General features: G+C 42.5%; 7 protein-coding genes across 11 annotated transcripts in view; 4 read left to right on the top strand and 3 right to left on the bottom strand.

Annotated features, from left to right (window-relative positions):
* Nucleotides 1–50,504, top strand: part of LOC110497787 (gamma-aminobutyric acid receptor subunit beta-1) — a 52,943-nt gene extending 2,439 nt beyond the window's left edge. The window contains exons 4-9 of the mRNA XM_021574150.2: nt 32,691–32,911; nt 40,455–40,537; nt 43,221–43,355; nt 43,600–43,752; nt 49,705–49,958; nt 50,130–50,504. Coding sequence (XP_021429825.1) covers nt 32,691–32,911; nt 40,455–40,537; nt 43,221–43,355; nt 43,600–43,752; nt 49,705–49,958; nt 50,130–50,504 — 1,221 coding nt within the window. The remainder of the gene's footprint in view (nt 1–32,690; nt 32,912–40,454; nt 40,538–43,220; nt 43,356–43,599; nt 43,753–49,704; nt 49,959–50,129) is intronic.
* Nucleotides 50,505–56,162: 5,658 nt separating this feature from the next.
* Nucleotides 56,163–73,665, bottom strand: commd8 (COMM domain containing 8). Of its 3 annotated transcripts, none has more exons than XM_021574147.2 (5): nt 73,566–73,665; nt 68,930–69,085; nt 60,119–60,271; nt 59,651–59,806; nt 56,163–56,843 (listed from the first exon to the last, which is right to left on the bottom strand). In XM_021574147.2, exons 1-5 carry the CDS (start codon nt 73,608–73,610, stop codon nt 56,823–56,825), a joined length of 531 nt encoding a protein of 176 aa, XP_021429822.2. In that variant the 5' UTR covers nt 73,611–73,665; the 3' UTR covers nt 56,163–56,822. The 3 variants fall into 3 exon arrangements, with proteins under 3 accessions (XP_021429822.2, XP_021429824.2, XP_021429823.2); XM_021574149.2 differs by having other exon boundaries at nt 73,608–73,633; XM_021574148.2 differs by lacking the exon at nt 73,566–73,665 and adding an exon at nt 73,197–73,241.
* An 11,809-nt stretch (nt 73,666–85,474) lies between these two features.
* LOC110497783 (probable phospholipid-transporting ATPase VD) lies at nt 85,475–105,536 on the top strand. Its single transcript, XM_036954749.1, is given in 20 exon segments — nt 85,475–86,675; nt 86,678–86,795; nt 88,990–89,191; nt 89,638–89,723; nt 89,829–89,935; nt 95,284–95,415; nt 95,619–95,731; nt 95,814–96,066; nt 96,214–96,431; nt 96,615–96,788; nt 96,978–97,787; nt 100,002–100,128; nt 100,385–100,569; nt 100,670–100,925; nt 101,082–101,284; nt 101,404–101,604; nt 101,733–101,813; nt 102,057–102,161; nt 102,355–102,542; nt 102,689–105,536. Coding segments are annotated over 20 exon segments (4,083 nt in total). The 5' UTR covers nt 85,475–86,401; the 3' UTR covers nt 102,939–105,536.
* Nucleotides 105,537–105,688: 152 nt separating this feature from the next.
* On the top strand, nt 105,689–114,340 carry dapp1 (dual adaptor of phosphotyrosine and 3-phosphoinositides). Of its 3 annotated transcripts, none has more exons than XR_002469704.2 (9): nt 105,788–106,111; nt 111,734–111,856; nt 111,969–112,102; nt 112,252–112,382; nt 112,503–112,550; nt 112,637–112,699; nt 112,830–112,915; nt 113,156–113,422; nt 113,561–114,340. XR_002469704.2 is itself a non-coding variant. In XM_021574145.2 (9 exons), the coding sequence occupies exons 1-9, from the start codon at nt 106,059–106,061 to the stop codon at nt 113,582–113,584; spliced, it is 750 nt and encodes a 249-aa protein (XP_021429820.1). In that variant the 5' UTR covers nt 105,788–106,058; the 3' UTR covers nt 113,585–114,340. The 3 variants fall into 3 exon arrangements, 2 of the variants coding, with proteins under 2 accessions (XP_036810643.1, XP_021429820.1); XM_021574145.2 differs by having other exon boundaries at nt 113,335–113,422; XM_036954748.1 differs by lacking the exons at nt 111,734–111,856; nt 111,969–112,102; nt 112,252–112,382; ... (3 more) ...; nt 113,156–113,422; nt 113,561–114,340 and adding an exon at nt 106,837–111,715 and having other exon boundaries at nt 105,689–106,111.
* A 421-nt stretch (nt 114,341–114,761) lies between these two features.
* LOC118941360 (protein YIPF7-like) lies at nt 114,762–119,529 on the top strand. The gene is made up of 4 exons (XM_036953819.1): nt 114,762–114,780; nt 118,727–118,839; nt 119,046–119,227; nt 119,367–119,529. Exons 1-4 carry the CDS (start codon nt 114,762–114,764, stop codon nt 119,527–119,529), a joined length of 477 nt encoding a protein of 158 aa, XP_036809714.1.
* A 1,329-nt stretch (nt 119,530–120,858) lies between these two features.
* On the bottom strand, nt 120,859–121,716 carry grxcr1b (glutaredoxin and cysteine rich domain containing 1 b). The gene is made up of 2 exons (XM_021574971.2): nt 121,288–121,716; nt 120,859–120,924 (listed from the first exon to the last, which is right to left on the bottom strand). The coding sequence occupies exons 1-2, from the start codon at nt 121,714–121,716 to the stop codon at nt 120,859–120,861; spliced, it is 495 nt and encodes a 164-aa protein (XP_021430646.2).
* An 8,384-nt stretch (nt 121,717–130,100) lies between these two features.
* Nucleotides 130,101–135,673, bottom strand: LOC110497782 (ornithine decarboxylase 1). The gene is made up of 10 exons (XM_021574142.2): nt 135,386–135,673; nt 133,385–133,534; nt 133,044–133,177; nt 132,744–132,917; nt 132,467–132,639; nt 132,134–132,350; nt 131,787–132,033; nt 131,542–131,657; nt 131,204–131,418; nt 130,101–131,073 (listed from the first exon to the last, which is right to left on the bottom strand). Exons 3-10 carry the CDS (start codon nt 133,137–133,139, stop codon nt 130,941–130,943), a joined length of 1,371 nt encoding a protein of 456 aa, XP_021429817.1. The 5' UTR covers nt 133,140–133,177; nt 133,385–133,534; nt 135,386–135,673; the 3' UTR covers nt 130,101–130,940.
* Nucleotides 135,674–144,179: the final 8,506 nt, after the last annotated feature.

The raw sequence follows: 144,179 nt of genomic DNA, 5'->3' as shown, positions 1-144,179 counted from the left end.
GTCCTTAATGTTTTGTACACGCAGTCTATATACAGTACCAGTCAAAAGTTTGGACACACCTGCTCATTCCAGGGTTTTTTAAAACTATTTTCTACATTGTAGAATAATAGTGAAGACATCAAAACTATGAAATAACACATAGAATCATGTAGTAACCAAAAGAGTGTTAAACAAATCAATATATATTTTCTATTTTAGATTCTTGTAAGTAGCCACCCTTTGCCTTGATGACAGCTTTGCACAACGGTGCCCACAAACTCTTAGGAACGACACAAAGCTGTCCCAACAGCAGAATCTCAACAGCAGTCCCAACACATTACCACTGCTACACCTGGCTATCAGCGGAGCCTTGTCTGGCAGCAAAACAGTTAATTTAGCCTCATTTACTGACTTAAAAAAACATAGCTGACTTGCTTAAACAAATGTGGTTTCTACAGACAATTGAGTATACAAACTATGGCATAAGGGGACGACAAGCGGATAAGAGGTAATCCGTAATTTAGATTAAGACAATAATGAGCTAGCTAGGACGGACATAGTCAATATAACTATTTGTTCAGCACTTTTGAAATGTACAGCGACAGAATTCAGAACATGGACCGTTCTTAGTGTTCTCCCTATACACCAAGTCAGAACCGAAGGATAAATAAAGGGGGCATATATGCAGACAATGAAATCTCTTACAATATTCAATGATAACATTTCTCTAAAACAGGTTATAGGCTACATGTGTACCACCAAATCAGAACAGGCCAAATTAAGAGGGAAACATAGACCAAGTTATTAGGATGAGGCACATGGGCTACTAACAGCTTATTACACAACATACCCGTATGTATACTGTAGCTAAGGAAGTAATACTATCTCCCTGGCATATTACATCATTTATGCAGCAGCATACAATACATTTTTTAACTCACTGTCACGATCGTCGTAATAACATTCGGACCAAGGCGCAGCTTGATATGGGTTCCACATCTTTTTATTAGTGAAAAGGCGCAGAGGAAGGCTCCGGCCTTGGAGCGGGACTGGACGCCGTGCCTGGACTGAACATTGGCGCAGAGGAAGGCTCCTGCCATGGAGCAGGACTGGACGCCGTGCCTGGATCGGGCACCGGCGTAGAGGAAGGCTCCGGCCTTGGAGCGGGTCTGGACGCCGTGCCTGGACTGGGCATTGGCCCAGAGGAAGGCTCCTTCCATGGAGCGGGACTGGAAGTCGTGCCGGACTGGACCCCGATGCAGAGGAAGACTCTGGCCTTGGAGCTGGACTGGACGCCGGGCCTGGACTGGGCACCGGCGCAGAGGAAGGCTCTGGCCATGGAGCTGGACTGGACACCGTACCCGGACTGGGTACTGGCGCAGAGGGAGGCTCCTGTCGTGGAGCAGGACTGGACGCCGTGTCTGGTCTGGACACCGGCGCATAGGGAGGCTCCTGCCTTGGAGCAGGACTGGACACCGTGCCTGGACTAGGCATCGGCGCAGAGGAGGGCTCCGGCCTTGGAGCGGGTTTCGTCGCCGTGCCTGGACTGGGCATTGGCCCAGAGGAAGGCTCCTTCCATGGAGTGGGACTGGACGTCGTGCCGGACTGGACCCCGATGCAGAGGAAGACTCTGGCCTTGGAGCTGGACTGGACGCCGGGCCTGGACTGGGCACCGGCGCAGAGGAAGGCTCTGGCCATGGAGCTGGACTGGACACCGTACCTGGACTGGGTACTGGCACAGAGGGAGGCTCTGGCCATGGACCTGGACTGGACATCGTACCCGGTCTGGACACCGGCGCATAGGGAGGCTCCTGCCTTGGAGCAGGACTGGACACCGTGCCTGGACTAGGCATCGGCGCAGAGGAAGGCTCTGGCCTTGGAGCTGGAGTGGACGCCGTGCCTGGACTGGGCACCGGCGCAGAGGAGGGCTCCTGCCATGGAGCGGGACTGGACGCCTTGCCTGGAAGCTCCGGAACGTTGACCCTCGCTGGAGGTTCCGGAACGTGGACCGTCGCTCGAGGTTCCCGGACCGTGGAACGTCGCGGGAGGTTCCCGGACCGTGGACCGTCGCGGGAGGTTCCCGTACCGTGGACCGTCGCGGGAGCTTCCCGGACCGTGGACCGTCGCGGGAGGTTCCCGGACCGTGGACCGTCGCGGGAGGTTCCCGGACCGTGGACCGTCGCGGGAAGTTGCGGACCGTGGCCCGTCGCGGGAGGTTCCGGACCGTGGACCGTCGAGGGAGGTTCCGGACCGTGGACCGTTGTGTCGCAGAAGGTTCCGGACTGTGAACCGTCGCCGGAAGCTCTGGAATGGGGACCGTCGCCAGAAGCTCTGGACTGGTGACACGAACTTCAGGGTGCGTGCGAGGAGCAGGCACAGGACGTACCGGACTGGGGAGGCGCACTGGAGGCCTAGTGCGTGGAGCCGGCACAGGTGGTAGCGGACTGGTGACACACTCTTCAGGGCAAGTGCGAGGAGCAGGCACAAGACGTACCGGACTGGGGAGGCGCACTGGAGGCCTAGTGCATGGAGCCGGCACAGGTAGCACCCGGGGGGACACGTTCCTCCAAACGCCATATTCCTAGCCAACTCCATTCTCCGGTATCCCTCCTCACACTGTTCCAACGAATCCCAGGCGGGCTCTGGTACTCTCCTTGCGTCGACCTACCACCTCTCTATCTCCTCCCAGGTGGTCTCTGACTCTCTCCTCGGCCCCGCCGACCACCCCGCGTGCCCACCCGCAATTTTTGGGGGGGAGCTGTCCTTTGGGCTTCTGTTGTGGCCTCGAACCCCGGCGTCGGCGCCGTCCTCCCTTTCCTTGCGTCTGCTGCCAAGGAAGGTGATCCTGTCCTGCCAGGATTTCCTCTCAAGTCCAGGATCCCTTCCCATCCAAGATCTCCTCCCAAGTCGAGGATACCTTCTCCTCCTAGGCACACTGCTTGGTCCTGGTGTCACGTTTGTCATATGAATCAGACCAAGGCGCAGCATGGTATGCGTACATTCTTTATTTATAAGAATGAACACTGAACAAACTAACCAAAATAACAAAACGACACGTGAAGCTATACAAATGAGTGCTGACGAGCAACTACACATAGCCAAGAACCCAACAAACACAAAAGGGAAATGGCTACCTAAATATGATCCCCAATCAGAGACAACGATAAACAGCTGCCTCTGATTGGGAACTATATCAGGCCACCATAAACCTAGACATACAAAACCCTAGACATACAAAAACTCTAGACAATACAAAATCCTTTCCTGCCAATATTTCCTCCCACGTCAAGGATCCTTTACCGTCCAAAATCTCGTCCCATGTCCATGATGTCTTCTCCTCCTGAACATGCTGCTTGGTCCTTTTATGGTGGGTTCTTCTGTCACGTTCGTTGTATGAATCGGACCAAGGCGCAGCGTGGTATGCGTACATTCTTTATTCATAAGAATGAACACTGAATAAACTAACCAAAATAACAAAACAACACTTGAAGCTATACAAATGAGTGCTGACAGGCAACTACACATAGACATGAACCCAACAAACACCAAAGGGAAATGGCTACCTAAATATGATCACCAATCAGAGACAACGATAAACAGCTGCCTCTGATTGGGAACCATATCAGGCCACCATAAACATACAAATACCTAGACCTACAAAACCCTAGACAATACAAAACCCCTAGACAATACAAAAACTAGCGTATCCACCCTAGTCACACCCTGACCTAACCAATATATAAAGAAAACAGATATCTCAGGTCAGGGCATGACACCTGGTGGGTGGGGATCTTCTATCACGATCGTCGTAATAACATTCGGACGAAGGCGCAGCTTGATATGGGTTCCACATCTTTTTATTTGTGCAATGCAAAAAATATATATAAAGAGCAAACCACACGTGCAGCTAGGGAGTGCTCACAGGCAACTACACATAAACAAGATCCCACAAATACCCAGTGGGGAAATGGCTGCCTAAATATGATCCCCAATCAGAGACTACGCTAAACAGCTGCCTCTGATTGGGAACCATACCAGGCCAACATAGAAATAAAACAACCTAGATTACCCACCCTAGTCACACCCCGACCTAACCAAAATAGAGAATAAAAAGGCTCTCTATGGTCAGGGCGTGACACTCACCTTGTTGTGCTGTGCTCACTTGAACAGGAAGATGGCGCGGCGGGCCTTCATGGGCATATTTTGTCATCAAACTTTGTCATTAAAGTCTGGCATTCTCTAGAGTTATGGTGCTTTCAAAACATCTGGGAACTCGGAAAAAAACAAGGTTGAATCATGATGATGTCAGTGATCTTCAGGTCGTAGCTCTAGAAAGAGGCTAGAGTTCCCGACTTACAATTCCAAGTTGGATGACAGTTCAAAACGTATTTTCCCATTTGGAGCTCGTTTTTCCCAGTTGTCATAAACATAAGATTTTCCAGTTCTGAGTCAACAGTTGTTTTGAGCGCGGCAGAAATCATGCTGGATTGACAGCATGGCCAATGTTGAATGTTTATCATTTTAAGCTTGGAAAAGAGAACCTTAAACAGAGAATTAGGACCACAATCCCATTCCACTGAATAGCAGGCTAGTGATTGCTTTGCAATGCTTGCAGTTAGCCACTGATCCCTTCCAAACCACTCATTGTTGAATTTGCGATTTCCAACTTGTTGTGTAATGTCCAATGGCCGATGAGCACCGATACGTTTTATCTATAATTTCTCTTCATTATTACTCTTCAATGACAAGGATCAAAAAGGATGTGCCAGTAGATTGTCGACTTGATTCATGATGATGACTGCTAGCTAAGATAGTATGATATTGACATGATCAGTCCAATCAACGCTACTGTAGGTATAAAGTGATTTGACGTAGTTTTATCTGTGGCCAATGACCTTGAGCCTTTTTGGATTGGCACTTCTAATGTAATTCTATGGCAGCATCCAAGGGGCTTGAATTTTCCAGCTCTCCCCATGAGTGACAGGACACTGAGCCAATCACGGTGTAACTAGCGAACATTACCAACCCCTATGCGCCGTATTTTCCGCTAGCTGCCCCACCATAAACAGAAAACACTGATCTAGGCTGAAACACCTGCATTTTGGAGCTGCCTTACTCAAGAAAGCAAAAAAGAGACCATGTTTGTATGGAGGCTTTATTAACTCAATTATATATTTTTATTTTTTACATTGTTTGCAAGCTGATATGTGACATGTATTAATGCCAAAATATCAAGCAAAACAGGCAACCCCCCTCCCCCAAAACATAAATATTTTAAATTGTAATAATTATAATAATCATCTTTTTTTTTTGTACAAACAATGTGCGGCTCAAAACAGGTGGGTCTCTGCAACTGTCCTGAGTGACGGGTCGCCACTGGTTACATGCATGCATATATACAGTGCATTCGGAAAGTATTCAGACCCCTTGACTTTTTCCACAGTTTCAGCCTTATTCTAAAATTGATTAAATTAAATGTTTTGCGCCTCAATCTATACACAATACCCCATAATGACAAAGTGAAAACAGGTTTTTAAGTTTTTTTGCCACATTTTTTTTTTAAATAAATGAAATACCTTATTTAAGTATTCAGACCCTTTGCTATGATACTTGAAATTGAGCTCAGGTGAATCATCCTTGTGATGTTTCTACAACTTGATTGGAGTCTACTTGTGGTAAATTCAATCGATTGGACATGATCTGGAAAGGCACACACCTGTCTATATTAGAGGTCGACCGATTAATCAGGAAGGCTGATTAATTAGGGCCGATTTCAAGTTTTCACAACAATCGGAAATCTGTATTTTTGGACACCGATTTGGCCGATTAAAAAAAAAAAATAATAATAATAATTTATTTTTTTACACCTTTATTTAACTAGGCAAGTCAGTTAAGAACACATTCTTATTTTCAATTAAGGCCTAGGTGGGTTAACTGCCTTGTTCAGGGGCAGAACGACAGATTTGGGAATTCGTTTTTGCAACCTTCCGGTTACTAGTCCAACGCTCTAATCAGCTGCCTTACATAGCACTCCACGAGGAGCCTGCATGGCAGGCTGACTACCTGAATTCGCGAGGGCAACAAGAAGCCAAGGTAAGTTGCTAGCTAGCATTAAACTTATCTTATAAAAAACAATCAATCTTAACATAATCAATAGTTAACTACACATGGTTGATACTACTAGTTTATCTAGCGTGTCCTGCTATAATCAATGCGGTGCCTGTTCATTTCTCATTGAATCACAGCCTACTACGCCAAATGGGTGATGATTTAGCACTGTCGTTGCACCAAACCTAACCATAAACATCAATGCCTTTCTTTAAAATCAATACACAAGTGTATATTTTTAAACCTGCATGTTTAGTTAATATTGCCTGCTAACATGAATTTCTTATAATTAGGGAAATTGTGTCACTTCTCTTGCGTTCCGTGCAAGCAGTCAGTTATTTTATGCAGCAGTTTGGGCTGCCTGGTTCATTGCGAACTGTGTGAAGTCCATTTATTCCTAACAAAGACCGTAATTAATTTGCCAGAATTGTACATAATTATGACATAACATTGAAGGTTGTACAATGTAGCAGCAATATTTAGACATAGGGATGCCACCCGTTAGATAAAATACGGAACGGTTCCGTATTTCACTGAAAGAATAAACGTTTTGTTTTGAAATGATAGTTTCCGGATTCGACCATATCAATGACCAAAGGCTCGTATTTCTGTGTGTTATTATGTTATAATTAAGTCTATGATTTGATATTTGATAGAGCAGTCTGACTGAGCGATGGTAGGCAGCAGCAGGCTCGTAAGCGTTCATTCAAACAGCACTTTCGTGCGTTTGCCAGCAGCTCTTTGCAATGCTTCAAGCATTGAGCTGTTTATGACTTCAAGCCTATCAACTTCCGAGATTAGGCTGGTGTAACCGATGTGAAATGGCTAGCTAGTTAGCGGGGTGTGCGCTAATAGCGTTTCAATCGGTGACGTCACTCGCTCTGAGACTTGGATTAGTTGTTCCCCTTGTTCTGCAAGGGCCGTAGCTTTTGTGGCGCGATGGGTAACAATGCTTCGAGGGTGGCTGTTGTCGATGTGTTCCTGGTTCGAGCCCAGGTAGGGGCGAGGGGAGGGACGGAAGCTATACTGTTACACTGGCAATACTAATGTGCCTATAAGAACATCCAATAGTCAAAGGTATATGAAATACAAATGGTATAGAGAGAAATAGTCCTATAATTCCTATAATAACTACAACCTAAAACTTCTTACCTGGGAATATTGAAGACTCATGTTAAAAGGAACCACCAGCTTTCATATGTTCTCATGTTCTGAGCAAGGAACTTAAACGTTAGCTTTTTTACATGGCACATATTGCACTTTTACTTTCTTCTCCAACACTTTGTTTTTGCATTATTTAAACCAAATTATTCATTATTTATTTGAGGCTAAATGGATTTTATTGATGTATTATATTAAGGTAAAAGAAAAGTGTTCATTCAGTATTGTTGTAATTGTCATTATTACAAATAAATGAAAAAAAAAATTGGCGATTAATCGGCATCGGCGGTTTTGGTCCTCCAATAATCGGTATCGGCGTTAAAATCATAATCGGTCGACCTCTGTATAAGGTCCGACAGTTAGTAGTGCATGTCAGAGCAAAAACTGAGGTCGAAGGAATTGTCCGTAGAGTTCAGAGACAGGATTGTGTTAAGGCACAGATCTGGGGAAGGGTACTAAAACATTTCTGCAGCATTGAAGGTCCCCAAGAACACAGTGGCCTCCATCATTCTTAAATGGAAGATGTTTGGAACCACCAAGACCCTTCCTAGAGCAAATTGAGCATTCAGGGGAGAAGGGCCTTGGTCAGGGAGGTGACCCAGCCAGAGCCCGGACTTGAACCCGTTTGAACATCTCTGGAGAGACCTGAAAATAGCTGTGCAGTGATGCTCCCCATCCAACCTGACAGAGCTTGAGAGGATCTGCAGAGAAGAATGGGAGAAACTCCCCAAATACAGGTGTGCCAAGCTTGTAGCGTCATACCCAGGAAGACTCAGGCTGTAATTGCTGCCAATGGTGCTTCAACATAGTACTGACTACAGGGTCTCAAAACTTATGTAAATGTGATACTTAATTTTGTATTTTTATAAATTAGCAAACATTTTTAAAAAACAGTATTTTTTGGTCATTATGGGGTATTGTGTGTAGATTGATGAGGAGAAAAAATTATTTAATCCATTTTAGAATACGACTGTAACGTAACAAAATGTGGAAAGAATCAAGAGGTCTGAATACTTTCCGAAAGCCCATTATGTTTTTTTTTATCACAGGTTAAATGATATACTGCAAATCTTGTCACGGGAATGGCTTTACTGTAGCTCTGAATATGACGTATGTGTGTGTTGCTGGCGCTTGTTACATACACTACATGCATATACTGTTGTATGCTATACACACCGGAGATCATGTGGTGTTTTGTGATAGTAACAGGGTGGGATTGCCATGCACTGCCAGCTAGTCAGTCAGTCAGTCACTGTGGCTGATCAGCAAAGCTTCCTCCTGGTCAGACTTGGCACTGTGGACATGACACTGGCTAGCAGTATTCTACCAGCAGGACTGAGTCATAACCTTCAGTATACACAAGCAGTCTGCAAATCATGCCTGTAGGAAAATCTGGTTAGGCAAGAGCATTACAGTAACTAATGTGAAAAGGTTAAACATTTGTCCAATGTTCATCATTGGTAAGGTCCTGAAGATTCTCAACTCTATAGTTCTTTCAAACACACTAATGATATTCAAAATTGCCTCTCAAATACCCATTTTGTTTTTGATTGGTGAACCTTTTCAGTTCAATAATGATAATACCAAAGTAATAGCTATAATAACATATCAATATATCTATAATAGATCATTATATCTCGTTTCAACACAATTGATCATTTATGAAGAACAGACTTTTTGCAGAAAATTATTATAGTTTAGGCTTAGATTCAATCAGAATATGCATTAACCAGCGGTATCCGACACCCACATAGCTGTTGTTTTGCCAATGTTAGATGTGTAACTGCATTGGAGCTGTCAAATCAGTGAGCAGCTGCTCTTGATCATTGTCACGAAGCCACACCCTTCCCACTCGCGTTAAATGTGGTGGGCCGGGCTCTTGCAAGCTAACTTCAGGTTGTCAGATGAACAGTGTTTTTCCTCCGATACATGGGTGCGGCTGGCTTCCGGGTTAAGCGAGCAGGTGTTAAGAAGCACGGCTAGGTGGGTCATGTTTCAGAGGACGCTATGACTCGATCTTCGCCTCTCCCGAGCCCGTTGGGGAGTTGCAGCGATGAGACAAGATCGTAATTGGATCGCAATTGGATGTCACGAAAAAGGGGGCAAAATTACAAACAATATATAGAATAATAATAATAATGACGCTCAAATTGAAAATTGTTCAACTATTCAACAAAATAATGAGTATTTCTATCAGCCTAATTGTGCTCTAGATTATGTCTCACATTCCAGTGTGTGAACTTGTAAACAAGCCTGCATGGGATTTCTCTTAATGCAACTCCGTGCGGCCAATGGCAATGTCTGCTTTAGGTATAATGGCAGGAGCTGCTTGTGGATTTGACAGCTCTAATGCAGTTCCACATCCGACACCGTCAAAACATCAGCCATGCGGATGTCAGCTAAAGCGGATCTGATTGAATAGACCCTTAGTATCTGTGTTTCAGTTCATTCAACTGGCCATTGAGTATCAATGGCAATGCCTCCATACATTTCACATTTGTATATTTTTTCAAATACATATTTTTTTTGATTGTCTGAAACCCATTAATCCAAAGAAATGGATCCCTTTACTGAGTAGCCTACTATTGAGTTATTTGTGACATCCGATAGTAGAGTGCATGCAGGAGCTTTACACAGGTGAGCATCCCTTCTGAAGTGGCCTTTATTGTTAAAAGGCTTCATTGAATTATGAAGTGTAAGTCACAGGCTTGCACTTGAACAAAGCATTTTCCATTATTTACATTCATAGCATTCATACATAAGTCATTTCCACATGGGATACGAAATTTGCCAAGTAAATGTAGACAGAGTTTGCGGAGTCAATGATGAGCTGTCATCTTGAGCCAAGGTTATGAATTGTTTATTAGGTTGGATTCCTACTGACAAAATCTGCTCGCAAAAATGGAAGGTGCTGTTTTCTCTGAGCCGGGTCCAGAGGACTTCTGATTGGATAGCCTAACAGCCTGGATGGGTCATTGATTGTGCCTCTGTGGCCTCTCCCCGGTTTTGCATTTTAATGTGAATGAGACTGGGAGGCTGGAGGAGGTTTTATGCTCTGTCTGATGGAGACATTTGGCACCGGCTCTCCTTGAGAAAGGCCACACCGAAACATTAGTCATACTGGTCACAATATAAATTGATTATATTCTATAGTACTATTTCATTGCATGTACTTTACACCCTGCAACATCACTGTCACCCAGTATACTTTTGGGGGGCAAGCACTGCATTTTTTATGACAAGCTACTTGAGATTTGGACTGCACTGGATGTTTGCATCTAGAAAGGTTTCTGAATGTACATTGTACAACCGTATGTTTTCTAAATCACATATCACAAAACCACACCCTCGTTTTTGGTTTGGAGGGTGCTTACTACGAAATAACTGAGTGGCAGTTACATTTTCGCAAGAACCAGTTGCAAAGTTTACAAACTAATGCAGGGGCAGCACTTCCGATTGTGGCTTCGAATTACAGCTCTTCTGGGTTAAACTAAGAGCTGTGTGATCATGTTTTAAAAAATACATATATTTACCTTCTCATCTGTTGGCAGGATCTCTCTCTTTCTCCCACCAGAACCCCCCTACCCTGCCAGGTCATTACTAACTTACCTGGTTAAATAAAGGTTGTGTGTAATACCTGACTGTCACTCGACTATCATATTGTAGGTTCTTTGCACCAACGTTCCACCATCAGGTATGCACATCATACTACTACTATTCTATACTAAAATGACAGCATACTTTGCACTCCAGACAGTCAAGGTTATTGGTCCCACTAAAACAATGTATTTATTACATTCCTGTAAGTATATTGGCAGACTCCGCACAGTTAACCTTCCATTTCAAGCTGTAGTCTTTATCAAGAGCAGTAGACTACAGCTTTCTTCAGGGGTTTCAATGCTTTGAATTGTGTCTGAGGTTCTGCATTCCCTTCAAGACGGTCCTCATGTGCTATCCCTGCGCTGTGGTTCCCTCCCTTCTGCAACGACTGCATTGCAGTCCAATCGAATTCATGAATCTGATCATCAAACTCTTTGTTCTTGCTTTTTTATTTTTTTAAGAAACAGGTCCCAGCTTTTTATAATGTACTGTTCGGGTGTAACCTTTTAAGCGGTTGATGCTTGAAGGGGTAAGAAATGTTTTTTGTTGTTGTTGTTGTTTTTATGAAAATGAACGTCGCTCATTCATAGAGGATGTCCCACTTAATGAAACTCCTTTTTCTCCCACTTTTGTCAAATTCTCTGCAGACTTCACACCCCATTAGCTTTTTGTTAAAGCTCCTCAGCTAAAGCCGCTTGACTATCCCTGACGGATGCCAACGCACTTCTTTGGTCTAACCCAAAGTGAAATACATTTGTGATAGATTAGCAAAGGAAAAATATAGAGGAGCAAACAGGGAGAAGTGCAAGACACAGCCGACTAAGAAGAGGATTTTATTCAAATAGAAAATCAACAGTCTTTGGAGAAGACACAATTTTGAACTAGAAATGACATTCTTTAGAAAATGTGATGCGCAAATGCAAGCGACTCACAGATTTAGCTAAGAAGGCAAGAGAGGCTATAGCTTGTTTAGTAGACAATTAACAGACAAGTCATGTAACAGATACAATTACATAGTTTGTGAGCTAATCATAGGTTGGAAGAGCAGTTTACACATTCAATATATTATATATGTTGAATTGGGTTATTGGGACATCGTTATGAGACAGTAAATGTGTTGATTTTATTATTCAAGGTCGATCCCCATGCTTACTATGTACCCCTAGAATGCGGCTCAGCATGTGTACTCTAGTATGTGAGGAAATGGGCCAAAATGCATCACAATTAACGAATACAAATTAAAATAGAATACATATATTTCTTGAACATCCATCTTAAAAGCACTCAGCCTAGGCTACATAGACTAGATAAGTTCAAACAACTTATGTTAGCTTTGAGTTCAGATAATGCTAACAGTGGTACTGTATTATTTGCATATAATGCTAGTACTGTTCATTTGCTACAGAGAGATTCATCATAGAGATGTAATGCTATCCTAAGCATGACTATTTCAGGTAAAAGCATAGTATAAAGGCTTTATTTGTATTTTTACCAAATCACAGGAGGGTAATTCCACTTGGCCCTTACTTCTTCAACAAAAAATACAACCTTGCAGTGCCATTGAAATTCGTCTGAGGCAGGCCGGGCTGTATGCTGATTTAGCGGCAAAACGTGGCAGTACCAAAAGGATTATACAAGGATATTTCAGGTCATTGTCTCACTCTTACCGGCCTTAGTCATCAGACATGCTGTGCTGTCAAAGGCAACCGGCTAGTAACGAGACGATACTGATGCGACATGAGCTGTAGGAGGTTTGCTGTGAGGTCACAAGGGTCAGACTCGTATTCTTTCTCTTCCTGAGTTGAGTGATTGGCTGTGGCAACATTTCTGCCTGAGCGACCTCAAACATTCATTGGAAAAGGGCTGCTGCATGTGTTCAGGTATTGGATAACCTACATTGTTGCTTGTCGCCAGGATGTCACACTGCCTACATGAAAGTAGTGCTTCCCAATCAGGAAGTGTACTACAGAGGTAATAAAGGCTGCGGGATTTCTGCTCAGTCAATAATACGTATTTCTAGAGATTAAAGGAGTATTTGATTAAGTTAGTATGTGTTTGAGACTTGATATAATGGATGTCTTGTTTTCAGATTATTTAATGGTCTGATTTCTGCAGGATTGTAGCATCAGAGAGATTTGAGCACTCTTTGCTCTACTTAAGACTTTAAGACTTTACGAAATAGCAGGTCATTCTCCCCTTGTGGCTGGTGTAAGATACTGTAATGAATTGGTGCTGGGCTCTCTTTATCTTTGTCTATCTCTACTCCTCTCTCCGACCCACACTCCCTTTCCTTTCTCTTTGGGCTTTCTTCCTTTAACTATAACTCATATTGCGGACTGTACCTAGATTTTAGTGGTCTGTTTGTTTGACATGTGAGGACCTCTCTTTTTACAAGCTTGAGTGACGTCAAGTAAAAGTTGTGTTTGTTAGCGATGCACAAAAGCTGTTTTGTTATCATGGCAACCGCCGTGGAATTGCTTTGACTCTGTGTCACAGTCCATTTCTTTTCAGATTTTTGGGAAGATTTGAAAGTAGCATCTCTGTTTCTCAAGGTTAGAGCGGTAGGAGTGCTGCCGCACGTGCACGGTTAGTATAGCCATGACTCTCATGAAGTGACAGCCACACTCAATATACTGTAGAACTCTCTCCCAGGCCCCATGGAAGCACACTTGTGCCAAAATCAATCAACAGCACAGGCAGGCAGGCAATAATCACTTTATTGGGTTGTTAATGAAAATATAGGTAACGCCCTCGCTCTTGTCGACATGTGTGCTATGTTGCGCTGGTTAGCCAAGAAATGTGATTATGCTGAATGAGAATTCCCCATGGTAGGCCCAGTTGTTAGTATGAGGAAGCTTACGAACCCCCACTACTCCTCCTGTCATTGCACCTTATGTATCTCCACTGCAGCTACTGTATTGAGCACCTTATGAAGCCCTCATAGTGGCTTGTGGTCAGGAGTTATTGATCTGTTTGGGAGATTGATGTGTCCGCCGCCATCTAAGGATGAGGATTTATGTGATGCTCTGCCGATAGCACTTCATCTCACCAGTGGGAAAGATCAAGGTGTCAGGGGTGGGTTCTCTGTTCAAACAACTTAATCTCAGCTCAAAATCTGTTGCCCATGCTACTGTATGCTATGCCATGATCAGGAGTCCAAGCACTGAGGACACAGGAGCCCACCCACCTGGGTTTGATTGACAGTTTTATTTTATTTACCCCTGGAAAAGAACAACCAAGGCACTGCACAATTAATCAATCAATCAAATGTATTTATAAAGCCCTATGTACACCAGCAGATGTCACAAAGTGCTATACAGAAACCCAGCCTAAAACCCCAAGCAGCGGCCTCCCAGGTGGTGCAGTGGTCTAGGGCACTGCTTTCCAGCGCTAGCTGTGCCACCAGAGACCCTGGGTTTGCGCCCAGGCTCTGTCGCAGCCGGCTGCGACCGGACGACGCACAATTGGCCTAACGTCGTCCGGGTTAGGGAGGGTTTGGCCGGTAGAGATATCCTTGTCTCATCGCGCACCAGCGACTCCTGTGGCGGCCCGGGCGCAGTGCACGCTAACCAAGGTCGCCAGGTGCACGGTGTTTCCTCCAACACATTGGTGTGGCTGGCTTCCGGGTTGGATGCGTGCTGTGTTAAGAAGTAGTGCGGCTTGGTTGGGTTGTGTTTCGGAAGACGGATGGCTTTCGACCTTCGTCTCTCCCGAGCCCGTACGGGAGTTGTAGCAATGAGACAAGATAGTAATTACTAACAATTGGATACCACAAAATTAGGGAGACAAAAGGGGTTAAAAAAAAAGAAGGAAAAAACAGAAGAAGAAAAAAGAAAAAAAACAGCAAGCAATGCAGATGTAGAAGCACGGTGGCTAGGAAAAACTCCCTAGAAAGACAGGAACCTAGGAAGAAACCTAGAGAGGACAGTGTAGGCGCACAGTGTAGGTGCTAGAGGTCGACCAATTAATCGGAATGGCCAATTAATTAGGGCCGAAGTCAAGTTTTCATAACAATCGGAAATCGGTATTTTTGGACACCGATTTGGTCGATTTTCTTTATTGTTAAATTTATTTTTTTGCACCTTTATTTAACTAGGCAAGTCAGTTAAGAACACATTCTTCTTTTCAATTAATGCCTAGGTGGGTTAACTGCCTTGTTCAAGGGCAGAACGACAGAGTTTTACCTTGTCAGCTTGGGGATTCGTTTTTGCAAACTTCCGGTTACTAGTCCAACGCTCTAATCAGCTGCCTTACATTGCACTCCACAAGAAGCCTGCATGGCAGGCTGACTACCTGATATGCGAGGGCATCAAGAAGCCAAGGTAAATTGCTAGCTAGCATTAAACTTATCTTATAAAAAACAATCAATCTTAACATAATCACTAGTTAACTACTGATATTACTAGTTTATCTAGCATGTCCTGCATGGATATAATAATTTCTCGTCGAATCACAGCCTACTACGCCAAACGGGTGATGATTTAGCACTGTCGTTGCACCAAACCTAACCATAAACATCAATGCCTTTCTTTAAAATCAATACACAAGTATATATTTTTTAAACCTGCATGTTTAGTTAATATTGCCTGCTAACATGAATTTCTTATAATTAGGGAAATTGTGTCACTTCTCTTGCGTTCCGTGCAAGCAGTCAGTTATTTTATGCAGCAGTTTGGGCCGCCTGGCTCGTTGCGAACTGTGTGAAGTCCATTTATTCCTAACAAAGACCGTAATTAATTTGCCAAAATTATACATAATTATGACATAACATTGAAGTTTGTACAATGTAACAGCAATATTTAGACTTAGGGATGCCACCCGTTAGATAAAATACGGAACGGTTCCGTATTTCACTGAAAGAATAAACGTTTTGTTTTTGGAATGATAGTTTCCGGATTTGACCATATCAATGACCAAAGGCTCGTATTTCTGTGTGTTATTATGTTATAATTAAGTCTATGATTTGATATTTGATAGAGCAGTCTGACTGAGCGATGGTAGGCAGCAGCAGGCTCGTAAGCATTCATTCAAACAGCACTTTCGTGCGTTTGCCAGCAGCTCTTTGCAATGCTTCAAGCATTGAGCTGTTTATGACTTCAAGCCTATCAACTTCCGAGATTAGGCTGGTGTAACCGATGTGAAATGGCTAGCTAGTTAGCGGGGTGTGCGCTAATAGCGTTTCAATCGGTGACGTCACTCGCTCTGAGACTTGGAGTAGTTGTTCCCCTTGCTCTACAAGGGCCGCGGCTTTTGTGGAGCGATGGGTAACGATGCTTCGAGGTTGGCTTTTGTCAATGTGTTCCTGGGTCGAGCCCAGGTAGGGGCGAGGAGAGGGACGGAAGCTATACTGTTACACTGGCAATACTAAAGTGCCTATAAGAACATCCAATAGTCAAAGGTATATGAAATACAAATGGTATAGAGAGAAATAGTCCTATAATTCCTATAATAACTACAACCTAAAACTTCTTACCTGGGAATATTGAAGACTCACGTTAAAAGGAACCACCAGCTTTCATATGTTCTGAGCAAGGAACTTAAACGTTAGCTTTTTTACATGGCACATATTGCACTTTTACTTTCTTCTCCAACACTTTGTTTTTGCATTATTTAAACCAAATTGAACATGTTTCATTATTTATTTGAGGCTAAATGGATTTTATTGATGTATTATATTAAGGTAAAAGAAAAGTGTTCATTCAGTATTGTTGTAATTGTCACCATTACAAAGAAATTTTAAAAAAATAGTCTGAATTAATCGGTATCGGCTTTTTTGGTCCTCCGATAATCGGTATCGGCATCGGCGTTGAAAAATCATAATCGGTCGACCTCTAGGTGCAGAGTTTTGAGTTCCAGTTCCCCTCCCAAATTCACTTCAATAAATCCTATGGCGATTTTTCTATAGTCTCTGGTACAACATTTATATTGCTGCAGTAACTACAGTATGAGAGAGTCATGGGGTGTCTGGTTGGGTCCTTGTACTCTAAAGATTTCATCTCTCTGAAAATAGTGAGGGAGTAGGGAGTCAGTGGCACTATAAACTGAGATGATGACTCAAAGACGGTGTCAGAGTGTCTGTTTCTCCATTATTTTGTCATGTGCCATATTAAAGTTGGGTTGCTCAGTGATATGTATGCAGAGTAATAGGTGACATTTCCCCCATACGAGGCAGACTGCTGCAGTGGAACTGCTCTCTTTCTTTGTGCTCTCTCGCCATTCAGGCCTGGAAATAATGCAGATGAGGAGATGAGTGGAGACATTCTTGCGCTAAGAGCTCTGTGAGATGAATTTAAAGCGAGTTACTTCATTTTCTTTAACCCCTTGGTGAAGCTGATCCAGAACAGATGGGTGAATTTAGCGTTTAATCTAATCTGTCACTGGCTCTGTCTGTACTGCAGTGTACTGGTAAGGTACCATACAGTGCTGCCTATTTGTCGTACAGTACACTGGTTCTTTTTTGAAGCAGTCAGAGTGCATACTGTTTACCATCTTGTCTGCAGAAATAGCCTATGAATTCACAAAATGTTAGTGTGATGAAACTTTGGGGGTGTCTTGCTGCTTATTTGTAAGCCTTTTTAGTAAACCAATGTGAAATCAAACAGCATTCCCAGGCCTTTTTAGTAAACCAATGTGAACTCAAACAGCATTCCCAGGCCATTTTTAGTCAACCAATGTGAAATCAAACAGCATTCCCAGGCCATTTTAGTCAACCAATGTGAAATCAAACAGCATTCCCAGGCCATTTTTAGTCAACCAATGTGAAATCAAACAGCATTCCCAGGCCATTTTAGTCAACCAATGTGAAATCAAACAGCATTCCCAGGCCATTTTAGTAAACCAATGTGAAATCAAACAGCATTCCCAGGCCATTTTAGTCAACCAATGTGAAATCAAACAGTATTCCCAGGCCAGTTTAGTAAACCAATGTGAAATCAAACAGCATTCCCAGGCCATTTTAGTCAACCAATGTGAAATCAAACAGCATTCCCAGGCCATTTTAGTAAACCAATGTGAAATCAAACAGCATTCCCAGGCCATTTTAGTAAACCAATGTGAAATCAAACAGCATTCCCAGGCCATTTTAGTCAACCAATGTGAAATCAAACAGCATTCCCAGGCCATTTTAGTCAACCATTGTAAAATCAAACAGCGTTCAACAATGCATATTAGAAAGCTCTTGTGTTTGATAGCAAGTGAAAAAATGAGAGATCAGCATTTCATGGATCCATTTTGTAAGTAAGATTGAGAGCTAAGATTTCATCACACAGAGAGTACGCAGAGCCTTATAACAGCGTCCTAGTGTAACTTCGTAGACTGTCAGAATTCCAGACCCATTAGACTGGAGGTTAATGGTTCCCCATCTGATTAGATGTCGAGCAGCATTTCCTATAAGGAACATCATGGGTACTGCCCAGCCAGTGGGAGCGCGGGATAAAACATGAGGCTGCCGACAGTGCGGAGCGACAGAGGGCACTCAGGTTTAATGCTTAATGTAATCATTCTCCACTGACCTAAACCTCTCTGGAAATTTGAAAGATAGAAAGTCACAAGGGAAAGAAAGTCTGAGAAAGGCTTTTTCTGCTCTCCTCACCACCAAGAGAATCTCAATAAGTTTATTGAATTGTCACTTTCTTACATGTGTATGACTTTATGTGGAGGTGTTGGCATGGAAACAAGGGAGAAGGTGGTGATTGGTTTAAGTGATAGGAAGACGTGGTCGTGGGTGGGTGGGTGGGTGGCGGGGAGTGGCGGATATGGAGGTGTGCAATAGATGTATAGACCCCTGAGTTCGGGTTAAATTAATTTGAATTCCAGCCAACTCCATGTCTAATGCATTCAGTCAATAGATTGGAATTTAAATTAATTTGACCCCATCTCTGGTATGCATACATATACATTTTATGCAAGACCTGTGTTTGTACATTCAATGTACATCCTGACTATTAAACCAATCACAACCCTCCTCCTATCCAAGGACCTATAACACAAGCTTCAGTCCACTCAAATCGCAATATAGTCAGTCACCTGCAGTAACACATAGTTACACAATCTGATGAGTTCTTAGTTATGCTGTGCACCCAAGTTGCACTCATGTCTCGAAAGCACATTGACTTGACTTGACGACTCGAATCTTGCTCAATAACTCATTGACAGTAAATTAATGAAGAGAAGTCTTGGACGACCTTGAAACACAACAACACAACATTATACAGGCTTTTAAATGCAAGCGGAGCTAACATTTTTCACTAAGCAGGCTGGTAATTCCTCTGACTTGTGAGAACCACTTGGTGGGATCTTTAAATTTGATTGACAGGTGAGAGTCTTGGGTTGTGTGCTTGACTTTTCTTCATCGGCACGTCCGACAGCAGAAGAAGCTGCAGAGACCTTTGTCAAAAACTTTCCTCAGTGGGACTGAATGGTGTATCATGTCTGTTTTTGTCAGGGATCCAACCATGTTTGGAATGTGTAACAGCAGGACAAGTCCTATGCAACATTTCCACTCAAGACACAAGCATAGGAAATGATCCGAAGATTATACTACAGAAGAACAGAGCAATAGATGCAGACATTTTGTAGTCTTTTGAGGGAGCTGTACGCCATAGTAACATTTGGTATTTTGTGTGTGTGTATTTGCTTACTTGCATGTGTGCGTCCATGCATGAATGCATGAGTGAATACTGCAATGATGCCCAGAAAAATCTGAAACAAGGCTGCTCTCATGCAATGAGCACCATTCATCCAATGAATATCTGCAGACCCAGTTGCCAGCAACTGTTTTCATTATTATTGCCAAATGCTGCAGAAGTTTTTACAGTAACTAGGCTGGAAGGGAAGACTGCACCGCCATCTCTACCCCTCTCCTCCCACCCTCTCTCCCTCTATCCTGTGATGTATTACAGTCTGCAACCCGTAGATGGGCATGGATTGGGAGGAATTAGGTCACGAAGAAGCACACTGCAGAGGGGATAGCGCGGTGCTTACGTGCGTAGGAGAGAGCCCATGTTGTCGTCCGCGGTGCGGTGAAAGATGGAGAGGAGTAGGGGCGCGCTCACTTTAAAGAGTGACTATCATACATCAACAAAGGAAATGGGAGGGAGAGGAAACATGCCAAGGGCAACGCCTGCCCCTGTTTCCCTTTGTGTGTGTGTGTGTGTGTGTGTGTGTGTGTGTGTGTGTGTGTGTGTGCAGTGCAGCATCGGGCACTCTGCTTTAGCTCTCTCATATGCATAACGGTATTCTGCTCACGTTTAAGACTTTCTGCTGTGGAAACGGAAACACTGAGGTGCTAGAGTGATGATGGAAAAGCGGGCGTCTAGGGGAACAGCTGTTTCTAATAATAGAATCCAAGGAAAATGTTCATCCCCAATGAGGGACAGAGCTGCAACGTCCCCCATTCTCTCCTTCTCTCTCCTCCTCTTCTCTGTTCCCAGCCTTATGAGGCAGCAGTTCTCACTTAAAGCTATGTCATCCCAGGTTTATGTTGCTCATTAACAGTTTCTGTGGATTTGTAATTCCCCTATCTGTAATTTATTGTTTTACATGTACGGTAATTGGCTTGTATCTGTACTTTACTGATTAGCCTTCTAAATCTATCATGTTTTTTTTCTCCATACAATTCGCAGGTTCTCCAATATAGTTATTAATCTGTTAATAATATCTTATTCGTGCAAATGTGAGTATGACAGCCTGTATTTAATTGATTATATTCTTATATGGACTGAGAGGACCAACTCAATTACAGGATGGTTCCATCTTTTGTGTAATAGTGAAAGTAAATACTGTTACATCTGCATTCTAGAAGCAGTTATCACTTACACATGGCGGAGGGTTGACAGGTACAGATCTCTTGGCCTTGATCATTCACATCAATCTAGTATTGACATTTATCAAGCATCAACGTTCTGAAGCAACTTTTTAAAATGACCAGCGCGGTCTAAGCAAAAGCAGTAGACATGCTTTAAAGCAGACAAATAATTTAGTGTGTTCGCATTTTAAAACATTAAGTTTGTCCTTGGATAACCAGCTTATTGTTCCTTCATCTGTGAATAAGAAAGAAAAATGTGGAAATGTGTCTCCAATAAGCTTTTTTTCATGAAAGTTTATTTCCCTGAAGCATGTTCTGAAATGCCTGCATAAGCATCTTTGCAAACTGCAACTAATGCTGGAAAGCTTGAACGCTGTGAGTGGAATCTTAACTGCAGCTTTGCAACCCAGATTAGACTGATAGAAACCGGAGTGATGCAACTCTCCCCTGCCAGCCCTCAGAAAAGGTTACCAGCAGTTAAGTGAAGCATTTTGAAGTGTGTTTCATCAAAATGCCTGCAAGGCTTTTTGGATGGCTGATATAAATGATCTCCATTCATTTTTAATCATTTGGTTTTGTTTGTCCTGTTTTCTGCTGTCCCCTCAACCTCAAGTCTTCAGATTGGGAAAAGATGCCGCAGTGCTGTCACTTGGATCAAACCACAGCAGTGGATCAAAAATAGCAGATTTTAAGACGGCCCCAGAACAGAGCCCTGGAGAACACCTCACTTGACCTTCGATAACACATCTAAAGAGAGAGCTAATTGAACATATAAAGTATTAAACTGTTACAATTAGTATCTTCAAAGGCAATGGCATTTAATGTATACTGTATATAACAAAGAACTTTAAAATGAGACATGGTGATTAAATATACCGTCATGTTAGTTTTCTCATCTCTTTCCCACGGTATGTTTTACTTTTTGCTCTTCTATTTATACGTAATTCCCTCTGTAATTTCACACTGGTGCAAACGCTAGATAAATCTGGCACACCATTTTCAATATCAACAGAGTACCGAATTACAACAAACACAGTTGAGATCTTTCTCATACAGATGTTTTGCTGTTGCTGGCACGTCTTTTTCTCAAAGACCTTGAGTGATCTTGAGGACCTTATGCACCTTGGCAACCGTCTCTGTCACCTAATGATCAGCTCTGTTATTATCATTCCATACCCTCCCCTCTCTCTCACACACTGTCATGCACACCAATTGATATGCAAGGGAAGTTACCCTCTGATATCGGACAGTGTGCTTATAGCAGAGACTAAATATGAGCTCTTTGCATTGCACCTCAGGTTTATTGACACATCATCCTTCTTCTCTCTCATTGACTTATCTAAACTATCTCGAAAACCGACTTAACCTTCCGGCTTAGCCATTGATAGACACAACAATAGCTCATGTCGGCATCAAGCTTATCATGACTGTGCATGTAGCTTTTTATAAAGCCTTTATGCATCCCTCAAGTATACAGTGCCTATCATACGTATTTACCCTCTTAGATTTTTTCACATTTTGTTGAGTTACAAAGTGGGATTGAAATAGATGCAGTCAAATGACCAAAGCGCCCTCTAGAGGCCTCATTCATGGGTGGAATGTTATTAATATTAATATTTCTTTCTTTTTTTCGCAGAAAATCTGATGTTTCTATGTCAAATGGTTGAGTTATATTTCTGTCTTCTGTGATGTATATAAAGTGTAATATTGGGATGCAAACTCAAAATGTAATACATATATCTGACACGGTACAGACGTCTTATTTCTTTATGCGCATAACCAAATCAAATCACATGTATTTATATAGCCCTTCTTACATCAGCAGCTATATCAAAGTGCTGTACAGAAACCCAGCCTAAAACCCCAAACAGCAAGCAATGCAGGTGTTATGTGCTATGTGTTACCCTGGTCACCATAGAAGCACCCACCCGCAGCACGCTCTCCAGCAGGTATATTTCACTGGTCACCCCCAAAGCCAATTCCTCTTTTGGCCGCCTTTCTTTCCAGTTTTCTGCTGCCAATGACTGGAACGAACTGCAAAAATCGCTGAAGCTGGAGACTCTTTATCTCCCTCACTAACTTCAAGCACCAGCTGTCAGAGCAGCTCACAGATCATTGCACATACAGTGCCTTGCGAAAGTATTCGGCCCCCTTGAACTTTGCGACCTTTTGCCACATTTCAGGCTTCAAACATAAAGATATAAAACTGTATTTTTTTGTGAAGAATCAACAAGTGGGACACAATCATGAAGTGGAACGACATTTATTGGATGTTTCAAACTTTTTTAACAAATCAAAAACTGAAAAATTGGGCGTGCAAAATTATTCAGCCCCCTTAAGTTAATACTTTGTAGCGCCACCTTTTGCTGCGATTACAGCTGTAAGTCGCTTGGGGTATGTCTCTATCAGTTTTGCACATCGAGAGACTGAATTTTTTTCCCATTCCTCCTTGCAAAACAGCTCGAGCTCAGTGAGGTTGGATGGAGAGCATTTGTGAACAGCAGTTTTCAGTTCTTTCCACAGATTCTCGATTGGATTCAGGTCTGGACTTTGACTTGGCAATTCTAACACCTGGATATGTTTATTTTTGAACCATTCCATTGTAGATTTTGCTTTATGTTTTGGATCATTGTCTTGTTGGAAGACAAATCTCCGCCCCAGTCTCAGGTCTTTTGCAGACTCCATCAGGTTTTCTTCCAGAATGGTCCTGTATTTGGCTCCATCCATCTTCCCATCAATTTTAACTATCTTCCCTGTCCCTGCTGAAGAAAAGCAGGCCCAAACCATGATGCTGCCACCACCATGTTTGACAGTGGGGATGGTGTGTTCAAGGTGATGAGCTGTGTTGCTTTTACGCCAAACATAACGTCTTGCATTGTTGCCAAAAAGTTCAATTTTGATTTCATCTGACCAGAGCACCTTCTTCCACATGTTTGGTGTGTCTCCCAGGTGGCTTGTGGCAAACTTTAAACGACACTTTTTATGGATATCTTTAAGAAATGGCTTTCTTCTTGCCACTCTTCCATAAAGGCCAGATTTGTGCAATATACGACTGATTGTTGTCCTATGGACAGAGTCTCCCAACTCAGCTGTAGATCTCTGCAGTTCATCCAGAGTGATCATGGGCCTCTTGGCTGCATCTCTGATCAGTCTTCTCCTTGTATGAGCTGAAAGTTTAGAGGGACGGCCTGGTCTTAGTAGATTTGCAGTGGTCTGATACTCCTTCCATTTCAATGTTATCGCTTGCACAGTGCTCCTTGGGATGTTTAAAGCTTGGGAAATATTTTTGTATCCAAATCCGGCTTTAAACTTCTTCACAACAGTATCTCGGACCTGCCTGGTGTGTTCCTTGTTCTTCATGATGCTCTCTGCGCTTTTAACGTACCTCTGAGACTATCACAGTGCAGGTGCATTTATACGGAGACTTGATTACACACAGGTGGATTGTATTTATCATCATTAGTCATTTAGGTCAACATTGGATCATTCAGAGATCCTCACTGAACTTCGGGAGAGAGTTTGCTGCACTGAAAGTAAAGGGGCTGAATAATTTTGTACACCCAATTTTTCAGTTTTTGATTTGTTAAAAAAGTTTGAAATATCCAATAAATGTCGTTCCACTTCATGATTGTGTCCCACTTGTTGTTGATTCTTCACAAAAAAATACAGTTTTATATCTTTATGTTTGAAGCCTGAAATGTGGCAAAAGGTCGCAAAGTTCAAGAGAGCCGAATACTTTCGCAAGGCACTGTAGCCCATCTGTAAATACCCCATCCATCTACCTCATCCCCATACTGTATTTATTTATTTAGCTCCTTTGCACCCCAGTATCTCCACTTGCACATTCATCTTCTGCACATCTATCACTCCAGTGTTTAATTGCTATATCTTAATTACCTCGCCACTATGGCCTATTTTATTGCCTTACCTCCCTTATCTTACCTCATTTGTACACACTGTATATTTACTTTTCTTCCTACTGTATTATTGACTGTATGTTTGTTTATTCCATGTGTCTGTGTTGTTGTATGTGTCGAACTGCTTTGCTTTATTTTGGCCAGGCCGCAGTTGTAAATGAGAACTTGTTCTCAACTAACCTACCTGGTTAAATAAAGGTGAAATAAAAAATTAAAACATGTGTGAAGTGTATACTTTTGTTTCAAAGTAGATTTGTTTAAGACTACCAAGAAACTCTCTGTGTGAACCTGATTTAACTCGCTGCAGTAAAATGTTGATTTTTTTGGGGGGGGTCACTGATCTACACAAAATTCTTCGTAATGTTTTTAAAAATAACATTTATTTCACCTTTATTTAACCAGGTAGACTAGTTGAGAACAAGTTCTCATTTGCAACTGCGACCTGGCCAAGATAAAGCAATGCAGTTTGACACATACAACACAAAGTTACACATGGAATAAACAAACATACAATCAATAATAGAGTAGAAAAAAATCTATATATAGCATGTGCAAATGAGGTAAGATAAGAGGTAAGGCAATAAATAGGCCGTGGTGGCAAGGTAATTACAATATTGCAATTAAACACTGGAATTGTCATGTTGTGTCTTGTCTCTGTCCTTTCCCTTCACCCTGTCTCCCTCTGCTGGTCGTTGTTAGGTTACCTTTTCTCCCCCGCTTTCTCCCAGCTGTTCCTTGTCTCCTCTAACTACCCATTCACCCCGTTCCCCACCTGTTCCCTTTTTTCCCTCTGATTAGGTCCCTATATCTCTCTCTGTTTCTGTTCCTGTCCTTGTCGGATTCTTGTTTGTATTTCATGCCTGAGCCAGACTATCGTCATGTTTGCTGTAACCTTGTCCTGTCCTGTCGGAATCTGCCGGTCTATCTGAGCCTACCTATGTTTGGTTATTAAAGAAGCTCTGTTTAAGTTAGTTCGCTTTTGGGTCCTCATTCACTCACCATAACAGAAGAATCCGACCAAGAATGGACCCAGCGACTTCGGATCCTCTCCACTCAGCCGTCGGGATCCAGGGAGCGATGCTAGGCAGACACGAGCAGGAAGTGTCTGCTGCTCGACATGCCGTTGAGACCCTGGCCACCCAAGTCTCCAACCTCACAGAACAGGTTCACCATCTCCGCCTCGATCCACCGGCCACTTCCAGGGCTTTCGAATCTCCGGAGCCCAGAATCAATAACCCGCCGTGTTACTCTGGGGAGCCCACTGAATGCCGCTCGTTCCTCACCCAGTGTGATATTGTGTTTTCTCTCCAGCCCAACACTTACTCCAGGAGCACTGCTCGTGTCGCCTACGTCATATCTCTCCTTATTGGACGGGCTCGTGAGTGGGGCACGGCAATCTGGGAGGCAAGGGCTGAGTGTACTAACCAGTATCAGGACTTTAAGGAGGAGATGATACGGGTTTTTGATCGATCTGTTTTTGGGGAGGAGGCTTCCAGGGCCCTGTCTTCCCTATGTCAAGGTAATCGATCCATAACAGACTACTCTATTGAGTTTCGCACTCTTGCTGCCTCCAGTGGCTGGAACGAGCCGGCTTTGCTCGCTCGTTTTCTGGAGGGTCTCCGCGCAGAGGTAAAGGATGAGATTCTCTCCCGGGAGGTCCCTTCCAGCGTGGATTCCCTGATTGAACTCGCTATTCGCATTGAGCGACGGGTTGATCTGCGTCACCGAGCTCGTGGAAAGGAGCTCGCGTTCTCCGTTGCCCCCCTCTCCGCATCACTACCATCTTCCTCTGCCGGCTCGGGAGCTGAGCCTATGCAGCTGGGAGGTATCCGCATCTCGACTAAGGAGAGGGAACGGAGAATCACCAACCGCCTCTGTCTCTATTGCGGTTCTGCTGGTCATTTTGTCACTTCATGTCCAGTAAAAGCCAGAGCTCATCAGTAAGCGGAGGGCTACTGGTGAGCGCTACTACTCCTGTCTCTCCTTCAAGATCCTGCACTACCTTGTCGGTCCATCTACGCTGGACCGGTTCGTCAGCTTCCTGCAGTGCCTTAATAGACTCTGGGGCGGAGGGCTGTTTTATGGACGAGACCTGGGCTCGGGAACATGACATTCCTCTCAGACAGTTAAAGGAGCCCACGGCCTTGTTCGCCCTGGATGGTAGTCCTCTCCCCAGGATTCAGCGTGAGACGCTACCTTTAACCCTCACTGTTTCTGGTAATCATAGCGAAACCATTTCTTTTTTGATTTTTCGTTCACCTTTTACACCTGTTGTTTTGGGCCATCCCTGGCTAGTTTGTCATAATCCTTCCATTAATTGGTCTAGTAATTCTATCCTCTCCTGGAACGTCTCTTGTCATGTGAAATGTTTAATGTCTGCTATCCCTCCTGTTTCCTCTGTCTCTTCTTCACAGGAGGAGCCTGGTGATTTGACAGGGGTGCCGGAGGAATATCACGATCTGCGCACGGTGTTCAGTCGGTCCAGGGCCACCTCTCTTCCTCCACACCGGTCGTATGATTGTAGTATTGATCTCCTTCCGGGAACCACCCCCCCCCGGGGTAGACTATACTCTCTGTCGGCTCCCGAACGTAAGGCTCTCGAAGATTATTTGTCTGTAGCTCTTGACGCCGGTACCATAGTCCCCTCCTCCTCTCCCGCCGGAGCGGGGTTTTTTTTTGTCAAGAAGAAGGACGGGTCTCTGCGCCCCTGCATAGATTATCGAGGGCTGAATGACATAACAGTGAAGAATCGTTATCCGCTTCCTCTTATGTCTTCAGCCTTTGAGATCCTGCAGGGAGCCAGGTTTTTCACTAAGTTGGACCTTCGTAACGCTTACCATCTCGTGCGCATCAGGGAGGGGGACGAGTGGAAGACGGCGTTTAACACTCCGTTAGGGCACTTTGAATACCGGGTCCTTCCTTTCGGCCTCGCTAACGCTCCAGCTGTCTTTCAGGCATTAGTCAATGATGTCCTGAGAGACATGCTGAACATCTTTGTTTTCGTTTACCTTGACGATATCCTGATTTTTTCACCGTCACTCCAGATTCATGTTCAGCACGTTCGACGTGTCCTCCAGCGCCTTTTAGAGAATTGTCTTTTTGTGAAGGCTGAGAAGTGCACTTTTCATGCCTCCTCCGTCACATTTCTCGGTTCTGTTATTTCCGCTGAAGGCATTAAGATGGATCCCGCTAAGGTCCAAGCTGTCATTGATTGGCCCGTCCCTAAGTCACGCGTCGAGCTGCAGCGCTTTCTCGGCTTCGCGAACTTCTATCGTCGTTTCATCCGTAATTTCGGTCAGGTGGCCGCTCCTCTCACAGCCCTTACTTCTGTCAAGACGTGTTTTAAGTGGTCCGTTTCCGCCCAGGGAGCTTTTGATCTCCTCAAGAATCGTTTTACATCCGCTCCTATCCTTGTTACACCTGACGTCTCTAGACAGTTCGTTGTCGAGGTTGACGCGTCAGAGGTGGGCGTGGGAGCCATTCTTTCTCAGCGCTCCCTCTCTGACGACAAGGTCCACCCATGCGCGTATTTTTCTCATCGCCTGTCGCCGTCGGAACGTAACTATGATGTGGGTAACCGCGAACTGCTCGCCATCCGGTTAGCCCTAGGCGAATGGCGACAGTGGTTGGAGGGGGCGACCGTTCCTTTTGTCGTTTGGACTGACCATAGGAACCTTGAGTACATCCGTTCTGCCAAACGACTTAATGCGCGTCAGGCGCGTTGGGCGCTGTTTTTCGCTCGTTTCGAGTTCGTGATTTCTTATCGTCCGGGCTCTAAGAACACCAAGCCTGATGCTTTGTCTCGTCTCTTCAGTTCTTCAGTAGCCTCCACTGACCCCGAGGGGATTCTCCCTGAGGGGCGTGTTGTCGGGTTGACTGTCTGGGGAATTGAGAGGCAGGTAAAACAAGCGCTCACTCACACTCCGTCGCCGCGCGCTTGTCCTAGGAACCTTCTTTTCGTTCCCGTTCCTACTCGTCTGGCCGTTCTTCAGTGGGCTCACTCTGCCAAGTTAGCCGGCCACCCTGGCGTTCGGGGTACGCTTGCTTCCATTCGCCAGCGTTTTTGGTGGCCCACCCGGGAGCATGACACGCGTCGCTTCGTGGCTGCTTGTTCGGTCTGCGCGCAGACTAAGTCCGGTAACTCTCCTCCTGCCGGCCGTCTCAGGCCGCTTCCTATCCCCTCTCGACCGTGGTCTCACATCGCCTTAGATTTTGTCACCGGACTGCCTTCGTCAGCGGGGAAGACTGTTATTCTTACGGTTGTCGATAGGTTCTCTAAGGCGGCTCATTTCATTCCCCTTGCTAAGCTTCCTTCTGCTAAAGAGACGGCACAAATCGTCATCGAGAATGTTTTCAGAATTCATGGCCTTCCGTCAGACGTCGTTTCGGACAGAGGTCCGCAATTCACGTCTCAATTTTGGAGGGAGTTTTGCCGTTTGATTGGGGCTTCCGTCAGTCTCTCTTCCGGCTTTCACCCCCAGTCTAACGGTCAAGCAGAACGGGCCAATCAGACTATTGGTCGCATCTTACGCAGTCTTTCTTTTCGCAACCCTGCGTCTTGGTCAGAACAGCTCCCCTGGGCAGAATACGCCCACAACTCGCTTCCTTCGTCTGCGACCGGGCTATCTCCTTTTCAGAGTAGCCTCGGGTACCAGCCTCCGCTGTTCTCATCTCAGTTCGCCGAGTCCAGCGTCCCCTCCGCTCAGGCTTTTGTCCAACGTTGCGAGCGCACCTGGAAGAGGGTCAGGTCTGCACTTTGCCGTTATAGGGCGCAGACTGTGAGGGCTGCTAATAAGCGTAGAACTAAGAGTCCTAGATATTGTCGCGGTCAGAGAGTTTGGCTCTCCACTCAGAACCTTCCCCTTAAGACGGCTTCTCGCAAGTTGACCCCGCGGTTCATTGGTCCGTTTCGTATTTCTCGGGTCATTAATCCTGTCGCAGTTCGACTTCTTCTTCCGCGATACCTTCGTCGCGTCCACCCGGTCTTCCATGTCTCCTGTATTAAGCCCGTTCTTCGCGCCCCCGCTCGTCTTCCCCCCCCCCCCCCCCCATCCTTGTCGAGGGCGCACCCATCTACAGGGTCCGCAGGATTTTGGACATGCGTCCTCGGGGCCGTGGTCACCAGTACCTTGTCGATTGGGAAGGGTACGGTCCTGAGGAGAGGAGTTGGGTTCCCTCTCGGGACGTGCTGGACCGTGCGCTGATCGAGGATTTCCTCCGTTGCCGCCAGGTTTCCTCCTCGAGTGCGCCAGGAGGCGCTCGGTGAGTGGGGGGGTACTGTCATGTTGTGTCTTGTCTCTGTCCTTTCCCTTCACCCTGTCTCCCTCTGCTGGTCGTTGTTAGGTTACCTTTTCTCCCCCGCTTTCTCCCAGCTGTTCCTTGTCTCCTCTAACTACCCATTCACCCCGTTCCCCACCTGTTCCCTTTTTTCCCTCTGATTAGGTCCCTATATCTCTCTCTGTTTCTGTTCCTGTCCTTGTCGGATTCTTGTTTGTATTTCATGCCTGAGCCAGACTATCGTCATGTTTGCTGTAACCTTGTCCTGTCCTGTCGGAATCTGCCGGTCTATCTGAGCCTACCTATGTTTGGTTATTAAAGAAGCTCTGTTTAAGTTAGTTCGCTTTTGGGTCCTCATTCACTCACCATAACAGGAATGGTAGGATGTGCAGAAAATGAATGTGCAAGTTGAGATACTGGGGTGCAAAGGAGCAAGATAAATAAATACAGTGCCTTGCGAAAGTATTCAAAACATGATCCAAAACATAAAGCAAAATCTACAATGGAATGGTTCAAAAATAAACATATCCAGGTGTTAGAATGGACAAGTCAAAGTCCAGACCTGAATCCAATCGAGAATCTGTGGAAAGAACTGAAAACTGCTGTTCACAAATGCTCTCCATCCAACCTCACTGAGCTCGAGCTGTTTTTCAAGGAGGAATGGGAAAAAATGTCAGTCTCTCGATGTGCAAAACTGATAGAGACATACCCCAAGCGACTTACAGCTGTAATCGCAGCAAAAGGTGGCGCTACAAAGTATTAACTTAAGGGGGCTGAATAATTTTGCACGCCCAATTTTTTAGTTTTTGATTTGTTAAAAAAGTTTGAAATATCCAATAAATGTCGTTCCACTTCATGATTGTGTCCCACTTGTTGTTGATTCTTCACAAAAAATACAGTTTTATATCTTTATGTTTGAAGCCTGAAATGTGGCAAAAGGTCGCAAAGTTCAAGGGGGCCGAATACTTTCGCAAGGCACTGTATATATTTTTTATTTTTTATTTTACCCCTTTTTCTCCCCAATTTCGTGGTATCCAATTGTTGTAATAGCTACTATCTTGTCTCATTGCTACAACTCCCGTACGGGCTCGGGAGAGACGAAGGCTGAATGTCATGCGTCCTCCGATACACAACCCAACCAGCCGTACTGCTTCTTAACACAGCGCGCATCCAACCCGGAAGCCAGCCGCACCAATGTGTCGGAGGCTACACCGTGCACCTGGCAACCTTGGCTAGCGCGCACTGGTGCGCGATGAGACAAGGAGATCCCTACCGACCAATCCCTCCCTAACCCGGACGACGCTAGGCCAATTGTGCGTCGCCCCAGGGACCTCCCGGTCGCGGCCGGTTACGACAGAGCCTGGGCGCGAACCCAGGGACTCTGATGGCACAGCTGGCGCTGCAGTACAGCGCCCTTAACCACTGCGCCACCGGGGAGTCCGAGAGCGACATCATTGATGTATACAGAGAAGAGTCGGCCTGAGAATTGAACCCTGTGGCACCCCCATAGAGACTGCCAGAGGTCCGGACAACAGGCCCTCCGATTTGACAAACACGATTTTCAAATTAATACCCCATCTCTGTACACACAATTATCTATAAGGTCTCTCAGTCGAGTACTGAATTTCATGCACAGATTCAACCAACTTGAAAATGGCTGTCAACAACCAACCAAGCTTGAAGAATGTTGAAACTAATAATGGGCAAATATAGCATAATCCAGGTGTGCAAAACTCTTAGGGATTTACCCCAAACATGTTTTTAACATGTATTGACTCAGGGGGTGCATACTTACAGTATCTAATCAAGATGTATTTTTTATTAATTTAAAAAAATGTTTTAGAATTTTTCTTCCAGAGTATTTTTTGTGGATCATTTGACAAAAAATTGCAATTAAATAAATTTTAATCCCACTTGTGACAATTTAAATGTGAAGAAATCCAAGAGGGGTGAGTACTTATGATAGGTACTGTAAGTGTAAACCGAGAGAACAACAGAGTAAACAGGTGAAAGTTCAAAGTAAAGTTAGATTGACGTTTGGGGTGCTGACGCAGGGGTATAGAGAAAGGGGAGAGTTTGAGGACCGGACGGATGGCGTGACAGGAGTGACCATGGGGCAGGTGATGGAGGTAGAGTACTGTAGATGCTCAGCCCCTCCAAGGAACAGAGGGACAAATGGAGCGGGCATGAGAGTCGCCTGTTTGCTGCACTTAATAAGAACTGACGTTACACAACTTCATTCACCTCAGCAGTACGTGGTCTTATTGCAGAGTCTGTGGTTGTGCCAAGTTATTTTTAAAAAGAAGGTGCAAACTGTGTGGGAGACTGCAGTGCAACACAGACTGACAGCAGAGACTCCGTCTGAATAATTGGTAACACACTCACACATACACACTTAGTCATACTGTAAGTCAGTGGCTCCCCCAATCGTTTTCTGTTACTGTACAACCATCTGAATTTTGCTCTTCCCGGAGTACCCCTGAAGTACCCCCTCATGTGTATTTTACCAGTATGCCTATGGTCTCATGAGTCTTCTCAAGTATTCCCTGTACCACCAATCTTAGTACCCCTGGTTAGCAACCACTGATCTAATTCATACACTCATGCAGGTAGTCAGTCACACACTTAGCTACACACACAGACAACCCAACCAGACATCCACTCAAACACACAGACAAAGGACGTTCACCCACGTGTGTTCTGGCCCTGGCCCAGACACAGTGCCACACACAAATAGGCACAGAGTGAACCATCCAAGAACAGAGCCAATAACAAAATATACCATGTACTTTCCTATTGTTTGCTTAACCATCCCAACCCTTCTTCCTCTTCCACCCCCCTAGGATTACACCATCACCATGTACTTCCAGCAGTCCTGGAGGGACAAGCGCTTGTCCTACACAGGGATTCCCCTCAACCTGACGCTGGACAACAGGGTGGCTGACTCGCTCTGGGTCCCTGACACCTACTTCATCAACGATAAGAAGTCCTTTGTGCACGGGGTCACAGTGAAGAACAGAATGATCCGACTGCATCCAGACGGAACTGTGCTCTACGGCCTCAGGTGAGTGTGTGCGTATCAGCGTTACGTGTTCTTGGGCTCCTCTGTAGCTCAGTTGGTAGAGCGTGGCTACTGTAATGCCAGGGTAGTGGGTTTGATTCCCAGGACCTCCCATACAATAAAAAAAATGTGGGTGTGTCAGTTCTGGTTACTATGTAAAAAGGACATTCTACTCCAAAATAGAAAGATGCTGACATCATAAATATAATTTCCCCTTCCAGAAATTAGCTCAGTAACATATTGGTCCGTATGATCAGGCAGGTGTGGCTATAAATAGGCTGGGGGTTTTCCATCTGCATTTACCCAATTGGGCCCAAATATTAGCCAGAACACAAACTCTAGTTAGCAACTGATGTATTGATGACTTGAATGTCATAAAAAACATTCCACTGGCACTCAGCTAACTAAGGATTGTGTACTGTGAATGTATGCCTGTTATACTTGACATATACATTTGGCCTCTGTCTTCCCTATGAATTCAACGCCATTGGCGAGGACTAATGCGCATAAACCATGCCGCTGCTAAAAGCTCAGGGTCTCAAATGGTGAATTTGACTAATTTCTTGGACTTGAGAAATAAGTGTAGCCTGGTAACACTAGAAAGCTCTGTGATCCTTCTCTTTTAACAGTGGGCATCAAAACTGCTTTCAAAGGTGTGTTTTTGGACATGCATATTTCTCTGTGTGGCTCTCGCAATTTTAATGTGCCTCGAGAGGAATATAATCTTCTGGCATAGAATGTGACAGGCTGAACAATTGAATAGGTAAACTATTCTACTATGGGTTTGTCTGATTTTGCTGTTGCTTACTCGTGTTGTTGGCTGTGGAAAGTTAAATGTGGATAACAATTTTTCATTAGATAATTCCAATAACCAAAGGTACTGGGTTACAGCTCCGCCTGGTTCTCATTTGGATCATACTGTAGGTGCCAGGTCTCGGACCCGGCGGGATCCGGTCCAATTTAACCTCTGTGTTTGTGTGTGTGTGTGTGTGTGCGTGCGTGCATGCGTGTCTACGTCTTAGTGTCTATGTGTGCATTTGTGTGAGCTTATGTGTGATAATGAGAGCCGACCTTCAAATTTTGCAGACTGGGGGTTGGTTTTAAGAGCATGAATGGAAGTACCTTCTAGACCATCTGATTGGTCCCAGAAACAGATGGGTTGAGCCAGAACACATGTGGGTAAAGCGTTGTTTAAAAAAATTGTTATTGGCTTCGATACTCTGATTGGTTAGAGATGATCCAATCGCTGATTACTTATTTTGTACAACACCCTTAATTTTGACATCACCACAAACGACTTTAATGATGGCATCGGAGGAATTCAGTTTGAGTCGTCAGGCAAACATGCTACCCTCCTTGCCTCTGCAGTGCTGAGCCGCACCGAGCTAACGAAGGGAACTGAAGGGCAGCCACTGTCAATAATGCAGTGGAGATACGAGGGATTCAGCGCTTTGGTGGGGGAGAATGATGACTTGACAGTTTCTGTAGTTAGATATCCTTTTTTTGAGCTACGAGGCAGATCTCTAGGGTTTGTAGGGAAGATCCAATACATGTTTATTACTTTAGTCAGGTGGCATATCTTGTAATCATGACAGTGGATGTGGATTTTGTCATTAGTGCTCATTTGAATGTTTGTTCTAGCCAAAAAGTATAGTTTGTCTGGGAAGGCATTATTTGTGTTTTGTTTACGTTAACCACCAGTTGTCGGGACCACCAGGGTCGGATTAAAGTAATCCTTTATCCAATCACTGACATTAATTTATCAATTAACTGTGAGGGAGCAAAGGAAACCCAGTGGAAACTGAGGACCTCAAGGGCAAGAGTTAGTCACCCCATGCTGTAGCTCATTAACTGGCTGAGTTAAAGGCTAGCTGGTAGTTCTGGGAGATAACATCTGTCTCGAAGATTCAGGCAAAATGACGTCACCACAGTTAAACCCAGTAATTTGACTCATATACATCTCATCTCATCTTATCAGCTCATCAGTGACCTCAGCTGCTGACAAGAGACTTGGCGTGTGATCTAAGTCACGGAACCAATGTGACCATTGACCGGAATCAAAACTGTGTTGACAGCGAGACACGCCCATCACAAAGAGGACAGTGTTAAGTCTCTGATCTAGCCGTTACCTCTGAAAGCTAACATCTGGCACTAACATCTGTCTTCAGGTTTCGGGCTAGGTTACATCATGGCGGAAGCTAACGACAACCAGGCAATCAATCCCATTAGCTACATTTGAGTTGTTGTGATTGAGCTCAATGTCTAGATTAAAAGGCAGCTTGTGTGGTTCATATCTTTGTGAAGACGCTGCAGTGTTTTGTACACATCTATGTTGCTTGTTAGGTTAATTAGGGCTAAGAGGGAGTCGAGCATGTGGCTAACCTGGTGTGGTGCTGGAGTGGAAGGTCTTAGATGTGTGATTTGATTAAGTATTGGTTTATGGCTACATAAACGGGATGGCAGGTAGCCTAGTGGTTAGAGTGTTGGGCCAGTAACCGTAAAGGTCGCTAGATCAAATCCCTGAGCTGGCAAGGTAAAAATCTGTAGTTCTGCCCCTGAACAAGGCAGTTAACCCGCTGTTCCAGGCCATCATTGTAAATAAGAATGTGTTCTTAATTGACTTGCCTTGTTAAATCAAAAATCATATTGTCTGTGCCCATTATAAATCTGAGGGGTTATTTTTGGTGCATAGAAATAGTGACTTTAGTATAATTTGGTGAAAACCCACTGGGCACAGACGTCATTTCAATTTCTAGTTTTGATTTACATTTGGTTGAGTTGTCAACCAACATTATTTCAATGTGAAATCAAACAAAAATGTCACCATGTTATTGGATTTAGGTTAAAAGTTGGGTGAATACACAATTCTCCAATCAGTTTTCCACGTTGATTTAACTTCATCACATTACATGTTTTATTTTTTATTGCGTGGATACAACGTTGATTCAATCAGATTTGCCCAGTGGGAACGCAAATGTATCACCATTTTGTTGTTTTGGTTGACGCCAAAGGATTTGGTTTTGTGTACCAGGTGGCTGAACAGCATGCTCCTTATTGGCATGAACATGTGTGCCAATAAATACATGATTATCATGGTAACATTTAGGGCTGGATTTAAACCTGCCGTAGCAATGTTTATGCAACCGCTTTGTTTACACATTGAAATCGAATTCACCCCATGAATTGACTGAATTGAAATGCAATACACACCCCAACTGTCTATAGGCCAACACTCAACTCACCTTCAGCCTCTTCCTTAGTCCTTTGAAGGGCATATTTAAAGGTAGACTCAGCAACATGACATCATCATACGCAGCAGGACATATTGCCATGGCTCTTGCCAGTGTGGGCATGCACACATACTAGTAGTTTGGCCGATTTGGATTCTGTTGTTGTTGACGTCTGTAAGCAGGAAGTAGCCCCGCTATGTGTATGATGACGTCTTATTGCTTAGTGTACCTTAAACAAATCCTTTTAATTGACATTTCAAGCTAGTCTACTGTAGAAAGCCACATTAATATATTAAAATATCATTATTAGCTTGGTTTGAGTTGAGCTGTCAGCCTGTTGGGTGAGCAGCAGTGGCCTGGGTGCTGGCTGGCACGGGCCTGCGGAGAGATTCATTAGCAATAGCCATGCCTCTCAGGAGGATCAGGTGAGTCACCCTGCTGGCGCTGGCAGCTCCTGTCTGCCCCAACCATACGCTGCTCTCCCCAGGAGGACTACCAGGAAAACCTGCTCCGCTCGTCTCTCATCTCCAGTCCCCATCTCATCTCTTTAAAGGTAAATTATGCCCAGTGTATCCAGTTACCCAGTGGTACTGTACTGTAGTGTACGTTCCTTGTTGGTACCATTATAGTTACAGGAATTGATGATGTTTCAGTTCTACCCATGTCCCTGACCACTGCTGCAATACTTTTGTTTGTTAACAATAAACAATATATCTTTGGTATGGCTCTGTCATTTCCTAAGGCACTTTATACTTAAATATCCTATGCCATGATTGTCATTTTCTTTGACGCGTAGTCATGCAACGCTAGGATATTATGAACCATGACTACGTAATTGTTATGATACTCAGTCGAGCATTACTAATTGACTAACATCCTGAACCATGGCCATGTCTTAAGCACAGCCCTGTCGTTCTACATTACACTAACAGACAGTGCCTACGCCCCATAAGCATGTCATTCATGTGGCTATCTGTCAGTGTCAGTGTCTCCCCTGCTCTGATGTCTATCTCTGATGTCTGGGCCCATTGTGAGTGAGTGCCTGTCTGTGTATAATCTGAATACTACTCTGTCGTTCAGTCTTCCTCTCGTCTTCTCTCCCTGCCTCCCTCGCGAGAGCACGCCGAAATAACTAGCATGTCATTGTGACAACTTTTGACTTTCATCTGCTTCGCTCCTCACACACAATTCTCCCAGTTTCACGTTGAGCAGGGAGACGTCTTCACACTCGAATGCTGCAGAATTATTATTCCCCGCAGACCACACAATTATTCAGCCAGTGTGCTTCTGCCTGCTGCCTACAGTGAGCCGGCTATATTTAGGCTGCCTGGAATGACCTCACCACTTACTGTAGTGTACATGTCTGCTGCCACGCTACCTTCACATTTTAATGTATCCATCAATACGCATATGGCCAGTCTGAATGGTCACTGCACACGCTAACAAACAGTAGGCCTATTAGTTATGCTCAATGAAGATTGATTGAATATGGCAACATGTTTTTAATTCAACTTTTAATCAAATCTAGCATAACATTCATTGCTGTAATTACTAATTTTTAGGCAGCACTGCCACCTCTACTCCCGGTGCTTCAGCATGTGAAGGAAAAGAGTGTCTGTGTGATTAACATTTTATGAAGTATAGCAGTCATAACAAAAAGCTTTAATTGCAGTAAAATGTTAGATTATTTAACAGAACAACATCTTTCTAGCTAGCACCCTTTTACAGTTGGTTGTATTTTTAAAGCAAGACAATAGAGTTGAGGATGTTTTTACCTTCCTCTTCCCCTGGAAAACAATATCAATCGTTACTGAGTGGAATATCCTGGATAAATTGAATTACAATCTTATAACCACTATACTAGTATAACTGCAGACATTTTCAGAGCATCACTTCTCCAATATCAGTCATCCCAGTAGATAAGGTTCCTCTCACATGAACAAACCAATACTAATGCTGCAGTCAGTCACACCCTTAACATCTATCACGTAACATGACGCTTATTACCATCACGGATGCAAAGCCCACCTCTTTTCCTGATCGGCATTGATCTGATGGGGAGGGGATGTTACACACTGGGGTAATAGATTGGGAGTGGGCATAGTGCTCCGAGCTCCCTGCTGTAAAGTAGGGTAAACCCTTACTGACACCCCTACGATATGGAGGAGCTGATGCTCTATTTTTACCCCATCTCTGCAGCTGCTTTATAATTCATCCAGACCACCCTAATGCATCTGGTGGGTTTGAGATATGGTCGACAGCCAAAGAATATTTAGCTGCAGAAATGTTTGATGAAATGCTGAATATTCATGCCCAGGGCTTTTCAGTTCTCAACATCGTTGCGGCTGAAATTGACAGATATTGGTCTCACTGGACACTCGCTATCACTCAGTGAGGAGAATGGCTATGGGCCAGTGAGATTCATTTTTACAAGGCAGGGCTCTTGGATTGGACGAAGACCAGGACTAATGCACAGATGACCACCACTGGACTTTTAGAATGCCCTTTACATGGATGGTTGTATTGCTACATTCCAAATCCATCCCTAGCCCCTTGGGACTACATCTGGATCTGAAAGGATTGGATTGGTATACTAAACAGTATTGTTATAGATCAGCCTTGACTTCTGGTAGGCAATATTGAAGATAACTATCCAATGCTTTCAGATCAACGTACTGTAGGTGTATAGGTATGGGCATTGGGATGGATTTCAAATGTAGCATGTACTACTATGCTTTTTATGTTTTGGCGATGGTTTCGTCACCCAAAACAAACGAGTGGCAGCTTGAGTGAGTTTTAGGTGCTCATCGATGCATGATATTTTGCAGCAGGAGAAGCTGGAGAATAAATGGGGAAACTGCAGAGGATCCCTGGAAATGTCTCAAACAGCTAGAGGGCTCAGGTTGGGTTAGGTGAATGCATTGCTGGCTATGACTCACATCCTGGCAGTCTTAGTGTGTGTGTGTGTGTGTGTGTGTGTGTGTGTGTGTGTGTGTGTGTGTGTGTGTGTGTGTGTGTGTGTGTGCGCGCGTCTCCTCGCCTCTCATTTTACACGGATTATGCAGTGGAAAAGGGACACACACTTTACAGTAATGGTTCCCTGTTCACAATGATAAACCAATGTGAAAACATGTTAGATGCACTTATTCTCTGAACATCTTATGTAATTTATGCAACATCTTTTTGAGTGAGGACCCATTACACCTTTTTGTTTGTCTGAATCTGCGGATTTTATGTACCAGCCAAGCTTGAGAGAGCGCAATGATTTTCATTAGCTATGACTCCTCCACACTATGCTTTAAGTTTAATCCTTTACTCAGCATAGGCGGTTTACATTAAAATCTATTTTAAAACGACATCCTATTCTTATCGTATGTGGTTTCTGAGCAGAGAGAACACAACAACAGATGTAACTCTGACCCTTTCCCTTCCAAGGACCAGCCAACCCCTCGGCAAGCAGCCTGTATTAACATGGCTGCATGTGGCCACAACCTTGACCCTTTTCTGTCAGAGACCGAATTAACGCAATGAGTACATAAGCACAGCAATCTCACTGTTTCTGAACATTTTGGGTTGAATCAATACTAAAAGAATGAAAGCAGTGTAGCACAAATTCAATCCAAAATAGTCAAATTGAAGTGTGCTCCTTCAAATGAGACCTCAAAGCGAATAAGTCACGGATTTTAAAGTCCACCGATTGCCTGGATTTTTTGTGTTCATTCTTAATTAATCATAGTGCTAATTAAGATGGAACATGGAGCATTTCAAAGAGGGAGGGCACAGTCATGACTTAAGCAGTATGAAGGCAATTATGGGTGAGAAACGGAGAGTTCAATTTCCAGTGAAACCAAGGAGGGATTTGTGCAATAGAATGCTGAGTATGTACTGTGTGTGTTTCCTGAGTCATTGTGTGCGAGAAGGATGCGTTTTTCATTTCTCTCCATTATTAGGTCAACCTTTTTCACTGTGCACCTGAAAGTGTTTATATAACATGTTATGGAATGTAACACACACCCCAAAAAACAACATTTTAAGTAGGTCTTATATTTTCTCTTGTTTCTCTGTACTCCTTGTATATGATATACAGTATGTGTGTTCACACAGATTTTATACTGTATGCTCTGCACTTGTAAGGGCATACATCATGGTACGGGTTTGTGAGACATTAGTCCAATGGGATGTGGGGGTATATTTCAAATTTCTGTGCTAGATACAAGAAAATTATAGAATGTCTACCTTCCCCCACCCCTCTACTTCTCTCTCTCTACATTCCTACTCCCCCCTCTCTCTCGTTATTGCTCCCGCCCCCCTCTCAGGATCACCACTACGGCAGCTTGCATGATGGATTTGCGTAGATACCCTCTGGACGAGCAGAACTGCACCCTGGAGATCGAGAGCTGTGAGTCCCAGTGTGTGTGTGTGACATCACTGTAGAGACTTATCTCAGCTTCACTTGTGCTGTTTATCAATACTGGGCATGTTTACGAAAGCTTGTCCCTACACACAGATCTGAGGTCTATGTGACTCTATGGGTGCTATTGAATAAACCCTAAGGGACAGTTTCCAGACCCAGATTGAGGCTATTCATGTAGTAAAACACAATTTTAATGGAGATTTCCTATTGAGCATGCTTTTTAGTCCAGGAATAGGCATAATCTAGGTTACTGAAACTGGCCCAAGCTACATTTTACAATTACTTTCTGTTTCACTTAATCTACACATCTCATGATGACTTTCTCTCAGTCCATTCATTTTCACACATTATTCTGTTACACAGGTCTATGTGCCTCAGGTAAGGGATTAATCTATTCCAAACCGTAGCAAAATATCTCTCCCATCGAGGACATAATGTACATTAAGCAGGAAAAAAACTACAGCACTTTACGCCAACTAATGCAAACTGGTCGTTTCTTGTTAAATCAAACTTGGCCAGAGTGCCATTTAAATAATAGATGGTACCTGCATGCATAGTTAAATCAATCTGCACAGACGTGGACGCTTGGCTTTGGGTATTATGACAAGGTTCTGGAAATCACTATAAGATCTTGTGGAGCTGCTAGATTAATGAATTGACCAGGTTGATATATTTAATACTTTTTTGCAACACTACTCAAACCCTCTATCTATCATGTCATCTGTCTTAATTATGACATACAATTACCTAGCGTAATAATAATTTTTAAGCAACAATAAAGACTACGGTTTACTACTCTTCGATGCACCAATGCTGCTAGCACTGATGTGACCAGGCTTTAAAGTTATTATCTTCATTTAAATTGTTCTAATTTATTTCATTTTATACCCTAATGGGAAATATCGGGTCCAACCGTTGCACTTTGCAGTTTCTAGCTGTGGGTAATCTGGTCCAGTTTCTAGCAGTGGACAATCTGGTCCAGTTTCTAGCTGTGGACAATCTGGTCCAGTTTCTAGCTGTGGGTAATCTGGTCCAGTTTCTAGCAGTGGACAATCTGGTCCAGTTTCTAGCAGTGGACAATCTGGTCCAGTTTCTAGCAGTGGACAATCTGGTCCAGTTTCTGTAGACAATATGGTCCAGTTTCTAGCAGTGAACAATCTGGTCCAGTTTCTAGCAGTGGACAATCTGGTCCAGTTTCTAGCTGTGGACAATCTGGTCCATTTTCTAGCTGTGGGTAATCTGGTCCATTTTCTAGCTGTGGGTAATCTAGTCCAGTTTCTAGCAGTGGACAATCTGGTCCAGTTTCTAGCTGTGGACAATCTGGTCCAGTTTCTAGCAGTGAACAATCTGGTCCAGTTTCTAGCAGTGGACAATCTGGTCCAGTTTCTAGCAGTGGACAATCTGGTCCAGTTTCCAGCTGTGGACAATCTGGTCAATTTTCTAGCTGTGGGTAATCTGGTCCATTTTCTATGTGTGGGTAATCTGGTCCAGTTTCTAGCAGTGGACAATCTGGTCCAGTTTCTAGCAGTGGACAATCTGGTCCAGTTTCTAGCTGTGGACAATCTGGTCCAGTTTCTAGCTGTGGACAATCTGCTCCAGTTTCTAGCTGTGGACAATCTGGTCCAATTTCTAGCTGTGGACAATCTGGTCCAGTTTCTAGCTGTGGACAATCTGGTCCAGTTTCTAGCTGTGGACAATCTGGTCCAGTTTCTAGCTGTGGACAATCTGCTCCAGTTTCTAGCTGTGGACAATCTGCTCCAGTTTCTAGCTGTGGACAATCTGCTCCAGTTTCTAGCAGTGGACAATCTGCTCCAGTTTCTAGCTGTGGACAATCTGCTCCAGTTTCTAGCAGTGGACAATCTGGTCCAGTTTCTAGCTGTGGACAATCTGCTCCATTTTCTAGCTGTGGACAATCTGCTCCAGTTTCTAGCTGTGGACAATCTGCTCCAGTTTCTAGCTGTGGACAATCTGCTCCAGTTTCTAGCTGTGGACAATCTGCTCCAGTTTCTAGCTGTGGACAATGTGCTCCAGTTTCTAGCTGTGGACAATCTGCTCCAGTTTCTAGCTGTGGACAATCTGGTCCAGTTTCTAGCTGTGGACACTGATACATGGGAAAACATCCAGTTCTGCTGTTTTATTCTTCGCAGTCTCATTTAAAAAAACTATCTCCATAATGGTCTACACATTTCTTTACATGTCATTCTCCTATACCCTTATGGCTTCAGGGGTGATCTGATAACCCAAGACCCTCTCACACATACATTAAATGGGGAATGGGAAATAAAGACAAAACCACTGAGTACAGACAGTAAGGAGAAGCAGCTAATTCCCTGAAATCCTGCGGTTCCCTTTAGATAAGCGGAGGAGTCTGAGGGGAGAAAAAGCCAACGCAGTCCAATTAAGTTTGCCTAATTACTGAAAGGCCAATAACTGACTGTTTCATTCCTGTTCCATCTAATACCAGGCAAAGAGAAGTGTTAGAAAAAGACTTGACCCAGCGCTTCAGACAAGTACACTCTCAATGACACTGCAGCTTTCTGCCTGTCTGTCTATGTTGAATGGCGTTCCATTCTGTCAGATTCTCAGGTGGGTACACCACCCGTGACATACGGTAGGTAGCCTTCTGTCTGTCCATTTTAGATGATGTAACAGTCTCTCCCTCTCACAGATGGGTACACCACTGATGACATCGAGTTCTACTGGAAAGGTGATAATTCAGTGACTGGGGTGGAGAACATCGAACTTCCCCAATTCTCTATTATAGACTACCACATCCAATCCACAAAAGCAGTGTTTGCTACAGGTAACAATCTGATTACTAACCCTTACCCTAGTCTATTATTAATTAAAGTTTCTGATGTTCCACTTAAGAGTGTCTAACATTAGAGAATGTGGCAGAATGTAACTGCCACATAAGCACCGGGTAGAAGTTCTCTCAGGCACAAAGATAGGATAATCTTACCCCTAAATGCTAAACTGACCTTAGTTCAGCGTCTAGGGGGAAACTTTATCCTACTCCGACGTGAAAACTGTGTTTGGTCTCCCAGGCTCCTACCCGAGGCTCTCTCTGAGTTTTAAGCTGAAGAGGAACATTGGCTACTTCATCCTACAGACCTACATGCCCTCCACCCTGATCACCATCCTATCCTGGGTCTCCTTCTGGATCAACTATGACGCGTCTGCGGCCAGAGTCGCTTTAGGTCGGTGTCTTTGGGTTATTCTATGGGTTGTCCATGTGGGGGGCTTTAGGTCGGTGTCCTTGGGTTATTCTATGGGTTGTCCATGTGGGGGGCTGTAGGTCGGTGTCCTTGGGTTATTCTATGGGTTGTCCATGTGGGGGGCTGTAGGTCGGTGTCTTTGGGTTATTCTATGGGTTGTCCATGTGGGGGGCTTTAGGTCGGTGTCTTTGGGTTATTCTATGGGTTGTCCATGTGGGGGGCTGTAGGTCGGTGTCTTTGGGTTATTCTATGGGTTGTCCATGTGGGGGGCTGTAGGTCGGTGTCTTTGGGTTATTCTATGGGTTGTCCATGTGGGGGTTGTTTAGGTCGTTGTCTTTGGGTTATTCTATGGGTTGTCCATGTGGGGGTTGTTTAGGTCGTTGTCTTTGGGTTATTCTATGGGTTGTCCATGTGGGGGTTGTTTAGGTCGTTGTCTTTGGGTTATTCTATGAGTTGTCCATGTGGGGGGTTTAGGTTGGTGTCTTTGGGTTATTCTATGAGTTGTCCATGTTGGGGGTTTAGGTCTTTGTCTTAGGGTTATTCTATGGGCTGTCCGGGGGGGGGGGGGGAAGGCAGAAGGCGCCCCTATACACAGCAGAGCATAGAATGTCTCTCCACGCAGTACCCAAGGCAGTGTATACTTGCACACTGCTCCCTATGGGCATATAGCACACATCCCTCTCGTTAGAGTGTACCTTTGCACATAGCCACTTAGGTAGCGTAGAGTGTATACTTACACACACACAGCCCCCTTAGGCAGAGTGTACACTAACACACTACCCCCTAGGCAGAACTTCTACTTACACACTGCCCCCTAGGCGGTATGCATCACAGTCTGAAGATGTATCACAGTCTGAATGACACACACAGCCCCAAAGGTACAGTATTCATCCTCTAAAACACAGTGATTATTTTACCCCATCCACCGACCCATGGGAATATGAGTTTCCTTACACCCAAAACATGGAGGTCAGAGATTAATCCTGAAATTCTCACAGTCATCCCTGAGTGTGCACACAAACACACACACCCCTCAGCAGAGTGTGTCCTTGTGGCCTCACATTCATGGTTGTCCTACCCCTGAGGCAGTTTGTATCCTTACAAAAAACACCCCTGACTAGCTACTGACTCATTGGTGTGCATCAGGGATATGACCTGAGTTTAAGGTGAGAGCTGAAATGTACAAAAAGCAAACTCATCAGACCTTCTCTGGAACAAGCAGAGAACTAGAGAATCAGTAAACAACATTTTGGGAGGCATTATGAGGGAGCGTTACTGTAGCTAGTGAAGAAACAGTTGCTAACTAACTAACTGTAAAAGTGTAAATATTTAACGCCACAGTTATTAAGCTAGCTAGAGCGACTACTGCTCCTGTACTCTTTGGCTAAATACCATAACGCTGCTTCCGGTCCTTGTTCCTGGTACAAAAATTGTGGCTCCAGTTGTGTTCAATTTTTTTCTGATTTGGACGTATCCACTAATACAGGCTACTGGGTTTAAAGAAAACACATACGGCATATACAGATACTGCATGTGCTTTGAATGGTCAAATGCCTGAAATGTGGTCACATTTTCCAAGTATTTCACACTCTTCGGTCACCTTTAATGCCTGCTGTTTATAATGTGCAGTCTGGCAGGCTTACTGTTATCAAGATGATGGCACGCTTGGGGGTGTGCTTTACAAGGGTTTCTTTATTTTAACAATTTTCTATATTGTAGAATAATAGTGAAGACATCAAAACTATGAAATAACACATATGGAATCATGTAGTAACCAAACAAGTGTTAAACATATCAAAATATATTTTATATTTGAGATTCTTCAAAGTAGCCACACTGTCTTGATTACAGCTTTGAAAGAAAAACCCTTGAATGAGTAGGTGTGTCCAAACTTTTGTCTGGTACTGTACGTGCAAAAATGTAGAATCTTGTCTACAAACTAAAGTGCTGTGAAAAAGTATTTCAAATTTTCTCTACTTTTGCATATTTTTGAAACTGAATGTTATTAGATCTTCAACCAAAACCTAATATTAGATAAAGGGAACCTGAGTGAACAAATAACACAACAAATACATACTTATTTAATTTTTATCATAAACAAACGTTATGCAACACCTAATGCCCCTATGTGAAAAAGTAATTCCCCCCTTACACTCAATAACTGGCTTTGTCACCTTTAGCTGCAATGACTACAACCAAACACTTCCTGTAGTTGTTGATCAGTCTCTCACATCGCTGTGGAGGAAGTTTGTCCCACTCTTCCATGTGTAACTATTTTAACTCAGTGGGTTTTCAAGCATGAACCAAAACTATCACACTATCGCCACCATGCTTGACCGTTGGTATATGGTTCTTACTGTGTAATGCAGTGTTTGGTTTTTGCCAGGCATAATGGGACCCATGTTGTCCAAAAAGTTATATTTTTTACTCATCTGTCCATATAAACTTTTTCCAAGAGTCTTGATGATAATTCAGGTGCTTCCAGGTGCTTTTTGGCTATCTTCAGTCAACTTTTTGGGCGAGATGGGTCTCGTTATATCTGGCAAAAACCAAACACTGCATTCCACAGTAAGAACCTCATATCAACGGTCAAGCATGGTGGTGGGGGTAGTGTGATAGTTTGGGATGCTTTGCTGCCTCAGGACCTGGATGACTTGCCTTAATAGAAGGAACCATGAATTCTGCTCTGTATCAGAGAATTATACAGGAGAATGTCAGGCCATCTGTCTGTGAGCTGAAACTGAAGCGTAGCTGGGTCATGCAGCAAGACAATGATCCAAAACACACAGAAGTCTACATGAAAATGGTTAAAAAGCTACAAAACAAAGTTTTGGAATGGCTTGTTCAAAGTCCAGACCTAATCCCAATTAAGATGCTTGAAGCCAGCAGTTCATGCATAAAAACCCACAAATGTCGCTGAGTTAAAGCAGTTCTGCATACAAGAGTGGGCCAAAATTCCTCTGCAGCGATGTGAGAGACTGATCAACAACTACAGGAAGCATTTGGTTGCAGTCATTGCAGCTAAAGGTGGCACAACCAGTTATTGTTAGGGGACAGTTACTTTTTCACACAAGGGAATTGGGTGTTGCATAACTTTGTTAATTACATAAGTATACATTATTTATTTTTTTTGTAAACTCAGGTTCCCTTTATCTAATGTTAGGTTTTGGTTGGAGATCTCATAACATTCAGAATCAAAAATATGCAAAAGTAGAGAAAATCAGAAAGGGGGCAAATACTTTTTCACAGCGCTGTATCTAATGTGGAACTGATTATGCATGGCTGAGTATTATAGGAGCGTGTCTCTTCCTTTATGAGTCTCAGTCATAAGTGAGTAATATACTGTACATCATTTTATACAGTTCATACATGTAGCCTACATTGGTGTACAAAGTTTTGTATACTAAAGTCTTACAAACCTAAGTCTTATATACTGATAATGACATGAAACTCATGTTATTTTTATGTAACAATTTTGTGTAGACCATTGTACAACAAAAAAATCCCACGCGAAGTGTGATCTTGAATCTTGTGATCCCAGTACAATTATCTAATGCAGGGCACTATTTTGCATCCATCTGTTTGTATGAAGTGAGCAGTTGACTGATATGAGGTGAAGTGTATGAGGGATTGGAATGCCTGTGTACTGAGCCATGTTGAGTTAGGTCAGCTTGTTCTTGTCAACTCAGGCTCTCAAGAGTCTCTGTGTCACAGTGAATGTAACGTTGTGGCTGAGTGACAACTTCACACCAAGGCACTATCTACCTGTGTATTGCTCTTCTGAGGACTGTCGCACTAGAATAGAATATCACACTGCTCTGATGTTCTGGATCTATGCTTGTCCAGTGTTTTCACCTGGACCTCAGAGGTGTCATGCATGTGACGGGCACTGATGGCCACAGTCATCTGACATTTTCACAGGTAAATTTAACAAGGTATGTATCAGGTCAACGTAGGTAACATAATGGTATGAACCACCTTCAGATCCAAACAGTTCATCATTTCCCCCTTATTCCCACAATTTGGTTTAATACAGAGCCAATAATATGAGTGGTTTATTAGCATTCTGAACTTGTACCCCATCCAGAAGTCAATGCATTTAAAATGCAGCTTTGGACTGGGTTGCGTTATTGGGGTGAAGGGATCTTCAAGTCATGCAGGGGGCATTTCCACATCCTTTCCCCAAGTACATTCGGAAAGTATTCCGGCCCCTTTACTTTTTCCACATTTTGTTACATTACAGCCTTATTCAAAAATGGATACACATCTTTTTTTCATCATCAATATACACCCAATAACCCATAATGACAAAGCAAAAACAGGTTATTCGACAGATACCTTATTTACATACATATTCAGACCCTTTGCTATGATACTTGAAATTGAGCTCAGGTGCATTCTCTTTCCATTGATTATCCTTGAGATGTTTCTACAACTTGATTGGAGTCCACCTGTGGTAAATTCAATTGATTGGACATGATTTAGAAAGGCACACATCTGTCTATATAAGGTCCCACAGTTGACAGTGCATGTCTGAGCAAAAACCCAGCCAAGTGGCCTCCATCATTCATAAATGGAAGAAGTTTGGAAACACCGAGACTCTTCCAAGAGCTGACCGCCCGGCCAAACTGAGCAATAGGGGGAGAATGGCCTTGGTCAGGGAGGTGACCAAGAACCCAATGGTCACTCTGACAGAGCTCCAGAGTTCCTCTGTGGAAATGGGTGAACCTTCCAGAAGGTCAACCATCTCTGCAGCACTCCGCCAATCAGGCATTTATGGTAGAGTGGTCAGACGGAAGCCACTCCTCAGTAAAAGGCACATGACAGCCCGCTTGGAGTTTGCCAAAAAGCACCTCGACTCTCAGACCATGAGAAACAAGGTTCTCTGGTCTAATGAAACCAAGATTGTACTCTTTGGCCTGAATGCCAAGTGTCACGTCTGGAGGAAACCTGGCACCATCCCAACGGTGAAGCATGGTGGTGGCAGCATCATGCTGTGGGGATGTTTTTCAGCTGCAGGGACTGGGAGACTAGTCAGGAATGAAGGAAAGGTGAACGGAGCAAAGTACAGAGAGATCCTTGATAAAAACCTGCTCCAGAGTGTTCAGGACCTTAGACTGGGGTGAAGGTTCACCTTCCAACAGGACAATGACCCTAAGCACATAGCCAAGACAACGCAGGCGTGGCTTCGGGACAAGTCTCTGAATGTCCTTGAGTAGCCCAGCCAGAGCTCGCACTTGAACCCGATCAAACATTTCTAGAGAGACCTGAAAATGGCTGTGCAGCAATTCAACCTGACAGAGCTTGAGAAGATCTGCCATTCTTAAATCTGTCGTTCTGCTCCTGAACAAGGCAGTTAACCCACGGTTCCCGGTAGGCCATCATTGTAAATAAGAATTTGTCCTTAACTGACTTGCCTAGTTAAAAAGGTTACATTTTATTTTAATATTTTTAAAATCGCAGAGAAGAATGGGAAAAACTCCCCAAATACAGGTGTTCCAAGCTTGTAGCATCATATCCAAGAAGAGTCGAAGCTGTAATCGCTGCTAAAGGTGCTTCAAAGTACTGAGTAAAGGGCCTGTCTGAATACTTACGTATATGTGATATTTCCGTTTTTTTTATTTTTTATAAATTTGCAAAAAAATATTTTTGCTTTGTCATTATGGGGTATTGTGTGTAGATGGATGAGGGAAAAAACTATTGAATCCATTTTAGAATAAGGCTGTAATGTAACAAAATGTGGGAAAAGTCAAGGGGTCTGAATACTTTCCGAATGCACTGTATATGGTGGTACTCAGAAGTCTCCCATTACTTAGGGCATGTGTCTTGAAAGACAAAAGCCTCCACACCCTGTATAGGAGTTGAAGTGCCCTCATCTGAACCCTAAACTAACCCTGACCCTGAGCCTTTCCTTCATTTCCCTTCCTCCACCAGGTATAACCACTGTGCTGACCATGACCACCATCAACACCCACTTGAGAGAGACTTTACCCAAAATCCCCTATGTCAAGGCTATAGACATCTACCTGATGGGCTGCTTCGTGTTTGTCTTCCTGGCCCTGCTGGAGTACGCGTTTGTTAACTACATCTTCTTCGGTCGGGGGCCTCACTTACAGAAAAAGGTGGCGGAGAAAGCAGCTAAAACCAATAATGAAAACAAGAGCCGTCTGGAGAGTAACAAAGTGCAGGTAGGGATTGGGAGTAATCTCGCGTCTCTGGCATATTAAAATCGACGAAAGAGATTAGAATTGGCATTATGAGCTTAAACGTTTTCCAAACTTCAAATGCTCAATGCTCATGGTCTGTTGTGTTCTGTAATATATTGTGACCTCTCTTCCTGTTCCCATCTCCCTCCCCAGGTGGACGCCCATGGCAACATCCTCCTGACCAATCTGGAGATCCGTAACGAGATGGGTGGGATGGGTGGCATGGCCGGGATGACCGGGGCCGAGATGATAGGGGCTCTCAACGACCCGCGGGCCACCATGTTCTCCTACGACAGCGCCAGCATACAGTACCGCAAGCCCATGGCCAGCCGAGACCTGTATGGTCGACCGGCCCTCGACCGGCCTGTCGGCCACAAGAAGAGTCGTTTGAGGAGGAGGGCGTCGCAGCTCAAAGTCAAGATCCCAGACCTGACGGATGTCAACGCCATAGACAAGTGGTCCCGCGTCATCTTCCCCATCGCCTTCACCTTCTTCAACCTGGTCTACTGGATGTACTACGTCCACTAAGGGACATGGCTATTCTCACTAGAGGTTTGTTTAGCTAGCTAGGTTCTTGTACAGCGAGGGTAAAAGAGAGGGGCGTTAAATTCAGCTCCATTTATATGACTTCTGTTTGAGGAATGCGATGCGAAGCGGATGTCTTTTCAATGTAAATACATTTTAATATATTATATAAATATATATATATATATAAAAAATATAAATTTTATTTAATAAATTCTCTCACCTTTTTGCTGTATTCATCCGTAAAAAATAGAAATAGTGAAAATTAGTACAGAATTAAAGACTCGGTGAAGCCTGCATTTGTAAGTCTGAACTTTGTGCCAAAAATAGACTTTGGTGACTTCATTGTTACTCTTAGGCTGCAACTGAATTTTATTTATTGGAAATCCTGTTCTCAACTTATTTCCTCTCATCCTCTGCATGCGGACTGTAACACAACTTTTATTTGCTTATAAAGAGAAAAAAAGCCCAGTGCAAAAACTGTGGGTAATAACAAAGACAATTTTCTCTTGGTTAAACCCTATCTTGTGATTGAAGTAAATCCTTGCTTATTTAAACTTCATCCTGTGGTTTAGGAAGTCCTTGTTTGGTTGAACTCCATCTCTGTGAATAAGGTAGTCCTCATTTGGTTTAACAACATGCTATGACTAAGTTCATCCTCAATGAAGTATTAACTCTCCATACCATGATTAAGGCAGTTCTCATTGTGTTGAGTCCCCACCTTGTGACTAAGGCGGTATTCAGCGAGTTGAAGAACATGCTACCTTGCATGTTCTTAATGTGTGACATGATTTTGTTGGTTTATGCTAGGTGCATGTGCACTTACCAGCTTTTTGCACTGTAAAACAAAGCCTGTTTTCTTTCATTTGTATAAAAAGCTTAGCAAAGCCTCCATAGTTGAGCCTACCTGTATTATAATCATTCTACTGTGTGCTTTTGAACAACAAGCATTACATTTAGCGTAAGTACAGGACAGAAGTGAATTGGAAATAGACTAATCTCAAAAAACGAAATTTGTATCTATTCTCACAGCGTCTGTGAGCATGTAAAATGTAATTTTCTTTAAAAGAAATCAGGTAAAGAATGACTTATGATGTCACCACGCTTTCGAAACCACATCAAAACACGCAAGCCCTGATAATACATGCTGTAGATGGTTGAGCCAAGTGCAGCCAAGACAACATCTTTTCAAATACACAGTACTGTATAGCATATTTGCACAAAGTATAGTATACTAAAGTGCAGCTCAGCTATTCAAAAAGTTATTTGTTAAATGGCAAACACTTGAAGTAGATTTACTAATGTTAACATTAGCATTATACTAAATTACACTCAAACACATTGACCCCTGTGAAAACTGTTCCAGCATTTTAAAAAAACTGGCATAGAATAGCAATAGGTCTTCTACACCTATAAGATTTGGCATGGACATCTATTAACCTCATTGCTTTAGTGCATAAAAAAAACAGGAGCGATGGTCTAGAGTTATTTGGATTTCTTGACTCCTCTTATACTACTCAAGACTGATGAATAATTGTATGAACCTGAACAATTCCCTGTTATTCCTACTTGTTTCATTGCTGGTTTCATTGCGATTGTAGAAAAAGCTGTGCTAGAATGTCTACTATATTAGTTCAACAAAACAAATAGGATAAGTAGCTATAGCCTAGTTGTAAAGGTGTAATTTTGTAGCATTAAAGGGCAGCAATTAGTGCCATAATAGGTGCATTTAGTAAGCTTATATAAGTAGGTTGTGTGGTTTAAATTAAATTAGCGTAGGTTGGACTCATTACATAATTTGTAACCTCACAATTTGGATGATGGGGAAAAAAGCTAAACTGGCAACGCAGCATTCTATGTGATCCTAACTTTGATTTACACACTGATAACATCCTGCAGTGTTCTCTGTTTGGCTGGCCACGCCACATCAAAATCTGGCTAGTCCATTTCTACAGTCCTCAGATGATGACATTTTTCTCACATTTGGAACTAAAATATTTAAAAAATTCTGAATAAACAATGGTAGCGTTTCCCTCTACAAATATATCAGAGTACTTTTCCATGGCTAAAATGGTTTTGCCCATGACTATTGCTTTGCTTAGCTATCAAAATGGCCAATGACTACTTTGATGTAACTACTTTATTATTATAATAACGGGTGGATTCCAAGTAGACATCTGAACTGCTTGTGTTATCAGGGCTTACCAAAAAAAGGCTAAACCAGATAGGCTTCTACAGGACACAATAAGTAGCAGTGTGCTCTCTCCTCATGGCTGAATATTGTGCCTTTAACAAGAATCTCAATATTTTCACAGGGTTTAACTTAACTTATAACTAGTGTGTAGAATTTAAAACGAATAAACTTGTACTTTTTTTTTTTTTTAAGAGAAGATTAAGAAATGAAACTGCGGTCAACAACACAGACTGACTTTTATGACGCTCTAAATACATACTCAAAAGTAGGTAGTAGTCAGACATTCCAGCATTTATGATGACAATCTGTGAATTCAATGCAGAAAATGTCCTGCAAGTTTGGTTTCGTTGCTGTTACTGTCGTTGTTTTCAGGCGGAATGGAATTCTATGGACTGGTGAAAAATAAAATTGTCTTTCCACTCAGCAGACTCTCACATACAGAAACAGATGGGACACATGTTTCTTTGGACGGCCATAGTGAAATGGAAGCCTTAACAACTGGCTTCCCTCAAGCTTCCAAGGGATAATGAAATGTACTGAACTCTATTGTGTGAAATTACTGTACAATTTTCTCTCGTGCTCTATATGTGCTCTCATGTATAAAGGAGTGTATGTGTGTGTGAGAGAGAGAGTGTGTTTGAGTGTCCTGGCGTGTTTGTCAGCAAGCATGTGTGTTTTTCTGCTTGGTAACATGTGTACAAGCAAGCATGTGCGACCGGGAATGTGTGTGTGTGTGTGGGTGTTTGTGTGTGCGTGTAAGAGAGAACACAATCATACAAATCCTTTGTTTGAGATGGTAAGAAATTCAAATAAAATAACTGACATCTCACCAACCCAATAAAAGCTTCACTCTCATTTAACAATACTAACTCAAAGTGTCTTAGTTTGTCTCCAATATAGTGCTGTTTGCGAAAACATGATGCGTGGGAAAATTAACTTGAACTTAATAGTATACACCATTCTGTACTAGCATCTTTACAAGTCAATCTACATTCTCCTCGAGATCTAAGGTCAAAGATAAATCTCAAGCGACTAAGCAAAGATAAATGCCATTAGACCAGTTAGTAGGGCCATGCGCTGTAGTGCCACTCTCATTAATAATCAGACAGGCTGCCATCTACTGTAGGGGCATGGCTATGTCACCATGTGATAACGGTCCACAGCTAGAGGGAATCTGTGTAGATGAGTTATGGAGCTTCATTTGGATGTAATTGCCTTTGTTCCACACAGTGGGCAGTGTGTGTGCAAGCGAGTGAAACCATGTGACAATTGTGGGGTCTTCAAATTAAGCCTTCGGACATATAGGCTATGTAACACTCATTACAATGACCTAAGTATTATTGCATTGAAAAAATATGTTTTAGTTTGTTTTTATGGCCTGTGTAACATTAGTGAAGTTCAGTTTACATGGTTACCATGACCCTTTTAGGACAGCCTCATGAGGACAATGACGAGCAGGATAAGCTGAGACATGATCAAATCATAAGCAACATTTGGCAGGGCGTTAGGACACTTGCATCTTCTCTTAAACAAGCTTTAGGGCATTATGCTTCTGGTTGTGTCTGTCTGTGTGTGTGTCTGTGTGTGTGTGTGTGTGTGTGTGTGTGTGTCTGTGTGTATTACAGAATGAGACAGGAGTTCCCCTAAAGGCACCAAAAAGTCAAACTTTGGGGACTTTCTATAAAAAATATTGATAATTTGAAGAGACGTGCACCGACAGAAAGATCCATCAGTCTCTCCCGAGAAAGCATCAGAGTGAGCAAAACAGCGCCCCTCTGTCTCAATATGTGTAGCCAATGTATCTGATGCTGTCTGGCCAAAAGGAGTATGGCATGTCTTTTTGGTCAGGCAGCATCAGATACATTCAGCCACTTGCGAATTGAAGGAAAATTATTAAAAATACAGAAATTATTTAATAGGTTTGTTTTATTGTTAACATTTTGTGGGAAGCATGGCTTCCATGAATACACACCACTGTGTAGGCCTAATGACAAGTGCCAAATGTAGTGTTTGTAACAGATGTCTCTTTCCATTCATCAAATGGCGGGTGCATAGGGCACTGTTTGGATGCTGGAATTAATGGACGAACGTGTGCAGGTAGCCTACTTTTTAAGGGATTTTTTGACAATCAGATGAAAACGTCATAACACATTTTTACAGTTAAATGACATCTTTACTATTAGGCCCATAACATGCTGACCACACCGCCCGCCTTGTGAGCGTTGCAAAATAAAATGTACACGTTATTCAATCATTTCATCCAAACTGTTCGCGAACGTCTGCGCTGCAAGTGCTCTGGCTCTCCCATCTCCTAATTCGTTTTTAAGAGCATATACCCACATGGGTGAATGAGCTCCACACTCCAGTCCAGTTGATTGCGGTAAAGCACCTTGAAGTTGGATTCCAAACACCATATAAAATACACAGAAGACTGAACGAGGAGAGATTACTAGAAACTAACTAGGTTTCCCCTTTTATCTGTGGATTAATTGTTGGAGTATAGAACACGCAATTTTGTGACTCAATTTGTCCAAATTCTACAAAGATCCAGCAACAAAAATAACCTTTCAGCTACAATAACAACCCAATGTTTATATCCCAGGACAAATGACCTTGCAACAGCAAGCTAGCTAGTTAAATTCACATGAATATTTCATATGTGTTTTGACCTGTCCCCAAATAAATGTTTGATATTTCAACCTGCATGTCCTGATCTGTCTGGTGGGGATAGACAAACTCAACATGCAGGCGCGGAGCCGGTTCGGTCATTATGTAAAACATTTTCGTGCAACCAATAGAATGCGACGGTATCATTTGCACTCTGTGTGTATTTGTTCACGGAAGATGCACCTCTGTGGTCTCACTGCCTCTAAATATCTAGCCAATCTTGCAAGGCCAGGTTACTTCTATTAAAAAAAAAGACTACAGTAACTGCAAATCCTGTATATGGCAAACTAGAACACGCACTGGGTTCTCATGCAACGTGGTCTTTCTTTTTTATATCTCATCAAAACATTAATGCATTATAGCATTGCCATATTGTGGTCCAGATGTGATGAATTTAGGAAAACAGGGAAAGTTAGGCCCTCAAAGACTCACTACCCCCCACTGCTGTTTTCATGCATAACATCATAGGCATGCTGACTAGTACACAGGCATACGCAAAGGAAGATTTTGCACAGTGTGATCTGTATTCAATATTCAATAGACAGATGAAAAGGGCCTTTTCAACCTTCATGGAAGGGGTATTATTTGGTCTGATATATAACGTTAGTGCAACCCTCGTGGAAGGGGTATTATTTTGTCTGATATATAACATTGCCTCTGGAGATGGATGACCTTGCCAATATTTTAACCTAGCCAATCAACAGAGATCAGGAAGGACAAGAGACAAAGAGATGAAGACATTTCAGAGTATGGAGACAGCCTAGAGCTCTAAAATGCATTCCATTGAAGAAAAGGTCAAATAAAGGTTAAACATTCATTTTTTTATACAGTAATGGAATGGATTACAACAACAAAACAGCAAAACAACTAGTACAAAAAAAGACTGCTGCAGTCATGGGAATATATCTCAGGCTGCAGTACAATTCTCTAACCTTCTCCCCAAAATGTGCACTCATTCACTCCCCCTCATGGATTTAAAAGAAATGGAAGAAAATGAATATGATGCAACACCCACTATCCCATGCTTATACAAATTCAATGCTTTTTAATTCATTCACACAGACAGCATCGTTGCGTTTTGGTACACCAGAAGTACATTAATTTCCAATGGAACACTGCATGTGCCTTGCAGCATTGCGTTGCAGAGGCAGTCGCAGTGCGTTCTGTGTGGTGCATGCGTTGGATTTATCAAACGTATGCATCAAATTATATGTGTAGAAGGATTGACAGAAATGGTAGCAGAAGGTGAATGTTTAACTTTTGTTGCACACATATCCAGATGTTGCTGTGTTTCATTTTGTGCAATGACGCTGTAGGTGTGATCGAGGCGTAAGGAATCAGTGCCTAGTGGGTTGAAGGCTAAGAGTTGTTCCCCTGCATCATAGCTCAGTGTCCCTCTATGATGTCCCCTTAATAAGAGCCATAAATAAAAGGGCACAGTGAAATGTCCATCGACGCCATCACTTCAGCTGTAGTACCACCTGTAAGGTCACAAACACACACACTGTCAGGATACACACACAGAGGTAAAGTGTGCACATAGAGATGGATAGAGAGCTCTTGTGCCACAAATCCTGCATTAGCATAGACAGCACCATTGAGGGCTTCCACCATTTTAAAGTCGTCAACTTGGTGGGATTTACTATGGGTTAAGAAAGGAATAGAGCCCGAATTATATGATTTTTGGAGTCCGATACCGATTCTGATTTTTTGAGGGGCAAAACTTGCCGATATACTGTTTAACAGCAGGGAACTGAAAAAGTGTAATTTTCCCCACACTGTTTTCAAATTGCCACCCAGAAGAGCAATTGTCCAATAACTATGCTTCAAATGTTGATATCACACATTTTAACAATAATGACACATCATGAGAATGGCAGCAAGTGCTCAGATAAGCATGAGATTCCATTTTTTCATCCTATTTATTGATTAGAGGCTATCAGTGGAGTTATCAGCCAATACCGATATAGCTTTAAAAGGCTAATATCAGTGAACCGATGTATCGGTCGGGCTCTAGAAAGAACCCAGATCAGCAGGAGGGGGTCAGCCAATGAATTACATTCCTAGGCAAACAATCCATAACTGCAGGTTGCAGTATATCACCAACATTGGCTTTATACCTGTTCAGACTATACACACTCCAGCACGGTAGCTGTTATGACCATTTTTTGTTTATTTACAAACTGCCAATAAACTCAAAAGTAGAATGATAAGTTGACTACTTTAAACTGGAGATAGGCAATACCTTTGAGGCCTATGCTGTCAAAGAAAAGATCAGTGTGTATATATAGGAGAAGGGCTCTCTAGGTCCGTGTCTAGACTTGACAGTTCACGCAGCTTTAGTATTCTGATCATAGAGTTCTGTTTATGGAATTCCGAATGAGTCATGCATCTATACTTACACTATTGTTCAAAGGTTTGGGGTCACTTAGAAATGTCCTTGTTTTTGAAAGAAAAGCTACTTTTTTTTGTCCATTAAAATAACATCAAATTTATCAGAAATAGTGTAGATATTGTTAATGTTGTAAATGACTATTGTAGCTGGAAATGGCATGTTTTTTTTACAGAATATTTACATAGGCGTACAGAGGCCCATTATCAGCAACCATCACTCCTATGTTCCAATGGCACGTTGTGTTAGCTAATCCAAGTTTATCATTTTAAAAGGCTAATCGATCATTAGAAAACCCTTTTGCTATTATGTTAGCACAGCTGAAACCTGTTGTGCTGATTAAATAAGCAAGAGAAATTGCCAAGAAACTGAAGATCTCGTACAACGCTGTGTACCACTCCCTTCACATAACAGCGCAAACTGGCTCTAACCACAACTGAGCAAGAGGACAAGTACATTAGAGTGTCTAGTTTGAGAAACAGACACGTCATAAGTCCTCAACTGGCAGCATCATTAAATAGTACCCGCAAAACACCAGTCTCAATGTCAACAGTGAAGTGGCGACTCCTTGGCAATATCTCGTATGGAATAGCCTTCATTTCTCAGAACAAGAAAAGACTGTTGAGTTTCAGAAGAAAGTCCTTTGTTTCTGGACATTTTGAGCCTGTAATAGAACCCACAAATGCTGATCCTCCAGATACTCAACTAGTCTTAAGGAGGCCAGTTGTATTGCTTCTTTAAATCAGCACAATAGGTTTCAGCTGTGCTAACATAACTGAAAAAGGCTCTTCTAATGATCAATTAGCCTTTTAAAATGATAAACTTGGATTAGCTAACACAACGTGCCATTGGAACACAGGAGTGATGGTTGCTGATAATGGGCCTATGTAGATATTCCGTAAAAAAAATCTGTTGTTTCCAGCTACAGTAGTCATTTACAACATTAACAATGTCTACACTGTAATTCTGATCAATTTGTTGTTATTTTAATGTTCAAGAAATGTTGTTTTTCTTTCAAAAACAAGGACATTAGGTTACCCCAAACTTTTGAACGATAGTGTACATTTAAATGTGTCTATCGTGTCCACAGTGTGTCTAGATTCCCTATTCCTGTGCTATATTCAAATGCCAGTATGCCTTTTACAAACGGTGGAATAGGCAAAATATGATAACACAACAACTGATGGCTGTAGCTAACTATTGTAGCTAACTAGCCAGCTAACATCTGTAGCTAGCAATCAACACTAAACGGATTGCAACGGGTTAGCATGACTCGCTAAACAATTTTACATTTGCTTTTAAATATTAGCTAGCTGACTAGCATTTGAGGCCAGCAATCATGTTCTTCACACGCTAGGACCTTTTGTCCTCTAACGTTTTAATGAAAAGGTAACTCTCGGTCCCAAAACACAAGTTTTCTGGAGACTTGTGGGAGGAGTGTACAGTCAGACTATGAACTGCAGTTGGGATACGAATATGTTTCTGTATAAAAGCGCTCCTGTAATATACATACAAATGTCTTCTACGACAGGGAATATGGAGAGACTGGGGGAAAAAACATTAAGTGAATGAAGGCACAATGGCTGGCAGAAATCACAGGCTCTTGCGCCTCTGACATCACTAGGTGTAATGATATTAGACTATTGGTGGAACTGCCATGAAAACTGTTCTCAACCCATCCAAATCATACCCTCCACTGATGCTGGTCAAACTCAAACACACACACACACACACGCAAGCACTCACACACATGCTTTGCATAACTATGCACCACTGAAACATTGGACAAACACACTGACACAGACACAAACGCATTCGATCGGCAATGACGCACACAAGTCAATACCCTAATAATTTGCGTATAAGTGCATGCACGTGTCCCCCCGAAGATTGTACCTTATTGGCAGCCTCCAATGAGCTGATGAGTGTTTGTAATTCCTCTCTGTTCATCTCGACAGACAGAGGCTTCAGGGCACCATTCTCCTTCACATCCAAACGGAGGTTGAGTAGAGGGGTATGGAGAAATGAGATCTTATCGCTGGACAATGCCAGCTGAACAGAGAAACAGAGAGCGAGAGAAAGGCTTAAGATTCAAATGTATAGAAATCATTGTGGTAGCAGTAGTAGATAGGTAGTGAACCATACAACTCAGTATTTCACCCCAAATCAATGACTGATAAAGCATAATTTCTCACGTAATTTCTGTATACCAAGTAAAAACGCTTTTTTCATTTGACCTGTATTTAACCAAGATATTCCTTTGAGATAAAAAAAAAAATATATATTTTTCAAGGGAGTCCTGACCAATCAGTTTCCCAATCAAACGGAGATGGTTGTCTCCTCACTATAGTGCAGGGAATTCACCTTTATCTGCCAGTCAAAATCCTGGAGGGTAGAGCTGGACACGTAATTGGTCCTCTCCACCAGCGCCTGACGGATCTCCTCTCGTCTGGCCCTCAGGACAGTCAGCACAGCCTCCCCATACCCACTGCCCACGTCTGCCAACGATGCCAGCACCTGCCCAAAGCAGAAGAGGTTGGCAGTTGCAGTAATCAATAAATCACTCATACTCTCATACTGTATATTCAATTTTATTGGCAAACTACACAGTTCAAATTCAAAATAACTTGTGTGGGATGGTACAGGTAACTGCCAAAATAAAATAAACACTTCAGTAAATGAGGGATACAAAATATATAAATATATTGAAAGCAGGTGCTTCCACACAGGTGTAGAGCAATTAATATCCCATAATGCTTAGGGTCATATTTTAAAATACCAGTTGCCCATTATTTTCGGTACCATTGCTAGAATACATCTCAGTGAATTTGTAAAGGAGCACAGAGGGTTTAAAGAATGTGTGTAAGTCACCAGACCTCTACCCAATTGAACACTTACGGGAGATTCTGGAGCGGCGCCTGAGACAGCATTTTCCACTACCCTCAACAAAACACCAAATTATAGAATTTCTCATTGAAGAATGGTGTCATATCCCTCCAATAGATTTCCAGACACTAGTCAAATATATGCCAAGGAACATTGAAGCTGTTCTGGCGGCTTAATAGCCCAACGCCCTATTTAGACACTTTATGTTGGTGTTTCCTTTATTTTGGCAGTTACCTGCACATTGGCCTACATTAAACACACATGATACACAAACTGTCAACACTGGACATACAATATTTATTAATACAACATGACTTTTGTAAATATGTTCCGCAGCTCGTCGTTCCCATCTTGTGCCACAGCTCCTGGTGATTGTGCAATGAATATCAAATGGCTGGTCTTGTTTCAGTCTGCCTGTAATTCTATTTACACATAAAACATTTCGTTTCGCAACTGAAACAGATCAGTCTATGTCCCTGTAATATTTCATTAGTATTGTCAATAACTCGCCACTGAAATAACTTTGCTGCTAAATTAACTCATATAGTGCCTAGAGAAAGTCTACACAACCTGTACACAGTTGTCACATTTTGGTCCCTTAAATTAAAATCTAAAAAAATGGATTAAATTGGGATTTTACTTCACTGAATGACAGCCTACTTCACACTTTCAAAGTGAAAGAAACATTTATTTAGTAGGTCTTCACACCCCTGACATGAGTTAATACTTGATGGAAGTACTTTTGGCAGAAATTACAGCTGAAAATTATTTTGAATAAGGTCCCGCCAACTTTGCACAGCCCTTAGGGCAACATCTATCCATTATTCTTGTCAAAATTGATCAAGCTCATTCAATTTGGTTGTAGATCATTGATGGACAGCAATATTCCAGTATTGTCACTGATTTTCACACAGATTTAAGTCAGGGCTGAGACTAGACGACTCAGAATCACTGAACACCTCATGGAAGGCCACTCGTGTGTCTTTGGCTTTATCATTTGTTGCCCTCAAACATAAATCTATATCCTAGCGTGAGGTCTTCAAATGTATTTTGGTCATGACAAAACTCTCCAATCCCTGCCGGTGACAATAATAACATAACATCACTCGGTGATGTGTCGTGTTGGATTTGCCCTAAACCGAAAGTTTTTGCAAAAAAGTTAATTTATTTGTTATGTTCTCTTAAAGTATTACTTAAATGACCATTTTGCAAACAGGAAGGATGATTTGAAATGGATTTTATTAGCACATGCTTTCTTCTTTCCACTGTCATACAGGTCAGTAATGGGAAATGAACGGAATGTTGCTAATCCATCCACAGTTCAGCAAATGAACTCAATGTCTGTTTTAAAATCACCTTTGGCCTTATAGTGACATCTCTGAGCAGTTCTCATTCTCTCCCATAGCTCTGTTAGGAAGGACTGACAGATCCTCTCAGCACCCAGTTGATATGTAACACCATCAACAGCTTAATTGCCATACTTGTCCATATTCAAAGGGTTATTATGGAATTTTGGAATTGTTTCATCACCTTCACCTGATCTGTAACTATATACACATTTTTAAAGCACTTGGTGGCGTGGAGGTTAAATCTGTTTGAATTTTACTAAGAAAGAGGAAGTTCTTCAAAAATGATCCCATCTATTTTTCCCACTATTACTTTTGCACAAACGAAACTACACTGGACAAAAATATAAATGCAACACATAAAGTGTTGGTCCATCCACCTGACAGGTGTGGCTAATCAAAAAGCTGATTAAACCGCATAATCATTACACAGGTGCACCTTGTGCTGGAAACAATAAGAGGCCACTCTAAACTGTGAAGTTGTCACAAAACACAAAGCCACAGATGTCTAAAGTTTTGAGGGAGCGTGCAATTGACATGCTGACAGCAGGAATATCCACCAGAGCTGTTGCCAGATAATTGAATGTTAATTTCGCTACCATATGCTTTCTCCAATGTTATTTTAGAGAATTTGATAGTACATCCAACCGACCTTACAACCGCAGACCATGTGTAACCACGCCAGCCCAGGACCTCCATATCCGGCTTCTTCACCTGAAGGATCGTCTGAGACCAGCTTCCCGGACAGCTGATGAAACTGTGGGTTTGCATAACTGAAGAATTTCTGCATAAACTGTCAGAAACCATCTTGGGGAAGCTCATCTGAGTGCTCGCCATCCTCACCCGGGTCTTGACCTGACAGCAGTTTGGCGGCGTAACCGACTTCAGTGGGCAATGCTCACCTTCTCCAGCATGCCAGTTGCCACCGAAGTGTGCTCTTCATGGATGAATTCCGGTTTCCAATGTACCTGTATGGCGTTGTGTGGGCGAGCGGTTTACTGATGTCAACGTTGTGAACAGAGTGCCCCATGGGGGAGGTGGGATTATGGTATGGGCAGGCATAAGCTACGTACAACGAACACAATTGCATTTTATCGATGGTAATTTGAATGCACAGAGATAATGTGAGGCCCATTGTCGTGCCTTTCATCCGCCGACATCACCACATGTTTCAGCATGATAAAGCACGGTCCCATGTCGCAAGGATGTGTACACAATTCCTGGATACTGAAAATGTCCCAGTTCTTCCATGGCCTGCACACTCACCAGACATGTCACCCATTAAGCATGTTTGGGATACTCTGGATGCACGTGTACAACAGTGTTTTCCAGTTCCCGCCAATATCCAGAAACTTCGCACAGCCACAATCAACAGCCTGTTCAACTCTGAGAAGGAGAAGTGTCGCGCTGCATGAGGAAAATGGTGGTCACACCAGACACTGACTGATTCTGATCCACAGCCCTACCTTTTTTTTAAAGGTATCTGTGACCAAAAAATGCATATCTGTATTCCCAGTCATGTGAAATCCATAGATTAGGGCCTAATGAACACATTTCAATTGACTGATTTGATTATATGAACTGTAACTAAGGTTGTAAAGGGTCGGAAACTTTCTGGTAAATTTCCAGAATTTCCCCGGAAATTTTCCAAGGGAAGTTAAGTTATTAAGTTAAGTTATTTTGCTTAAATTCGTCAAAAAAGTTAGCTTATAACAGTGAACCTTTTTTGTGAGATACACATAAGGCAATTCTAGGTCTTTTCACATATTTTGGTTAAACTATCCCCAATGCAATGGAATTGCAACCCTCTGCATGCACAGTGCATTCTTCCATCACATGTGCAGTGCACTCTTCCATCACATGTACAGTGCACTCTTCCATCACATGTACAGCTGATTCTCAAGATCTTGCACACTAATGAGATGCTATTGAGCCCACACTACTACACTGTCTGAGCCAAGGACTACATGCTTTCTGGTAAGTTTTGATTACAATACTGGGTTGGGTGAATATATTTTATATGACATACATGATTTTTTGTTAACTAGTAAATAGTAGCCTACAGAAAAGTGTGTTTAAATCTAACTTATTTCTAACTTTCTAACAATTTCTGCTAGTTAGTTCTTGCTACCATGTGGATTTTAGCTTGCTAGATAGAGCCTGCTAACTGAGGAGTGTTAATTCACCTACTTCCATACATGTTTCATTTTAAAACATTTATCTTACAAAGGAGTTATTTAATCTATCTGTACATGGAATTGTATTTATTAATTTTTTTACTCATTTTTTTTTCTAATCTTTACTGGAAAATGCCACGGGCACTGTCTGATGTGTTGAGACATTTCACTGCAACTAATGTAGAAGGAAAAGCTGTGTATATTTGCAAATACTGTGCCAAATCATATGTGAAGAATACAACAAAGATACAGAATCATCTGGCCAAGTGCATAAAATTCCCTCAGCGCTCACAACAGTCAACCTCTGACAAAAGTCCCTCTACTTCTATTCGAGGTGAAAATTATTAATCAGACACCTTATTGATAGCAACAGCTCATGGTCCTGGAATCAGACGTTTTTTTGACTCAATGGAGGAACGTAGTCAGAGAAATGCTGATGCTTGAGCTGTGTATGCAACTGGTTCACCTCTGATGCTCACAGGCAATGTGTATTGGAAGAGATTTCTGATTGTTCTTCGCCCAGCATACACCCCTCCAACCAGACATGCTTTATCTACTCATTTGCTGGATGCAGAGTTCAACAGAGTTCAAGTGAAGGTCAAGCAAATCATAGAGAAAGCAGACTGTATTGCAATCATCTCTGATGGGGGGTCAAATGTTTGTGCGCAAGGAATAATTAACTACATCATCTCCACCCCTCAACCAGTATTCTACAAGAGCACAGGGGACAACAGACACACCGGTCTCTACATTGCAAATGAGCTGAAGGCAATCATCAATGACCTTGGGCCACAGAAGGTATTTGCACTGGTGACAGACAATCCTGTGAACATGAAGGCTGCTTGGTCTAAAGTGGAGGAGTCCTACTCTCACATCACACCCATTGGCTGTGCTGCTCATGCATTGAATCTGCTCCTCAAGGACATCATAGCACTGAAAACAATGGATACACTCTACAAGAGAGCTAAGGAAATGGTTAGGAATTTGAAGGGTCATCAAGTTATAACAGCAATCTACCTCACCAAGCAAAGTAAGAAGAATAAGAGCACCACATTGAAGCTGCCCAGCAACACATGTTGGGGGGAGGGGGGTGTTGTCATCATGTTTGACAGTCTCCTGGAGGGGAAGGAGTCTCTCCAAGAAATGGCCAAATCACAGTCTGCTGATATGGACAGCCCCATCAAGAGGATCCTCCTGGATTATGTATTTTGGGAGAGTGGTAAGCAGCCTGAAACTCCTGAAACCTATAACAGAAGCCATTTCACAGATTGAGGGAGACAATGCCATACTGTCTGATGTTCAGACTCTGCTTGAGAAGAAATCTGTACTGCCCTGCCCACTTCACTGTTGCTCCAAGCAGAGGAAACTGCAGTTCTGAAATACATCAAAAAGCACAAAGACTTCTGCCTGAAGTCCATTCACGCCGCAGCATACATGTTGGACCCCAAGTATGCTGGCAAGAGCATCCTGTCTGGTGCAGAGATCAACAAAGGCTATGGTGGCATCACTATCGTGTCGTACCACCTTGGCCTGGATGAGGGCAAGGTTCTTGGCAGTCTGGCAAAGTACACTTCCAAGCAAGGGCTTTGGGATTGAGATGAAATATGGTATTTAGTTCTAACATATATCATCAGCCACCTGGTGGAAGGGACTTTGTGGCTCTGAGGCTCTTTCCTCTGTTGCCTCCATCATCCTTGTTTGGGAACACACACACCAAAGCACGCAACAGGCTGACCAATACAAGGGTTGAAAAATTGGTGGCCATCCGGGCAAATTAGATTATTTTTGAGCCTGACAACGAGCCATCCTCAACAAGGTTGGAAAGTGACAGTGAAGATGAGGCCTCAGAGTCTGATGTTCAAGAGCTGGACATTGAGGAGGTCCAGGGAGAAGACATGCAAGCCTGAGAGGAAGACAACCAAAGCTTTAGTGTCTAGACTATCATTTTACAGATGTATGTTGAAAAAGTTTTTGGGAGATGCGATGGATCATTGGGGATCATTCAATATTCCCTTTCTTTGGTTATTCAGCAAAATCATCCCATGTGAAGAGTCAACTCATTTAATTAAAGTTTGATTCGTAACTACACTGCTCAAAAAAATAAAGGGAACACTAAAATAACACATCCTAGATATGAATGAAATATTATTATTAAATACTTTTGTCTTTACATAGTTGAATGTGCTGACAACAAAAATCACACAAAAATGATCAATGGAAATCAAATTTATCAACCCATGGAGGTCTGGATTTGGAGCCACACTCAAAATTAAAGTGGAAAACCACACTACAGGCTGATCCAACTTTGATGTAATGTCCTTAAAACAAGTCAAAATGAGGCTCAGTAGTGTGTGTGTCCACGTCCCTGTATGACCTCCCTACAACGCCTGGGCATGCTCCTGATGAGGTGGCAGATGGTCTCCTGAGGGATCTCCTCCCAGACCTGGACTAAAGCATCCGCCAACTCCTGGACAGTCTGTGGTGCAACGTGGCGTTGGTGGATGGAGCGAGACATGATGTCCCAGATGTGCTCAATTGGATTCAGGTCTGGGGAACGGGCAGGCCAGTCCATAGCATCAATGCCTTCCTCTTGCAGGAACTGCTGACACACTCCAGCCACATGAGGTCTAGCATTGTCTTGCATTAGGAGGAACCCAGGGCCAACATATGGTCTCACAAGGGGTCTGAGGATCTCATCTCGGTACCTAATGGCAGTCAGGCTACCTCTGGCGAGTACATGGAGGGCTGTACGGCCCCCCAAAGAAATGCCACCCCACACCATGACTGACCCACCGCCAAACCAGTCATGCTGGAGGATGTTGCAGGCAGCAGAACGTTCTCCACGGCGTCTCCAGACTCTGTCACATCTGTCACATGTGCTCAGTGTGAACATGCTTTCATCTGTGAAGAGCACAGGGTGCCAGTGGCGAATTTTCCAATCTTGGTGTTCTCTGGCAAATGCCAAACGTCCTGCACGGTGTTGGGCTGTAAGCACAACCCCCACCTGTGGACGTCGGGCCCTCTTACCACCCTCATGGAGTCTGTTTCTGACCATTTGAACAGACACATGCACATTTGTGGCCTGCTGGAGGTCATTTTGCAGGGCTCTGGCAGTGCTCCTCCTGCTCCTCCTTGCACAAAGGCGGAGGTAGCGGTCCTGCTGCTGGGTTGTTGCCCTCCTACACGTCTCCTGATGTACTGGCCTGTCTCCTGGTAGCGCCTCCATGCTCTGGACACTACGCTGACAGACACAGCAAACCTTCTTGCCACAGCTCGCATTGATGTGCCATCCTGGATGAGCTGCACTACCTGAGCCACTTGTGTGGGTTGTAGACTCCATCTCATGCTACCACTAGAGTGAAAGCACCGCCAGCATTCAAAAGTGACCAAAACATCAGCCAGGAAGCATAGGAACTGAGAAGTGGTCTGTGGTCACCACCTGCAGAACCACTCCTTTATTGGGGGTGTCTTGCTAATTGCCTATAATTTCCACCTGTTGTCTATTCCATTTGCACAACAGCATGTGAAATGTATTGTCACTCAGTGTTGCTTCCTAAGTGGACAGTTTGATTTCACAGAAGTGTGATTGACTTGGAGTTATATTGTGTTGTTTAAGTGTTCCCTTTATTTTTTTGAGCAGTGTATATAGAAATTTTAAAAACTATTGGAAGGATTTAATCATTTGTAATTGTGTCTACTTATGATAAGGTCAAATGTGTATGTTTCTGTATGGTAAATAGATCCAATACAAAAAACATCTACATTCAAATGATATTAATATTAATTTGCATACATTCCCATTAATTCCCACAGAAAGTTTCCACCTATGAATATTCCCCAAAATGTGCAACCCTAACTGTAACTCAGTAAAATCGTTGACATTTTTCTATGTTATTTTGTCCAGTGTAATTGCGTGATTTTTTCATAAAATACTTGTTTTTTAAACTTATTTAGATGTGCCACAAAGGGGTGTGTAGACCTTTGTTTTTCTCTCCTTAAATATTACAAATGTTTAAAAAAAAATTACAATAATAATAAACTGGCACTGTATGTAACGTTTATCAATTGAAAATGTAGGCCTAGGTGTTAGCATTAAATGTTACTAAGCCGTGCCAAAGATACATTCTAGGGGAACACAGTAGTCTGATGCCTGGTTGAACTTTCAATGGCCCCTCCTGTCAAGAGTCAGAAAACAGATTGCTGGGATATCCCAGCAGAGTCTGAAACCTGACGCCTGCCTTCCACCGGAGTGGCAAACACACTGAAACCTGAGACCAACACAGTGTATACATCTGACACCCCAAATCCACTGTCTACTCTGCAGGCATAACAAAACACAACATACCACACACTACAGCCCTCACAGAGGGGGTGACCATTGTCCACTTTTGTTCTAGCCCAGCAATAAAACACATGGTTCAATCAAAATGTACACCCCCTGAGCATCCCTCGGGAATGGATTGAGAAACATTGACCAAACCAAATACTCTTCACACTCCTTACAAATCCAATACACTGCCGGTATACAAAATACATTGCAGCCGTCAAGAGGCGCTACACAAACCTAATACACACTAAAGAGCCCAACACAATATAACTGTCAAAAGAACCCTCACAAACCAGTGAGCCACTGCATTGCACATCTTAGAAACCCAACTCCCCTCACATCTAAGTCAAGGGCCAGTCATGCATGGAACATGACTCAAAGTCAAACATTCATGATAAAACTCAAAAGACTGCTCCAAACTCATTGACGATGGTCTCACCTCTTCGTCTGGGGTCTTCTTTCCCACGGCGAGCCGGAACAGAGAGGAGAGGGAGTCGAGGAGCTCCATCCATTCTACAAGGGTCCACGTATTACCGTAGTCTGCCATCCGAGGAGGCTCCCGCCCACACACACCGTCTACCACCCAGTGTAATAGCTGGAAGAGAGAAAGTGTGTATCATCATCATCATCGTCGTGAAAAAATGTATTGCGGTCCTTTTGTAGCCTATGCTGGGATTTAATCAATCTACCCAAAACAAGTCAGTAAACAATGCCATGCCCATGTTTGTGTGGCGGTCAGTGTTTTTGAGTAAGCGCCTTATCTGTATGCTTTGTATTTACAATCAAGCATCATGCTCCCTCTGCTGTTCAATTGTTGGTTCAGCATGTGCTTATAACAATGAAACACTTTGCCAAATCGACCCCTCTTGCGTGCCAGCTAATGAAACATTTATTTTATTAATGACATTTTCCTCCTACAATAGCCTGTTGCTATGTAGCTACACATTGTAAAGGTGATATGTGAATGGTTCCATACAGCCGTTATACCTTAGCTACTGTAAAGTGTAGCATGAAAGGTTTCAATTAACCTGTTATTGGTGATACTTTTTTCCTGAATTGAGAACTTACAAAATTTCAAATAATTGTCTGTGCCTCGTTGCATGTGGTTCTACAAAAATCAGAGAACACATTCAGAAAAATCCATGTTCTGTACCACACGAAGAGGTTCCTCGCCATGTTAGCTACCACACATCTAGTATTTACCTCCCTCAGATGATCACTCAAGCCATGAACTTTCTAATGACCAGTGGTGGAAAAAGAACACAATTGTCATACTTGAGTAAAAGTAAAGATACAAAAAAATGACAAGTCAAAGTGAAAGTCAACCAGTAAAATAATACTCTAGTAAAAGTCTAAAAGTATGTGGGTTTTAAATATACTTAAGTATCAAAAGTAAAAGAACAAATAATGTCATATTCCTTATATTAAGCCAAACAAACAGCACAATTTTCTTGGGGCACACTCCAACACTCTTCTTTACAAAATAAGCATTTGTGTTAATTGAGTCTGCCAGATCAGGGGCAGTAGGGATTACCAGGGATGTTCTCTTGATGAGTGAGTGAATTGGACCATTTTCCTTTCATGCTAAGCATTCAAAATGTAACAAGTACTTTTGGGTGTGAGGAAAAATGTATGGAGTAAAACGTATATGATTTTCTTTAGGAATGTAGTAGAGTAAAAGTAAAAGTTGTAAAAAATATAAATAGTAAAGTAGGCCTACAGATCACCCCCCAAAACTACTTAAGTACTTTAAAGAATTGTTGCTTAAGTATTTTACACCACTGCTAATGACTGTCCATCTCATGTTGTTTTTCTAAATTAGATGTATTTTTGTGTGCTTTGAGGTTCTTTGAAAAGCACTACGTAGAACACATTCTTATTATTATTATTTCCCAGCATCCACGTCTAGAAGTAAACGACAGCCTGTCACACAGTGCAACCAAAACAAAGAGCTACACCAGTGAAGGCTCCTCAGCGGAGGAAGGGGAGGACTATCCTCAGTGATAGTGGCAAAAATAAAATTGTGAAACATTAAAAAAGCTATTATTTTTAGAAAAAATTACACTAAATACAGTGGGGCAAAAAAGTATTTAGTCAGCCACCAATTGTGAAAGTTCTCCCACTTAGAAAGATGAGAGAGGCCTGTAATTTTCATCATAGGTACACTTCAACTATGACAGACAAAATGAGAAAAAAAATACATAAAATCACATTGTAGGATTTTTCATGAATTTATTTGCAAATTATGGTGGAAAATAAGTATTTGGTCACCTACAAACAAGCAAGATTTCTGGCTCTCACAGACCTGTAACTTCTTCTTTAAGAGGCTCCTCTGTCCTCCACTCGTTACCTGTATTAATGGCACCTGTTTGAAATTGTTATCAGTATAAAAGACACCTGTCCACAACCTCAAACAGTCACACTCCAAACTCCACTATGGCCAAGACCAAAGAGCTGTCAAAGGACACCAGAAACAAAATTGTAGACCTGCACCAGGCTGGGAAGACTGAATCTGCAATAGGTAATTGGCTTGGTTTGAAGAAATCAACTGTGGGAGCAATTATTAGGAAATGGAAGACATACAAGACCACTGATAATCTCCCTCGATCTGGGGCTCCACGCAAGATCTCACCCCGTGGGGTCAAATTGATCACAAGAATGGTTAGCAAAAATCCCAGAACCACACGGGGGGACCTAGTGAATGACCTGCAGAGAGCTGGGACCAAAGTAACAAAGCCTACCATCAGTAACACACTACGCCGCCAGGGACTCAAATCCTGCAGTGCCAGACGTGTCCTCCTGCTTAAGCCAGTACATGTCCAGGCCCGCTTGAAGTTTGCTAGAGAGCATTTGGATGATCGAGAAGAAGATTGGGAGAATGTTATATGGTCAGATGAAACCAAAATATAACTTTTTGGTAAAAACTCAACTCGTCGTGTTTGGAGGACAAAGAATGCTGAGTTGCATCCAAAGAAAACCATACCTACTGTGAAGCATGGGGGTGGAAACATCATGCTTTGGGACTGTTTTTCTGCAAAGGGACCAGGACGACTGATCCGTGTAAAGGAAAGAATGAATGGGGCCATGTATCGTGAGATTTTGAGCGAAAACCTCCTTCCATCAGCAAGGGCATTGAAGATGAAACGTGGCTGGGTCTTTCAGCATGACAATGATCCCAAACACACCGCCCGGGCAACGAAGGAGTGGCTTCGTAAGAAGCATTTCAAGGTCCTGGAGTGGCCTAGCCAGTCTCCAGATCTCAACCCCATAGAAAATCTTTGGAGGGAGTTGAAAGTCCGTGTTGCCCAGCAACAGCTCCAAAACATCACTGCTCTAGAGATCTGCATGGAGGAATGGGCCAAAATACCAGCAACAGTGTGTGAAAACCTTGAAGTAAATAATTGATTAAAACACACTGTTTTGCAATGAAGGTCTACAGTAGCCTCAACAGCACTCTGTAGGGTAGCACTATGGTGTAGCCGGAGGACAGCTAAATTCTGTCCTCCTCTGGGTACATTGACATCGATACAAAACTCTAGTAGGCTCGTGGTTCTCATTCCCTTCCATAGACTTAAACAGAAATTATGACAACTTCCAGAGGATGTCCTCCAACCTATCAGTTCTTGCAGCATGAACTGAAAAGTTGGCCACCCAAGCAAAGGATTGGAGAATCAATGTAGTACTGAAAGCATAAGCTATAGCTAGCTAGCATTGTAGTGCATAAAATGTGATAAGAGGTTGAATCAGCGAGAGAAAGATAATAGTTGAACAAATTAATTCTTTAAAAAATGAAGAAGCAAGAGAGAGATAGCTATATTTATTTATTTATTTGTCTTCACTTGCTTAGCTATGGAATGTAGCAAGTTAGTTTAGCTTAGTCAAACAGAGAAGGATGCTATGTTAGCTAGCTGGCTATCCAACACTAGAACTTGGTTTTTAATTAATGTATTGCCCCTGGGGCCGGCCAGGGTAACTGCTAAACTGCTTGCTGACTATATCTGCAAGATGCAGGCCAGTGTGTGCAAGGCGGTATTGAATGTGTCAATGTCTGTCACCTTAATTACTCAAATTTCTTTCGACCTGTGCACCTACGTTGTAAACGTTAATTCATAGGCTAGGTTGTAGCAACCTCATGATGGGTATAGGGGAAATTGTATTATCATGTAGTATGTAGCCTAAATCTAAAAAACGTTACATTGAACTGAGTGAATGTAATATGAATGACAGTCATCCAATATGCTGTAATAGAAATAAGGCAATACTCATTAAAAAAATATATGAACGGCATCGACCGCCACTGATCTACACATATGCAAGTGGCACTTCTCACTCGATACAAAACATGTATTCAATACCCTAATGAACATGTGTTTTTTTGTAGAACCCGCTGCAACTGGACACTGTTGGCATTTATGATGCTGTCTTCGTTATTGATATGGGAAAAGTGTATCCTAAAGAAGAGGTTAGTTTAAAAAGTCCTTGCTACACTTTAGTGGCTAAAGTGTAACAGCTGTACTACGGAAGCATTCACATATCGCTCCTCTATTCGGTTCGCTGCAGCTAGCTGCAACAAACTGTACAGTTTTATCTCAATCTCTTCATTCAAAGACTCAATCATGGACACTCTTACTGACAGTTGTGGCTGCTTTGTGTGATGTATTTTTGTCTCTACCTTCTTGACCGTTGTCTGTGCCCAATGTTTGTACCTTGTTTTGTGATGCTACCATGCTGTGTTGCTGCCTTGCTATGTTGTCGCCTTAGGTATCTCTTTATGTAGTGTTGTGTCCTATATTTATATTGTATTTATTTAAATAAATAAAAAAATCCCAGGCCCCCGTCCCCGCAGGAGGCCTTTTGGTAGTCCGTCATTGTAAATAAGAATTTGTTCTTAACTGACTTGCCTAGTTACATAATATAAAAATATCACCGTTGCTATGTAAAAAGTGAATGCATGCAAGGGTTCTCCTGATATTGCATTGACTAGCTCCAGGACTGTGCTGACAAAATACAGCACATTTATGAATCAAACATTCAAGGAAATTACAGTAAAGATTGCACTTTTCAATTATTCTTACTTTTTGACATTCTTCAGAAGGTAATTTGCCAAGTAAATGTACCATGTTTTGCTGTCAAGTTCCGCCTTCCGTGTTTAACGTCACGAATCAGCTGATAGTGGTCACGTATGGGGGCGTATTATACATTGGACTCTTGCAATGAGGTTTATACCGGTAAAGGTATTTTGGAGCAATCAGCCTATGGAAAACATTTTATTTGAAAAAGTGCGTTGAGCTCGTATTGAAACAGTCTCCTAAAAATAATTTTTTAGTGCGGCAAAATTCTATAATATTATTCCACGCGCCACAGTGCATGTAAAACGTTATGTAGCATCAGCTGACAAAAATTTCACTTCCTTTGCATTATGTGTTTATAAAATCGGCTTCTTTCTTGGAGGATTATTAAAGTGAAAACAGAAGTGCTATGGTGAAACTAGATGACATGTCCAGCAGTAATGCACAGGACAGCGTTGTTTGCACAACACTGGGATTTTGAATATAACCCTCTGGTCCAGGAACAATGTAATCTTCAAAATAAAATGATTAACTAATGTAAATTAAAGTAATTCACACACAGTAATGTCTATTTACAGTAACATCGTTTGGCAGGCCTGAAAAAAATGTAATGTAACTGAATGAAAGACTCATCTCTGATGGGCAGTGGTGTTCCAGCTCTTTACACTCAGGAACAACACTAATTATCTTGTGACATCACATTGTCCTCAAAAGTTGTTTTTTGGGGGGCGTTTTAGCTAACCCTAACCATTTTCATAAACCTAACCTAATTCTCCTAACCTGCTATGTTAATGCTCCTAACCTGCTGCGTAAATTCTCCTAACCTGCTACAAAAAGTTAAATCTGACATTAATTCGACAAAAGCTGGATTCCTTCTAGCCATGACCTCTTAACCCCTACCCTTACCCTAACATTAACCATTTTACATTTATCAGTGGGGTAATCGTGCTCCCGAGTGGCGCAGCGATCTAAGGCACTGCATCTCAGTGCTTGAGAAGTCACTACAGACACCCTAGTTTGATTCCAGGCTGTATCACAACCGGCTGCGATTGGGAGTCCCATAGGGCGGCGCACAATTGGCCCAGCATTGTCCGGGTTTGGCCGGGGTAAGCCGTCATTGTAAATAAGAATTTGTTTTTAACTTACTTGCCTAGTTAAATAAAGGTTAAATAAAAAAAATAATAATAATAATCTGTGCCACCCTCCAATGTTTATAAACAAAGTAAAATGCAATCGTTACTGTAATTTCCTTGAATGTTTGATTCATAAATGACTGAATGATCTACAAATAATAATGGGTCATTATTTTATTTATGATGACAGGTGATTTGTAAATCAGTCAGTCAGCAGTCGCCTGCAATCATTTTGATGCTCTCGAACACGACCAATGCCTAACCCCTAACCTTAAATCAAATCAAATCAAAGGGGCAGTAGTTGCTACATCGATTTTTTTGACATATAAATTAATTATATGTAAATATTGATTATTGAAGAATATAACTTGTCATACCCAATCAGAACCCAAAATATAATCTTGCTTTACTCCAATGTTTATAAACAAAGTAAATGTAAACAAACATGTTATTGCCTAAAACAGTGGTTCACAAACTTTTTATAGTGCTCTTTATTTAGCCATTTTACATATAAAACCTTATTTGTTCTTCAAACATTTACCACAGATTAATGAGAAGGGTGTGCTTGAAAGGATGCACTTAAAAAATAAAACACTGCCATGTTGGGTTGTATTGGAGAGTCTCAGTCTTAAATCATTTTCCACACACAGTCTGTGCCTGTATTTAGTTTTCATGCTAGTGAGGGCCGAGAATCCACTCTCACATAGGTACGTGGTTGCAAAGAGCATCAGTGTTTTAACAACACGTTTTGCCAAGGCAGGATACTTTGAGAGCAGCCCAATCCATAAATCAGGCAGTGACTTCTGATTAAATTCTATTTTCACAGAACCGCTTGTTGCAATTTCGATGAGGCTCTCTTGTTCAGATATCGGTAAGTGGACTGGAGGCAGGGCATGAAAGGGATAACGAATCCAGTTGTTTGTGTCATCCGTTTCGGGAAAGTACCTGCGTAATTGCGCACCCAACTCACTCAGATGCTTCACTGTATCACATTTAACATTGTCCGTAAGCTTGAATTCATTTGCACACAAAAAAATCATACAATGATGGAAATACCTGTGTGTTGTCCTTGTTAATGCAGACAGAGAAGAGCTCAAATTTCTTAATCATTGCCTCAATTTTGTCCCGCACATTGAATATAGTTGCAGAGAGTCCCTGTAATCCTAGATTCATTCAGGCGAGAAAAAACATCACCCATATAGGCCAGTCGTGTGAGAAACTCGTCATCATGCAAGTGGTCAGACATATGAAAATTTGTCAATAAAGTTGGTCAGTAAAGAAAACTTTAAGCTCGTATCTCTATTACACATTTTTTGTCAATACTTTGCCCATTGATAACCAGCACACTTCTCTATGCTGTAAAAGTGTTACATGGTCGGTGCCCATATCATTGCATAGTGCATAAAATATATGAGAGTTCAGGGGCCTTGCTTTAACAAAGTTAACCATTTTCACTGTAGTGTCCAAAATGTCTTCCAAGCTGTCAGGCATTCACTTGGCAGCAAGAGCCTTTCGGTGGATGAGGCAGTGTACCCAAGTGGCGTTGGGAGCAACTACTTGCACGCGCGTTACCACTCCACTATGTCTCTCTGTCATGGTTTTTGCACCATTAGTACAGATACCAACACATCTTGACCACCAAAGTCCATCCGTCTGTTGACTCATCCAGCTGTAACGCACATAATTCACTGGCTTGTATGCGAGGCAGTAATTGTTTCAAAACATCTCCTGCCATGTCACTGATGCATTGTGAAACAGTGTTGTTTGATGAAGGCATTGTCTGTATAGTTTTTTTATTTTTCAAATGGGCATGTTTTGTTTCTAAATGTCTTCTCAAGAGTCAAGGTTTCATCGAGTTGTGAGATAGTACTTTTGCACATATAACACACTGTGGCTGAGGAAAGGCATTACTCCCAATATAAGGGAACCCCAAATCAATGTAGTTCTCATCATATTTGTGCCTCTTCAATGGTCCAAAGTCACTGTCTGTTGTTTGGTGCTTTCCCGGGTAAGGGGGCGGTAGCTCTTCCGCTGCATCAGATTCACAACTGTCAGACGAATGAGCAGCAGCTACGTTTGGCTACATAGTGGAATTCCCGCGAGAGAGTTAATTTGATTGGATGTTAATTATTTGACTAAGCTACCTGTATTTGACATTGTGTTGTTATTTCGCTGAACACTAGATGGTTTAATTTTATTTTTGGTAGTGAAACGAGGCTACTCAGGCGAGAAAAAAACCTCACCCAAATGTATAGCCCTGTTGGAAAATATAAATGGACTATTTGAAAATGTGAAGAATTGTTTATTTTTATTTTTTTTAAATGTGAATCACATTTTATTTGGCGTACCCCCGACTGCATTGCGCGTGTACCCCAGTTTGGGAATACCTGGCCTAAAAACATGGTTAAAACTACAATTTGAGACCATGAAGAATCAGTGGTCAGTCATTGCATAAATAGCTCTGTCTTTGAATTTGAGAGTGGTTACATCCATCCCCCTTTTTTATATATCTAAACGGGGTGAGCAGGTCTCTTTGTCATTGTTTCAACTGCTGTGTGACGCTTTCAAATAGTATTTTTGTTTTTATACACTTTTACGATATAGACAAGTGTGACTTTGTGGCTGCGGTAACAAGTGGAAACCCAAGATAATTCACCCACATCCTGGTTACTGCTGCTGCGCAAGATATTTATTTTTTTAACAAGATCTGCGCAAGTATGAATATGACCTACATTACATTCTTAAGATCGGTAATGTGATCACTACGGATTTTTGTTTTGTTTTTAAGAACCACAAATGTTTACTGTTGCACAGGGAACAATGCATACTACTGGGTAAGTTCCTGAAATATTTTCGCGTCTGTTGTTTTCTTTGCCACTCTGGGTGTAAAGCGGGGCACAATAGAGTAATTGATATAAAGAGCAATAGTAATGCTAGCGTCTTTTTGTATGGCTTAACTCCGCCATGGCTCTTTGGTTAAACCCTACAGTATACTTATATTACAACATTCTATACGTGATACACGTGATCGAGAGATACTACAGTGTGTAGTAAATTATGCTACAGAATGACTACAAAGTATTGTAGTATATTATTGTAAACTGTATTTTTTTCGTGTGGGCTTCACAACTTTGAAGAATGTATATAATCAAAACATGCACAAAGACGTCATAATTATTCAAGTTAACTGACCTTATCTAGAACAAAACATATAATATATCCTAAACGTGTGTTAACCTCAGACCTTATTTTCGGCGTTTATTCCAAATTTCCCAATTAATTTCACACGAGGAATGGCTGAACCACAGAGTTTCCAAACTCAGAGGCGCAACATCGCGAAACTTCCGGAAACGCTTGCGAGATGCCCAAAACATACGAGGCCGGGGTTTGAGAAGTCAGTGAGAGAAGTTAAAAAATATTCCTTAGTTGTTAATTTTCTCGAAATCTAAAGGCACAAACTAGATTCGAACCAATGTTTTGAGTAGTTGAACAAGTTATTACCCCAACCTTGTGGAAGTGACAAACTGACACGTTTTCATTTTTGTCAAAAACAAATTTATATCAGAGTGCCTTTGATTTTACAACGTGCACATGCGCAGTTCGGCGCGAGACGACCATTAGACCCGATGACGTATTTCTGCGCATGAGTTTAGCTAGCCAACATCGACATGACATCGCCAACAAGTGTGATCGGGATTTCTATTGGAGAAGCAGTTTTTGCCTATCTTCATGCTGTATTGTTTTTGGCTGAACAAACCAGAAGCAACTAATTTCCGTTTTTTAAGACTACAAACTAGCGAGCGCATGGTAACGAAAGATAACGTTACCAGATTAGTTAACCTACGTTTAATTAAAATCTAGTTTGCTGCAATAAAGCTACAAAATGGAAAAGACCAAACCTGAACTGAATTGGTTTTGTGTAACAGTAGGCGATATGCTGATGTGCTGAACTGTTAATAAGTGATGTGTTTCAAGGCTGCTAGTGGATAACTAAACTCAGCAAAGAAAATAAATGTCAATTTTTCAGGACCCTGTCTTTCAAAGATAATTCGTAAAAATCCAAATAACTTAACAGATCTAAAGGGTTTAAACACTGTTTCCCTTGTTTGTTCAATGAACCTGTGGAATGGTCGTTACAGAGGGTAGGCAATTAAGGTCATAGTTATGAAAACTAAGGACACTAAAGAAGCCTTTCTACTGACTCTGAAAAACACAAAAAGAAAGATACCCAGGGTCACTGCTCATCTGCGTGAGCATGCCTTAGGCTGCAAGGAGGCATGAGGACTGCAGATGTGAGACGCCTAAGACAACGCTACAGGGAGACAGGACTGACAGCTGATCGTCCTCGCAGTGGCAGACCACGTGTAACAACACCTGCACAGGATCGGTACATCCAAATATCACACCTGTGGGACAGGTACGGGATGGCAACAACAACTGCCCAAGTTACACCAGGAATGCACAATCCCTATATCAGTGCTCAGACTGTCCGCAATAGGCTGAGAGAGGCTGGACTGAGGGCGTGTAGGCCAGTTGTAAGGCAGGTCCTCACCAGACATCATCGGCAACAACGTCGCCTATGGGCACAAACCCACCGTCGCTGGACCAGACAGGACTGTCAAAAAGTGCTCCTCACTGACGAATCGTGGTTTTGTCTCACCAGAGGTGATGGTCGAATTCACATTTATCGTCGAAGGTATGAGCGTTACACCGAAGCCTGTACTTTGGAGCGGGATTGATTTGGAGGTGGAGGGTACGTCATGGTCTGGGGCGGTGTGTCACATCAGACTGAGCTTGTTGTCATTGCAGGCAATCTAAACGCTGTGCATTACAGGGAAGACATCCTCCTCCCTCATGTGGTAGCCTTCCTGCAGGCTCATCCTGACATGACCCTCCAGCATGACAATGCCAACAGCCATACTGCTCGTTTTGTGTGTGATTTCCTACAAGACAGGAATGTCAGTGTTCTGCCATGGCCAGCGAAGAGCCCGGATCTCAATTCCATTGAGCACGTCTGGGACCTGTTGGATCGGAGGGAGAGGGCTAGGGCCATTCCCCCCAGAAATGTTTGGGTGCCTTGTGTAACATCTCACAGCAAGAACTGGCAAATCTGGTGCAGTCCGTGAGGAGGAGATGCATTGCAGTACTTAATGCAGCTTGTGGCCACACCAGATACTGACGGTTACTTTTGATTTTGACCCCCCCCCCCCCCCCCCCCCCCCTTTGTTCAGGGACACATTATTCCATTTCTGTTAGTCACATGTCTGTGGAACTTGTTCAGTTTATGTCTCAGTTGATGAATCTTGTTATGTTGATACACATATATTTTCAATGGCCTACACACAATACCGCATAATGTCAAAGTGGAATTATGTTAAAACATTTTTTTAAACAACTTAATCAAAAATTCAAAACTGAAATGTCTTGAGTCAGTACGTTTTCAACCCCTTTGTTATGGCAAGCTATAACAAGTTCAGGAGTAAATTATTGCTTAACAAGTTGCATTGACTCACTCGATGCGCCATAATAGTGTTTAACAGGATTTTTGAATGACTATCTAAACTCTGTACTCCACACATACAATTATCTGTAAGGTCCCTCAGTCAAGCAGTGAATTTCAAACACAGATTCAACCACAAAGACCAGGGAGGTTTTCCAATTCCTTGCAAAGAAGGACACCTATTGGTAGATAGGTAAAATAAAAAAGCAGACAGTGAATATCCCTTTGAGCATGATGAAGTTATTAATTACACTTTGGATGGTGTATCAATACACACAGTTACTACAAAGATACAGGCGTCCTTCCTAACTCCGTTGCCGGAGAGGAAGTAAACCACTCAGGGATTTCCCCATGAGGCCAATTGTTAACTGTTACAGAGTTTAATGGCTGTGATAGGAAAACTGAGGATGGATCAATTACATTGTAGTTACTCCACATACTAACTTAAATGACAGAGTGAAAAGACAGAAACTTTTACAGAATAATAAAAAATATTAAAAAAAACAAACATGCATCCTGTTTGCAACAAGGCACTAAAGTAATACTGCAAAAAATGTGGCAAGGCAATTTTTACTTTTTGTCCTGAATACAAAGTGTTATTTTTGGGACAAATCCAATAAGGGAAGGGGGATACCTAGTCAGTTGTACAACTGAATGCATTCAACTGAAATGTGTCTTCCATATTTAACTCAACCACTCTGAAACAGAGCGGTGCAGGGGCTGCCATAATCGACATCCACGTCTTCGGCGCCCGGGGAACAGTGGGTTAACTGCCTTGCTCAGGGGCAGAACAACAGATTTTTTACCTTGTCAGCTTGGGGATTCAATCCAGCAACCTTTTGGTTACTGACCCAACACTAACCACTACAACACATTACTGAGTACCACTCTCTATATTTTCAAGCAAAGAAGCGGCTCCGGGTTATGGGTATCCTTGTAATCAGCAAGGACAGGGGAGTTTTTCAGGATAAAAAATAAATGCAATAGAGCCAAGCACAGGCAAAATCCTAGAGGAAAACCTGGTTCAGTCTGCTTTCTAGCAGACAATGGGAGATTAATTAATCTTTCAGCAGGACAATAACCTAAAACACAAGGCCAAGTTGCTTATCAAAAAGACAGTGAATGTTCCTGAGTGGCCAAGTTACAGTTTTGACTTAAATCTACTTGAAAATCTATGGCAAGACCTGAAAATGGTTGTCTAGCAATGATCAACAACCAATTTGACAGAGCTTGAAAAAATTTGAAAAGAACATTGAGCAAATGTTGCATAATCCAGGTGTGGAAAGATCTTACAGACTTACCCAGAAAGACCAACAGCTGTAATCGCTGCCAAAAGTGGTTCTACAAAGTATTGACTCGGGTGTGAAAACTTGTGTAAATGAGACATTTCTGTACATTTGCTCAAATAAAAAACAAACATGTTTTCACTTTGTCATTATGGGGTATTGTGTGGGTGAGAAAAAAAATCTATTGAATTCAGGCTGTAACACAACAAAATGTGGAATAAGTCAAGGCTTTAGTAGTCTATGCCTGGGAAGTACTAGGCTATATGGATTGTGTATCCATTCCTCTCAGTTCCTTTTTACTTTTTTGTTTCAGTTTTACTTCTTTAGTTTGACAGAATTGACAGCCTTTGCATTTCAACAACTTTCCCAGTTGTAAGCTAAGGCCGGGTCTCACTGTTATATTATGAACAAGTAAGCCTAAACTCACAGAGAACCAGTTTTTATCATGTTAACTTAAGTTATATTATTAGCGACTGATATAACTTCAGGGATCTAGGTCTTGTGTGTTTTTGCAAATCCACATTCCTGAGAATAAGTAATCATACACTTCAAGAGTTCAGCCTAATCCACCAGGTTTTCTTGAATATGCTTATGACTCACCGAGCCTGATAAAATCAAACATTTGCAATGGTGGGGGAAGGGACAGCTTGTCACATTGGGTTATGGGTATCTATTTTTAGAAGTCTCTTTACATCCTATTCCCTAGTTCTCACTGATATTAAAGCCTTTGGTTTAGAATATCTAGGCTGGTGTTAGCTAGCGTGCCTTAAAATAGAGCATCAATAGAGTTTCACCTATTCAGAAGACCCGGAACATGATTAAGACAAAGGAAGTCTTTGTCATGGCCGAAAATGCCACCAAACAAAACTATAAACACTACAAAAACAAACCGTAAAACTAAAGGCTATATGTGCCCTAAACAAAGTAAACTTCCCACAAACACGAGTGGGAAAAAGGGCAGCCTAAGTATGGTTCTCAATCAGAGACAATAATAGACAGCTGTCCCTGATTGAGAACCCTACCCGGCCAAAACATAGAACTACACAACATAGAATACCCATCCCAACTCACGCCCTGACCAAACAAAATAGAGACATAAAAAGGATCTCTAAGGTCAGGGCGTGACAGTCTTTCAAATTATTGACACACTGGCATTCTTGGAGCAAACCAGACTTCAAGAGAAAAACTTTAAAAAGTTAACAAAATGTTATCTTAAATAGGTCCGTTGGTGAAACACAAACAGTCTATATTAACCTATACAGTACATCAGTGATGATTGCACACTTGTTTGAAAGGGGCCCTAATAATTGCTTAGGGGTTTCCACATCTACTAAGTGGCCTCCACTAATAAGTGCAGCTAACCTAATCTTCCCAACAACATAGTTAACAGTACAGTGTAATAATTAGCGATTAGTGCAAAGTATTGGAAATATTAGCTAAAAACATCTCTACAGGTCTGACCACCAAGGCCCAGGGAGGGTGCAGGGTCCTGGGTGTAGGGTGCCCCTTCATAATTGATCTTATCTTTCCTTATGTATATTTTTGAAATTCTTTTTTTTTCTTCACCTTACTGCTGTTTAGATGGGTTTTCAGGTGTAATTCTAGATTCCTGTACATAGCTAAGAAGCTGGCCTATTATCTGTCCTAATTCTTTCCCCACAAAGTCACTACTTTTGAAACTTTTCTGATTGTTTTGTATTTTTCTCTTTTAGTAGAACTGCACTGTGAGCGGCCCTCAGGAACCAGAGGACCAGGTCTGACCACCCAGGCCCAGGGAGGGTGCAGGGTCCTGGGTGTAGGGTGCCCAGGCCACTGGGCCTATGGAGCAGATCCACTGGGTGAGACACCGCTGGCAGCAGCTGGTGGCCGCAGAGTCAGGTCGAGGTAGGTACTCGGCCCCTGACGCCGTGCCCACCAAGAGTTCCCCAAAGCTCCACAGCGCACAGCTCACTGGCAAACGGAGGACGGTCATCGCCCGCCACGGACCCTACCAGCATGAGTACGACAGCGTCTCCAAGGGATGCCAGGGCAACGGCATCCGCACCACCAAGTACAGCCTTCTGAGCTTCATTCCCATGAACCTGTTCCAGCAGTTCCACAGGTGAGAGGGATCCCTAACCACATGCTGACTTACACAGGGGATGGGGTAGATCATAGTTGATTATAATCGGTCAATCATGTTTGTCGATGTCGGGAATTGACTCGCATCAAGCAGGAGTGCCTTAGAGGCACTTGATTAGAATCTGGTAATCATGTACTTTGTGAATGAACTCAAAATGAGCAGATTCCAAATGGTGAATGCAGTGCACCCATAAGGGTACAGGCAACCTTAGGGCAGGGGTTCACAAACTTTTTTGGTCTGCGAACCCATTCTGATATCAAAACATTTTCGCGACCCCACTATGTAAAAAAAATCCCACTGGGCAAAAACTGGTTGCATTAACATTGTTTCCTCATAACTTCAACAAAAAATAGAAATCTTATGACATTGAATCAATGTGGAATATTGATTGGATTAGCAAAAAGTCATCAACGTAAGGCAATTTAGTATTTGTTTCACCCAACTTTTAACCCAAATCCAATGACATGGTGAAATGTTTTCTTGATTTCACATTGAATTCACATTATTTGACATCTCAACCAAATGTAAATCAAAATTAGACGTTGAAATGACATCCTAGCCCAGTGAGATGTTTATTTGTTTTATTTGGGCCATGTATTTTGCAAATTAGTCTGACAATATTTTTGACAGTATTTCAATCAGAAGACAGAATGGTTTGAAGTGACTGAAATGTATTGGGAAATTCAGAAGGTCATCTGGCAGTAATGTTGTATGATCTTCTGTGTAGAAAAGTCATTGATAAATCATTTATGTTGTTTTTCCCCCAGTCTGATTTAGTGCCTGGTCTTGTCCACTCCGTTCTAACGGCTTGTGGGCATAGCAGAGAAAAACAATATTTACGTTTTCCGGAGTCTTATCTTTCAGTGATGGGGTCATTATATTTTGTAGCTTAAACCATTCAAAAGAAAGAGCCACATTCGTAGGAAGAAAACAGAAACCTCTCTTTTTATTATAAACGCATCTAGCGGCTACCAGAGGTTACTGGCGTAACCCTGGTTCTATGAACAAAGTGCAAATTTTTCCTCATGACCCAATTTTTATATCAGGTGACCCAACATGGGGTCCCAACCAAGGGGCCAGTGTTCCGGTCTAGAAGCACTGTTTCGACTGCTCCTTCAGTTTTGCTTCGGTATTGCAGTTTTAATGACGCCTTGCCCAGAAAGACAATTTCCATCGACTGCCACATAGAGAAGTTGGATTAGAAAATTCAGAATAAAATACTTTAGTCATCACCTTTGTGCACAAAACATCCATTGAAATATTCAAATAATTGCTGCTGAGGACGTTTTTTTTCTCTCCATCACTCACAGCCGAAGATTTTTACATTTTATATTCATCCAATATCTGCCATGTTTTTGGGTGACGTGATTACATTGTCACTGCTCGCTCTGCTCCCTGTGTGCGCAGAGTTCACATGTGATGTTGTTCCATATAAACCTGACGCAACCTGGATAATGACGGTCCATGAATTGGCTAATGCGAACATGAGCAGATTACCTTAAAAACAACGGTTGGACATCTTAAAAACAGTCTCCAGTTGTTATTGTAGCACAGTGGTCACAACCCTTACTTTGGGAAACCCTACCTTAAAGGGTCGATGTGGAATTTATCAAAACCCTCGTCTCTTCTCATCAGGGTGGCCAACCTATATTTCCTGTTCCTGGTGATGCTGAACTGGGTCCCGGTGGTGGAGGCCTTTCAGAAGGAGATCACCATGATTCCCCTGGTAGTGGTGCTCATCGTCATCGCCATCAAGGATGCCCTGGAGGACTACCGCCGCTACCGTTTTGACCAGAAGGTCAACAACAACATCGCCACAGTATACAGCGGGTCAGTGGGCCGGCTGGACAATAGTGGCCTGTGTTTATCTTTTTTAAGGGGAACATTCACTGTGTTGTTACATACTACTACATATATAGTTATGGAGTTGAGCCTTTAGTTATTACACAATACACATACAGAAAAATTAATTGTGTTACATAACAGTAATTATTACTGTGTTAATGAAAATGTTCTTAGTTACCAGAGAAATTACAGCATTACGACAGCTTTATTGATTTTATGATGCTAGCATTCAAATTGAAGGTCTCAAAACGTCTTGAACACAAACTTCATATCCTACAGTGTGCTGTGTTAATCAGCACCAAAGCACCATGAATTGCATACTGGGACTTTCTGTAACAGTAGGATCAAAGGTGAAGTAGCAATTTACATGATACAGCCTACAGTTCTGTATAACCATTAGCATAGCAAACATGAACACCTTTCTCACAGAGCCTAAAGCTGAGGACCGGTGGTCCTGGATCTGATGTTGATTATTGTAGATTCAGTTGTCTGTGTTACTGTATGTGGGATTAGGGAGCACCATACATACAGCACAGATAATCTATGGGGTTACTCATTTATCCATTCCTTTGTGCTGTCCAGAGTTTCACAGACCATCTAGGAAGTCATAAAAGTTCAACTTTGAGTTGTTTATGATGTGATGGATTGTGGAAGGGTGGCTCTTTTGGTCTCTTAAGGCAGCGAGGTGTAGTGTTAGTGATCAAGGTGTTAAACTCTCCCCTGCAAAGTAGATAGATTTTCTTTATCTAAACCTCACCCTGGAGATTCTGCATCCTGGATCAGGATAGACAACGACAGTAAAACAGAATAGGCGTGTGTATCAAGAGGCAGAGCTCGGTCGATCGTGAGTGGCTGGGAATACTGGAGAGATACAAAGGTTGGCTTGGATTTAAGTTTACCAGTAAGTAAACCCTCTGGATTTGAACTGGTGGAGTTTTTCACTGGTCTTAGGTATCATGTACAGCTTGGTGTGGCAAGTCCAAGGACAAAGTTCCAATCCGAATGACCAACTGGGGAGGAAGAGAAGGACGGTGGTGTCCTCCCTCACAGAGGATGAAGAGCTGACGGAAGTCCCCAAGTCATACAGCAGCAACAAGGTGAACACCACCAAGTACTCCTTCCTCTCATTTGTCCCCAAGAATCTGTTTGAACAACTCCATCGCTTCGCAAATGTCTGTTTCCTCTTCCTGGCAGCTCTGAACTTTATCCCAGTGGTCAATGCCTTTCATCCAGCATTATTCCCATTCTCCTGGTGCTGTCAGTGACAGCCGTGAAGGATCTCTGGGAAGACTATAGAAGAGACAAATCAGACAAGATCGCCAACGGACGCATCTGTGAGATTTACAGCAAGTAAATACACTGAGTGTACAAAACATTAGTTGCACCCCCTTTTGCCCTCAGAACAGCTTCAATTTGAATGGTGGACCATTCTTGATACACACTGGAAACTGTTGGTGTGAAAACCCCAGCAGCTTTGCAGTTCTTGACACACTGAAACTGGTGAGCCTGGCACTTATTACCATACCCGGTTCAAAGGCACTTAAATCTTGTCTTGCCCTCTGAATGGCACACATACACAATCCATGTCTCAAGGCATAAAAATGTTTTAACCTGCCTCTTCCCCTTCATCTACACTGACTAAAGTGGATTTAACAGGTGGCATCAACAAGGGATCACAGATTGACCAGGTGAATCGGTGTACATTCATGGTAGATCTGCGTATAGCAAAGTGCTGTTCATTATCTCTGAATTGGAGCAAATGGAATTACTACTGCTCACAAACTGGTTAAACTGCCTGAAAACAGTTTGAAATGCACAAGATCCGTTTATACTGTAGTTATTAGGAAAACAAACACCATACTGTACGTGTGCTTTTATTCGGTAAACTGCTCTGTTATGACATACTGATACTGTATGTTTCTGGAACATTCTGATAGCTATATAAGCATACTGGTCTGGGAATATTGCAAAGCATGGATAAATGTGAGATAACAGGTTAACAAACTGACTGGTAGTTATATGTGACAACTACTTTAACATGTAAACAAAACCTACAGACCTATAGATCTGCAGCTTCTTTTTTATACTTACTAAGGGCTGTATATGGTACCATCGAACTGACTAGCATGCAACCTAGAGCAGGTATATGCTGAACTGAAAGTAGGACAAATTGACGTAATCTCTACCTCTCTACAAAAGGTAAATCATATGATCTGTGATTGTAAAACATAATTATTGTGCCATGTGAGAGATGGACACACACATCACTCACTCAATTCCTCTGATGGCTCTCTGCACTTAAGGCCTTGACAAGAGAAAATCAATGTTCAATGGCTGAGTTCTCACTTGTTGAAACCTATCCCCTTTTCCAGAGTCTAGGAGTGAGTGGTAGAGGTAGCCTGTTGGTTCTTCCTCCCAGGTCTACATGTCCCACCATGCAATAGCTCACAGCCTCAGGTATAGTGAGGCCAGAAAATCTCTATAGCCTATCCACACCAACATACTTTATTCAACATACTCTTTCATGTTGGGTGAATGTAAACAGACCACATTATTACAGTAATTGTCTCTAACCAGAAAACTCCCAGTTCCTGCCAGGAAAAGGTGGTAGTGGTGGACAATGAGATAAATGATTAACCTTAAATTATATTCACACACCGGCCTGGTGGAACATTGTGTGTTTGAGAAGCCTTACACTCACGCCCTGTGATTGATTTGAAGACTTGTTTGTTAACACCCACCCTACCAGCTACAGGTAGCATTACAGTTGGTGTGGTTCCGTCATGTGCGTGTTACTGTGTACCCAAACAAACACCACACTCCCTGCTTCAAAGGAGCACACACACTGACTGTATACACAATTGAATCTTGACCCAGACCATAACACACAATGAGCAGGTTAAATGCAGCACATGTAGTTCATGGTTAGAGCGTTGGACCTAGTGGTTAGAGCGTTGGACTAGTAACCGGAAGGTTGCAAGTTCAAATCCCCGAGCTGACAAGGTGTCGTTCTGCCCCTGAACAGGCAGTTAACCCACTAGGCCGTCATTGAAAATAAGAATTTGTTCTTAACTGACTTGCCTAGTTAAATAAAGGTAAAAAAATAAATAAATGGTTGTCTGAAATAAATTTTCATTTTAAAGTCTCTCTTGTGGTGCTGAGCCCCATAATTAATTTGTAAAGGATTATTCCAACACACGATTACCTCACGGTCTTGTCTTGAGAGAGGTCACCGACTGAAATGTCAACAACAAAAAAAGTGCGGGGTTATTGTTGTCTTCTGGAGTTTTTTTTAAATGTGTAAAATACATAACCATGTTTAGGTGCTTTTAATGGTTGGTTAAAGGCATGCTCCCTTGCTTGTGTGAATACTGTTCATATGTATGAAATCTTTTTAATTTTGTTGTAATTCTGCTCCTGTGGTATTGTTGGCAACGTTTCAACCACAGAGGGTCTTCAGGCCTTCGTCATATTTGATAGTACTCACATGGTCCTACTCTGTGCCCTCAAGCAGTTAACAGGTATGTGGTATGTTTTACGATAGGAAACAGCAGACTTATGTGGACCAGCGTTGGCAGGACGTCCGCGTGGGGGACTTTGTCCGTCTGTCCTGTAACGAGATCATCCCTGCAGACATGCTGCTGCTGTACTCCTCTGACCTCCACGGCGTCTGCTACATCGAGACGGCCAACCTGGACGGGGAGACCAACCTCAAACAGAGACAGGTGGTCAGAGACCTGCCACAAGTATGTGGCTCACGTCGCTCTCATTGGTTTGAACATGCTGTTAACATTGTCATGATTGCACTTCAGTTTTTAAAAAAATTGAGGTTAAAGCATGCTTGCAAGAGACTGGGTGCCTCGCACCTGCCTAAACTAAACACTGCCGTTTATTGTACAGCTGAAGGTGGAGTGGTACAATAATAAAAAGTTTGATAAAACATGATGCAAGAAGCTATGATTTACCTGCATTACACAACTGTACTGTATATACGTGTAAAAAACTGTACACTTCCTGTAAAGGTATGGTGTAATGAAGAAGAAGAAAACAAAACATTTCAGACAAAAATATTGTCCTTGGGTCTAGCAGGAAAATAACCGCAGAATTTCACAAGGTACTCTATAAAAGTTCCAACCAGAATGCCTAGTAGAAATTGGAAATATTTACAGCGTGTGAGTGTCATCTGTTTCAGGGTTCCGAGTTGACTCCAGAGAACTTCCACAGTCGCATTGAATGCGAGAACCCCAACAACGACCTCAGCCGGTTTCGAGGTTACATGTGAGTCTCATTTTAGTCTGGTTTAATTGACTACAGATACTGTATGGAAACAGACTTAACTTTATCAACTTTTGAAAGGCAAGGTGACTTTCATGTTTTTTACAGGGAGCACCCCAGTAATGCTCGTGTGGGCTTACACAACGACAACCTCCTCCTGAGAAGCTGCACCATCCGCAACACAGAGACCATCATAGGCATCGTGGTCTATGCAGGTAAGAGGGTGAAACACTCCTCTATCCCCAGGTCTACCCCACGCTAGGGTTTGGAGTGTCCCATTATCCAACCCAGTTGTCTACATATTACAAGCTATACCTGGGCAACCAGCAGGACTGTGGCCATTGAGCACTGGAGTTGTGGTGCAGCCCTGATGTAACAGGCTATGCTGGTGAGAGTATAATCTGCCTCTAGTGTACTCAACACTGTACTTGAACCTTCTGTCATGAAGCCTATATAATGCTGCCTTTATGGATAATGGCTGTTAACCTCTTAGATGTAATGGCAAAATTTAGATTGTCGCCTAAATAGACATACCCAAAAGTAACTGCTATGCATGTGCAATTACATGATTCTGGTATATTTGGAAAGATATCTGGGAGATTGAGGAAATGATCAGATGGAGTTACATACAGTGCCTTGCGAAAGTATTCGCCCCCTTGAATTTTGCGACCTTTTGCCACATTTCAGGCTTCAAACATAAAGATATAAATCTGTATTTTTTTGTGAAGAATCAACAACAAGTGGGACATAATCATGAAGTGGAACGACATTTATTGGATATTTCAAACTTTTTTTAACAAATCAAAAACTGAAAAATTGGGCGGGCAAAATTATTCAGCCCCTTTACTTTCAGTGCAGCAAACTCTCTCCAGAAGTTCAGTGAGGATCTCTGAATGATCCAATGTTGACCTAAATGACTAATGATGATAAATACAATCCACCTGTGTGTAATCAAGTCTCCGTATAAATGCACCTGCACTGTGATAGTCTCAGAGGTCCGTTAAAAGCGCAGAGAGCATCATGAAGAACAAGGAACACACCAGGCAGGTCCGAGATACTGTTGTGAAGAAGTTTAAAGCCGGATTTGGATACAAAAAGATTTCCCAAGCTTTAAACATCCCAAGGAGCACTGTGCAAGCGATAACATTGAAATGGAAGGAGTATCAGACCACTGCAAATCTACCAAGACCTGGCCGTCCCTCTAAACTTTTAGCTCATACAAGGAGAAGACTGATCAGAGATGTAGCCAAGAGGCCCATGGTCACTCTGGATGAACTGCAGAGATCTACAGCTGAGGTGGGAGACTCTGTCCATAGGACAACAATCAGTCGTATATTGCACAAATCTGGCCTTTATGGAAGAGTGGCAAGAAGAAAGCCATTTCTTAAAGATATCCATAAAAAGTGTTGTTTAAAGTTTGCCACAAGCCACCTGGGAGACACACCAAACATGTGGAAGAAGGTGCTCTGGTCAGATGAAACCAAAATTGAACTTTTTGGCAACAATGCAAAACGTTATGTTTGGCGTAAAAGCAACACAGCTGAACACATCATCCCCACTGTCAAACATGGTGGTGGCAGCATCATGGTTTGGGCCTGCTTTTCTTCAGCAGGGACAGGGAAGATGGTTAAAATTGATGGGAAGATGGATGGAGCCAAATACAGGACCATTCTGGAAGAAAACCTGATGGAGTCTGCAAAAGACCTGAGACTGGGACGGAGATTTGTCTTCCAACAAGACAATGATCCAAAACATAAAGCAAAATCTACAATGGAATGGTTCAAAAATAAACATATCCAGGTGTTAGAATGGCCAAGTCAAAGTCCAGACCTGAATCCAATCGAGAATCTGTGGAAAGAACTGAAAACTGCTGTTCACAAATGCTCTCCATCCAACCTCACTGAGCTCGAGCTGTTTTGCAAGGAGGAATGGGAAAAAATGTCAGTCTCTCGATGTGCAAAACTGATAGAGACATACCCCAAGCGACTTACAGCTGTAATCGCAGCAAAAGGTGGCGCTACAAAGTATTAACTTAAGGGGGCTGAATAATTTTGCGCGCCCAATTTTTCAGTTTTTGATTTGTTAAAAAAGTTTGAAATATCCAATAAATGTCGTTCCACTTCATGTTTGTGTCCCACTTGTTGTTGATTCTTCACAAAAAAATACAGTTTTATATCTTTATGTTTGAAGCCTGAAATGTGGCAAAAGGTCGCAAAGTTCAAGGGGGCCGAATACTTTCGCAAGGCACTGTAGTTCAGAATACACAAGATCAAGCACACACAAAATACATTTTTTTTATTTTGAAAGTAATCTTTAATTGACAAGCTATAAGTGAATTATTGATGCCCAAACCTGGAAACGTACCAGATGGCTTCCACAACATGTGAACAATGGGATTGATAGACCTAACAACTAGAAATGGGCAGATGTTTTAGTAAGTGGTGTCAGGTGTGGTCATGGGACGTTTCCAAGTGTCCCTAAAACTCCCCAGAGTGGCATGTCTGTAAATGAGAGAATTCCAGTGCTATTACATATTTCCAATCCCTAAATGCTATTTGTTCAGTATAAAAACACAATTTCTACCATATCAACCTCACTCAAACATTGTGGTGGTGTTAAGGGGTATCCAGGGTACATTCAAGTGTCCTTTCAACCTCTCCAAAGTGTCCAAATGTGGTAATTGTACTGTTTTTGCACACTGGATGTGCCTAAAAGTAAAAGTTTCTACAACACCAACCTCTAACATTGTGGTGGTGTCGGGGGACATACAGGGGATATCCAAGTGTTTTTTCAACCTCTCCAAAGTGCCTGAACTTTTAGCCTAGGCATATCCAATGTATTGGTCCCACATACAAATTAACTGTTTATAAAAGCAACCGATATATATTCAAAAATATATACAAATGTCTTATCAAACAAACTTGGTTACATACGCGACCTTCACTAAAATAGAAATAAGCTGAACTATTTACAAATCCAGGTATAGATGATTGGATTTCACTTTCCCCATAGCTTGTGCATGCCGTGATAGTCTTTGAAAACAAGTGTCTTATGGAGGACATGGAAGTTGCCTATCAGAGCATCATATAGGTCGACACCCCCCATGCTGGCATTGTAGTCCTTCACAGAAACAGGAATAGGGACATTCTTCCTTTTTCACCCTCCTTGAGACATGGTTGTTATTGAATGCCTTATGCTGTGTGGTGAGCATGGTTACTTCCCTAGTGTCCTTCCGTTTCACAAAAAGCAGCTTGTTAGTCCTGATAGAACGTATGGTCCCCCTCTCCGCTGTCTGTCATGTCGTTTGCCTTGGTCTTGGGGAAACTGATTTTGTTAGGACGAATGGTGCCACAACTCCCTATTTTCTTTTTCAAGAGGTCTATGAAAAGTTGATGTGGAACTATCAGACATGGTGATTTGACATAGCAGTGAAGGGTGAATGAAGCCCTTCACTGAGGGGTGGCTCCCAAATGTCATCATCCAAATAGTCTGCATCCTCCACTCGGTGATGAATAAAATAAAGGGATATATTGTTAAGACACACAGAATTACAGTTGACTAAATTTACAAAACATTACTGTGAAGTAAAAACACCAAGCCTAAACTTTATCTGTAGTGACTCACATAGAGTGTGTGAAGCACAGACAAAATGCAAACAGTAACACTTTGGAGACAAAGGCAGGTGTGAGAACCACAAACAATGGCCATGAGAGTTTATTTATTTTATATCTTAATTCTTATTTTCAATGCCGGCCTAGGAACAGTGGGGTAACTGCCTTGTTATGGGGCAGAACGATAGATTTGTACCTTGTCAGCTCGGGGATTCGATCTTGCAACCTTCTTTCGGTTACTATTCCAACGCGCTAACCACTAGGCTACGCTGCCGCCTTAGTGGCCTCTCCAAACTATTACGATGAGGAAATTTAGAACAGCAAACAGTGAACTAATATTAAACAGACAACTACTTTGGAATTATATAGCATTGAAATGACTTGTAAACTAAATCCACAGCACAACAATCAGACAACGTATAAATACGAAATACATAGTCAAAAGTGGATCCAATCCTTCTAGAAAGCAATCTTCGTCGGCCCGAGACGAGCAAATCGCTCCCCTGATCCGAGTCAGGCTCTAGTATTTTATTCAAAGCTTCTATGTCGGTATACTTATTTATAGCGTCCTTCTTTTTAGTTTCCTGTTCGATATATATTCTTAGTTTTTACTTATTTACTTTTGAGAAGCCTTTTATGCTATCCTTTATGCTAAAGTGATCAAATTTAAACCAATGAAAATCTGCTTACAATATAATGTAGAGTGCTCGGTGCTGCAATATAATGTAATGTAACGTGCTCGTCTCTGAGGCAGGTAGCAACAGTTCGCATTACGCATAAAATGTTCTAGGCCTTGCCAGGTCAACTGCATAGCCTTGAAAAGCATATCTCATTGGCTACAAGACTGTCGATGAATCCCCTGTGTAATAGATGCACACTGAGCATAAACAGGACATATGTCATGCGCAAAGATAGTCACTCGGTGGACATTCGATGTTGACGTTAAGTCATGCTTAATCAGATAACATTGGCAATAGGCTAGATCTGTTCTTACCAACCTAGGGATTAATTTCAAACCCCCCATGTAGCTATAGCTCAAACACAAATTGAAGTTTACCTTGTAAGATGTTTGGTGAAAATGTTGTGTAAAATAAAATGTTTGACTCTCTGGGCTGGTGATCATTAACGGTAGGTCACAGGCAGACAAATAAGACATCCACATGATCTGTGGAGTCCTGGCTTTCGGTGTGAATCAACGTATTCCATGTTTATTTAGTTTATGCTTCACAACGCTAACCGGAATGTAGGTAGCAGACATTGAAATGAGGTAATCGGCTCGGCCTGCCCATATATGGTAGTAAGTCACACCAAAGATTTTAAGGCACAGATCAATAGCCAAGATACTCAGCTTTCCGCAGACACTCTACTGTTGCAGATTGGGGCTATCGTTCTCATATCAGACTGAATTGAATGAAACAAATCAAATAGGGTCCCCAAATATGGGGGCTTTACATTTAAGAGGTTAAGAGAACTACCACATTTCCTGCTGCCATAGTCTATATCAGTGTTGGCTGCTAGGAGTGTAGCCTGCCCCCAGCTCCTTTTATGCCTTGTCCCCATTAGACACATCAGGCAGGGCTGACAACTGCAGGCTAAACCTGTTTCTGCTCAGTCAGATAAGGTTTCTGCTTCCATTATTATTACTACAAAATCCATGCAAGCATACAGTTACACCAGCTCTGGTACCAGCAAGGGCTTTCTATGCACGCCATTCATCTCATCTTCCTGCATTTGCTATTGTGATACAGGGGAGAATCAACCTCTGACATCTTATGCGCTGCATTTCAGTGCCTATGCAATTTCATCGTAACAAATGTCTCTGTTGTAAGGGTACTATCACCTCTTCATGTTTATTTGACAGTCACTAACACAGGGTATTTTGACCCAGGTCTACTATAAAACCACATATACATGTATACAGCCATGCTTATTTTGTGTGATCTTGAACACAGGTCACGAGACCAAAGCCATGAAGAACAACAGTGGGCCGCGGTATAAACGCAGTAAACTGGAGCGCAGGATGAACATGGACATACTGTGGAGTGTTGTCCTGCTGGTCATCATGTGTCTGACCGCAGCTATAGGTCCGTACTGATCAGTATAACTTATCACATCGATATGAACACGTGTCTGTACAGCTGTATTTGGTTGCTGACCAAATCTATATGAACACAATGCTTATCGTGACCTACCACACAGTTATTGGTCTTTGCTGTTGTACCATAGCTATATAGTTTCTGTAAACAAGTCTTTTGACCACATCTATATAATTCTTTGTGCCCCTCAGGCCATGGTCTCTGGCTCAGGAACCTGGAAGAAGCTTCCTTTCTGATCCCTGACACCACATCTCCTGCCCTGGCTGGCTTTTACCTGTTCTGGACCATGATCATAGTACTACAGGTAGGTAGCACACTAAATGTCATAACACTGTGAGTCAATGTGAAAACCTGGCTCTAAATTTATTCAATTTTCTCCTCGGCAGGTGCTCATCCCTGTCTCCCTGTACGTGTCCATCGAGATTGTCAAACTGGGTCAAATCTTCTTCATCCAGAACGACGTGGACTTCTACAATGAGTACCTGGACTCCAGGATCCAGTGTCGAGCCCTGAACATCACAGAGGACCTGGGTCAGATCCAGTATGTGTTCTCAGACAAGACTGGCACACTGACGGAGAACAAGATGGTGTTCCGGCGTTGCACCATTGCTGGGGTGGAGTACCCCCACGAGGAAAATGGTGAGATGTCTCATTTAATTTTGCTACACCACTACCAGGGGCACTAATGAGAGATGGTATTGTGAATGTTTGATACCCTGAAACTAAGGATTTTGTACAATGTATTTAACCATTGCTTTCATCCCTCTGTGTCTATCTTTCTGACAGCGCGGAGGCTTGAAGTGTACAAGCAGGAGGACGACGAGGCGATGGGCCGCTCCCACACGCTCAAGTCACGTGCCAGCGCCAAGTCCCTGAGCTGCAAGTCGCTCAGCTGCAACCGCAGCTCCGTGTCCCTGCACACACTGACAGGCCACTCAGAAGGGGAGGGGGAGGAGACCCCCAGCCCCACCCTGCCCCGACATAGTGCCTTCAGTAGCCCTATGGTGAGACTCATACACCCAGTATTTCTTTAGTCATTCGCAATGAGACCCCCCGAAGATGCACGTTTTTTTGTTATAGCCAAGCATGAAGACACCTGATTCAGCTAATCAAAGACTTGGTGATTAGTTGAATCACACACAACTGACAGCATGGTATGAGTTGTCTAATTCCTATCTTCCATCTAGGAGAAGGATGTAGTCCCGGACCCTTTCCTGGTACAGAAGCTGAACTGTCTGTCCTCCCCGCTCTTCCTTTTGGCGGACGCCAGTATGGAGCTAACCTACATCGTGGACTTCTTCATGGCTCTGGCCATCTGCAACACGGTGGTGGTGTCCTCACCCAACCAACCCCGCCATGTGGTAAGTAACATAGCTTCATTCTAATAATTTTTAAAAGAATGGTAGATATTTTCAATGTTTTAACTCCAAACAATGTCCATTTGTAGTCCTCAAAGGGTGAAAGCACACACTGAATATAACAAAAATGTACATGTTAGAACAGGATTGGTGCCAATTCCATTAAAATGATCTTGTCAATTGCATTCCCAGGTCCAGGTGCCTGAGGTCTCCCGTACCCCCCTTAAATCCCTGGAGGACATCAAGATGCTGTTCCAGCGTTTCAGCCTCCCCCGCTTCTCCACACTCTCTCCTCCACACACTACAGAGAGTACTCGCAGCTTCACCGGCAGGCTCTTCGCCAGGGGCAAGCCAGCCTCCTTCACCCCCACCCCTTCCCCTATCCCCACCAAGAGGGGTACAGATCCAGACGGGGAGCCTAACTTTGAGGCCTCCATCCTGATTATCAAACCAGGGTTGGCTGGACCCCCTGGAGAGGATGGGGACCAAGGGGATGAGGAGGGAGAACATGGCTCTTGGAAAGGTGAAGAGGACAATATTGTACAACTCAACCCAGGGGCCTGGAGCGGGCTGGAGAACTCTAACGGAGCCCAAGACCTTCCCTGTGAACTTGGGGCAGACGAACTGATCTATGAGGCGGAGAGCCCAGACGAGGCGGCTCTGGTCCACGCGGCAAGGGCCTACCACTGCACCCTGCGGGGACACTCGCTGGAGCGCCTTCTGGTGGAGCTGCCGGGGATGGGCAACCTGGCCGTGCGCCTGCTCCACATCTTGCCATTCGACTCCACCCGCAAGAGGATGTCTGTGGTGGTCCGCCACCCACTCACCAAGCAGGTGGTGGTCTACACCAAGGGCGCCGACTCCGTCATCATGGACCTGGCAGAGTCACCTAAAGGTGCTGAGCAGTCAGAGAGCAGGCAGGGTCACATCAGAGAACAAACCCAGAAACACCTAGACAACTACGCCAGGGAAGGCCTTCGCACCCTCTGCATCGCTAAAAGGGTACAGACGTCTACAGTGGTTCTGCTTTCTGTACCAGCTTAGAATACAAAGGTTATTGTACTCAGAAGATTACATTATTTTCACACACTTATCAAACAAACCAAGAATATATTACCCCAAAATGTCACAGTGGTTGACTGGTGACTTGTGCAAACAAGTGTTTTATTTTTTTATTAGATTTTTATTGACCCATCTTCAGAGGACAAAATAAATAAATCAATGTTTTTTTGTAACATGTGTTTTGTTACATATACAGCACCAGTCAAACATTTGGACACACCTACTCATTCCACGGTTTTTCTTTATTTTTACTATTTTCTACATTGTATAATAATAGTGAAGATATCAAAACTATGAAATAACACATATGGAATCATGTGGTAACCAAAAAAGTGTTAAACAAATCTAAATATATTTTATATTTGAGATTCATCAAAATAGCCACCCTTTGTCTTGATGACAGATTTGCACACTCTAGGCATTCTCTCAACCGGCTTCATGAGGTAGTCAACCGGGAATGAATTTAAATTAACAGATGTGCCTTGTTAATTTGTGGAATTTATTTCCTTCTTAATGCGTTTGAGCCAATCAGTTGTGTTGTGACAAGGTAGGGGTGGTATACAGAAGATAGCCCTATTTGGTAAAAGACCAATTCCATATTATGGCAAGAACAGTTTCATCAAGACATGAAGGTCAGTCAATCCGGAAAACTTCAAGAACTTTGAACGTTTCTTCAAGTGCAGTCACAAAAATCATCAAGAGCTATGATGAAACTTGCTCTTATGAGGACCGCCACAGCAAAGGAAGACCCAGAGTTACCTCTGCTGTAGAGGATAAGTTTGTTAACGTTAACTAGACCTTGGATTGCAGCCCAAATAAATGCTTTGCAGAGTTCAAGTTACAGACACACCTCAACATCAACTGTTCAGAGGAGACTGCGTGAATCAGGCCTTCATGGTCGAATTGCTGCAAGAAACCACTACTAAAGGACACCAATAAGAAGAAGAGACTTTCTTGGGCCAAGAAACACGAGCAATGGACATGAGACCAGTGGAAATCTGTCCTTTGGTCTGAAGAGGCCAAATTTGAGATTTTTGGTTCCAACCACCGTGTCTTTCTGAGACGCAGAGTAGGTGAACGGATGATCTCTACATGTGTGGTTACAACCGTGAAGCATGGAGGAGGAAATGTGATGGTGTGGGGGTGCTTTCCTGGTGACACTGTCAGGGATTTATTTAGAATTCAAGGCACACTTAAACTGCTTTGCTACCACAATATTCTGCAGCGATACGCCACCCCATCTGGTTTGCGCTTAGTGGGACTACCATTTGTTTTTCAACAGGAAAATGACCCAAAACACACTTTCAGGCTGTGTAAGGGCTATTTGACCAAAAAGGAGAGTGATGGAGTGCTGCATCAGATGACCTGGCCTCAACAATCAACCGACAACAACCCAATTAAGATGGTTTGGGATGAGTTGGACCGCAGAGTGAAGGAAAAGCAGCCAACAAGTGCTCAGCATATGTGGGAAGTCCTTCAAGACTATTGGAAAAGCATTCCTCCTTAAGCTGATTGAGAGAATGCCAAGAGTGTGCAAAGCTGTCATCAAGGCAAAGGGTGGCTACTTTGAAGAATCTAAAATCGAAAATATATTTAGATTTGTTTAACACTTTTTTTGGTTACTACATGATTACATATGTTTTATTTAATATTTTTGATGTCTTCACTATTATTCTACAATGTAAAAAATTGTTTACTTTTTTTTTTAAACCTTTGAATGAGTAGGTGTGTCCAAACTTTTGACTGGTACTGTACATTTTTAACACATTTTTCATACATAGAGCTTTTAAACACAATATTACTTAACAGAAATATAGTTTTTTTTAAATGTATATTACATTTGGATACATAGTACTCAGACAGATCCAGGACACATTATCTAGTATTTTCATTCATAACTCTTATAGATCATGAGCTTTTAATTCTACCCCTTAGCTACTCTAAGTCCATCCCACCGTAAACCAGCCTTGCTTGAGTTCCATGTGCCATATATTTTTACAAAGATTCTGAACTTTTCTATTTGCATAGTATCCACAGATTGTAAGATAAAGTTGAATATTTTTGCTAAAAGTATTATGTTGTTGATTGATTGACTATGACTTTGAAAATCGCCCAACAGTGCTATTTGTAGGGTTTATTCTATTGTGCTAACAGGTTTTGGAGGAGGAGGAGTATGAGGTTTGGTTGAAGCGTCATGCGTTTGCGGAGACCAGTATAGAGAACAGAGAGGAGCTTCTACTGGAGTCTGCACAAAGACTGGAGACCAACCTGACTCTACTGGGTAAAGTGCCACACTCCACAGATATGTTTTATTTGCACCATTAGGAGAATAAGGGTGATTTATTAAATGTATTGCTAAAGTACTAGTCATAGGGTCCCAATCAATTAAAAGTACAGCCTGTAACTTTCATAGTCAAAAGTGCTGCTCCTACACTTGTTTATAACCTGAAGGGGGTGAATTCAAGCAGCAACTTGGTTAGGGGCTAGCATCAACCAACTGCAATGGCTGATTGTAGTGTTACTGTTTCTGTCTCCAGGGGCAACAGGGATAGTGGATAGACTCCAGGAAGAGGTTCCAGAGACCATCGAGGCACTACAGAGAGCAGGGGTCAAAGTATGGGTCCTCACTGGGGACAAACAAGAGACTGCCATAAACATTGCCTGTGCCTGCAAACTACTCAGGTCCACAGACCACCTGCTGACTGCTAATTGTGGTAGCAAGGTGAATGTTATCCTGATAGTCTGAATTATTTGTACTCTTTCAAATTACTTTCCTGTCATCCTGCTGTGTATCTTCCTTATCCTGGTGTGTGTCTCTTCAGGAGGCGTGCAAGGCCTTGTTGTTGGAGCTGCGGGCGGAGATGGAGTGCGGAGAGGCAGCTGAGGGTACGTCGGGCTTCACCCTGGTTGTAGACGGGCGCACGCTGGAGTTTGCCCTGCAGGAGGACCTGAAAGGGGACTTCCTGGAGCTGAGCCGGTGCTGCAGGGCCGTGATCTGCTGCCGCTCCACCCCCCTGCAGAAGAGCCAGGTGGTACGGCTGGTACAGGACCAGCTCCAAGTCATGACCCTCGCCATAGGTCAGTGGAAGAGTCAGTAACGCTTTAATAAATGAGTAGTACAGGATCTACTATATACATATTTATAGACATTTAGAAGGCATTATAAGTAGGAAAAGCCCTGTCTTAGTGTTTCAAATGTCGATTTCTCAAGTCTGGGGCATCCTTTTTGTCTAGGTGATGGAGCCAATGATGTCAGTATGATCCAGGTAGCAGATGTTGGCATTGGGATATCTGGCCAGGAGGGCATGCAGGCTGTGATGTCCAGTGACTTTGCCATCTCCAGGTTTAAACACCTCCGCAAGCTGCTGTTGGTCCATGGTCACTGGTGCTACACACGCCTGGCAAACATGATTCTCTACTTCTTCTACAAGAATGTGGTAAGAATATATCCTACTCACCCACACACAGACACACACATAAAGCCACATACACACTCACTATCTCTTTATTTTCTCTTCCTTCCTCCCTCCCTCCCACTCTCTTCCTGTGTGTGTAGATGTATGTTAACCTGCTGTTCTGGTACCAGTTCTTCTGTGGATTCTCGGGGAGTGTTATGACCAACTCCTGGGTGCTCATCTTCTTCAACCTCCTCTTCACCTCTGTCCCTCCCCTTCTCTACGGGATCCTGGACAAAGACGTGTCTGCAGACACCCTCATTAAGTTACCGGAGCTCTACAAATCTGGACAGAATTCCAAGGTATGTGAAGGTGGAATCTGGTAGTATTAGGACAAAGTTTTCCAACTCCGGTCCTTGGGTACATTTCTGTTTTAGCCCAGCACTAACACACAGACTAACTCATATCTTTTGTTTATTTATCTCTCCAGGCCTACCTCACTTCTACCTTCTGGCTGACAATGCTGGACGCTATTTACCAAAGCCTTGTCTGTTTCTTTGTTCCTTACTTTGTGAGTTGATTTACACTAGATTTGCACTAGTAGTTGTATTCTCATTGATGTATTGTGTTTTGTGTTCTGTGTCTACATTGTGTAATCCTATACCCTGAGAATGGGTCAGTGAGGTGGTGTTGTTCTCTGTAATCTGGGAGTAGTTTCGGTTTAATAGGGCATCATGCCATTCCCTGCCTATAAAGACATCAAAGGATTTCCTCATTCATAATGAACTTTGTTTTGATCTTTATTTTTGGTCAGGCATACGCAGGGTCGGATGCAGACATGCTCTCCTTTGGTTCTCCCATCAATGCCTCGTCCCTCCTCATTATCCTACTGCACCAGGTCATCGAGAGCCGCACACTGGTGAGACTCACACCTGACCTGACCCACCCATAGGCTGATAATGATACTGCATTTTGAAGGGGGCAACTAGTGGACTACACTAGTGTGAGGCATTTAACTATAAGTGCACCTGGGATCCTGTTATTCCATGTTATGTACTCTATTTATATACATATATTCCTATGTTGATCTGTGCTATGTTCCTGTGTTACAGACATGGCTACATGCATTATTGCTGATGGGTAGTGCTCTCTTCTACTTCTCTTTCACCCTGGTCTTCAGTGTGGTGTGTGTGACGTGTAGCCCCCCCAACAATCCCCTTGGTGTGGACAAGCTACAGATGTCCCAACCACTCTTCTACGGAGTGTGTGCCCTCACCACCATGCTGGCACTGCTACCAAGGTATACAATCACAAACACAGTGGTGCCAACCTTTTTCAGAGAGAATTGCTGCTTGATTTGAGACCCACATCATAAAACCATCTTTAAATAAATAAATAAAAACGTACAACTTTTATACCTTCCCATTCTCACTGCCACTCTTTCAGGTTCCTGTTCCAGGCCCTGCACAACAGCATTTGCCCCTCTGACACAGTGAAGGCTGCTCTGATGGACCAGCTCAATCCAGATGACTACTGTAGAAGGATGCAGCGCTGGAACCAGACCCAGGCCCAGAGTAAAACCAGAAGTCTCGTCATCAACGTGGAAGATTCAGACATCAAGGTCCCTGACCCTGACTTCAGACTCCCTTCAGAGCTGAAGGAAGGCAGTGCTACCACTGGCTCTTTGCTCTCCTGACCTCACAGAGGCTACAGGGGGTGGCTACCACAGGAGGCTGCTGAGGGGAGGATGGCTCATAATAATGTCTGGAATGGAGTGAATGGAATGGGATCAACCACATGGAAAACATGTTTGATATGTTCCATACCATGCATTAATTAGGTTCCAGCCATTACTTTGAGCCTGTCTTACCCAATTAAGGTACCACCACCTGTGGTGGCTACAGGGGGAGGCTGCAGGGTTCAACCCTAACACCCTTCAAAACTAGCTGTCTTGCATGGGTTGCTCACTGATGATGATGGTTAAGAACACCATGCTGTCTATCCATGGGAAAGAGATGGATATGTTTCTCACATGTGCCTAGAGTTGCATTAACATGGAGTCATGGATGTATAGCCTCTCCTGGTACTTGAGAAAAGATTGGTGATGTGGACTTTTTGTATTTTTTCTTATGTAACCTTTAATTAACCAGGCAAGTCAGTTAAGAACAAATTTTTATTTACAATGACGGCCTACAGGTGAATATACCGAATCCACACAAGTGCGTCGAGGGTAAAGACACATTAGACATTCATAAATGTGTCTCTGCAGTACGCTAGTACTTTGACACAATCAGGTGTGAGGCATAGTGCACTACACCCAAACATTCCGCAAGGCGTGGTCCATTCTGGTCCTCTTCAGAGTGCTCTGAGCATGTAGGGAACAGAATGCTAGTAGTTATCATAGGCTTAGTCCCCAGTAGCGAGCTACTCTCATAAGAATGCATATAGGTTGATTTAGCGACTGTTTAACTCCTCATCCTGTCACCAAGTTATGAATGGGAGCTGTGAAACAATTGTTATGTGACGTGAAGGGTGACAAGTTTCTTTTATTTTCATTCTCTTTTTTCATGAAAACATATGTACTGTACTACACTGGTTACATTCCTCTACTGAATCATGTTATGCAATCCCAGGTAACGTGAAGGAATATTTGAATGTTCTTTTTTCTGTCATTTACACTGCTTGGTTGAGAATTGGTGAAACGATATGCTGGAGTGTGTGCAATGTTTGGAATGTGTTTACAATCCTTGAGCTGCGTACACTTCTTTGTAAAGTTAGCATCAAGCTATGACTCGTTTTGTGTTTACGCACATCTCTTTGTTGTTGGTGTTTCTTAAACAAACACACCAAAATGAAATTGTGAACAACACATATTATTGCATATGAACCGGGGAGACGGGGAGGTCACATAGAGTACCAAAGTCATAATACCCATAAAATGGTTCCAATCGTTTTTCCGCCCTTCATTTTTCTCATAGGAGATTTTACAAACACTTAAAATAAGAGCTGTGTTTCACGTCACCCTGGTGTGATGTTTTGATAACTGTGTAAATCTCTCTAGGACAACAAGTGACTTTTTATCAATATATTCACATGTATTTACTTCCCAAAAATGAAATGCTAATTAGTTGCTAATGTGGCTATCATAAAGAGCTACAAATGCCATGGTGATCTGGATTAACTATCTGTCAGCTAAATTTAGTATTGAATAAATTGGTTACATTTATTTATATTTACAATTCTGTGAACTGCCGTGTGCAAGTTTTAATTAGCATTTTGGAATGTGAGAGTAAATAGAGATGAATATATTGATAAAAGTCACCTTGTCGGAGAGATTTACATGGTTATCAAACCGTCACACCAGGGTAAGCTTAAACAAAACACAATCCTTATTTTAAGCGTTTCTAAAATTCCCCATGGGAAAAATAAATGGTGGAAAAACTTTTCACCGCTAGGTTTTATGGGTATTATGACACCCCAATGCAGAGCTCTATAGTTGGGCAAAATCCAAATGCTGTACAGTGGCCTTACCCTCCTAACTACTGATCTCTGTGGCGTGTGTAGGTGATAACAGTATATAAATGTATGAATCACACTTGAATCTATTTTGACAGGAGTTTACTTGGATTTGGCATGGACCTGACATTTCCCACCACTATTACCTACCAACCCGCACTTAGCTGTAGTCATGTTCGGTAAAGGAGCCTTGAAGTCCATTTAAACATGGGCTGTATTGATTTATTTAACCTTTATTTTCTTATTGAGGTACAATCTCTTTTTCAAGAGAGACCTGGCCAAAGGGCAGCATACGTTTAGTTAGAAGACAAGGACCAAATGCAATGTAAATTTACACACTGGAAATTGAAAATGTAATGTGGGAAGATGATAGAGATCCTGGGGCTTCTAAAGCAAGACAACCAAAAGTGCAACTTAATAGGCTTAAGTACAGGAAGAGGGTTCAGATATGGCCCTCCTGTATGTGAAGTAGGCTTTACAAATGTTCTCTTGAGTTTGCCTGGACAATGCCATTGCCATTTATATCTGCTTCTGAGAAGTGACCTCAATGCAACTGCCTCTACCACATGCAAATCTTCTTTAGATCAATTAATCCTCAGTATTTTATGTGGTTAAATTAGACTCTTTTTTAAAAATCGTTTTTTACAGTAAAATCCTGCTTGTCAAATCCTACGCAACATGGAAAAGGCAGCTGATTTGACCTATAGTGAAATTGTAAAAGCGATGATTATAAATTAGTTGTGAACTTGTTTATAATAAAATCATTATTTTATATCAACTTACTTCCAAATGTGTGTACTGCTGTAAATATATTAGCAAATCACATGTTCTGTGTCATGTTTTTTTTTTTTTACTTAGTGTTGTCAAATGTCATGTACATTTGTGTACAATAATGAGGTTTATTATATGCCAGCAAACTACTTAATTAGTATTCTGAACAAGGGTTAAGGGGTCTAAGTCAACCCCTCTTCCCCCTACCCTCTACCACTTTTATTTATTTTGAAATGTAAAGAACAGTGTAATCCTACAAGCAAGCTGTGGACTTTGAGATGCAGTGGGCACATCACTATGGCACAGCCATACCGTAGGCTTACAGTATGTTCTGTTTTGTTGTGGAATGACGTGGCATGTCTAATTTAATCTTCCCAGCCAGCAGCCGAGACAACTTCCTCGTATGGTAGTTTTATTTTGATCAGTCAGTGTGTCGATTTCGGTCTGTGCTTTTAGAATGTTGAGTCGACTCGGTGACCTGACAGGTGGAGACTGAGAAGCGCACAGGTGAACTGCCATCGTTTACACGATGAGCTACTACAGTGATACGCCTAGTGTCGACGATGAGTTGGAGTCGTTAGGGTAAGAATGTCTTAATTATAATTTTGCCTATTCGTAAATCTTATTTTAGAGCCTACCTGGTCAAAAGGAAATTAAAGTATTCTTCATGGGCAGTGCGTTTTAGCATTGTTCAGGAAGGAACGTTCGGTCAATATATGAAAGGCGTTCTAGAGACGGAAATCCCTTTAGGCATAGTATTGTTTTCAACCTCAGTTTAAAAATGCATGATATAAAGCCATTGAATCTTGAAGAATATCATTTAAATGCCTAATATAAACTACTACAACTGTACCCTACCCCACCAGAACCCAATATATGAGCTTGTTTTACTCCATTGTTTGTTAACAATATAAACACGGTATAGTTTCAAAACATGGTTAAAAAAACGTTTTTTTTTTTTTTATCTAACTGGTGTGTGTCCTTGCAGCTATAGTTCCGTAGATTAATTTGAGCGGTTACATTTATCTAACTCTAGCCCCATCCTTTACCCCAAAAGTAGTGGGGTGATCGCTTTATTGTTGTATGAATTCCAAACTGCTCCTTTGAATAAAGGAAAAATAAATATTCAAGTTCTCACTACATGACATTCTGTTGTACCTATTCTAGTGCAGGCGTTGGCGTTGAGTTTATTGAAGTGTGAAATAAGTACGACTCTGCCATCTGCAATGCAAATACCCAACTTTCACATCCACATTAGTTACAGTGATTTTTTTCTGCAGCTGTCTTGTTTGTTTGTGGGTCAACAGCTTTGTCTTAATGTCAGAAGTGGGTCAAACCATGAAGTGACCTCTAAAGTGCCTTTGCATGGTGAAGTCACTTGAGAACAATCGGTCAGTGTTTCTTACACACACACTGCAGCTGTTCATTACATGGTGGCACTTTACTTTTCAGATCTTACAGATCTTGCATGTTTCTCTTGCCAATAATTATTTGGGTTTAACATGCACTTCCTGCTAGTCTGTTGCACCTTAGTGGTATATCTCTTCACACCCAGTGACATGTCTGCTGTGGTTCTCTCAACGACTCGTTCTCGTTTCGATATTTCACTTATGGGATATGCCCCCAGCGTATTCATCAGAAGCATTTATTACACTACGCCAGCCATGATTGGCTGGACTTCGAGACGTGTGCGCCGGGGAAGGATGTTCCTCCTATCCTATAAAGGTCCAATGCAGCATCTCTAAGTTATTCAAACACCTCTTCTCGCTTTTCATCAGAAAGCTTACCTCGACACGACTGCATTTTCCAGAACTAGCTAAACTGTCCACAGACGTGAGCTTACAACTCGCTCACTGGGCGCTATTTTCGGGACTGTGTGGTGGTGACAATTTTCCTTTTCCTTCACCATAGTTAGAGGAAAATTATTTGAGGGAGGAACAGGTACAGCTGTGACACGGCTAACTCGTTCACGACCAAGTTAGCTGTATCCAAACAGTGACTAGTCGTTAGCAAGCTAGCCACCACGCTAGCTAGCTTTTGTGGTTTTACTTCGACAAGAAAAGTTTTACTAGTTACACCAAGCTATCTTTTCTAACCTGTTGTTTCGGAAATGGTATCTGGCCATCACAACAAGTGCCACTGAGATAGCTAGCGATTAGTGGGTTATCGGACTAGCCTACCACGCTAGTTTTTTTCTGACAGCTAAAAACATAGCATCCAATCTATGGTGACAAAAGCATCTCCCACCCCAAACGAGGAGAAGCTCCCGGCACGAATCTGCTCCTGTGGAAACAGCAACGACCTTACTGCCTCCCTGCCGGGCTTCCTGATTGGAGACGATAACGACTCCACAGGGTTTTCCGACAGCCTCCTTTCGGAATCATCGAATGGAGACGAAGACTCATTCAACCCCTCAGGCCAGGAAACCAAGCCTCCTGCCGGGGAATCCAAAACCGGACATGCAGGCAGGGCGCCATCTCCACCAGTTCTCGGCGTGGACCTGTGGGACGTGTGCAAACGCACTGCGAATAAACTGGTGATTTCCTGGCCCAATGCAGTAGCAGAGACCACCACGTCCCGGTAAGATGCTACCCAAAGCCAAACGGGCAATTACTATCAGTCTTCCCAGAATGCCTGGAGGAGGTTACCTGTGCCTGGAGTACACCTTTCTCCTCCAAGAACCCTGTCCAAGGTGGTGGGATTGGACTGTGTTGACATGGCAGGGATTGGGCTTGCCCACGCGCCCCCCATCAAACCCCTGGTGGCTTCCCATCTACACCCCAGCCAGAAGTCCTCCATGACCTCGACTGGCCCCACCTTACCAACCAAGTACGTACGCTTCCAGTCCTCTGCGACAGAGAAGGTCTACAGGTCGGGCGTCACAGCAGTGAGGGCTCTCAGCGCCGCATCCATGCTCTCGGCATATCAAGCTGAGCTACAGGATGAGCTAGCAGTCACACTGGAGCCTGGTCTGTGGGATGAGATGTGTATTGCCACAGATCTCAACCTGTGTCTGCTTAAAGCCACTGTCCAGGCGTCAGGAAGAGCGATTGGGCTCATGATATCCCAGGAGAGGGCTAGATGGCTCAACCTATCCACAGTGTCTGATAGTGAGAAACTGAAGATCCTGGATGCTCCAGTAGACCCTAAAGACCTTTACGGTTCCACCATCGAGATGATGCAGAAACGGTGCGAGGAGAAAAAGATTGAGGGTGAAGCCCTCCAGCTCTGTCTGTCCAGGAAGACACAGCCCAGTGCCTCCCCTGTGCCTCGCCACACCTTTGCCCAGGCTGCAGCAGGTCGACCCCCCCCTCGACCTTTAAGAGCCCAGGGCAGCAGAGAACCTTGGACCCTTAAGGCCCCCTGGTCTAAGAACCCTCCCGTCCCACCCATGGCACCAAGGAACCAGCCTGCCCCAAACCCCACCCAGGGGTAAGGCGGAAGAAGGGTAAGGCCTAGCAATGTCCCCATTGCCAGAGATGCAATCTCCTCCGCCAATTCTGAGCTTGTTCTAGGATGCAAGTTCCCAGGCACCTCAGTGTTCTTTCCAGCGTATTGGGTCCAAGTCGGTGGTCACAGAGTACAGCCCAAAGAGGAGAAGAGACCATGTTCAGGTGGATGCTTCTACAAGGCCCCCGTCTTGTCTAAAAAACTCCCCAATGTCAGTTCACATTAAAAAATTTAACATTAGCGCAACCAGGCTACAGAGCGCATTCAGACATGTTGTTTCTCACAAAATCAAAACAAACAGGGTGCTTCCCCACAACGCCATCAGAGGGGGCTACCATTCCTTCTGTGGCCTCCGCGAAGCGCGTAAGCGCTCTCCAGCTACGGGCCAGCCGGACATGCGAAGTGCGTCGCGGACTGTCCTACACCCTCTCCTGGCAGATGGTGCTGCTGCACAATATCTACTCAAGATATTTCCTGGTTCCAAAAAATTGGGGCGGCATACGTCCGATCCGAGATCTACGTCCTCTGAACACGCACATGAGAAAGTACACATTCAGAATGTTGACACACACTGCTCTGCTACGTTCTGTGCACCCAGGTGATTGGTTCGTATCCGTCGACCTGAAGGACGTTTACTTTCACATCTCAATATACCCTCTTCACAGGACATTTCTCAGCTTTGCTTTTCAAGGCGTAATCTACAAATTTCTGGTGCTCTCTTTTGGCTTCTCACTGTCACCTCCATAGCTCCAGAGAGAGTGGCATTCGGCTGATGACGTACTTAGACGGTTGGCTGCTGTTGGCTGCTGTGCGTGCAACCGAGACCAAGTCTTAAAACACAGTCAGCTTCTATTGGAACACCTGACATTTATAGGTTTCAGAATGAACACAGTAAAGAGCGTTCTGTTTCCCATGCAGACAATCTCTTTCCAAAGATTCCTAGGCTCTTTCCTCTTTCCAATCTCTTTCCTAGTTTCGGATTCATTCAAAACTCGCCTTTCAGTGGAACATATAAGAACATTCCAAGATTGCCTAGCATGTTTCGCAGAGGGAACCTGGTCTCTTTTAAAACATGCCTGAGGCTACTAGGTTTGATGGCATCAGCTTTAGTAGTCATCCCATTAGGATGTTTGATTATGAGTGTTTCAACACTGGGTCTCTTCTCTAGGTCTCAGCCCAATACGTCACATACGTCACAAACATCACCGTGTACAGCTATCCATAGACTGCATGGTAGCATTGCACTCCTGGAGACACCGAACATTTCTGTCACAGGGTGTCCAGATGGCACTGTTTTATCCAGAAAAGTAGTCACGACAGACGCATTTATCTCGGGTTTGGGTGCGACCCACGAGGGCAGAACAGTCAACGGATATGTGGGGAGCCCTGCCCACAGGCGTGAGAGGAGATTTTCCATCCTCACTAGAAAACAAACGTTTGGCACCTGGCCTGTGAATGGTTCAACTTGAACACTGCCGGGCTTCCCCAAAATGTAATTTCAACTATTCAGAGTGCTAGAGCCTCATCTACCAGGTCCCTTTTATAATTGTAAATGGCTCATGTTTGAGGAATGGTGCACTAAATCACAGACAATGCCATTCCAGTGCTCTGTCCCGGTAATCCTGAAGTTTCTACAGGAATTATTAGAAAAAGGAAATGCTTTTTCTACTATTAAGGTATATCTAGCAGCTATTTTGGCTTGTCATGTTGGTTTTGGGAGCACGACAGTGGAGCAACACCCTCTTGTCACCCGTTTTCTCAAGGGTGCACGTTGTTTGCGTCCGGTATCCAAACAGCTTACCCCGTCATGGGATTTATCAATTGTTTTGGATGCTCTATGCCAACAACCCTTTGAGCCCTTGGATCAGGTGGAACTGAAGAAGCTTTCATTTAAGACCGCACTATTACTAGCATTGGCCTCCGCGAAGCGCGTAAGTTGTTTGTTTCCTGGGCGAAACCTCACACGGGTAAAGAGCTCACTTAACAACCCCTTTCCCACTGCATAGTGGGGGCTATCCCTTTAGCCTACACAAGTAAGGGTCTTCAGTCTCCTGCTGGCCTACGGGCTCATTCTACTAGAGGAATGGCTACGTCCTGGTGCTTTATTTAAGGACCTATCTAGCCAGGATATTTGCTCAGCAGCGAGTTGGGCTTCGCCTAATACATTTGCAAAGTTTTATATGCTCGACGTCACTGCACCGACCCTAGCGCATACTGTTTAACGTGTAGGATCTTCTGAGGGGCAAAGCCCATTTGTGTGAAATATCGCACAGGGCAGTCGGTCGCCAGGATAAGCTTGTCTGCCAATACAGAAGTCAGTATATTCCATAATACCAAATAACAAATACTTGAAAGAGAACTTTAGGTTACGACCGTAATCCCGGTTCTCTGATAGTATGAGTGAGGCATTTCACCAGACCACCCTCCTTGCATGAGCGAGGGATAGGTGTTGCTTATTTTTGAATGACTCAGAGATGCTGCATTAGGCCTTCTTTATTGGGTAGGAGGGACAATCTTCCCCCAAGCACACGTCTCGACATCCAGCCAATCATGGCTGGCGTAGTGTAATAAAGGCTTCTGACGAATACGCTGGGGGGTATCCCATAAGTGAAATACCTCACTCATACTATCAGAGAACCGGGGTTACGGTTGTAACCTAAAGATTTCATGAGTCTGCTCACCACTCACATTAGTGATGCATGTCTGTTAGATGCTATAGTCTGATTGTCTTTGTCTGTCTTACACCTCTCTCAGATGGTACCACTTTGACCTGTCCCGCCATGCCGCTGAAGCTCTCCTCCTATCCAATGGGAAAGATGGCAGCTATCTCCTCCGAAACAGTCATGAGGGTCCTGGCAGCTTTGCCCTCTCTGTCAGGTGGGCCTACCTATCCCGTCCCTCTTAAAAAGTAAAACGTCTCCCTCCCTCTTCCATGCCCCATTTCAGATGGATTCCCATTCACCACATGCTTTTTTCTTTCCTTATACAGAGCCAAGGATTCAGTTAAACATTTCCATGTGACACGGAAAAGCAGTGGATACGCTTTTGGCTTCAATGAGTTTGCGTCCCTCCAGGACTTTGTCAGCCATTTTGCCAACCAGCCTCTGCTGGGCAGTGAGACAGGTTGGCTGAGACCAGTTCTTCAGACCTTACTGAATCCAAAGTCTAAACCTAACCATTTCCCTGCTGTTTATTTATATTTTCAATGACTGAAATATATTCCTTGGTATACCCTCAAGACTAACCTGAACCTTGATCTTTCACTCAACCAGGTACCCTCATTGTCCTTAAATGCCCATATCCATGGCATGTAGAAGAACCGTCCATCTATGAGTCTGTGCGGGTTCACACCGCCATGCAGACAGGACGAACAGAGAGCGACCTGGTGGCTAACGCTCCATCGGTATGACCACAAGCTCATTTATTAGTGAACCAAACATGGGTTAATCATAACAACATAATTACTTAGGTCAAGTATCACAAACCTCATGAGATATTGTTTTTTTTATGATTTTGTTCACAGTTTGGAACAAAGGAGGGCTATCTGGTAAAGTTAGGAGCAGTCGTAAAGGTGAGAGAAATAGGCAGCTGTACAGACCAGGTTTAGTGGACTGTTGTTCTGGTTGAAAGACTTTCAATTTGTTTTTGTTTTTTCAGAACTGGAAGCAGAGGTGGTTCACATTAAACAGAAATGAGCTCAAATACTTTAAGGACAAAATGGTGAGTAGAAACCATGCCTCTGATAGTCATGGTTTATGATGCAGATGTAATATCATGAATGGCTAGATTTTATTTGTCAGTGATTGTGACAGGATGGTGTTGCCATCTCTCATTTGCTCTCCTGTCTTAGTTTGATGAGCCTATTCGCACCCTGGATCTGACAGCATGCTCTGCAGTCCAGTTTGACTACTCCAAGGACAGAGTCAACTGCTTCTGGTGAGAGCTCCTATCCACTGAGCCAAGAGTGGGCCTACCAACTCTCGTGATAAAGGCCTTTACAGACTATTGACTAACAATTAATAATACTGTTTTGACTACAATACACTGCTGTTAAAGGTCAGCCTTCCCTTCAGTTTTTTTTTTGCGACTGGTGCTAGTTTCATTGTTTAATCTTGAATTTGGTAAACCTCAGTGGGCATTTTTAAACATATCTGTTGGTTTCACTTCCGCTTACAGAGGAATATAAAATATGGATCATGGTGGCCGATGGCAGTGGCAGATAAGAGGAAGTGCAACCAGAGTGATGACAGGAGAAGTTCTAACCTCCACTCAGCTACTTTATTTTGTTGCTGGGTCTCTTTCTGTAGCTGTTGATATTAAACCTAACATTAATACTCATTCGGTCTCTTATTTAGTTTGGTGTTCCCTGAGAGGACATTTTATCTGTGTGCCAAGAGTGGCGTGGAGGCAGATGAGTGGATCAAGATAATACGATGGAAACTGGTGAGCCCATAATCCACTATTACTATTCAAATGTATAAAACAGAAACAAAGCTTGAACTGGCTACCTTAATCCAAATGCTTAACTAATGGGAGTAGTGCCAGAGCAAAATAGCCTAACAAATGAATGTTTGTTTTCAGTCACACATACGAAAAGAAAGATGACAACATGAAGAGGAGGAGCCAAAAGAGGCATATTCTCACAGTGAACTAAATTACCTTAAGTCTGGTAACTTGTCACTCATGTTATCCTCAGAGATCCTTTCTGCTCCACAGATGACTTTTTTTTATTTTTTATTTTTTTATTTCACCTTTATTTAACCAGGTAGGCTAGTTGAGAACAAGTTCTCATTTGCAACTGCGACCTGGCCAAGATAAAGCATAGCAGTGTGAACAGACAACAACACAGAGTTACACATGGAGTAAACAATTAACAAGTCAATAACACAGTAGAAAAAAGAGAGTCTATATACATTGTGTGCAAAAGGCATGAGGAGGTAGGCGAATAATTACAATTTTGCAGATTAACACTGGAGTGATAAATGATCAGATGGTCATGTACAGGTAGAGATATTGGTGTGCAAAAGAGCAGAAAAGTTAATAAATAAAAACAGTATGGGGATGAGGTAGGTAAAAATGGGTGGGCTATTTATCGATAGACTATGTACAGCTGCACTGGCTGGTAACCCAAGACAAAAGACAATGGGGCTCTTTGACCATCGAAAAATGACCATGTAATTTTCAGGACATGCACAATGTTTTGGATCTAATTGTATTTTTTTGCGAAAGACTTGAGTTTCTCCAATAGTTTTATTTTCTCTAGATTGATATCTTTCACTGGTTGACATTCACTTGATCTTAATTTTACTTAACAAGATGTAACAATCATACTGTGAATAAATATTTATTTTAATAGAAAAATGAGCAACAGATGAGTCAGTTTATTAATTACAAACATGAGAAAGGAAGGGGTTACATTCAAGTACTAGAAAATTAAGGCAACAAACACAGCATCATGACACTAACATGTACTGTATCTATGCCTTTCAGCAACAGAGCTCTCTGTATGTGCGTGTGCATGATAGAGATATTAAAAATATGTAATAGTTTCAGGTAGATCCTTTTTCATGACTGACTACGTCACAGAATAGTCCCATTGCTGTCAAGGTGATACACTCCTAAGCAACCTCCACTACCTGCCATAGCTCTTCAATTAGTGGTACAAGCTCCTTCTCCAGACAACAGTTTGGATAACACTTCAGAATGCTGTACTTGTCTTCATTCATGCAGAGGATAGAAAGTAGAGATCTTCATCTTACCTGTGTTGGCACTACTGCCTGCGATGAAACTGATCACCAACGGTAACCGGTTAAACTGCACAATCTGGAAAAAGGTGAGATCTTCAGCATAACAAGGCACATGGGTCAGTGTTTTTCAATCTGTTCTTGAGGAGCACCAGGGAATGCAAATTTTTTTGTTCTAGCCCAGCACTAACACCTGACTCAACTAATCACCAAGCCACCCCAGGCCTACATCCTTTATATGTTAGGTCCAGATTTTATTTACCTGGTATGTGTTATAGTAGCAGATGATACTCTTGTTTTTAGAGAGCCTTAGCTAACTGCCCTGGTCATTGGCCAATGCAAAGGTGGAGAGGAAGCCTGACCGTAGAGCATATTCTGGTGCATTATTTTTCGCCACTGAAGGAGAATGCATCAGGTACACTGAGCACAACACATTGGACAAGGACAAGAAAAGGTCAACTAAATGACCTAGCTTTTAGAAGAAAACACAGTTGTGAGGGAGACCTACCTTTAATAACTGGGACACCATCCCTATCTGTCACTATGATTGCATGAAGACCCTCAACACTGGTGGATAAGGAGAAAAAGAGCACATGACAACTCCTTAATCATAATTCAAACTACTGAACCTCACTTTTCACATGAGGGATTCCTAAGTTCAATATTAGGTTTCAGCAACAGAAGAATCATAATGAACACAATCATACAACAAACAAACATACCTTGGTAACAGTTTGTACAAGTATCTCTTCAAGTCCTGCAGCAAAATGTGTCAAGATAGAGACAAGATAGGTAGCTACCAGGGGTGCAACTATGGTTTTAGAAGTGGGGGGAGGCATAGTTATTATTTTTATTTATCACATGAACACTCCAAAAAGCCTACCCTACCACTCGGAGACGTCCTAAAGCACACTGTGGAGGGGGGGGGGGGGGAGTTGTGCCCCCAGTGAAAGTTGTGCCCCCAGTGAAAGTTGTGCCCCTGGTAGCTACTACTGGTGTAGCAACTGGCTATGACATCAGATAGCTAGAGATTAATGTAATCAATGATTGTGTTCAAATAATTTATACTTACATCAGCCGTGGTGGAAATGTTGTCTTTTATTCCACCGTCAATTGCTAGAAGAGAACTGAATTATGGTAAGAATGTCTGTAAATGTTGAGAATATCAGCAGGTCTTTTTTTGCTCTTCCTAGCTTTCCTTGCTATTTCATTGACAGCTAATGTAAACTCACCCCATTCCGTACAAATGTGCACAACCGCAACATTCAAACGAGGCTATAAAGAAAACTAATGGGACTGTAGCGACTGTGTTGACGTCAAAATCGGGGGTGTAAACTAGGTTTCTATTCCAGCGTTGATCGACATGGTAATGGCTCTATAGTATTGGAGATAAGTTGAATAAACTGACCCTCCGTTACATCTTGACGTGTCATGTCGTAACGTACAGCACGCATAAAGCAACTATTTCTGTCTTACAATCTCTCTCCACCAGGTGTAGCACTTCTATCATGATTTAAAAACAAGAACTGGACAGTAAGGGGGGAAACCTAGTCATTTTTTTGGTCATCATTGCATGCGATCATCATTCTCAAAGCCGCTGTTTACTTCTAAGATCACTTTAGCACCGCCCTAAAAACCCGATTCAAATTCGACACAAACCTTCCAATAGGTATGTAATGACACATTATATAAACTCTTTATAGTGTTTTATTTACATTTTAGAGGCGATAAGGTGATAAGTTGGACAGATTGAGTGAAAAAAAGCAATTTTCCCACACAACATCTCTCTTTCACACTATCACGCATTAGTTTCGCTTCCCCACCCGCCATTTTTAAAAAGACCCGACGGGGCTCATTGCCTGCTTGAATTATGCAGAAACGGGCAGCGTTTAGGTCATGAAATTGATTCTGTTGGAAAGGGGAGAAATTGTGCTTTACAATGGTATTGACATTACAGTTGATCTGGAAGTATTACGCTTTGGGGGCACTAAAATAAGGGCAATTGTAAGGACCAATGCGATGTACGAGTTTACGTTAATTTATCTCCAGCTGATACTAGGTTTAGCAAGGTAGCTAGCTATTTAGCTGGACTTGGTTGTTTTTCATATGTAGAACAAAATGTAAATGTATTACTACCTTGTAAATGTATGAATGCTAATCCACTGTTACCCCTTTTTTTTATTATTATATATTTTTTATTTTAAGTAAGCAGCTTTGCCTACAGGGAAATCATATGACTGTCTTAACCCATGTTGAGCCAGCAACATCCGATTTAAGCTATTTAAAAATCCTTCAAAATAAGAGCCATGTAAACAGTGGAAATTGTAAATTCTGTTCAGTAGCACCCAGTATCCAAAACCATTGCATTTCTGCAACTGGCTTAATTTGCGTAAGACATATAACTAAACCTAGAAAAAGGAGTGAAAATAGAGAATAGGAAATTAAGAAATAGATTAGATAGAAAGTGGGCTACTTAGTCTACTTCTCTGGGGTTATCATGCCCCCAGCTCAAATAGAGGAAACTATTTACACATTTGTACATCCCCCACACAGCCTTCAAATGTTCTTTCAAAACTCTCCCCTGACAACATAACAGGAGGTCTTGCTCAGAATTTACCTCAAGGTTTGAAATCTGAACTCAATAAGGCAATCCCAGTAACTAATTATGATCTGGCCTTAGCAGTTTGAGTGAAACCTGCTGTTTGAATATCTGGCATGCCTTTTCTGCTGTAGTGTCAGTATAATATTGACCAAAGAATGAAGCGCAATAGGTCATCTATTTGTATTTTAATTTGTAGCTTTTAAAATTGTGATTTGATTGGCAACTCGTTTTGTGATATAACATGTGGGAACTGAGCAGCCCTCCTCACAAGGGCCCCTTACTTCACTCATCTTTTGCAGTAATGATCTTTATCTTCATCTTTTCCACCTACTCCATAGTAATGGGGGACTTTCAGAAATGTGAACAAGATTTCTACCAGTCAGGGTATTACATTGATGACCACGGACAGGTGGCCAATGACTACAATGGCTAAAACCTTAACCCAGAGTATGAGGATGAGTAAGTACAGTTGAAGTACAGTTAACGATGGTCATTATGGCCAAACAGTTCTATTTTTGTTTCATCAGACCAGAGGACATTTCTCCAAAAAGTACCATCTTTGTCCCCATGTGCAGTTGCACACCGTAGTCTGGCTTTTTTATGGCGGTTTTTGAGCAGTGGCTTCTTCTTTGCTGAGTGGCCTTTCAGGTTATGTCAATATAGGACTCGTTTTACTGTGGATATAGATACTTTTGTACCAGCATCTTCACAAGGTCCTTTACTGTTGTTCTGGGATTGATTTGCACTTTTCGCACACCAAAGTACGTTCATCTCTAGGAGACAGAAAGCGTCTCCTTCCTGAGCGGTATGATGGCTGCGTGGTCCTATGGTGCTTATACTTGCATACTATTGTTAGTACAGATTAACGCGGTACCTTCAGACATTTGGAAATTGCTCGTGGAGTTGTGGTCTACAATTGATTTTCTAAGGTCTTGGCTGAATTCTTTTGATTTTCCCTTGATGTCAAGCAAAGAGGCACTGAGTTTGAAGGTAGGCCTTGAATTACATCCATAAGTACACCTCCAATTGACTCAAATTATGTCAATCAGCCTGTCAGAAGCTTCTAAAGCCATGACATCATTTTCTGGAATTTTCCAAGCTGTTTAAAGGCACAGTCAACTTAGTGTATGTAAACTTCTGACCCACTGGAATTGTGATACAGTGAATTATAAGTGAAATAATCTGTTTGTAAACAATTGTTGGAAAAATGACTTGTGTCATGCACAAAGTAGATGTCCTAACCGACTTGCCAAAACTATAGTTTGTGAACAAGACATTTGTGGAGTGGTTGAAAAACGAGTTTTAATGACTCCAACCTAAGTGTATGTAAACTTCTGACTTCAACTGTAGGTCTTCTCATCTTCACATCTGCTTTTATTCATCTCTTGTGTATTTGTGCAGAGATTGGCATGAATTTTGAGCACATATGGCAGAAGACGTTGACAGTGCTGAACCCTATGATCCCAGCAGATGGCAGCATCATGAATGAGACCGACCTAACCCTATTCTGTTCTGTATCGCTCTGGGGGTCACTTTACTCATGGTGAAGAACCTCCCCAGCAGCTTATGTCCAAGTGTGTGTGTGTGTTGCATGTTTTCACAGCCCAAGTCATCATGATTTACTATTCAGATAAACAATATTTGTAGCTTTGCTGTATGTAACTGTGCATGTATTGTACTGAAAGTGTACTGTAACAAAATGTATTTACTCTTTATATAGGCAGGAAAATCCCACTTTGGCTATGTCTATGGGATCAGTACCATCGGCTGTATGATGATTTACACCCTGTTGACCCTGATGGGTTCCCTGACTGTGTCCTATGGCTGTGTAGCCAGCATGCTGGGCTACCGCCTCCTCCCCACTGTGGCACTATCTGCATTTGCAGTCGTCTTTCCCCTACAGCGAGTAGGCCTTTCCAGTCCAAAAACAATTAAAAGGTTGCCTAAATAATATTGTGTAGAAAAACACATTTTGCTCATCTTGATTTCTGTTCTGTCATGTCCTTTCTTCTGTCAAATTTGACTTTTGATTTACGTCCAGAGGGATCATCGGAACGACCCTGGCCTTGCTGGTGATTGGCTGGTGCAGTCTCTCAGCTTCCAAGATCTTCATCTCCACCCTGGCTATGGAGGGTCAGCAGCTGTTGGTAGCGTACCCCTGTGCCCTGCTCTATGGAGTCTTTGCCTTGCTAACAGTGTTCTGAAGGCCACTACTGTCACTGACTGTCAACAGAGATCCAATTTCTGAAGCACTACATTGGGCAATACATGTCTGGTATGGGTGTCAGTCTGGTATTGAGTTATAGTTACATATGGAGTTTTGTTTGTTGAATTCCTATATTTAAAAAAAATGAGGCTCAGTTTTTCCATAGGAGTTACTTTACATTATGGAAAATGTCATCTGGGTGTGTAATTGGTTGACATTTGTGCATTGGAATGTGCCAATAAATGGAATTTCAAATTTTACATTGTGTCAAAATGCAACACTGACTTCAATTGAAATTATGGAACCAACGAACACCATGTTGAAAAGCTATAAAACTTTATTTAAGATTGATTTTAACAGTATAATTCACTGTATATTGTGTCTTAAAAAGCATACATTCAGGATATGAAAAAACATACATTGAGTATAACATATTTGGGGCGGCAGGTGGTTAGAGCGTTGGACTAGTAACCAAAAGGTTCCAAGATCGAATCCCCAAGCTGACAAGGTAAAAATCTGTCGTTCTGCCCCTGAACAAGGCTGTTAACCCACTGTTCCTAGGCCGTTGTTGAAAATAAGAATTTGTTCTAAATGGACTTGCCTAGTTAAATAAAGGTAAAAATATATATATTTCATCTGGAAAATGAAAGAAAAAGCTAGAATTATTACCCGTGTATAAACTTACAAACCTACATGGTTCTTAGTCTTCAAAATACAATAGCGCAAGAGCATGGTTAAGCATGGTTTTACTATATAAAGAATGCATTGTTCTTCCAAGAATACAGTCTTAAATGATTTCATCTAATTTACACTCACAAAGCAGCCCACTTACAAAAACATTTAACCTTAGAAAGTATTTATAAACATCAGCAAAGACATATTATGCTCCATTCTGATAACTTTTCCTTGGTGAAGTACGTTGTCTTACAGTCATAGGACTGTAACTTTGAGTGAAAGTGTTTTTTTTTTACTGATCAAAAACAGATTTGTAGGACATTAAGATGTTTATTTTGAATTCATCCATTCAATAGCACATGTCCAATACAGGGTTTGGCATAGCTGATTTACACAGCCTCTAGAATAATGGTGTATTTAGAGGATTAGTCTGTTCATAACTATAAGGTTTGGATCTCTACTGTATTGGATTTAGGATTGCTTGATTATTCCCTATTATCTCAACCATTCAGGTCATAAACCATAAGGGACCAGGGGGAGTAATTGCGACACTGGGCCTAGTGTGACTGTCCCTGAAGTAAATACATAAACACAAATCTTGAAGACCAAAGGTTGTGTGTTATAATAGCCAGCAGAGTCAGTAGACCCAGTCTCAGTTCCCATCATCTTTTTCCCATGGTATTTTTTTCAGATGAGGTCGGCTGCCACGCAGGTTACCCTTCAAGACGGCAGGTAGAGAAAGAAACAGATAAATGCTGTTGTAAGTACTGTAACAATGTGTACCTTCACTGTAGTTACCCTGTAATTGCATAGGTATTAGGAACACACTGTAAAGTGTGACTAGAAAGGTGAATTGTTATTAAAGGGGAATTTTACTGAAACAATGTTTTCATATATTATTCATTAGTCCGCTTTTGATACATTGAAGTTTTATACTGCTTTCAAGTCTCCTGATGCCCTAAATCAAGCATGATCCAAAAGTCTCATGATGATGTGTTTTGACATTGTGTGACTGTTCCCTAAAGTAAACACAAGCCTGCTAGAATAGCTATGAGGAATATCACATTGTTAAATTACTCACTGTATACACGTTGGAGAGGTTGGAAAGGTTGTTGAACAGCGCTTGACCTGCACTGACTTTGTTCTTCACACCACGTACAGTCCCATTCTTGCTGCAGATATTAATGCGCTTGTTGCTAAAGAGCAGCTCCTTTTTGGTGCTAGCGTACATAAGCAGGTCATCCGGATCACTCCCGCAATCATCCGCCGCTGTGCCCACCAGCCCACACAGATGCCCATTTGCCTCACTGGTTGGTGGGGAGCTCACCTGCTCACTCTCCGAGTTGCTGGTGCAGTCCGAGTCAACTGAGTCTGTCACTGAGCCACACAATGTCAATGTGTCATCCTTGAAAACCTCAGTTAAAATGTGACCACTATTTGCAGATGCCACCCGAAACCTTACAGTTCTCTGAGCCTTTTCTTTGTCTTGTCTTGAGGTTGTGCCCTCCATTGGAACACAAGAGGGTGTTTTTTACATGTTTAAATGGTCAACATCTCTCTTTCAGTGAAGTAAGATGCATTCTTGTAAGATTAAGCCATACCCTTCTGCTATTGTTAATTTTCATTGACATGTAAAATCTAAGTCCAAAATGGTCTGAGTAAGAAACGTAGACACCAAAATGGTTAATAATAAATGAAGTTCTGCCATGGTAACAGTTAAAACAGGCAAACAGTAAACTGATATCCCCATGATGCATAATTAATTGATTGGTCAAATATGACCAAATAGGCAACCATAGTTGAGAGGTCACTGCAGATCAACAACCCACCAGTTATTGTGCCCAGTGTCATACCTCCACAACCTCTCATCAGATGAAAGCTTCAGCAACTTTGAGGACCTATTATAATGTTATCAAGCATGCGCCTGTTGTATAGGAGCATCCCTTTATTGTAGCAAGAGCAGGTTCCGTTTAAAAGGGAAGAGCGGAATCTTTCCCAACTAAAACTTTGCTGTCATCGACATAAAATCACACAGTCTGTCTGGGTCAATCAACTACAGCCAAAGTAAGAGCACAGAGTTTGGTAATAGAATCTAGTGTAATATATGTTTTTGTCAAATATTTATTGTGTATTATCCCTGTAATTTGAATACCAAAAGTGACCCTATTGTCCTGCGGAAAAACCCAAACACACGTGTCTACCGGTGTCTCCCACCTACATTCTACCAGCAAGAATAAGCCAGAAGTAGAAGGAATAAGGTCGTGACCACAGCGATTTCACTTCAAAATAAAAGTCTCGCAATGAAGATGGTAAAAAATTATACAATGGTCGACAATTCATAACATTTTTGTGAGCAAATGTATTTTGCAAATTAATTTTGTTTAACAATATGGAAAAAAGAAAAACAGTTAATCGCCTTTACAAATAATATTATAGCATTGACATGATTGTTAACAGCATTAAAAGTAAGGATGACTAGATAGTTATCATGGTAACAGCAGTAATACAAGTAACAAAACATTATTTATCTACTGTTAATAATAATAGTAATAACAATATTAATAATATAATTATAATAATCAACTTTAGAAAACACTTTTAAATCCCTTTGTTAATTAGCCCATTCGTATTGCACGATGTTCAGTATGTTTTAAAAATTGGACATACATATTGCACCATACACAATTTCATTCTGTATGTTGTGTCGCAGTAAAAGGGGGGTCCATTCTACTGAGCACTTCTATTTTTTGAATCTGAGAGTAAATAGAGCCGAATATATTGATAAAAGTCACCTTGTCCAATTGAGATTTACATGGTTATCAAACCGACACACCAGGGTAAGCCTACACAAAACACAGCCCTTATAATAAGTGTTTTTAAAATCCCCTATGGGAAATTAATGGTGGAAAAACAATTGGAACCTTTTCCCTGATGTTGTTTTTGTACTTTTACCCCTTTTTCATGATATCCAATTGGTAGTTACAGTCTTGTCCAATCGCTGCAACTCCCCTACAAACTCGGGAGAGGCGAAGGTCGAGAGCCATGCATCCTCCGAAACATGACCCTGCCAAGCCGCATTGCTTCTTGACACACTGCTCACTTAATCCGGAAGCCAGCCGCACCAATGTGTCGGACGAAACACAGTCTAGCTGGCGAACGAAGTCAGCTTGCAGGCACCCAGCCCGCCACAAAGCGACGCTAGAGCACGATGGGACAAGGATATCACGGCCGGCCAAACCCTGCTCTAACCTGGACCCCGCTGGGCCAAATGTGCGCCACCTCATGGGTCTCCTGGTCAAGGCCGGCTATGACATAGCATGGAACCTCGGCCTGTAGTGATGCCTCAAGCAATGCGATGCAGTGCCTTAGATCGCTGCGGCACTCAGGAGGCCCTTTTCACTGTTTGACTGCTAGGTTTTAAGAGTATTATGACACCTCCACCGTGTGGATCTATAGCTAGCTGGCTGGCTATACATCATGTTACTCCTGTGACACTGCATGTAATATAAATCAAATGTTTTAAATTATTTATTCTAGAGTCACAGAAAAGGCAGAGAAAACACAAATATTGGATCTGGTAAGTCTACTAGCTAGCTACTTATCTGACTTACAATTAGTTAGCTAGCTAGCTAGTTTCCTAGCTACCTAGCAACCTTGTGTTTTTATAATGTTTTCTCTTTGCTACAAATCAAATCAAAATCAATCAAATCAAATTTTATTTGTCACATACACATGGTTAGCAGATGTTAATGCGAGTGTAGCGAAATGCTTGTGCTTCTAGTTCCGACAATGCAGTAATAACAAGTAATCTAACTAACAATTCCAAAACTACTGTCTTGTACACAGTGTAAGGGGATAAAGAATATGTACATAAGGATATATGAATGAGTGATGGTACAGAGCAGCATAGGCAAGATACAGTAGATGGTATCGAGTACAGTATGTACAAATGAGATGAGTATGTAAACAAAGTGGCATAGTATAGTATAAAGTGGCTAGTGATACATGTATTACATAAGGATACCGTCGATGATATAGAGTACAGTATATACGTATGCATATGAGATGAATAATGTAGGGTAAGTAACATTTATATAAGGTAGCATTGTTTAAAGTGGCTAGTGATATATTTACATCATTTCCCATCAATTCCCATTATTAAAGTGGCTGGAGTTGAGTCAGTGTGTTGGCAGCAGCCACTCAGTGTTAGTGGTGGCTGTTTAACAGTCTGATGGCCTTGAGATAGAAGCTGTTTTTCAGTCTCTCGGTCCCAGCTTTGATGCACCTGTACTGACCTCGCCTTCTGGATGATAGCGGGGTGAACAGGCAGTGGCTTGGGTGGTTGATGTCCTTGATGATCTTTATGGCCTTCCTGTGACATCGGGTGGTGTAGGTGTCCTGGAGGGCAGGTAGTTTGCCCCCGGTGATGCGTTGTGCAGACCTCACTACCCTCTGGAGAGCCTTACGGTTGAGGGCGGTGCAGTTGCCATACCAGGCGGTGATACAGCCCGCCAGGATGCTCTCGATTGTGCATCTGTAGAAGTTTGTGAGTGCTTTTGGTGACAAGCCGAATTTCTTCAGCCTCCTGAGGTTGAAGAGGCGCTGCTGCGCCTTCTTCACGATGCTGTCTGTGTGAGTGGACCAATTCAGTTTGTCTGTGATGTGTATGCCGAGGAACTTAAAACTTGCTACCCTCTCCACTACTGTTCCATCGATGTGGATAGGGGGGTGTTCCCTCTGCTGTTTCCTGAAGTCCACAATCATCTCCTTAGTTTTGTTGACGTTGAGTGTGAGGTTATTTTCCTGACACCACACTCCGAGGGCCCTCACCTCCTCCCTGTAGGCCGTCTCATCGTTGTTGGTAATCAAGCCTACCACTGTTGTGTCGTCCGCAAACTTGATGATTGAGTTGGAAGCGTGCGTGGCCACGCAGTCGTGGGTGAACAGGGAGTACAGGAGAGGGCTCAGAACGCACCCTTGAGGGGCCCCAGTGTTGAGGATCAGCGGGGAGGAGATGTTGTTGCCTACCCTCACCACCTGGGGGCGGCCCGTCAGGAAGTCCAGTACCCAGTTGCACAGGGCGGGGTCGAGACCCAGGGTCTCGAGCTTGATGACGAGCTTGGAGGGTACTATGGTGTTGAATGCCGAGCTGTAGTCGATGAACAGCATTCTCACATAGGTATTCCTCTTGTCCAGATGGGTTAGGGCAGTGTGCAGTGTGGTTGAGATTGCATCGTCTGTGGACCTATTTGGGCTGTAAGCAAATTGGAGTGGGTCTAGGGTGTCAGGTAGCCTGACAGCCTGGTACAGCCTGGTACAGTCCAGAGCTGATATTGACGAGAACGACGAACTAGAAGTCAACATATCAGAAGTAGTTGTCAACTCTCAGCTGCCCTGCAGACCACGAAAGCGAAGATGAGAAGAGTGTAGAGAATAAAGAAGTGGAAGAGCATCTCAGTGAAGGCAAGTGAAAGTGCACTCTGATTGAACCATAGTTTTGCTTGCAGATATATGAAATATTGGTTATGCAAGGATTGTTGTTTGACTTTAAAACAGTCATGGAGTGCAAATCAGATCAGAATTTAAAATTACAATTTTCTATTCTGCTTGATTGTATTAGGCAGTGACGGCGAGGAAGATGAGGAACATCAAGAAGCAGGAAATGGTTTGACTGTGACACCAGAAGAGGCAGATGAGGAAGCAGGATCAAATAAAGGAGGTGAGGTAGCAGACTAAACGTCACTCCATGGTGAAGGTAGTTTATGATGAACTTCACCAACAGAAGTTCATCATAAACTTCCTTCACCATAAATTGGAGTTTAGTCCACTAGGGGTGAAGATGATATGCAGGATGAAACAGCAGGAGGAGAGGAGTTCGAGGACAAGGAGCATGAGTCCCAGTTCTGTCTGGAGAACAACTACTCTGGAGAGGGAGAACAGGAGGGTGCAGAGAGCACTGCTGAACAAGAGGAGAAGGAAGGTAAGCAAACATTGAGAAAGATTTAAATTGTCCCCCTTCATTCTGGTTTGTATCCACTATCCAGCCCTGTAATTCTTCATAGCTTAGTATAGCAACCGACTCCCGAAGCAGAGTTTTAAGTGAAAAGACAATGCTTCAATGTTCAATGTATTTTCAATTTTTTTAAGAGCTTCCTGTGTTTTCTAGACCCTTTAAGCTGTGCCTTGATACAGAGATTAGCGAGGAGGATGTGAAAAGGATCACAGCTGGCACTAATGCCAAGACTCACGTCAAGGGAAGCCCACATCATTCATCTGAGCTTAATTACATTTTTATGTGTGCTTATTTAAAGTTTTAAGGCCAACATGGTTTAACCTCCACTCATGTCCACCTCCGCCACCCCCTTCCCCCAACACATCAGATGGATTCCAATCCATTTTTGCTTCTCCCTCTGACTAGAGTAAACCGGAAATGACCGACTTTGACTTCCTCTTACCAGAGCATTTTGCTTAAATGTGTAATTTTAGATGGTTTTGGTACGCAATGCTTCTGTAGATTATTCTAAAACCATTATTTAGTGACCAAATTTTGGTCGACAGCAATAGCCTATACATTACAGGGCTCAACATTAAAGCTTGTCCTCTTGTCTGAGACAAGCAGGAAAACAAGTAAGAAATACATCTTAAAATCAACATTTTAAGCTAAACGTCTGATCTGTTGCATCAGTCTCATTGCTTAATTGTTGAATGTGCAGTGGTTGTATGTATATTGGATCTGTCGTCCCAGAGTCTGTTTTGAACTGTAGATAGATTTTTTTTTATTTTTTATTTCGAGCCATGGAGGGAATTATATTCAAAAAACAAAGTATTTGTTTGTAATTGTAAAGTTATAATATTTTATAGGCCACCAAGGGTGGCCAACCATCCTCCAGGAGCAGTGTTGTATTTTGAGACAGGCTAGAATATGCAAAGAAGCCAATAGGTGGAGTGTAGCCTACATTTTTGTCTGATTCTCTAGGGTAAAAAATATGGTAATGTATCCCTGCCGCTAATGTAAAGTCACTGTTCATAAAAAATATATATAAATATTGTTGTATTTATTGATGTTACAATTATCGCAATATGACTTTCTGTCCACATCGCCAAGCTCTAGCTCCTCCCCCCAAAATGATTTATCACTGAATTGTTATCGCAAAAAAAAATATGTCAATTTATTGCTATTGTGGAATTTTGTCCATATCACCCAGCTCTACCTCTGACCATTAATAACCTTTGACCCCCCCCCCCCCCATTCTCCAAACCAGGTGTGTCCATCTTGGGAAGCATTTTTAGGCTCTACGCACCAATTCTAGTCCTCTGACATCACTATAGTGTCTCTGCTTTGCCTGCGTACGGTGCTGGAGGGCGAGGCTTTGACTTCCCGTCCTCCATTGAGATGCTGGTGGTGGTCTTCTTAAAATGCAGAACTGGGAGCATCTACCGGTAGGATTAGACTTGATTGATAAACAGTAGCCTAGATTAAGTCGCCTTCATATTTCATCAAGTTCTGTTATAAAAATATCTGCTTCTGCTATTGTAAATAATTTTGTAAAGTTCAGGGAAGTATAATTTTTGCATTATACAGGCTGCCTTTTGTCTTTTAGTGGGTTACCTTCCTTCTACTCCACTGAACTTTTCTCAGTGTTGCTTTAACCACAATCCCTGCTGTGCTTTTTTAAAGTATGTGATGACGCATCTGAACCTGCAGCCCTTGGACCCCCATGGGGTGGACTTCTACAGCGTGCACATCTGGAACTATTGCCAGACACTGTTGTTCAGCTCCATCCAAGCACTTCAACTACCGTGGCCATGTCAGTGTGCGCTCAGCCTGAGGGCTCCTCAATCCACCGTCTGTACGATTTCAACTAATGAGTTACAGTGGGGCAAAAAAGTATTTAGTCAGCCACCAATTGTGCTATTTCTCCCACTTAAAAAGATGAGGCCTGTAATTTTCATCATAGGTACACTTCAACTATGGCAGACAAAATGAGAAAAAAAATCCAGAAAATCACATTGTAGGATTTTTTTACGAATTTATTTGCAAATTATGGTGGAAAATAAGTATTTGGTCACCTACAAACAAGCAAGATTTCTGGCTCTCACAAACCTGTAACTTCTTCTTTAAGAGGCTCCTCTGTCCTCCACTTGTTACCTGTATTAATGGCACCTGTTTGAACTTGTTATCAGTATAAAAGACACCTGTCCACAACCTCAGTCACACTCCAAACTCCACTATGGCCAAGACCAAAGAGCTATCAAAGGACACCAGAAACAAAATTGTAGACCTGCACCAGGCTGGGAAGACTGAATCTGCAATAGGTAAGCAGCTTGGTTTGAAGAAATCAACTGTGGGAGCAATTATTAGGAAATGGAAGACATACAAGACCACTGATAATTTCCCTCGATCTGGGGCTCCACGCAAGATCTCACCCCGTGGGTCAAAATGATCACAAGAACGGTGAGTGAGCAAAAATCCCAGAACCACACGGGGGGACCTAGTGAATGACCTGCAGAGAGCTGGGACCAAAGTAACAAAGCCTACCACCAGTAACACACTACGCCGCCAGGGACTCAAATCCTGCAGTGCCAGACGTGTCACCCTGCTTAAGCCAGTACATGTCCAGGCCCATCTGAAGTTTGCTAGAGAGCATTTGGATGATCCAGAAGAAGATTGGGAGAATGTCATATGGTCAGATGAAACCAAAATATAACTTTTTGGTAAAAACTCAACTCGTCATGTTTGGAGGACAAAGAATGCTGAGTTGCATCCAAAGAACACCATACCTACTGTGAAGGATGGGGGTGGAAACATCATGCTTTGGGGCTGTTTTTCTGCAAGGGGACCAGGACGACTGATCCGTGTAAAGGAAAGAATGAATGGGGCCATGTATCGTGAGATTTTGAGTGAAAACCTCCTTTCATCAGCAAGGGCATTGAAGATGAAACGTGGCTGGGTTTTTCAGCATGACAATGATCCCAAACACATCGTCCGGGCAACGAAGGAGTGGCTTCGTAAGAAGCATTTCAAGGTCCTGGAGTGGCCTAGCCAGTCTCCAGATCTCAACCCCATAGAAAATCTTTGGAGGGAGTTGAAAGTCCGTGTTGCCCAGCAACAGCCCCAAAACATCACTGCTCTAGAGGAGATGTGCATGGAGGAATACCAGCAACAGTGTGCAACAGTGTGTGAAAACCTTAGACTTACAGAAAACTTTGACCTCTGTCATTGCCAACAAAGGGTATATAACAAAGTAGAGATAAACTTTTGTTATTGACCAAATACTTACTTTCCACCATAATTTGCAAATAAATTCATTAAAAATCCTACAATGTGATTTTCTTTCTCATTTTGTCTGTCATAGTTGAAGTGTACCTATGATGAATTACAGGCCTCTCATCTTTTGAAGTGGGAGAACGTGCACAATTGCTGGCTGACTAAATATTTTTTTGCCCCACTGTATACCCCAGGACATTAGAAGCATTGTCAATTGAGTAATATGAAGTCATGTTAACATTCTTATTCCAGGTTGCCACAAAGAATATGCCTATAACAGGCTCCATCTGCCAGGTTCTGGTGCAGCTCCCACGTCTTCCAAAGTAACAGCTTCATGGACCAGGATGCAAGATACAGACACACTCTGTACCCTAGTCTTCAGCAGTATCCTACGATGGTTAATACATGATTCCATGTGTTATTTCATAGTTTTGATGTCGTCACCATTATTCTACAACGTAGGAAAAAAAAGAAAAACCCTTGAGTCCCAACTTGACTGGTACTGTATATTATTAATAAGAGTGAATCACTTAACTACTGTAGTAATATCTGCACGGTGTTATCTAGTGTCCACCAATCTCTACCAAAAGGATACGGACTATACCCCCAGAAAGGACCACACAACATTCAGCTCTGCACCTACACATTTTATTTTAAAAAAAAATACAAAATTAAAAAATGTTTCCATAGGAAAGTGATACAAATGTGCAATCCCATCTCCTGCGTATCCTTTTTAAAATGCATTGTCAATAGTAACAATTATTTGTATCATTAACTGACATACTACCTAGCAATAAAAGACATTAAAAAAAAAATACAGAAAAGGAGAAGAGGGACAGTCTGCATGTTGAGTCCCTACATTGAACAAAGGGTTCTGTATGAAAGAGGAGATTGGGGAAAATTAAATATCTGTAGCAGCCATTTCCTGGAGAAGTAAGTCACCCTCAAACAGCCCCTTTAGAGTCATGAGATTGGGTTGTTGATTCAATTGAAACAGGGAGCCTTCTGGGAATTGGAGTTTACAAGAGAAAATCCCCTACGACACTGTCATGTAACATTTACATTGCCCTTTTGCAAATGCTCTCATCTAAAGCGATTTATGGTCAATGCAAATTAAGGTGTTTTGTGGCCCCTACTGGAATTGAACATACAACCTTTGTAGGCATAAGCCAATCGGAACCCTGTAACAATATGACTCCAACCCTCCGAGATGTACCTTTAGTGATGTTTTAAGAGAGATTCAGCCTCAGCTCAGGATTAGATCTCAGTCTTTCATACAGAAAAGTGAGAAATGTGCGCTAACATGCCCCTCTCATTCTCCCATCAAGTAACTGGCCTTTCAACAGTATGAGTAAACAAAAAAAATTTTTAAACATTAAATAGGAAATTAATAATAACACAGAGTACTGGGCCAGTAGAGTGGCAGTGTGGTGGTGGGTATGTATGAGATTATGTTGGTGTTGTTTTTAGAGCACACAGGTCTGGCTAGACTTGGTGGGCAGCACCAGGCTGCTCTCATGGCCACAGCTGGATGTCACACAGGACGCATCCTCAACGGGAGTGGGCATCCCCTGGGCACAGATCTGCTGTATGCACTGCCTACACAGGGACAAGAGAAAACCAAAACGGATTTAAAATCAGAAAGAAGGTTGAGAATTGATGATATCCCTGTATGGAGAGATGCTGCCACAATCACATTCTATTTCTCTCTACATTCCCAACAACTTACCAAGCTGTGCGGGACATGATGTAGTAGATGTCTGGCTTCTGGAAGCCATTGAAGGTAGAGGACGCAGCCACAGTGTAGGCCCCCATATTCTCAAACAGCAGCCACTCTCCCACTTGCATATCCGGCAGAGTGCACACCTCAGCGATGCGATCCAGGCCGTCACAGGTTGGTCCCCAGATGCTGCAGGGGTACATACGCTCATCTGGCTTTGGCTTCTGTAGATGGATAATGAGAACAGGGATTAACAAACAATTGTCAGACTTATTTTATTGGTTTTATGGACTAACTTTGCGAGAGTTAGTTTGGTGGAGTGAAATAAAGTGTGTTAATCAACTTACCTTGTGCAGGGTAGGCAAGGGGTGAGCATGGTCATATAGAATACAGTTGAAGGAGCCATAGACGCCATCGTTCACATAGTACATCAGAGTCCGGTCACTGACCCAATCGTCATCCTCTGTAGGGGCAGAGTTGTGTAAATTATAATGAAACTTGGCTCGCTATTACTTTGGATTGAGTGATGCAATTTTATGTGGCACGTCAGGCATTAACCACAAGTTTGCAGATTGAGTCAATTTGCTCATACCGTCAGAGGCAGACTGCTCGTTCATGATGACCTTCTTTGCGATGACGTTAACAGCTAGGGTGTAGGCAGAGGCCACATAGTAGCGGCCTGGCTCAGCAATGATCCGGATCCCAGAGTCGGCAGGGAAATACTTGTCCAGTGCTGGGTTGATAACTGCTGTGATCTCCTCAAACTTGAGCTTGGTATCCTCAGACCCAGGGAAACCGCCACCAATGTCCAGGAGGGTCATGTTGAAACCCACCTCAGCCTGCAGAAAAGAGAACCAACAAAGATGAGTTAGACCTACTGCAGGTTACGGGTCCATTTATAAAATGTAGGTGATACGTTCCAAGCAGAAAGACACTCACCCCCATGTCAAAGACACAGCGGGCATCAGAGATGGCCTGGCTGTAGGTTTCTGGGTCAGTACAGCCACTCCCCACGTGGAAGCTGACCCCGATAACGTCCAGGCCCAGTTCCTTAGCCCTCTCCAGGAGACCCCGGCATGCCTTCATGGTGGCACCAAACTTGACACTGAGCTGGCACACGGCCTTGGAATCATCTGTGGCAATGCGCAGGACTAGTCTGGGCAGGGAGAAAGAAAAGTTGGAGGTGCACTTTTCTAGAGTAGCCGGATAAGTTACTTACAAAACCAAGTGTTTTCAGTGTGGCTAAAGAATAGCCATGGAGATGTTTCTTACTTGGCATTGTTGTGGCACCGAGCCACCTTCATGAGTTCCACGTCGCTGTCGAAGGTCATCATCTGCACGCCGTGAGCAGAGGCATACTTGATCTGGGATACCTGCTTGCAAGGGTTGGCGTAGATGATCCTGCTAGCGTCCACACCCAGAGACTGAACAATCTGGATCTCAGTCTGATGGGACAAAAACAGACTGGGTCAGAACAGGAAACACGCTCACAGGGCAGCAGGGCCAGGGCTACTTCAATAAACCAGTAGATGTTTAGAATGAGACATACCTTGCTTGCACAGTCAAAGCCAGCGCCCAAGGAGGCCAAGGTCGTGACAACAGTCCGGCTGTCATTGCATTTGACAGCATAGAAGGGCGTTACGCGGGGCATGGCACGCGCCCATCGCATGTGCTTCTTCAGCACGTCACTCAAGTCGCACACGTAGAAGGCATCCTTATCATCCTGGAGAGGCAAAGACACGGATGCAAGCGAATAAGAAATGCATCTTACAGTGAAAAATGCCTCATCAACAAGTCACTTCTCATACCAAATGCAGCAAAATCAGGGACAGTAGGAAGTTCTCCTTACCGACATGGACATCTCATTGATCTTCTGCTCAACAATGTCACGGGCACAGAAGCCCTCCTCCAGGAAGGTAAAATCGGCAGGAGCGAAAGTGTTCATGGTCGCAGAATAACTTTTAGATTGGTCACAAAAGAAAACTGTGAAAAAAGTAAATCCGAGTTAAGACTGCTCATTATTATCTGGAACTGGAATGTGCCTAAATTACTAGCATAATTACTCCCAGAGCTACAGTACACCAATTACAACCAACCCCAGTATTTCATAGGCATGTGCTGTTAACACCCATTCTAGAATATTATGACATGCATGTTGGAAATGACAGTGGATTGGAAAACAACTCTTACCTGGACAAGAAAGAGTTGGAATTTGGCAAAGTAGTTTAATCAGGTGCAGAGCAGCCAAGGCGGTTCACCAGTGAAGTTGAAACCTTTCACATAACACTCTAGGCCGGGGCCTGCAGAGTAGCCAGTCTGCGCTTTCCTAAAGCGATTATTCTGCAAACAGTAAAATACAATTTGTAGCATAAAGAGGACAGTGTCATTTGCTGTGTTGAGTTTTATGGCTATTTCCTGCATTCAGTGTCAATCAGACCTATTATCATTGTTAGATAACAGTAACTGCTCCTCCTATAGTATTAACAGCAACAGTCTTATCCAGATGAATAGGCAATATACTTGCTTAAAGTTGCTTTAATGTATTATTGGTCACGATGAAGGATTGTTATGTTGAACAAGCACACCCTTGAGTAGTGCTATACGGAATCCTTGGGACATCCCTCCCCAATCCTTACCCCAACCATTTAAAAATGTCAATTTCAAATGGGTAAAGGGACTTCCCAATGATCCCGAATTGCAGACTGCAGCTCTCAAAGAGTAATGGCTAGAAATAATCCAGCTCGTCAAATAAACGTAAGATGTTATTTTTCGTAGCAGGTTAGGAGAATTGAGTTAGCAATTTGACAAAAGCTGGATCCCTTCTAGCCATGGCCCTCTCAAAGGGATAAAACAAAGACAGTACAATATGAAGACAGGCAGAAACTGCTTCTCCAATAAAAATCCCCGATCACACTTGTAGGCGATGTCATGGTGAAGTTGGCTAGCTAAAGGCGCCCAATGCTTCCCAGCCGAAACAGTTCGTGCCTATATATATTATGATGACATTGGTCTTCGTTAGGTTGTTTTTTTCTCGGTTGTTCAGGCACATTTTTTCTTGGGGCAAGCCGAAGTCGGTAATTGGGCAACAGTAGAGTAGTCTATGACGTGTTTGTAATTAAATTAGAAACCACTCGTTGTCATGCAAATGTTTATCTCGAAATAATACAAACATTTTAGTTAGACGTAAAATTGCACAACATATTTATTGCGTTGTCCTGTGCCCAACAACCGAAAAAAAAACAAAACATTACTGAAGTCCAAAACGAACAAAAACGTAACCATACGTTGCACAAACTGTTTTAATGTGGACGCCTTTAGCTCGTGTGCAAAAATACGTCATAGGCACAACGGTCGTCTCACGCCAAACTGCGCGTGCGCAAGCCGCCAAGTCAAAGGCACTCCTTTGAATGAAAACGTGTCAATGTGTGACTTTCACGCGGTAGGAGTAATAACATATTCAATTACTTAAGAAATTGGCTCGAATCTAGGTTGTGCCCTTAGATTGACAAAATGAACAACTATGTAAGAATTTCTCACATTCCAAACCCTGGCCTGTTTCGCAGCAATCCCTGAAGTCTCGGGATAGAAACCTTGCGTCTCGGGATAGAAACCCTGGGTCGTACATTCATTCAATGTACTTTCTGGAAACGTTATTGTAAACCTAACCATACTGTTAACCTAATGATTAACCACAATCTCACATTAAGACCAAAAAGCACATTTTCATGAATTTACGATAATATCAAAATTGGCTATGAGGCTGTAATAACGAGTGGAAAACGAAAAGGACACGATCTTTGTCGAAGTAGCCAACTACCATCAGTAGTTACTGGCAGTATGAATTTCAGCATAAAATACATTTACCAAGCGAACGTTACTACAGCTAGCTTATGACATTCCCGAGACCCAAATCATACACCAACCCCATCACTTCCATCAAGCAAAAACACCAAAATATATTAACGTCAGAAGATAGCGCTACGTAAAAACGAGCTAACGTTACTACTTGTACAATATGGCATAACCATAACATTACACTAACGTTAACTTACTAGCTAGCTAAAAAATATTGACACGATGTGAATAAGCCAAATTGGATAGCTCATAATGAATACCGGTAGCCTAACTTACCAGTTTATAATAAATTAGAAAGTTATTGTGAAAATGTAGAATAAATTAATGAAGGTTTACCTTAAAAAGCATTTACAAAGAGTGTGTCCATTAGACCAGAATCCTGGAAAAAATTACTTGGTTTTCCCTTGTCAGACGAATCTGTCAAAGAACTGAATAACACTCTCGGTCTGAACTAAAAGTGCACGCCTGTGTCTCGATACTGGCTGTATTTATAGAGGTGCCGTCTCCAAGACAACACGCCAGCTGAAACTGGCCCTCAGTCGACTTCGGATGGAACTGGTTTAGTCTTGTCACCGGCTCCATGTGCTCGTAGAGGAAGTAGGAGGAGGCAGATAAAGCCGGTTTTTACTAGATGGGATACTGCTTTTGTAGCCTGAGTACCAGTCTCTTTACCTTACATTCCACTCCCTGCCGCTCCTTCCTGGCAATAACAAGGAGTGGAATGTTAGATTAAAAAAAACTGGTACTGACTATAGCTTTTGTGATTTGACTTTTCGTAGCAGGTTATGAGAATTAGGTTAAGTTTAGGAAAACAGTTAGGGTTTGCTAAAATGCATTTAAAAAAAAAAACCTTTGTCGTAAATTTAACAAAAGATGTATCCCTTCTAACCATGGCCATATAAAGCAATCTCTTAATTTACTGGCGCAATGCCTTTGAAATGTATAGCCTAAACCAAATTGTAAACTACTTTGCAGACTAATATAATTGAAACACAGCTGTTTTTAGTATTTAAATTGTACAACTTTAAACAGATTCTGAAGATGGTTTAGTCTTGGCTGATATTGTGCCTTGAGCTAGAGAGCCACCAGGCAAACAAGAACGCTTGCCAGGATCCAGTCAGCATCTGTTCCATAACTGAGCTTCCCTTGTTCTGAAGATGTAAAAAAATAAACAATTTAAAAAGTATTTTTCACATTTGCTTTTAGGGCAGTGTAATGACTAATTTGGCCAACCTTTCATGATTCAGGGGTGACATATTTTTTCTGATGCCTCTGGAATTCCTTATTTTCTGACATCACCTCTATTTGTCCTCACACCCCTGATGGTCATTGCACACTTTAATTTGAAAGTGGGTCAGATTTGGCATATCTGGACAGCATCCAAAGTCAAAGTGACACATGGGCTGGTTTCTCATACTGGTCAATGTACTATTAAGAACAATTCAGGATTTTTCCAAGAGAAAAACATTTCTAAAGCAAATTCACTGAAGCATAGCTTACTATACATAGAGGCTGCCTGGTGAGTATGCCCAGAGTAGCAGCATCTTATGCTGGCTCAGTCCTGAATGCCCTGGTATTGATCCATCTAATCATTCAGTGACTGACTTGGTATTGTTATACATGACACATAAAAGCAGCCCTGCAGACTAATGCATCAACTGTCTGCTGTAGAACTGTAACTGCTGACTGTGTGCCTCTGTGCTGTGCCAGATAGGCCTCTCTGGAAGTATGTCTAGGGGTCACTGAGACCAACCTGGCCTGACCCAGGCACTGTGGTTGAGCAATAAGGGGAGAGTGGAAATCCACACTCAAAATAGGTGGACTAATCTACAAATGTATTTTGAAAGGAAGTGCGGTAATTGCAAAATGCAGATAGCCTCTCGGAATAATTCCTACAAGATGTGCTGATACAGTAGGCTACAGTCACATGTAGACAGTGACCTTGATGCTTAGTTGTCTGGCCTGTTGGTGATCTGCAACCGTCTCCTGCCCGCAGTGACAGCAGGTCCCACTGAAAACTACCCAAGCAGCAGGAGATTAAGCCTAGCAATCCTCAGTTAAACTGCAGTAAACCTCACTTACCTCCTCCTATTCCTGACCAGGTCTAGTCAGGACAGGAGGACAGTTGGCCATTTAACCCAATAACTGAGTCGTCAACTCTCCCTTCTCCCTCTCCCTGAAAATACCCTTTACTGCACTGGGTTTGTCGCTGTGTCACTTAGTGTTAGGGGTCAGTGTGACCTATCAGAATCAAAAGTACTTATCTTATCATTGTAATTTTTTTCCACAAGATGCTGACTTCGTGAGCTTAGTGTAACATGTTCAAAACTGATTTAGTTGCTATTTCAGCTTAGAAGTATCACATTATGTTGTAGATTTGTACTAGTAACTTTTCCTTGAACAGAAACTAAATTTGTCAAGGGAATTGTATGAATAACACTGTAAAAACTTCAGTAAGAGACCGCGATCTTCAAGTCCTAGAGATTCCTGAAAATAACAGATTAACCACTTTTCCATGCTGCCACCAGCCCAATTTGAGCTTTCAGAGACTTTGGGGTTGGGAGTAGACATCATTCTTGGGAAAATTAAGAATTTGGTCATTATTGACCCAATAGCACTTCTGGAAACATTGGCATTCCACTTTTAAGAGGCTGGTGTCGGTTCAAAGCCTCTCAAGCATCATGAAGACTACATATCTGCGGTTTTGTGAAATGGGTTCTCCAGATCAAAATGGGCCACAATCAAATTGGCATCTTCTCTTTTCATGACCATGAGTTGGTTTCCATTCAGACGTTCAGATTCACCGCCTGTCTAGCATATGGAGTCATTCTTTAAACTAGCATTGAAACCCCAAGAACCTCACTGTTTTTCTCAATGGAATAAAAAAGTGGAATAGAGGAAGGGGTGGAGGAATGTCTGCAAGGGCAAACCAGACAAAACAATCTGCTATGCTCCAGTTGTGGCTCTTTTTACATCCTTCATTGGTGTGAAGCCCTGCTGCCACCCCTACCCTTGCTTCTCATTTTGTTCTGGCGGATGACGCCCACCACCCCGAAGCACACATGGCTCCTGAGCAGGAAGTAGGCCTCGGTTTACCACATATACAGTGCCTTCAGAAAGTATTCACACTCTTTTTCCACATTTTGTTATGCTACAGCCTGAATTTAAAATTGATTACATTTAGATTTTTTTGTCACTGATCTCCCCATACTGTCAAAGTGGAATATTCATTTTTTTACAAATGAATAAAAAATCTAAATCTGAAATGTCTTGAGTCAATAAGTATTCAACACCTTTGTTATTGGAAGCCTAAATAAGTTAATCAGTAAAAATGTGCTTAAGTCACATAATAAGTTGCATGTACTCATTGTGCGTGCAAAATCGTGTGTAACATGATTTTTGAATGACTAGCTCATCGCTGTACTCCACACATACAATTATCTGTAAAGTCCCTCTTATTCGAGCAGCGAATTTCAAACACAGATTCAACCACAAAGACCAGGGAGGTTTTCCAATGCCTCGCAAAGAAGGACACCTATTGGTAGATAGGTAAAAGAAAAAAGAAGACAGTGAATATCCCTTTGAGCATGGCAAAGTTAATAATTACACTTTGGATGGTGTATCAATACACCCAGTCACTACAAGGATACAGACGTCCTTCTTAACTCAGTTAACGGAGAGGAATTTCACCACGAGGCCAATGGTGACTAAAACAGTTACAGAGTTGAATGGCTGTGATAAGAGAAAACTGAGGATGGATCAACAATATTGTAGTTGCTCCACAATAGTAACCTAATTAACAGAGTGAAAAGAACATAATACAAATATTCCAAAATATGTATTCTGTTTGCAACAATGCACCAAAGTAATACTGCAAAACATGTGGCAAAGCAATTAACTTTATGCCCTGAATACAAAGTGTTATGTTTGGGGCAAATCCAATACAACACAGTACTGAGTACCACTCTCCATATTTTCAAGCACAGTGGTGGCTGCATCATGCTATGGGTATACTTGTAATCGTTAAGGACTCGGGAGTTTTTCAGCATAAACAAATCAATGGAATGGAGCTAAGCACAGGCAAAATCCTAGAGGAAACCCTTGTTCAGTCTGCTTTCCACCAGATAATGGGAGATTAATTCACCTTTCAGCAGGATAATAACCTAAAACACAAGGCCAAATCTACGCTGGATTTGTTTACCAAGAAGACAGTGAATGTTCCTGAGTGGCCGAGTTATAGTTTTGACTTAAGTCTACTTGAAAATCTATGGCACTACCTGAAAATGGTTGTCTAGCAATTATCAACAACCAATTTGACAGAGCTTGAAGAATTTTAAAAAGAATAATGATTTTTTTTTTCAACAATCCAGGTGTGGAAAGCTCTTAGAGACTTACCCAGAAAGACTCACAGCTGTAATTGCTGCCAAAGGTGCTTCTAAAAAGTATTGGCTCAGGGGTGTGAATACTTATGTAAATTAGGTATTTTTGTATTTAATTTTCAATACATTTCAAAAAATGTCAAAATGTTTTATGTTTTCACTTTGCCATTATTGGATATTGTGTGTGGATGGGTTATAAAAAATATATATATTTAATCCATTTTGAATTCAGGGCTGTAACACAACAAAATGTGGAATGAACAAGGGGTATGAATACTTTCTGAAGGCACTGTACATGTATCTGCTTGTTTAAAATGGCAGGGTCATGGGATACGGAGTGTGCAGCCGTAGCGACCCTGAGTTTAGGCAAAGGAATGTCCCCTCGTCTTATCTTCCTCACTCTTTATTTCTCGCTCCCCTTCTGGTTCTCTCTCGTTGTGTTTTCCCCTTCCTCTTGTAGCCTACTTTCCGTCTATCTCTCTCTCCCTGGTATATAGAGTCTCTGTTATCGCTTCAGTGGTTTGTTGTGGCCCAACCCTGTAGCTAGGCCTTACACAAAAATGATGATTTAGCACAAGGGCAGCCCACAAGATACACAGCTGTACAGTCAGGGCACATGGTGTTTGTGTGTGTATTCTGTGTGTGTGTGTATTCTGTACATCTTGAACAAAACACAGAAGTTACCTCATTTACAGCAGGACACAGACACACACTGTTGCACCACATACTTTCAGATTCTTGCGGTATGATGGTATGAATTGCCATGGTATGATGGGACAAGCCTTACACAATATGTAATGCTTATTTTGTGTGCCTCAGCTACATGCACAGATTTCAAGAGGATTTAGTCTTTGAATGTTAAAGTAGTTGTCCAGTGTTTCCAGATTTCTATGAAATATTACCTATAATTACAATACGAGTGAAATACTCAATTACCATATTTTGGAAGGAAAAGTATGTTAAAAAGCAGCTTTTCTGTGTTGGAATGGTGTGGGCGTATCCCAATTAAAAATATTAACGCGAGTAGACCGCTGATTGGACAGCTCAGCCAATAAGGCAGGATATCATCATTCTCTATGAGGAAATAAAGCATTTTTTAAACGGTCTGTTTAATTTTTCAGTGGACAGAGTCTTTAACTTAATAACTTGTGAATGTTGGCCCAGTTTCACAAAATACATCCTCATCTTCATCTCACATGAACAGTAAACCCAAACCAGTAGTTAAAGCACAAACAGTTGTTGTGCCTTGTGCTTTGAATAATTACGATGGCTTGAGTTCTGCACGCATGTTTAGGGTTGCGTTTGTCCATGACAAGGAGATCTCCCGTGAATCTCTGACGTAAACAGGTGGGCTTTGTGTCACATGCTGATACGGGGTCACAAAGCAAACGGACCCACATTTGCTTCTTTTTTTTCTCTCTATCCCTCTCTCTCTTCTTGCTAAGTAGTAGATCTCTGTTAAACCAAAAAGATTAGTCTGAGCTGTGAATGCTGTCACAACAACTATAGCATCAACTTATTGCCTGTAATGGAAAAGAGGCATGCACTCTTTCACAAGTTTTAACTTAAGAGTCAGAGCAAGGCAACATGGATAGCCATTGTTAGGCTTTATTATGAAATTACTATATGTTATGAAGCATTGGCCTGGTTTGATCAGAGAATGTGTTAGAATCAAGACAGGTAAGATGAGATCTTATGAGGTGAGCCAATTAATGCAGCCTGACCTAATGACCATTTGGCAGTGATGAGGTGTGTTTGACAACCACTAAGTGTGCGCTGATACACAAGTGATCCTATCTTTGCACTCAAGAACCCTCTGCCCCATGTGTGTACATCATGCTCTGGCAACATAGTAGCTATGACACTACGTCACTAGTGGCCAGTTAATTTAAGTTTGATTTATTTACCCAGCTGTGTCCTCCTGACAATTTTTTAAAAGTGAAAGCAGAAATATCACCCAAAGTGACTTACTTAAAATCTTAAAAGCTATGTGTTTTCTGTTTTACAATCTCTTCATTGTCCTCAGTTCCCATTATCCTGTGCCAAGGTAGTTTTATTTGTGACCAACAAAATGATCAACAATTATCTTCCCTGCATTAGTTGTAAAATGTGTTGGATAATCTCCCCTTTGCTAAATAATTTCCTCAGTTGCAGTGTGGTTAGGTACTTGCTTTTATAATTTCTTCTCTCTCTCTCTTTCGCTCACACACAAACAGATCTGGGTGGGTAGCTTGCGGCTGGCTGTAGGTCGTTTCCATTGCTCTGGTAAGTATAAAATAAAAAAAAGTATGAAAAGAAACATGTTTCAGTCTCTCCAGTTCTACCTCAACACCAGAGAATGTTTAAAGAGAGAGAGAGAGAGAGAGATGTGTGGGTTGGGGTTCACACTGATTTCACTCAACCATAAAATCTTTGACCTAAAACTTCTTGGGATGTCTTTGTCTACCCAGATTTTCTACCCGGCAATTTTTCACTGTTTCAAGTTGTGATTGCTTTCACAACCGGAAGAGCAGGAGTCATTGTGTGTACACACTCACATTGCATGAGTCAATGGGTGACGCAGGGAGGTGGTACTTACCCAACAGTGGTGGTGAGTAATGTTCCCTCAATTTTCCTGGCACTGAGCCAATTTCAGGTCTGCTGAGTGCAAACATGAATGTTGTGAAAATGTTGTGCAACTTTCGGCATGTGATTACTGTGAACGCCACACAGTTTTAACAGAGGACAACATTTTAACATGGACATATCATTCAGCCCACAGTAGCAGCCAATATGTGGTGTTCAATGCCTACAATACATTAAACTTTGAAAGAAAAACATGCAGGGCTTGACATTAACCTTTCAGACAAGGAGGGTGACTGAAAATGTTGTGTTTGATGCAAGAAACCACTTCGCAAAATAAAACTCAATTCCATACCATTATTACAGAAAATCAGACAAATTATGCTACGCTCTACCTATTGTCTACTTAGTTAATTCAAGACCGTCTCAAAATACACTTCCCCTTTAAGACATAAAAAAAAACTATTTCTAGCTTTTCAAAGATGGCTAGAAATGCACACATTTGGTATTCTTGTTAGAGGCAACCACTCCCCCATTGTTGACTAGAAAGTAGCTATAACTGGGCTAATAACTCACTAACAAGCAAAGAATATGAACAAATGTGCACACATGGCTACATGCAGAACTCACTTCGATCTCAAAACAAGCACATGTACTTGTGACCACTCATACTGTAGCCTAAAACACAGTACAGTTCAAAGTGAACGGCACTGATCCATATATGGCAATGGTTATTTAAAAATAGGCTTACTGCAACTCTGATTGGTTATGGTGCACATACGGGCGGGCCTGAGTCGTGCCTGTCAACGCAATAGAATCCTACTCCATGTACACTAAATCTTGCATAGTTTGTTTTGTTTTGGTATATTACATTGGAATTTCAACCGGTGAAAGTGTCTTTGTCATGTTGTGTTGTTGTTGCCCGCATTGTTTACTGTTGAAGAATAAAGTTGAATTGAGCTTCCTTATTTCATGTTCCTCTTCAGCACTGTACTGTTTTGGATCATTCAACGTAACCAAACAAGAAATAATTGCACAAACACACACATCCACGTATAAGCACAAGCACACCCACAGACACACAAACATCCACAAAGGTACACACACAGACCTCACACAGAAACACATTACAGCATGTGTACAAAGAATGTGCAAACCTATATACATTTTATTAGTACTGTAGGGGTTAGAACATGATCCTCCATAAAGACAACACAATCCTTTATTACGACTCAACGAGTATGCCTCTGGACAAACATCTGCTGTAGAAATTCAGCCCAGATTAAATTTATCCTGGTTCAGTTCTCTTTTTGGCGTGAAGTCTTTCCTTGCGTGACTTCATCCCAGAGATCACACACACACACCTCATCTTTTTGGTATTTCCTTCGTAGACACACGTCATTAACTTTTGTCTACGCCCACTATTTCCCAACCTTCCCATGATGAGCATGCATCGTCTCTGATTAAACCACTGCTGGCAAAATCCCAAAATATTTATTATGACAACCCCAACCCATCCTCCTGCTCCAAACAATCTCTGTAAAATTCCAGTGTTCTACATTTGGGACGGAGTGTGTGTGTGTGTGGGGGGGGGGGGGGGGTTGAGTGTGGAAGTGTGTCAGTTGGATGTTACAACTACTCATTCATTGGGAAAGGGAACGAAGATGATTGGAAGATGTTCATAAATTACCCCCAGTCACACAAAACGTGAGAAGTGTTGTTTGGGGGTGGTGCTGCTACCTAAAGTCCTTCCTTGAGGCATCTGGAGTGCACTGCTAGCTACTACTAAACCTGAAGCACCTAGCACATCCCATATGTTCTCTCATGAGTTCTCACTCATAACTGGCCCTTAAGCAGAGGAAAGGAGTCCCTTTTAGGGTATTGGCATCTAGGCCATGTCCTCCCACTACCATACTACCTCCCTCTTTCTCTGATGGTGGCAGCATCATGCTGTGGGGATGTTTTTCAGTGGCAGGGACTGTGAGACTAGTCAGGATTGAGGGAAAATGAACGGAGCCAAGTACAGAGAGATCCTTGGTAAAAACCAGCTCCAGAGTGCTTAGGGCCTCAGGCTGGGGCAAAGGTTCACTTTCCAACAGGACAATGAACCTAAGCACACAGCCAAGACAACGCAGGAGTGGCTTTGGGACAAGTTTCTGTCTTTGAGTGGCCCAGTCAGAGCCCTGACT

Source organism: Oncorhynchus mykiss, chromosome 19 (genome assembly GCF_013265735.2).
Source record: "Oncorhynchus mykiss isolate Arlee chromosome 19, USDA_OmykA_1.1, whole genome shotgun sequence".
In the NCBI taxonomy this organism is placed as follows: Eukaryota; Metazoa; Chordata; class Actinopteri; order Salmoniformes; family Salmonidae; genus Oncorhynchus; species Oncorhynchus mykiss.
This window is presented reverse-complemented; position numbering and strand designations above follow the sequence as displayed.

Coding starts and splice junctions, on each gene's coding strand:
- commd8 (XM_021574147.2), bottom strand. CDS start 73,610: ATGGTACATTTACTTGGCAAATTACCTTCTGAAGAATGTCAAAAA. Junction 69,086..73,565: donor CTTCTGAAGAATGTCAAAAA/GTAAGAATAATT, acceptor TCTCTCTTCCAG/CTATTACACTGGGTGGTAGA. Junction 60,272..68,929: donor AGAAGACCCCAGACGAAGAG/GTGAGACCATCG, acceptor TGCTTTGGGCAG/GTGCTGGCATCGTTGGCAGA.
- dapp1 (XM_021574145.2), top strand. CDS start 106,059: ATGAGCTACTACAGTGATACGCCTAGTGTCGACGATGAGTTGGAGTCG. Junction 111,857..111,968: donor AGCTTTGCCCTCTCTGTCAG/GTGGGCCTACCT, acceptor TTCCTTATACAG/AGCCAAGGATTCAGTTAAAC. Junction 113,423..113,560: donor AGATAATACGATGGAAACTG/GTGAGCCCATAA, acceptor GTTTGTTTTCAG/TCACACATACGAAAAGAAAG.
- LOC118941360 (XM_036953819.1), top strand. Junction 118,840..119,045: donor ACCTAACCCTATTCTGTTCT/GTATCGCTCTGG, acceptor CTCTTTATATAG/GCAGGAAAATCCCACTTTGG. Junction 119,228..119,366: donor GCAGTCGTCTTTCCCCTACA/GCGAGTAGGCCT, acceptor ATTTACGTCCAG/AGGGATCATCGGAACGACCC.
- grxcr1b (XM_021574971.2), bottom strand. CDS start 121,716: ATGGAGGGCACAACCTCAAGACAAGACAAAGAAAAGGCTCAGAGAACT. Junction 120,925..121,287: donor ACCTCTCCAACGTGTATACA/GTGAGTAATTTA, acceptor GCCGTCTTGAAG/GGTAACCTGCGTGGCAGCCG.
- LOC110497782 (XM_021574142.2), bottom strand. CDS start 133,139: ATGAACACTTTCGCTCCTGCCGATTTTACCTTCCTGGAGGAGGGCTTC. Junction 132,351..132,466: donor CGGTGCCACAACAATGCCAA/GTAAGAAACATC, acceptor CTCCCTGCCCAG/ACTAGTCCTGCGCATTGCCA. Junction 131,074..131,203: donor ATCATGTCCCGCACAGCTTG/GTAAGTTGTTGG, acceptor GTCCCTGTGTAG/GCAGTGCATACAGCAGATCT.